The sequence below is a fragment of the Lepidochelys olivacea genome (assembly GCF_965140295.1).
Source record: "Lepidochelys olivacea isolate rLepOli2 genome assembly, chromosome: 7".
Classification (NCBI taxonomy): domain Eukaryota; kingdom Metazoa; phylum Chordata; order Testudines; family Cheloniidae; genus Lepidochelys; species Lepidochelys olivacea.
Genome location: NC_140417.1, coordinates 116,573,086 through 116,717,264, shown reverse-complemented (window position 1 = coordinate 116,717,264; position 144,179 = coordinate 116,573,086).

Genomic DNA, 144,179 nt, shown 5'->3' with positions numbered 1-144,179 from the left:
GTTCCCTTAATACTGGCATTAATTCCTGGCTCCCAGGGATCATGGGAGCAGCAGTTTTCACACACGCAAGGAAAATGCAAAAGGAGTAAACTCTCCTCTTCCATTTCAGTGCCTAGCCATCTGTTCTCCTAGGTGCATCTCACCTGGGAGCGCATTAACATTAATGGGAGTTAAATTGACTCCTTAATTTGGAACCCACAGCGTTTTGCCTATTTGAGAGCTGAAACTGAAACTCTCATTAGTGGCAGCGAAGGCTGGTTTCAGTGGGCCAGAGTTGTCCAAAAAAGATGAACAATAGAATACGGAGGAAGTGGCTGTGTTCCTACGAGCAGATTTGAACAGGTCAAATAGCCTATGTGCTCACCGGGAGCTATTTGGACTCCAACTGGGATATTCACATCAAGTGATGTGGAGAGATGACACAGGAAGGCTTCTTTGCAATTTGTCTGGCTTTGTCAATGCTCGTATTTTCTTGATCATCTCGTTTGCCCAACATCCTGCCGCTGTGAGCCTAACATCAAGACCGAGACAAAATCCACATTTTCTTTAAACGCTTGTCATGCAAATGCTACCCCATATAAAAGGCAGAGTGACAACGTTTAAAGTTCTCGGAGGAGCTGGCAACCAATAATTGTAGATTTCCATTTCCATTTCCAACATGCTGGAACAAAGTCCATTGGACACAAGAAAGAATGCAGGAGGTCTCTGGTTTTTCTGCCTTAAGCTTCATGCACTGAGCAAAGATCATGCTGGAGGACTCTAAACATGAGTTGGCTAGTTGGGATAGGCCTGAAGTGATAATCCAAGACAATGGAAGTGAGAGATTTCTGGGTACACTGCAAACTCCCCAGGCGCCTGCTCCAAACCCCACTGAAGTTACTGGGAGTCTGGTCATGGACTTGAATGTGCTTTGAGTTAGGCCATTGGATCAAAGACGCTTGATAGTCTTACTAATACGAAAACCCACAGTCCAGAAACACGTAGGTGGGAGTAGACCATGAACATCAAGTGGAGGGTTTGAGCGGACATATATTCCCTAGTTTAGTTTTAAAAAAGAACTGGACCCTGGAGTAAAAGGCATGTTGCTGTGTTGTACTCCTTTTCAGCAGCAGAATGGACTTGCACATCTGACTGAGAAGAATTGAAAGTCCAAATCCTTTGTGCCTCTTCCAGTTAATGTGCGAACGTCTCAAACCGCTGAAGTGGGGGGTATGCATGCACCTGATATTGCCAATCCCAAACCTTCAAAAGTTATGAGTCAAGCCCTAAAAGTCATAGAATCATAGAAATGTAGGACTGGAAGGGACCTCAACAGGTCATCTAGTCCAGTCACCTGCGCTGAGGCAGGGGACTATGTATTATCTAGCTTATTCCTGACAGGTGTTTGTCTAACCTGTTCTTAACAACCTCCATTGACAGAGATTACACAACCTCCCTAGGTAATTTGTACCAGTGCTTAACTACCCTGACAGTTAGGAAGCTTTTCCTTTCATCTAACCTAAACCTCCTTTCCTGCAATTTAAGCCCATTACTTCTTGTCCTGTCCTCAGTGGTTAAGAAGAACAGTTTATCACCCTTCTCTTTATAAGAACCTTTTACATACTTGAAGATTGTGATAACATCTCCCCTCAGTCTTCTCTTTTCCAGACTAAACAAACCCAAGTCTTTAAGTCTTTCCTCAAAGGTCATGTTTTCTAGAACTTCAATCATTTTTGCTGTTCATCTGTAGACTTCCTCCAATATGTCCACTTCATTCCCGAAGTGTGGCCCTAGAACTGGACAGAAGTACTCCAGCTGAGGCCTTATCAGTGCTGAGTAGAGTGGAAGAATTACTGCCCGTGTCTTGCATGTAAGACTTCTGTGAATACATCCCAGAATGATCATGAGATTTCAAAAACATTTGAGTGCTTTTACTTGGCCTCTGGGTTTTGTGCCTTTAGTGGTCATATTTTCCAGCTTTTTCTGCAGCGAGGTGGGCTACACACTTACTTTTTGTTTTAGATGAAAGCCAAGATTCTCATGTACTCACATGACTCCAGGAGGTGGGGCTTTAATAAAATGAGCCAATGTCACACCAACATTTTGAGAATTGACAATGCGACCTAGGTAAAACACAAAAATTTGGGTCACAGTACTCAGTAATTCCAGAGATTAAAACCCTTCGACATTTTGTGCTTTCAGAATGAAAGGGTGAATATCAAGTGGATGAAGTCTTTTAAAAGATGCATGGTGCTGCTCTAGTATTTAATTATGCACCGTAGATGTGGTGTCTCTTCTTGGTGCATATTTAACCTCTGATTATATTTTAAAGCTTTTACTTGATGCAAGTATGATTTGGTTTTTTTTTTAAATACACAGTATTCCATCCACGATAGCAGGTTGTACCTACTAGTCAATATTTGCCCATCCTGGCATCTGTCACAGCTCATTATTGTACTTCTATAATAATCTGGAAATAGCCCAGCCCCATGTCAGGCATTCTCAGCAAGCTAGTTTCTATCATGACCTCGCTGATATAGGTCTGCTTTCTTAGAGAGGTTTTTAAAGAGACACTGTTAAGAATTTTGGCTCCAAATTTAAAACAAAAGGAAACTGAAGGTCACTAAATTCGACTGCCCTGACCCACATTTGAAATCAGCTGGATTACTTGTGAGAGTGCGGCCCGAAGACTTTTAATAATCATTGACGTTTTAATAATCAAAGGCATTATTTGAATCAAGAGTAGAGAAGTTGTGAGGTAAATAATAATGTTTTCCATCGCAGCAGTATATTTCTGTGTTGTAATCCCAGGGGGTGATTGTAGTTGACGTAGACATAGCTTTAATTTAGCTCGCTTGGGTTCCAGACCAGTGATGCTGCAGAAGCGTGGTCTGCCATGGCATCACCGCTTTGGTACTCTAGCTAGCTAGATCAAAGCTAGCTAGGGTGTGTCTACCCTGGGACTGTAGTAGCGACAGACCTCAAGGATGTGCAGAGGGCCAGGACAAGGCCTGTGCACCTCAAAATAGGGCTTAGAAGAGACTTACAAAGTGTTCTTGCCTTTTGCACAGGGGGAATTTCAGCCAGATGGCTAGGTTGTGAACCCCATACTCACATGGGTGAGCAACTCCCATTGGTGGGATCACTTGGGCAAGTCGCCATGAGCCCAGTGTTTGCAATCTGTCCCTAGATGGATCTGAGTAATTCACGGAATAACAGATGTCCAGGATGGAATAGACTGATAATGTCTATTACACCCCCTGCAATTGCAGGATTGTTCCTCCTTGTATGCTCACTAGATTTTATGCCGGTCTAGTTTGAATGAGGCTAATTTTCTTAGATCCAGAGCAAGATAGCTACCTATTTTTTCTATACTCATCAATGCTCTAATAGCTGAGCATCTCACAATTATTAAGTGAGGTTACCTTGTGAGGTAGGGGCTCCATGTTACAGATGGAGGACAGAGGCACAGGGGAGAGAAAGTGAGTTGCTCAAGGTACCAGAAGAAACCAGTGGCAGAGCTGAGAATGGAGCCCAAATTGCCCCAGTCCAGTTTCCATTAGACCAGCCTTCCTACCCTCGCCTGTTGTAGCTTTTTTGGTCACTCGCTAGCAATGCTTTATTGATGTATGGTATAGAAAGGGTTAACAAACAATTAAGCGATGGTTTAAGCATGTGACAGACATGAGTCATTTGGGGTATAGATGGCTAATAGAAGGTGCTCTAGATATCATTGTTATAAGAAACCTATTGGACTCTAAAAATCTTCAGCTGTGGATTAACCATTTAGCAAAACATCTGTTAACACTGATTAGCCCTTTATAAGGTATTTTTATCAATGGACCCCTAATATGAAGTGTGACCAGTATTTCTAAGGCATGTACATCTTTGAGACCAAAATGGTGAATAGACCCTCTGTGGGTGGGCCGAAGGTGTGCTGCAGAAGATAGTAGCTTTTACTTACAGCACATCTCTGGCTTTGAAAGGGTGAAAAAGCATCTCACATGAGCCATAAATTCAAGCTACCGCGCTCCCTGTTAACAGCTGGCTGTGCCATCTCTGCTGAAGCTGGGAAAAAAAAAAAGTATCCCACTGAGTTCAGAGTCCTATTTCCTTAATTGCAATCTGTACTTCTCCCTTGGTTTTGTGAGCCAAAGTGCCATATTTAATGAAGACACTTGCAAAGTTTTTCTTTCTCTTCCCCATTCTGGATTCTGTTAATTACACCGGCATGATGCCCTCTAGGCTGAATCTCTTCTAAGAACCAGGTGAAATTAAGGTGCTATGAGGGAACAACAAGCTGTGCGGTTTTCTTCCTCTGCACGATTTGGCCGTGATTAATGTACACTGAAAGTAATCAGCCGTGCCCAGTCTAACTCTGCAATATTATTAAAGAGGAGATGTTACAGGTGAAGTTGATGTTACATTTTTGCTGCCTTTATTAAATCTTTTTGTAAGGCACTCAGACGCGGCAGTGATGAACATGAATAGATCGGATCATACACCTCATCGTTAACAAGGCCTAGGGCAAAATTAGTAATATTTTTAAAGGCGCAGCATCGCCATAAAAATCAAATGTTTCAAACTTTTTCTTACTTTTGTTTGGGCCTGAACTTTCATTCCTTGTGCATCCCAAACGCCTATTGACTCCAGTTAGTGTGACCAAACATCAAGTGTGAAAAATTGGGATGGGGGTGGGGGGTAATAGGACCCTAGATACGAAAAAGACCCAAAAAAGGGGACTGTCCCTATAAAATCGGGACATCTGGTCACCCTAACTCCAGTAAGCATTGGTGCAGGGATGTGCTGGAAGGGGTTCTTGTAGGGTGCTGAAAGATTGGGATGACGTCCCTATCTATAATAGAATCACCCACCACTCTGCATACTGAGAAGTTATTCTGGCCAGAGAGATTTAACCTGCAGCTCATAAAACTGCATGCGAAGAGCAGTTTTTTTTCTGATCAGATTGCATGTGATTCTCTGTCCGTCAGCCACCACGATGCTTTGCGCCCTCATGCTGTCTTTATAGGATGTTAACTGAACACTGTTCTATACTTTCCACGTTCTGAGCATAGTTTCCAAGAAGAGAGTATAAACATTTCCAGCAAAGCATAGCTTAACAGCAGCCAGGTGATAAGTACCTTTGAAATAGTTCACAGGGAAGAGAAGTTTGTTTGTCCAGTGATGTTGCCTCCTTGGTTACGATTTAAGTCAATGGTTCTGTTCAAGTCAAGGTAGCCCATATTAACTGGATTTAAAACTGGTTTACTGATAGATTGCAAAAAAAGCCATTGTAAATAGGGAATAAATATCCTATGGGGTTGTTTTTACTGTGGTCCTGCAGGGATGTATTCTTGGCCCAGTGCTGTTCTATATGTAACAAATGATATGGAAGAAGGTACACAATTATTGCTGGTAATTTGCAGCTGACAAGAAAGTTGCTGGAATGGTAAATAATGATTGGGACAGGTCAGAGCGCAGATAGACCTATTTGCTTCGTAAGGTGGGCTCATTTGAATTATATGCATTTTAATACCACCAAGTGCCAGGTCAGATATCTATGCACAAAGAAATTACACATACAGATACAGATGTATCTATATCTGTATCTGGAATGCAGCGACACTGAAACGGATTGAGGGTAATTGTAAATAGCCAGCTGAACATGATCTCCCAGTATGATACTGTAGCTAAGGGGGTGAATGTGATTCTTGGATGGATAAGCAGGGGAATATCAAGTTGTGGTAAGGAGGTGCTTTTACCTCTGTGTACAGCATCAGTGAGACCAGTACTAGAAACCGGTGCCTAGTTCTGGTGTCCGCACTTGAAGAAGGATGTTGAAAAACTGGGAAGGGTTTGGAAAAGAGTTTCAGGTCTGGAAAACATAACTTACAGTGAGAGACTGGATATCTTTCCAAACAGACATGCTACAGCTCAGACAGAAATTATGGGCTTGATGCAGAATTATTGGGCAAGGTTCTTTGGCCTGTGTTATGCAGGAGGTCAGGCTAGATGATCAAAATGGTCCCTTCTGGTCTTAAAGTCTATGAAATAAGGGTTTCCTAGTCCTTCACCCTCCTGTATGCACAAACAGCCCAGGTACCCATGGTTAATCATGGGCCCAGGGACAAAATGTTTATGGGAGCCCTTTGTTATAGGGCTAACTTCTGAGTGTGGTACTGGTCGCTTTGCGCTGCTTTAGCAGCAACTGGTGTAAATCTTGGAGCGATCTCTCTGCGTGCCAGTGGGCATGTGCATTCTACACCAGACTCTTTCCAAATGGTCTTAATCTGTAGCCTGAATATCTCAAGCAGCTTCAGCAGCCATCTCCTCCCACCCCTGTCTGTAGTGGGGAAGGACTCGAAGATACATCTGGTGGCAGATCTGCCCCATCCCTCCCACGCCAAACCTCCTCCCGGGGAGCTGCACAGCCTTCTCCGATCCTGCTTGGCCTGGCACAGTGGAACGGTACTGCTGGAGGGCCCCTTGCACCTATAACAATAGGACCAGGATATCCCCTAGACTGTGGGCATTTGCTGGCGGTGTTAACCTTCGTGCCTTTGGAGGACGCTAATAAGACACCAGTCAGAGAGAAAAAAAAAAAAAGATTTGCTTTTGCATTTTAAGCCACCTAGAGTGTATGTGAGTGAGGCTAATGCCACTGCTTCTGTGAAAGAAAGGGGACAACCTTGGACTTTAAATCCGGAAGGGACCATCATGATCCTCTAGTCTGACCTCCTGCACGTCTCAGGCCACAGAACTTCACCCACCCACTCCTGTAATAGGTCTATAACCTCTGGCTGAGTTACTGATGGTCTCATACCTAGGTTTAAAGACAGAGTGGATTAAAAGAATGTTCCCAGGACTGTGTCCTCAAATGACTATTAAGTTTGATTAAGCAGGATTGTGCCATCCCAGAACTTTGCTTCTGAACATTTAGCTGGAATGCTTCCCAGCAATCAGTCCAATTCCTGTATTAAGCAGTAGTCTAGTGTGTGCCAGGTGGCTGGCCACCTGTTGCCATGAGAAGATAGCCTGCTAAGAGCTGCTCTGGGAATGGATTATTTTGTATATCTACCATTTTTATTAATGATAATAGGAAATGCTAAATATATATATATATATATATATATATATATATATATATATATAAATCCCCTCCTCCAGGTAAACAGAGAATGAATGTGTATGTGAAGGTTGCTGGGAGATGGCAGAATGAGGTGACCCCTGTAGATGCAAGGGCTACTGAAGGAGATAGTTCTCAAGGAGCTCTAGTTAACAGTGGGTGGAATTGGTGGCCTCAGCTCACGGTGGACAAGTGTCCATACCACAGTCCCCTTGTGGACAATCTCAGCAGTGAGGGCAAGGCTCTCTAGGGGTGGTCCTTGCCTGTCAGGCATGAGACATACTGCAACATCGGTGGAAATATGGCCACCATCTAGGTGGCTGCCAGTTCAGGGCTTGATCATGGAAAGTGCTCAACACTCAGGTCTAGATTACTTCAATGGACATTCAGGGTGCTCACTGTCTCACAGAGAGACCTTGTACATAGCTCATCTGGGCTTCCAACCTTCTACCAGAAGGCTGGGATTTTCAAAAGCATCTAAGTGATTTAGGAGCATGAATCCCATTGGCTTTCAATGCTCCTAAGTCACTTGAGGAGCATTTTTTAAAAAAAAAACCCACCCTAAATGCCCCTGCAGCATTAACAAGCATTTTAGAGAAGTCAGCTGAAGAAGTTGTCATTTTTAAAGAGACTCCTTGCTGTGCATTTCACTCCATCAGAAAGTTGTATGCCATCTTGCTTAGCAGCAGGTAGACCTGATGGAAATATTTTGTTACTATTTCTATTCTGTAACGCATTTGTGGGAGGCAAAAGGGAAAAAGGTTTAAACCAGACCTCCCCCGTACGCATTTATGGTCTACTGCTAAAATATCAATATGTTTTATAAGGCCACAGGAAAGTACAACTAATTTCCCCACAGAGTACACTAGGTTACTAAAGTTAGAACCAATTAGGGCTAATATCAGCCTTTCCCCAGCTACCCACAATGATTTGTAAAAACAACAATTAATTGAAAAAAAGAAAAGAAAGAGGAAGAGAACCATGTCCCTCCCTCAAGGTGTGTAGGGATGAGGATCATACCTATATCTTATGGCACTGCTGAGCACCACCACTGGACTGCCAGCTGGGCCCCACAGAAGAGCTTTGAAAGTTACCTGGGAGGTAACTTTGAGAACAAAAGGTTAACATCATTTATCACAGGCCAGATTCTGCCAACCTCACTCACAATGAGTAGTACCTTGCTCTGCAAGTCATCCTGTTGGCAAAAGAATACTATGGGAGACCGTGTCAAAAGCTTTGCTAAAGTCAAGAAACAATACATCCACTGCTTTCCCTTCATCCACAGAACCAGTAATCTCATCATAAAAGGCGATTAGATTAGTCAGGCATGACCTTCCCTTGGTGAATCCATGCTGGCTGTTCCTGATCACTTTCCTCTCATGCAAGTGCTTCAGGATTGATTCTTTGAGGACCTGCTCCATGATTTTTCCAGGACTGAGGTGAGGCTGACTGGCCTGTAGTTCCCAATTAGTAAATCATCATGTATTTCCTCCCCCATCCTCTGCCAAAAGACCTGCCAATAGACCAGGTCTTTGTACGTTATAGGAAAGTGACTAAGGGGCTGACTCATCCGATAGTTGGGACCTACAGGGGACAGGAGCTTTACTGTCCATGGGGGAAAGGAGGCTAGCGTTCAATGCTGGAGTGTGTACGTGATGGCTGCCATGTTGGCCGACACACTGGGGATCGAACTGGGGCCTTCGGAGCTAAAAAGCACGAGTTGCTACCTCTTGAGGCTACAGCAGCACACGGCCGCTACACCACGGCACACGGGGGGGCCTGTAGCACACGCTCACCAGTGAGCTATAGGTACATGAGGGGGGTCGCTCCTAATTAGGGCTGTCAATCGCAGTTAACTCACCCCAGTAACTCAAAACAGATGAACTTGATTAAAAAAATTAATCATAGTTTTAATCGCACTGTTAAACAGTAATAGAATACCAATTTACATTTATTATAAATATTTTTGGATGTTTTTCTACATTATCTAATAAACTGATTTCAATTACAACCCAGACTACAGAGTGTATAGTGCTCACTGTATATTATTTTTGATTACAACTACTTGCACTGTAAAAAAGAAACTGCGATGAAAACGGAGATTGTTTTTTTAAATCTCGCCATGAATCGCAATTAGGGTTTTTTCATAGTTTGACAGCCCTACTATTAATGGAAGGAGTTGGTTTCTCAGGGCTCATTGGGACATGCCGTTGTTTGTTGGCGTCAAGGTTCCTTCCCCACTCTGAACTCTAGGGTACAGATGTGGGGACCTGCATGAAAACCTCCTAAGCTTACTTTTACCAGCTTAGGTTAAAACTTCCCCAAGGTACAAATTATTTTACCCTTTGCCCTTGGATTTCCACTACCACCACCAAACTTTATCTGGGTTCCTGAAAAAATGGAGCTTGGACACGTCTTTCCTCTGAAAATCCTCCCACCCCTTGCATCCCACTTCCTGGGGAAGGTTTGGTAAAAATCCTCACCAATTTGCATAGGTGACCACAGGCACAAACCCTTGGATCTTAGAACAATGAAAAAGCATTCAGGTTCCTTACAAGAAGACTTTTAATAGAAGTAAAAAAAAGAATCACCTCTGTAAAATCAGGATGGTGAATACCTTACAGGGTAATTGGATTCAAAACAGAGAATCCCTCTGAGATTTAACTGGGAATTGGTCCTGCTTCGAGCAGGGGGTTGGACTAGATGACCTTCTGGGGTCCCTTCCAACCCTGATATTCTATGATTCTATGATTCTAGGCAAAACCTTAAGTTACAAAAAAGACACACAGACAGGAATATTCATTCTATTCAGCACAGCTATTTTCTCAGCCATTTAAAGAAATCATAATCTAACACATACCTAGCTAGATTACTTACTAAATTCTAAAACTCCATTCCTGTTCTGTCTCCGGCAAAAACATCACACAGACAGACACAGACCCTTTGTTTTTCTCCCTCCTCCCAGCTTTTGAAAGTATCTTGTCTCCTCATTGGTCATTTTGGTCAGGTGCCAGTGAGGTTACCTTTAGCTTCTTAACCCTTTACAGGTAAGAGGATTTTTCCTCTGGCCAGGAGGGATTTTAAAGGGGTTTACCCTTCCCTTTATATTTATGACAGTTGGCTAGTGGCAACTGTGATAATCAACGGATATTTTATTTCAAATGGACAGAGGACGAAGAGTATTTTAGATAATATGACAGAGAACCTGATGAAAGGCCTCCTTGACCTGACGCCCAAAACTGCCTTCTTTAATAAGGGAATGAGATACTGTTCTAAACAGATGGAAGGCCGAGGTCCTAATGTAACAAATCTTACAGGGCAATACTCTGGTTAACCATAGGCCCAGGTCAAGCTGGAGATGCACAGGTACCCACCCCAGAAAGCTTGCAGGCAGCAATGGGAAGACCTTTGGGAAAGGTGGGCCCCGTGATTCTATCTTCTGCAGAGAGTCAGGGAGATTAATTCACAGGCCCTCGGTGACAGACATTGTGGCGTGTGGCCAAATTAGGGCCTGATCTGCACACATCAGTATGTGCACATTCAGCCAAGCTGACCAAACAGTGGCCCCCAGACAAGTCCTCCTTGCAGATTATTTATGTTCTTAGCAGCGATGGAACATAAATGGGGGATTGTCTCCTGGAATAGAAAACCATATGCTGCAAAAGCAGCTTTAAAATGCATGTGCTCATGGGGGGCAAGGGAGGATTATGTCACTTTGCAGTTTGACTTGTAGGTAGATGATAATAATTATATGGTGTTGAATCCCAGTTTATGTAGTAAACTCCTTACCTGGTTTTTACTCATTTCTTACTCTGGCAGATTCCCATTGTCTTCAACCAGAGTCAGGACTTCAGGATTTGACTGAGTTTTAACAGCAAGAGTAATCAACTGTTGAAACAGGCAAGTGGTGCATTGTCCATCCCTTGGAGTCTTTAAGTAGGGTTGGATGTCTTTCAAGAAGGCAACTTGTGGTCGATCTGAAGCATATTGGGCTTAGTGCAGAAATCACAGGACTTCTACAGCAAGAAATCAGATTAGAGGATCGTAACGGACCTTTAGCTTTAAAATCAAGAGGATTTTAACAATCTAACTCACCTTTTCCATTCGTGCTGTGTCTTTACTTTTTCATTTCACTCAGTTTAGGTAGTGATCCTTTCACTTTCCCCAGCCACTTTCTGGGTCTTATGCAGTGGCACATAATGCTGTTTAGATTTCCAGCACACCAGGAAGATCTTTGAATAACCCACTAGAAATAGAAATGTTACATATTTTTGTAACACTCTGCCTCTCTTCTCTCCTTTTTCAAAATATTGTAAGACAAATTTGGGGCGTATATTTTAACGCGTCCTCAGGATCTCCTAAAGCATCGAACAAAAAGAAAGTGACGGATCTGATAATTATGGAAACTGTTTTGCAACAGGAAAGAATGCTCAGATGCCTCTTAGCTGTGGTTTTTATAACTTTTATACTTCAATTTTTATCTTACTTTCCATTTTTCTGTAACCCCCAGTTAGCAACATGAAATTAATATAGCTTTACCCTGCTGACTTTATTGATTTCTCCCCCTCCAACACTAGTTTTGTTTTGCCATGAAGATTTTAATGGCACCTGCAACTGATCAGAGCTCTTGTTGTTAATAAGGGATAGAGTCTGCATTCTTTGTGTCCTCAACTCTCCCATTGAAGGCAATGGCAGGAGCCAGAGCTAGTTGGAAAAATCCTAGTTTCTCCAACCTTGGGGGATAGCTTGGATATTTTACTGCTTTTGGAGCCTAGTTTCATATCAGACATAGGCCAGACTGGGGCCCAGTTTGTGATGGTGCCAGGGGGCGTGTCTCATAGGTAGCAGCATGAGGAGAACCACTTCTGCAAGGCTGCTACTTTCTCTCCCCCATTGGACAAGTGAGCGGGAATGAGCATTGGCTCTGCCCACTGATATACCAACTACGTGAAGGTCTAGTGCAGGATACTTCCCCTGCACAGCATGGAGAAACAGGGAGGTAGATTACGACTGAATCGTAGGCTGCTCTTGGGACAGTGCCACGGCACACCTCCCCTTGCTTGGGCGACTCCTGGTAAAGCCACAATCAAGCCCTACACGACTATGGAAAGCCAGGGGAAGAGCTGTTTTGCCTTTAATATGTTGGCCATAATTGCAGCATGCAGGTGGGACCATAAGCACTTGAAAGCGTTTGGTGGACACTGTCAGGTGGCTGTGGGCATGGAGATATGAGCTCCGGTTCTGTTTCTACAGAAGCAGCTATGACAGGCGGTAAAATAAACTTGCTTTGGGACTTGGATGCTACAAATAAACCTGAAGGAGCTGACTGTAGCCAGATGGGCAGCCGATATTGGATCGAGTTGAAGAAAACAGTGGAAAAGTGTGTCCAATATTGTGGGGGGGAGGGAAGAGACTCCACTGGTGTTTATATAGAGGCCCCAATCTTGTAGTCTGTCCCTGGGCAAAATTCCCATTGGCAGTGACACAACATAGTTTCAGTTACTGCACGTGGGTAAGTAGAAAAAATAGCTGCTCCAACTCCCCATCTCATAACGGGAATTAGCAGAGGACCTTCCGTTTCTTTTCCAGAGGCCCCGATCCTGATCCACGGAGGGAATGGAATCCAGGTATCCTACATCTAAAGTCAATGCCTGAGCCCCTGGACCATGCAGCCTCTTGTGTGCCTTGTCCCGCCTTGAGAAGCAGACCAGGCTATGGGATGTGAAGGGGCAGAGGAAGCCATCGCTAGGGGAATGGAAGGAGCAGGGAGGGGAGGAGGCAGAGTGAAATAGATAACCTGGATTTTTTCTATCACCTGTGTAACCAAGTCTGAGATACCTGAATTATCCAGTGTAGAGTCCCATGTGGATTTAAAATCCCGGCAGCCATTTGCCATATTGACAGGATGGGAGAAGAGACAGTAAATAGAAATTAGGATGATTTCTATTTGCCATGAAACTGATCATTATTGTGGATCTCTTATCTCAGCCTGTGATGCCTGCCAATCAGCGAGAATCATTCAGAAAGGTGCAAAGCACCTCTCCACCATTATCAGCTATGTAGCAGATTTCAGAGCAGGTGATCATTATTCCAGGGGCAGCCTAGACAAGGTCCAATTTTATTCACTCTTATGAGCTCACTTGTATGACAGGCATATGATGGAGATACATGAATTAAAATTAGGCTTTAGGATTTAATAGCTAACACTCTGAAGCTTTAGAATTTATTGACTAATATTGGCTCTCAATGCTGAGCCTTAATCTGATTTGTGTCAACTTTTAGGATACCCTGATCTTCTTTTAAATGCAATTCTTCAGTACTGAGAAGTCAGGTTAGCTTGGAGACTTTGGAAATAGGTTATATATATTTTTCCATGCTAGGGACACTGACTCAGATTTGATCCCAGTTAATAGTCATTTGCCCCATATGGATAGTGTATGATCATCTGACAGCTGTTTGGAGGCCTATATGCAGTGGATTGTTGGTTTGCCTTGTTTTTAGGGCATAGGTGTCCAAAAATTACACAGAACATCCCTTAAAGTCATCTTCAGGTCATTAGCCAGGATGGGCAGGGATGGTGTCCCTAGCCTCTGTTTGCCAGAAGCTGGGAATGGGCAACAGGGGATGGATCACTTGAAGATTACCTGTTCTGTTCATTCCCTCTGGGCACCTGGCATTGGCCACGGTCAGAAGACAGGATACTGGGCTAGATGGACCTTTGTTCTGACCCAATATGGCCATTCTTATGTTCAGCTGAGAGGTGAAGAAAAGGAACAGGCCATGAAGGTTGTTGCACATGAGTTTTTTGGTACCAGGGATGCTGCTGTCCATGGTATACCCGGTCTGTGGATAAGTGAATATCAGCTATTGTTTCCAACACTATTAGTGTGCCATTTTCAATAGACACCAAGGGACAGATTTTTAAAGGTACGTAGGCACCTAAAGTTGCAGATAGGTACCTACTGGGATTTTTGAAAGAATCCCAAACCACTGAATTCAATAGGAGTTAGGTGCCTAGCTGCTTTTGAAAATACCTTTAACAATATGACGCTTGTTCACTTTAAGAAAAGGAATTCAGTTTTTGCTGTTAAAACCTAGTGTTGTGGAAAGAAATTATTCACACCCATCTTCCCTTTTATTGTGAGTGCAGTTAACTCTTCACAAGGTCATTTATGCTAGGTACTGTCTCAAGAAACACATTGAACAAATAAAAGCCCACTTTCCCTTTTTGAAGAGAGTCAATACAGCTTGCCATTGGGCCAGAAAAAAATCCTTATCCCAAAGCATGTTCCATTGCAAGGCAGTTCTTGAGACACTCTTCCTAGCTTAGAAAGTTTACTGTTAGGCGGTGTCTTTTTGTTCAGCTTATCCCCTCCTAACTAACACCCCCAGCCCCCCCCCACAATTTAAAGAATAAAGAAAATTCATTAAACTAACATGGCATCTGAAGGCCATCCCATTGGTCACTCTGCTTGGATGTTATACCCTTTCCCCTACCTTTCATCAGTCTTGTCTGTCTAGAATGTAAGCTCTTCGGGGCAGGGCCTGTTTATAATGCTGTACCATGATGGGGCCCCGCTGTAATAAATAATAATAGTCTAATAAATCAAAATGCTTTATTTTTAGCTAGTAGAAATACGTCTGTGATAGAACCTAATTCCAGAGCCCTATTTACAAACACCAGGACATAACACTTCGAGGGTGGTGGTGGGGTAGGGCACGAAGGGAGGCGAACCTATTTTTGGAATGGAAAGTCTGTTTCAAACAAGCCAGCACCCAGCAAACTCTTCAGCCGGGTCCTCAGCCTGTTGGGTTGGTTATTCAAAAGATAAAGTCCACAGCTAAAACCAAATACATACTTTTAGGACCTTCCCAGCCAGATGGTGGACTTCTTGAAGTATGATCCTGGACAAGTCACTTACTCTGTGCCTCTGTTCACCATCTAGAAAATGAAAATAACTGCACCTGCCTACCTCAGAAGGGTATTGCGAGGATAAATACATTAAAGACCGTGAGGCACTTAGTTATTGAAATAAACGGGAGACTGTTAACACCTAAGATATCTAGGTAGATAGTACTGTTTCAGTGTTGCTTTTGGGATTTACTATTTTGCGGTTTGATTGCCTCTGCATCAACGACATCTGACAACTGCCCATGCTAAACCTTGAAAGAGCAGAACAAAGAAGATAGAAATGTACAATCTTATCATCCATCTCTCCTTTTAATTTGAAACCCATTTTCTGCTTGTTTCCTATTTACGCTTGAATGTCTCCTTGATCTCACAATTTGTCTTTAAGAGCTTGTTCCGTATGCTATTACATTTCAGCCTGTTGCTGCTGTGCGGAATAGAACAATTTACCTACATTTCCCGGCCCCTGTGTGGAGAAGATACGTCTGATGTCCGTTGAAGAGTGGTCTCTGATCATTTTCTTCCTATTGCAGTACTATGGACTGTGATGTTTCTGGTTGACTTATTAATCATTTGAAGCAGTGAATAAATCTGTTCCTCCATTGGTATAATTAACGTATAGAAATGGATAGCAATTACTTGTGTGAGCCTGTGAGAGAGACAAGCATAAGAGGCGTTTGTCAGCATAGAGTCTACAGTCAGGATAAAACATGAAAGCACACACATTATAATTCCCTTGGTGTTTCACTTGGGTACATTATTCACTTGCTCTCATGAGCTGTTATGGAGCGTTGCTGTGAGCTGTTTAAAGGCTGTCACGTTAAACCTCAGAGCAAGCTGCATTTCACTGTTAGGTGAATAACCCCTTGAGACAGTGTGGTCCAGTGGATAGGGCATTAGAGCAGGATTCAAGAAACCTGTGTTCAATTTCTAGCTCTGGTACTGACCTGCTGTGTGACCTTGGGCAAGTCACTTTTCCACTCTGTGCCTCTGTTTCCCCTCCTACCCTCTATCTGTCTTTTCTAGTAAGCTTGTAAGGTCTTCAGGGTAGGGACTGTCTCTTCCTATGTGTTTGCACGTTGCCTGACATGCCGGGGTCCTGATCACAGCAGGGGCCTCTGGGCATCCCTGAAACACAAATAAATAATAATTACACAGCCTAAAAATCTTCAGATTTGTTTGCACAGCCAGGTAGGATATTTGGAGATAAAGCTGTGTTTGATCAATCTGTGAGTCAGCGAGTCAAATGCCAGTGTAGTGCTATTGATCTGGACACTGTGGCGAAATGAGGACAGGCACAGGGATGGATTTTAAGCAGCACGTCACAACTTTTATTAAACTTAAACATGGGGGAAGAGCACTACCCTCCCATCCCCCACATTCTCCTGTAGCAGGCATTTAAGTTGTTCCAGTGCAGGGGTTACAGGGCTCCTACCATATAACCCACTGCTGGAACGGAGCTGAAGGAGGCTCCACAGGGCCCCTGCGCCAGGTTAAATCCCTGGAGCTGGGGGATGCTGGCCAATCAGCATGCCTCCCCACAACTGGCCAATGGGTGCCAGAGACTCCAAAGGTCAGGGACAGGAGCTACCGGGTGTCCCCCAGCCAGTGTCTCCCTCCTCTGCTGCTGGGGCTGGCCCCTTACACTGCTGGCCCCATCTAGTTCCCCCACCGGCTGAGGCAGGCGAATGGCATTTGTATCAATGGAGGCATTCATGGAGAACTAAATAGAATAAGCACATGCTGTGCTTGGGTGCCCAGGATTCAGGCTTAATCAACCAATGTCTTTACCTGCTCTGGATTTGTACTGAGCGAAGCCTGAGTGATCTAGTAGATCTGGACTTTCGAATCTATGCCATGTCCGTGACATTAAGATGAAAGATGTCTGTCAGTAACTCTCAAAAAGAAAAGGAGTCCTTGTGGCACCTTAGAGATGAACAAATTTATTTGAGTATAAGCTTTCGTGAGCTACAGCTCACTTCATTGGATGCACGAAAGCTTATGCTCAAATAAATTTGTTAGTCGCTAAAGTGCCACAAGTCCTCCTTTTCTTTTTGCTAATACGGACTAACACAGCTGCTACTCAGTCACTCTCAGTTATCCTTGCAGTAATTTGCAATTCAAACAAACAAAGTCTTAACATTGTGATTGATATTTTGTTGATCCTGCAAAGACCTAGATGAAATATTAAATGTCCTCTACAGCGTGATTATATCTGTCTGGCTGCAATCAATTCCACAGAGTTCTCTGCTGCTTGTCTCTTCCTCTGCTTTGCTGTAAAAGACTCAAGGGCTAATTCTCATCTCACCAGAAGGACTGCATTGGTTGTAACGGGCTTATCCCTGATCTGAAATAGCTTTCCGAAGGTGGTCAGGACCATTATTCCCATTTATGCAGATGATGGAACTGCAGCACAGGGAGAGGACAGGATTTTCTCAGAATCAGTCAGCTGGCCAGTGGGATTAGAAACTTAGTTTTACATTGTGCTAGTACTAAACATTGTGTACATCACAGAGTGTCCTCCAGGCTCCTGTATTTTTCAGAGTGCTCTGCATTTAAAAATAATCTTTGCAGGTGCATAGATTGGGAAGCCCTCCAAAAACACAGTAAGCATTATAGAGGATATGCCCCACATGTAGAGACCATTTACAATCATTGGTCACTCTGTCACACCGTTTACAATCAATTTGGCCTTTTCACTCTCTTTTTTAATAGTCAACCAAAATCCGAGAAAAAAAATCTATTGTGAAACCTGCAATCTAGCATAGAATCATAGAATCATAGAATATCAGGGTTGGAAGGGACCCCAGAAGGTCATCTAGTCCAACCCCCTGCTCGAAGCAGGACCAATTCCCAGTTAAGGCATCCCAGCCAGGGCTTTGTCAAGCCTGACCTTAAAAACCTCTAAGGAAGGAGATTCTACCACCTCCCTAGGTAACGCATTCCAGTGTTTCACCACCCTCTTAGTGAAAAAGTTTTTCCTAATATCCAATCTAAACCTCCCCCACTGCAACTTGAGACCATTACTCCTCATTCTGTCATCTGCTACCATTGAGAACAGTCTAGAGCCATCCTCTTTGGAACCCCCTTTCAGGTAGTTGAAAGCAGCTATCAAATCCCCCCTCATTCTTCTCTTCTGCAGGCTAAACAATCCCAGCTCCCTCAGCCTCTCCTCATAACTCATGTGTTCCAGTCCCCTAATCATTTTTGTTGCCCTTCGCTGGACTCTCTCCAATTTATCCACATCCTTCTTGAAGTGTGGGGCCCAAAACTGGACACAGTACTCCAGATGAGGCCTCACCAATCTCGAATAGAGGGGAACGATCATGTCCCTCGATCTGCTCGCTATGCCCCTACTTATACATCCCAAAATGCCATTGGCCTTCTTGGCAACAAGGGCACACTGCTGACTCATATCCAGCTTCTTGTCCACTGTCACCCCTAGGTCCTTTTCCGCAGAACTGCTGCCTAGCCATTCGGTCCCTAGTCTGTAGCTGTGCATTGGGTTCTTCCGTCCTAAGTGCAGGACCCTGCACTTATCCTTATTGAACCTCATCAGATTTCTTTTGGCCCAATCCTCCAATTTGTCTAGGTCCTTCTGTATCCTATCCCTCCCCTCCAGCGTATCTACCACTCCTCCCAGTTTAGTATCATCTGTAAATTTGCTGAGAGTGCAATCCACACCATCCTCCAGATCATTTATGAAGATATTGAACAAAACCGGCCCCAGGACCGACCCTTGGGGTACTCCACTTGATACCGGCTGCCAACTAGACATGGAGCCATTGATCACTACCCGTTGAGCCCGACAATCTAGCCAGCTTTCTACCCACCTTATAGTGCATTCATCCAGCCCATACTTCCTTAACTTGCTGACAAGAATACTGTGGGAGACCGTGTCAAAAGCTTTGCTAAACTCAAGAAACAATACATCCACTGCTTTCCCTTCATCCACAGAACCAGTAATCTCATCATAAAAGGCGATTAGATTAGTCAGGCATGACCTTCCCTTGGTGAATCCATGCTGGCTGTTCCTGATCACTTTCCTCTCATGCAAGTGCTTCAGGATTGATTCTTTGAGGACCTGCTCCATGATTTTTCCAGGGACTGAGGTGAGGCTGACTGGCCTGTAGTTCCCAGGATCCTCCTTCTTCCCTTTTTTAAAGATTGGCACTACTTTAGCCTTTTTCCAGTCATCCAGGACTTCCCCGGTTCGCCACGAGTTTTCAAAGATAATGGCCAATGGCTCTGCAATCACAGCCGCCAATTCCTTCAGCACTCTCAGATGCAACTCGTCCGGTCCCATGGACTTGTGCACGTCCAGCTTTTCTAAATAGTCCCTAACCACCTCTATCTCCACAGAGGGCTGGAAATAAGCCTCAGTTTTAGTAGATCAAGGCATCTCCCAGAAACATGGGATTATATTCTAGATTCTGCCACTCTTACTCATTGAGTCCCATTGGGTGATTGACCCTTTAAGTATTGCCAAATCTGGCCTTGTGGATCTGTTTCGGCTGCTTACCGGGGAAGGACAAATATCTGAGCAATGATTAAAGAGATGCCCCCATAGGAGAGAATGTTTCTAGGGTTTTATTACACCATTTTAGGCCCTGCTCTAGCAAAGCCCATAAGCCCTATGTCACTTTAAGCATGTAACTGGTCCCATGGACTTCACTGTGTCTATTCATCTGCTGATAGTTAGGAACCTGCTTAAATATTTTGCTAGAGCAAGGCCTGACTTCCTTAGAAGTTTGGCACAACCAATGAGCATGGCATCTTAATTATCTATTTTGTTTTTAAAAAATGTTTCCTTTATTTATTGGCAGGCAGCGTTTCCCAGTGGATAGGGTGCTATGGAGCCAGGAGATCAAGATTCTAATTGTGGCTTTGCCACTGACCTGCTGTGGAACCTTGGAGAAGTCACTTCATCTCTGTTTCCCCTCCCACTGGATTTCTGCCCTTTCTGTGTGACCTGTAAACTCTGTTGGTCACGGACTGTCACTATGTATACATACAGCACCTAGCACAATGAGGCCCCAAGCTCGGCTGGGTCTTCTAGGTGTAGGATATAAATTAATATTACCCAAGACTATGACACATTGTTTAGAAAATTGATTGAATCGCTCACTACCCTTTGGTCCCCTCCTCTTAGTTTGAGCCCTCCAGCTTGTTTTGCTTAAAAACAAAGTGAAAGCATTTAATGTGCTTTTATTTATAGTGCAGATGAAAACAAGACAGACGTGCTATTTTTGCTCAGATAACTACTATTCTCTCTCTGTTTTACACATTTCCAAATAATTTAGAAGATTGGCGCTAACCCCCATTTTTTTGTGCTGAAGAAATTGCTTTTTCTGTAATGCCAACATAAAATAAATACCCCAGGTACTGTGCCGTCAGCAACGCATTCAGCATATTGAAGGGTGGACTTTCCTGGAGGTAGACAAGCTTGCAAGTGAGAGGTTGCCAATAAACTATTTTTATTTGTTGTTGTCAATTGGGACAAATATTTTTTGCTCTTCATCAGGAATTCGAGAGCTGTTGCCTGTTGATTTTGTAGCGAATGAAATTAACATATTATAGGAATTTTCCATTTGCAAATAGCAATGTCAAGATGTTTTATGGCTGGCTTTTCAAAAGCATTCATCACTGGTGGAATTCTGCTTCCAAGGAAGTCATCTTTGACTTTCAGTCCAGCTAACACAGTCACACCATTAACCTTATTGCACACTGGATTTAATTTATCTCTGCTGTAACGCCAGAGGACTTTATGCCCGAGGGCTGAATACCACCCACTGGCTTGACTGCAAAACTTAAGGCCTGGCTCTGTGAACTACGTGTAGTTTAAAATGCCAGGCAACCAGGAAATCTTGTAGTATTGGCCACACTGATGAGGATGTGATGAGGCCTCTCTGCCCCACACTGGCAATGAGAGGGTTAAGGGGATTGAGAGGTGCTCTGCTGGCAGCAAGAGAGGTAAGGAGAGCCTGTGGACTGAGTTGACCCCATCCCACCCCACCTGAAGCCAACGTCAGACATGGAGAAGGGAGCTAAACGGGGAGACCTCGCCCAGTTCAGAGCTGACTAGGAAGCAACGCAACACAATGCTACTTCCTTGACTAGGGAAGCCTGGTTCCAGCCAAGAGCCTGAATAACTTGCTACATGGGTACACCATTTGGTGGCTAGGATGACTAAGGCCAGGAAAACTGATAGAATGGACTAGCAGACTGGAGACAAACTCACAGAAGACCGGCAAGGGTCCTCTTGACAAATCCATGAATGACCTTGCTTATGAAGTTTGCTATTTCCCTTTCTGTTTTGGACAACCTGGAAACGGATAAGACATGCCACAGCCAGAGGCCTAAGGTGCCACAATACCTAATCTGTGAGGGGCAATGCCTGGAGACCTGCAAGGGGGTGAGTTGTGCCCTGGCAGGCCACAAAGGGGTCACTGCCTAGACAAACCAGTTACAGACACATTCAGGTTTTTAACTAGATTTACAAAAGTGCAAGGGAAACTTACAAACCAGATGTAAAGTGTCAATGCTTGAATGGACTCAGAAGCAGTATGGTTTGATGTAAAGGCAGGTGTCACGGAGTCCCCGGGCGATGCTCTGGAACTGCTCCCTACGAAGCCAGGCAGGACTCTGGTGAGGTCTCCTCTCTGGGAGCAGACTGTCTCCAGGACACACAGCTCACACAACTTCCACCTTCCTGGGTCTGACCTCGGAGCATTCAGCATCCTCTGCCCCTCCGTGCACTTCCCACAGCGAAGTCCACTCAGGCGGGGCTCCTGGGGAAGCCAGAGGGTCCTGCACCCCAACTTCGCAGTCAGATGGGACTCTCAGCCAGCCAGTAAAACAGAGGTTTATTAGATGACAGGAACACGGTCTAACACAGAGCTCGTAGGTACAGAGAACAGGACCCCTCAGCCGGGTCCATTTTGGGGGGCAGTGAGCCAGACAACCCCGTCTGCACTTCACTCCATGTCCCCAGCCAGTCCCAAACCGAAATTCTCTCCCGCCCCTCCTCCTCTGGGTTTTGTCCCTTTCCCGGGTCAGGAGGTCACCTGATCGCTTTGTCTTCAACCTTTTAGCTATCACCTTGCAGGGGGGAAGGGCCAGGCCATCAGTTCCAGGAAACAGGGTGTTGGCCATTCTCTGTGTCCAGACCCCTGCACACTAGGGCTCTGCAACGATCATACACCCTTATCCCACCACCGAGATACTTAAGAACCGCATAGGGGAAACTGAGGCACCCCCACAAGATTCAGAGAAAACATTAAGAACAGTCCCACTTCGTCATAGCAGGATGGCACCATTTTTTTTGCATATTTGGAAAGGGGATGCTGATTTTGTGAAGCTGTGACTAGCATGGGCAATGATTTTGGCTCAGCTGGACAACACTGAAAAAAAGTTCTCCCTCTTTCAAGATTCCTCCACCTATGGATAATCATCCCAAACTAGCCCTACAGTGTCATACTATTAGATATAAACACACACATATCTGATATTTCACTCCCTGCTTCTGGAGATTATCTTTCACTTCTCATTCTCTGTCTCGAGTCTAAGACTTTTCTGGAAACATCTTCCAGTCTAAGTTAGAGACGGACCCCAAATAAATCCCTCAATTTAATCTTCCCCCAGCCCAAACTCAGCAGAAGTTTCAAAATCCAAACACAGATCTGTGTTTTAATTTCCCAGATAGTTGCCAATACATGAACATCCCTGAATTTGGTCGGGTTCAGGATTCCAATCTGAATTTTGGGGCTTGCCCATATTTCTAAACCAAAACCTCAGCACTGGACATCCCCAAACTCTGGATCCAAACTGTGTTGCTGGAACCAATCACTCATTTAAATCACAAATGTTATCCTTGTGTTTTGATTGAGTCATCCCATCATGGATCTCTACCTTCAACAGCTTTACTCTTTCCTTACCTCACCATAAAGTATCTTGGGATTTCCTATCACAGATGTGTACGTACATTTGAAATATAGTTAGGCTGTGTGTATGGATGTTTAGTTATAAGCCAATCTGCTAAATCTTTCTTAGGAATTTTCCCCCCATGGAAGATGAAGACTCTGGGGTTCAAAAGCAATTAATACTAAAAATGCATTACACAGCAACATGCTATACAGTAATTCCTCTTATCCTGTGCAAGGAGCAGCTACAAATTGATTTCTTGTCCACAGTGAGGCAACTCTGTCAAATTGAATATTGCTTTTAGAATGTCTGGATGATGAGTTAAAGTAGGTGCTGGAAAACTCATAAAAGCTGCAAAGAAACAGAGGTTTGCTTGTATATAAGGCAACAAGTGGCTTGGAGGAAAGTTAATAGGTTATAGTCTTTCACCTCTACGGGGCTCATTTGAATTTTGAAAATGCTTGCAGTGAATTAATCATCTGATATGATAGCTTCTTTGAAGGTTTAGAGCAAATAATTTTGTAATCTCACTCCATTTCCTAATAAGCTGGTGTCCGCATACGATTAAAATCGTCATCGCCACTTGGCCTGCTTTGCTGGCATGGGGAGGCTAAGAAATGAATGGACACAGAGACCCACCTGACTTCTTAACACTACTGGTCAACCCTCTGACAAAGCCCTGAGACACACTGGCATGCTACAGTACCAGAGAAGTGTGAACTGATCATTCCTGTGTTGTACCAGTTCTGAGGACAGGGGACAGCGGTCTCTAGGGCTGTCAATTTCATTAGTATGAAATTCATTAACTGCCCCTCCTTCCCCAAAACAAAATATCACAAGATATTTAAGTTATCTTGTAAGGCACCTGCAATCAAATGTCCTGCTGCTATATCTGCAGTGTATGCCTTTTCAACAGACCCATTATGGCCTTTTTAAAAAAGAACCTCTTTTGCACTTTCTAAGCACTGGAATGTCTCTGGAACACAGACGGAACCAACAGGAAACTGATCTATCTGTCCCTTGGCAGTACTAAAATATTTAAACATCATTTGAACAACGTGGAAGTATGCGGATAGAGTAGTACAAATGTTAGTTCCAAAGGCATTGAATGCAATCATCTCTGCAGGCTATGACAAGCTGTTAGACAATCAAACAGGGCTGCGCCATATGGTTCACTGTTTAGTACCAAAAAAAAAAAAAAAAAAAAAATCATTTAGAAACCATAAGCACATGGGCAGAAAATGACAAATGTCCGGGGTACTCTAAAAGAGAGGAAAGTCACTGCTAGCACTGTGATTAATGTCCCAATGAACAGAAGGCTAATGGCATAAAGGAAGCTGTAATTTACAGAGTCTGAAAATGGGATTTCAGAATTTCTAGTACTGGCTTTCTGGGCAGTCACAACCCAATGCAATTGCTAAGATAACATTGCAGTGTAGCTGTAGACTGATAATAACGGTGCCAGGTGCTGGTTTTTCCTCTAGCAGCCTATTTCTCATATTATTGCTTAGCGCAGCCTTTCTACTAGTGCATGTGATTATTAATGAACATTCTGAAGATGACTATAACTCATTTTCAAAGCACTTTGCTAACTTCCCCATGCTACAGACAGGCAAAGTGATACGGCGAGGTGGCTCAGTCCTGCTGGGGGCTGATCACACCCACAGAGAGGCTGTGTATCAGGGCCTCAGGGCCTTAACCAAGACTAGGGAGGAAATCATTATCATTAGTGGTATCATGGTAGACCCTAAAGGCCACCAGTTAAGGATCTGTGCCCCACTGGGCTATGCACTGTAACTACTTATTGTTAAGAGCTGATGAAAACTGTTGCTAGATTAAACCATTTCGGGTGGCCAGATTGCAAGTGTGAAAAAATCAGCACTTTTTTTTGAAAGGGGGGGAGGGGAATCGGGGGTATAGTTGCGTATATTAGAAAAAGCCCCTAATATCAGGATAGTCTTGATAATGTCGGGACACCTGGTCACCCTAAAACCATTTGTAGTGCACACCAACGACAAGTTTCACTGGTCCAACAAAACCCAGGAACTATGTTCCATATCCCTGAGTGCTACGTACTGGCACCATATCTAATAATTACCTATATACAGTTTATACAGAACTCCTGTAACATGTGTGACAAAAAGATGGTCTCTGGCTCAAAAAGCAGACCATCTAAGTGTCAGACAAGAGACAGCAGCAGGTGGATACAACAAACAGAGTGTGGCAAGCACAAGGTAGTAGTAAGACAGTTATGGCTGGCCTAATAAGCAGTGATCAAAGCGCACCAGCTGCCTAACCAAAAATCCACTTCAGAGCCAGAATTAGAACTCAGGAGCCATAGCACCTGGGCTCACCTCTCGCCCAATTGGTGAATAACAATTACCAAGCTTCATTTAGCCCTGTGGCTCCCCAAGGGGTTTGCCACCTGAAATGTCCGCAGGTAACTGAGCAGATGAAATCACTTGCAAGCAGCACAGCTAGTTAGTTCACCTGTTATTTTGCTTTCCTCCCATTAAAGGCTTTCTGCCGAGAGGCACAGCACTTGATCGCCTCTAAGAGAAGCTCACACAGAAAAAATAAACACGCCTAAACCTCATGTTGCTTTGATGACAGTGAATAAGATCCAATTTTTGCACAGATACATGGGAACTATCACCCCCACCATAGCTGTGTGTGGGCTAATTCTTATCCCGCTGGGCCCATTTTGCTTTGTCACCTGAACCATTTCCTCGGAGGGTTTCGTTTGAGATTGTCTATTAACTTGCAGAACAGTGCTGCCGGAGCAGAGTGGGGCTTGTTACTCCTGCAGATGGAGAAGGTACCGAATGTTCCCTTCTCAGCATCATTTTGAGCAATGCTGTGGAGGGCACGGAACACAAAGTGCTTGACGGTGAGCAAGGAGGCAGCTGGTTGGAAAGCTGGATGATGCACGAGGATATAATAGGTGGGAAGTGCAAATGGTGGTTAAACAAACGAGTTATTTTTATGCATTCAATAAAATAGGCCCGATCGTGTCTGCTGGGTTTGCGCACTGTTTGATTGTTTGATTTACCTTAACTCTGTATCTCTATAACCTTGTTTTCTTTTAAGCACTTCTATTTCCAAGTGGGTATTAATAACCTATTAAATCCATCGCCGGGCTAGTTCTGTGCTGATTTTACAGCAGTGGAAAATGAAAGCCCTTCTCCATGGGTCAGATCCTCAGCTGCTGTTGGGAATTGGTCTCGCGCCATTAACTTCAATAGCGTTACACTGATTTGCACCAGATGAGGTGCTGGCTCTATAATCACACTATTAGGGCTGCCTTGCGATATGCCTCCACCAGCTCTGTTTTGAAGGGGCCAAGTCAAGAGGAGAGAGCAAGTTAGTCTCTATGCCTGTCTCAATGGGAACAGGATGAACGTTTTTATTAGACGTTGCATATGGGAGGAGCTCTTCTACTGTTTATGAAATGAGAATTAATTTATTTTAACCAGGGGAAACCACTTCTCCTTAACTTAAGCCTTGGTGATAGGGCGGGGAGGTAAATGAAGAGCAGCTAGTGACATAGATGTACAGGGCAAGGGCTTCTCCAGCATAAACACAGGACCTGGTCCAATGCCCATTGGAATATGCAGGAGTCATTCAGTTCCATAGAAAGGGCTTTGGATCAGGCCCTTATCCTACCTCTCAGATATCCCTTCTTAGCAGAGAGCTTCCTTATTTTGGACCCAAAATCGCTTGCATCTTGGTCATATGTTGTAATCAACTTCTTTTTCGGGAGGAGAAGAATGGATCATTTTCATCCCAGACACAGTGGGTGGGATTCACAAGAGGATTCTAATTCCTGGTTCCTTTTGTACTTATAAAGTGCCTAATTCCCATTGATTCCAAGGGGAGTTAGGTGCCTCAATACCTCTGTGAATCCCATTCAGTGTGGGCTGGTGGGTTGAAGACAAAGATAGGAACCAGCCTCTCCTAATTCCTGTTCTCTGTGACACAGACTCAATGTGTGTGACTTTGGACAAGTCACGAAGGCCCTGATACTCAAAAGTATTTAGGTGCCTAGGCTTTGATATCTATGCGTCAGCTTCCCCGCCTGTAAAGTGGGCATAATGACACTGCTTGTACAAGGGTGTTGTGAGGATTGCTTAGTTAACACTTTGGACAGTGCTTTATTAAAGAATGTCAAGTGCTAATTAGCGTTAACTGGGATAGAGTCCTATGCAGGCTTTTCCCAATGGGGCACTGTGTGTAACATTTCAGATATACTTACCCTCCAACCCCCATTCATTAATATTCCTGCTGTTCTTCCTTTGGGCACATGGTATATCAGCATGCTCCACGTTTTCCCCTGGAGAGAGATGATGGCTGACTTTCTCCCTCCCGTGTTACATGACACCTTGTTAAGAACTGTTTGTGCTGTGTTTTAATTAATACATGTTGGACTGAGTTTTGGATTCATTAACACCAGTGTAAATCTGGAGCCATGCCACTGAGAGCAGAACATGGCCGCTCTGTTAATTGTCTTCCCTTGAAACTGTGTTCCTGAAACAGCTCAATATCACGAGTAATGCAAAGTAAACCTTGCTCCAAACACTAGCCATTCTGCTGGAGTGTTGATGGGCCCATCGACGGATATTGTTTTAGTCTATTATAGACTACTCTGGGGGCAATGGCACAGACTATGTTTGATCCTAAGACCAGAAAATTCAGACCCGAGGACATCACCATAGGTCTGTACCTGCCAAAATAGGGTGGACATCTCTGATCAGATAGATTCTGTTTCTTTTAAACTATTTCCTTGACGTAGAATGAAGAAGAAGCACAGTCTTATATGTCTTGTGGAAGAGGCTTGGCTCATTGGGGTTCATGGATTGTAGAAAGGCCTAACAGAGCAGAGACGGGTACCAGAGCTGAGAATTGAAGAACTAAAGACTTGATCAGTGTTGTTGAGAGAAGAAGCTATAATGCTAGGAGCGAGAAGAGCAGAAGTATTCAGAGTATAGCAGCTCTTCTTTGCCAAACAGCTCGATATCCTGAGTTGTGCAAAGCAAACCTGGCTCCAAACACTAGCAAATCTACTGCAGTGATGATATTGTTTTAGTCTATTATAGACTACTCCATGGACAATGGCAAAGACTATGTTTGGTCATGAAAGGTTGAAACTCAGCTGCATTCCAAATATTTCATAAAAAATATATACACTGCATAACTATACCTAGGATTTGTGTAAGGGGAATTTTTCCATTGCCTGAGAGATTGCCACGTTGTCCAGACTCTTTCTTGTCTTGAGTGCAGTGTCAAGGAAAACACAGCACTCAAGGCAAGAAAAACTCTCAGCGGTGTGAAAATAAGCTGATGAACAAACGCACTGCCCTGCAGCACCCATAAGAGACAATCATATAGATAGGCCTTCCAAAAGGGGCAGAAGGGGCAGGAAAAGGCCATCTGATCTAGCGTGCCTGTATTGTCCTTGATTAATCTTCATCGCGCTTCATCCCAGAAAGCAGAAAAGGTCATAGTCAAACTTGCCAGGGATGAGCATGAGTTGGCGGATGAGATTGCAGAGCCATTGGCCATTATCTTTGAAAACTCATGGCGATCGGGGAAGTCCTGGACGACTGGAAAAAGGCTAATGTAGTGCCCATCTTTAAAAAAGGGAAGAAGGAGGATCCTGGGAACTACAGGCCAGTCAGCCTCACCTCAGTCCCTGGAAAAATCATGGAGCAGGTCCTCAAGGAATCAATTCTGAAGCACTTAGAAGAGAGGAAAGTGATCAGGAACAGTCAGCATGGATTCACCAAGGGCAAGTCATGCCTGACTAATCTAATTGCCTTCTATGACAAGACAACTGGCTCTGTGGATGACGGGAAAGCTGTGGACATGTTGTTCCTTGACTTTAGCAAAGCTTTTGACATGGTCTCCCACAGTATTCTTGCCAGCAAGTTAAAGAAGTATGGGCTGGATGAATGGACTATAAGGTGGGTAGAAAGTTGGCTAGATTGTCGGGCTCAATGGATAGTGATCAATGGCTCCATGTCTAGTTGGCAGCCGGTATCAAGTGGAGTGCCCCAAGGGTCGGTCCTGGGGCCGGTTTTGTTCAATATCTTCACAAATGATCTGGAGGATGGTGTGGATTGCACCCTCAGCAAGTGTGCAGATGGCACTAAACTGGGAGGAGTGGTAGATACGCTGGAGGTCAGGGATAGGATACAGAGGGACCTAGACAAATTAGAGGATTGGGCCAAAAGAAATCTGATGAGGTTCAACAAGGACAAGTGCAGAGTCCTGCACTTAGGATGGAAGAACCCCATGCACCGCTACAGACTAGGGACCGAATGGCTCGGCAGCAGTTCTGCAGAAAAGGACCTAGGGGTTACAGTGGACGAGAAGCTGTATATGAGTCAACAGTGTGCCCTTGTTGCCAAGAAGGCCAGTGGCATTTTGGGATGTATAAGTAGGGGCATTGCCAGCAGATTGAGGGACGTGATTGTTCCCCTCTATTCGACATTGGTGAGGCCTCATCTGGAGTACTGTGTCCAGTTTTGGGCCCCACACTACAGGAAGGATGTGGAAAAATTGGAAAACATCCAGTGGAGGGCAACAAAAATGATTATGGAGCAGGAGCACATGAGTTATGAGGAGAGGCTGAGGGAACTGGGATTGTTTAGTCTGCGGAAGAGAAGAATGAAGGGGGATTTGATAGCTGCTTTCAACTACCTGAAAGGGGGTTCCAAAGAGGATGGATCTAGACTGTTCTCAGTGTTAGCTGATGACAGAACAAGGAGTAATGGTCTCAAGTTGCAGTGGGGGAGGTTTAGGTTGGATATTAGGAAAAACTTTTTCACTAGGAAGGTGGTGAAACACTGGAATGCGTTACCTAGGAAGGTGGTGGTCTCCTTCCTTAGATATTTTTAAGGTCAGGCTTGACAAAGCCCTGTCTGGGATGATTTAGTTGGGGATTGGTCCTGCTTTGAACAGGGGGTTGGACTAGATGACCTCCTGAGGTCCCTTCCAACCTTGATATTCTATGATTCTATGATTCTCAGCGCAGTGTGGGCACAAAACTGTAATGGAAGGAAGGAAGAAAGAAGCACTTCAAAAGGGATGAGATCCCAAGCAGAATATTGCCAAAACAAGAGAAAGGGCACTCATTGTTAAAGGAGTAGGTGGGAAAACCAAGATCACTCTTCATTCCTTTTAGTCAAACGATTTGATTATGTTTGTATTACAAAAATGCCTGGAGAGCTCAGTTGGGACTGGAGCACCATTGTGCCAGATAATGCTCAAATACATGGCACATACTCCCTGCCCCCTAGAGCTTAACCCAAATGGACAAGCATGGCTTAGGAAACAAAGAGGTGAAGTGACTAGCCCAAGATCAACCAGCAGGTCAGTGGCAGAGCCCAACTCTCCTGTGTCCCAGTTCAGTGTTGGACGCACATGGCCATGTCACCTCTCCCAGATTGGTATGTGTTTTACTTTTCCCCTAGTGCCTACCATTTCCCTCAGGTTTCCACAGTAACTGTCAGCCATGTAGAACTTTCCTTAGCTAATTCTCATAATACAAATTAAGTGGGCTCATTGATGTTTTTGGTATATGTGGAAAGTTGCACATTTTACCTTTCCTGTTCTATGTCAGCATTTTAACAGGGCCTTCCTTACTAATGAAGGGCTAGATTGTGGTATTTATGCCAAGGTTTGGCATAGGGGATGTTCTCGTCAAGTGCTGTCCCTTGTGCATGGAGCATGTGCAATCAGCTCCATCCGTTTTCCTGGCAAGAGTAACATATAAGCCCCTCCCATACCTACAGTGCCCTACTGCTCAGCCTCTCAAATCTCACTGCTCCCTAAAAGCCAGGTAAAAAAAAGGACCTTGTACTGCAGGGGTCAACAAACTCTGGCTATTTCACACCAAAAAGTGGGGAGAGGGAGCAGAATTTCAAAGGCAACGGAGAGAATGTTTAAAACAAACAAAAGGAAGTATTTTTTCACACAATGCACAGTCAGTCTGTGGAAATCTTTGCCAGACAATGTTGTGAAGGCCAAGACTATAACAGAACTAGATAAATTCATGGAGGATAGGGTCCATCAATGGCTATTAGCCAGGATGGGCAGGGATGGTGTCACACCCTAATGATCCCCCTCCCTCAGGGAGTCTCCGGGGAAGGCACATCAGCATGTGTGTGGCTAACACTTTTGCAAGCATTGCAAAGCATTTTGGGGAGGGTCAAAAGTGTGTGAGTGGAGAGTGGAAATTTCCTTTGCAGAATACGAGAGGCCAGGGGGGAGAGAAAGAAAAAGAGCAGAAAATGAGTTAACTCAACACTTCAGCTAGCTCCATGTGAAGATAAGACGCTGGCCCTGGCCCAAGGTCATGGGCTCCACAAGAAATCAGCAGCTGCCCAGCCGTGAAAAGAGAAGAACTAAGTTGAGCAGAGCTGCAGAGATAGAAGCGAAAACAGTGAGAGCAAATGAGACGGCAACAGCAAAGGCCAATAGAAGGAAAAACAAAGTCTCCAGCCCTGGGATGTTTTGGGAAACCAAGGAGGCCACAGCAAGCCAGTTTGGACTGGCACAAAGAGCACCAGAAGCAGAGGTCCCTGAATGGAATACCCCCCAAGGAGCCCAGGACTTAAAACCCTCCTGAGAGCTGGAGCAATTTGGAGATCAACAGTGGATCATTGGATGACCTGGACCCCGGACACCACTCCTGTCTACCCTTCCCCCCACGCCTTTTTCTGATGTTACACCCAGGCCTGGCCAGTCTTGGGTAGTGCATGTGTGAGTATGAAAGTGGGTTAGGGCTTGGGGTGTTAATGCTTTTTTTGTTCCCCTGAGTGACGTGGGAACGTTCCCAGCACTCTCTGCTGTTATTTTATTATTTTATCAATAAAGCTTTAAAACTTAGACACTTGGTGTGTTACGTCATATCCCCCCCAAAGATCCTGCGGCATCAGCCTGATCAGCTGATGCTCCAGGCAGATTGGTAACAGAAATCTGTCACAATGGTGTCCCTAGCCTCTATCTGCCAGAAGCTGGGAATGGGCGACAGGGGATGGATCACTTGATGATTACCTGTCTATTCGTTCCCTCTCGGGCACCTGGCATTGGCTACCATTGGAAGACAGGATACTAAGTTAGATGGACCTTTGGGCTGACCCAGAATGGCTGTTCTTATGTTCTTCTTATGTTCTTAATGTCATGAAGATCCAGCTCAAGAGCCTCCACTGACCACAACTGGAGAGAGGAAGTGATCTCTCATATAGGCAGATCCCAAGCCACTTAGGCCCAGGTATTTAGGTGCCTAACACCCATTGATTTCAATGGGGGAGAATTCTGCTCTCTCTCCCCACTTTTTGGCGGAAAGTTGTTTGGTTTGTTGACTGTTTGGGTATAGTACTGTAGCCTTTATATTATTGATGGGTTGATATTACAAATAGTATCTTAAACCATTGTAACCTGGGTCAAAGGTTTGGACTCCTTATAGGCAATTGTATTAGAATTAGCAGAGTGAGAACTACCATTAGAAATGTCATTTGGTCTGGAGACTCTAGGTGCACACAAGGACTGATACTAGGGACCACAACAGCTTATCAAGCTTCCCTTTATTATAAACCTGAGTACACTGATAATCAGTGCTACAGTTATAGATACATGAAAGGTGATGGACCAATACCATAAGATGTCCAGGATCAGTGCTCTCATACTCACATCCCCAAGGCTACCATCAAGATGGGTGGCTCTCTCAATAGGTGGCCATCTGTGGAGGGTCTCCTGATGGAGTCTTCCTTCCTCTTCATGAGGAGGATGCTGAGTTACATTCACACCCATAACCCTTATGCATATGCATGAAGGTTCCAACCCCTTTTTCCTTAGTGGGACTCTCACACCCCATAACATTGGGGATTCCCCACTTTTCATAGCCTATCCTCTTATTTTCATTAGCCATTTACATCAACAAGTCCCCAGGGCAACCTGCGGCCCCTGCGGGATTTTCCCTGCAGTTACCAATCAGGTGGCTTGCGGTCTAGGCAGGTACATTGTGGCATATTTTCTTGGACAGCACCCATTGGCACATTCTTCATGGTAATCTTGTAACTTTGCAGGTACGGGGTTATTCTTGGGTCACCTACTTATGTCAACCCTTCTCTAGGACTAAGGCCTACTGTGGCTAAGCTAAAATTGTATAGGCATTAGCCAGTAGGCCTTGCATTACAACCTTACTTTGCTTATATACCTAATATACACTCATCATTCATAAGTGTTTGTCAGCCTTATACCCCTATAATACTGTCCTACTTATTCCTATACTTACAACCTAAACCTATTCATCACACATAGATCACATATGAATTAGCCATAACAATAGTTAATACAATTAAAAGATTACACAAAATAATTGGCTACAGCACATTGATTTCAGTGGGAGTTAGGTGCCTCAGAACCTTTGAGGATCTGGACTTTAAGGCTTTATAGGTCAAAACAAACACCAGGGCCCAGCAGGCTGCCAGCACCCCAGAGAAAGCACAGGTTTAATGTGCTGATAATACGACATGGTGCTTAAGAAGTGGAATGCTCTAATCTGTACAAACAAGGTAAACCCAACTCTCACATAAGCATCAATACGTTTAATGGTATCAGCCCTTTAAAAAAAACCCCATACCAAACCAACTGAGAAGCTAAATCCCAAATATAAGAAATTAAAATCAATAAACTTGCCCTGCCATCCATGCGACAATAAAGACTCATAAACAGAAGCATCCATTAAATCTCCATGGCTCTGCTCCTTTACTATTGCACACAGTAGGAAAGGAGGGAAAAGATTTATACGGAATATTTGGTTGGGTGTGGAAATCAGTTATCTTAACGTAATATCAAAAAGGAAATATGATCTCATTTAGAGATCTACTGGATACATTCACTGTCATGTCTCCGATAGGAGAGTAGCTATTCTTACAGCTGTCTAGCAATTGAGAATTATGTTCTCACTACATTTAATAACCTTGCTATACCTTCCAGGATCATTCATCACAATGAGACTTTTGGGCTCAAAGTCAGTAGCTCCCCATGTAGTACTGAGGACTGCTTGGAAATAGTGACCATAAAATAATAACATTTAACATTCCTGTGGTGGGGAAAACATCTCAACAACCCAACACTCTGGCATTTAATTTCAGAAAGGGGAACTATGCAAAAATGAGGAGGTTAGTTAAACGGAAATTAAAAGGTACAGTGACTAGAGTGAAATCCCTGCAAGCTGCATGGACACTTTTCAAAGACACCATAATAGAGGCTCAACTTAAATGTATACCCCAAATTAAAAAAAACACAGTAAAAGAACTAAAAAAGAGCCACGATGGCTTAACTACCATGTAAAAGAAGCAGTGAGAGATAAAAAGGCATATTTTAAAAAGTGGAAGTCAAATCCTAGTGAGGTAAACAGAAAGGAGCATAAACACTGCCAAATTAAATGTAAAAATGTACTAAGAAAAGCCGAAAAAGAGCTTGAAGAACAGCTAGCCAAAAACTCAAAAGATAATAACAAAATGTTTTTTAAGTACATCAGAAGCAGGAAGCCTGCTAAGCAACCAGTGGGGCCCCTGGCTGATCGAGATACAAAAGGAGCACTTAAAGACGATAAAGTCATTGCGGAGAAACTAAATGAATTCTTTGCTTCAGCCTTCATGGCTAAGGATGTTAGGGAGATTCCCAAACTTGAGCCGTCTTTTGTAGGTGACAAATCTGAGGAATTGTCACAGATTGAAGTGACACTAGAGGAGGTTTTGGAATTAATTGAGAAACTTAACAGTAACTAGTCACCGGGACCAGATGGCATTCACACAAGAGTTCTGAAAGAACTCAAATGTGAAATTGCGGAACTATTAACTATGGTTTATAACCTGTCCTTTAAATCAGATACTGTACCCAATGACTGGAAGATAGCTAATGTAATGCCAATATTTAAGAAGGGCTCTAGAGGTGATCCTGGCAATTACAGACCGGTAAGTCTAATGTCAGTACTGGGCAAATTAGTTGAAACAATAGTAAAGAATAAAATAGTCAGACACATAGAAGAACATAAATTGTTGTGCAAAGTCTTACTAATGTCTTACTAATCTATTAGAGTTCTTTGAGGGGGTCAACAAACATGTGGACAAGGGGGATCCAGTGGACATAGTGTACTTCGATTTCCAGAAAGCTTTTGACAAAGTCCCTCACCAAAGGCTCCTACATAAATTAAGTTGTCATGGGATAAGAGGGAAGATCCTTTCACAGATTGAGAACTGGTTAAAAGACAGGGAACAAAGGGTAGGAATAAATGGTAAATTTTCAGAATGGAGAGGGGTAACTAGTGGTGTTCCCAAAGGTCAGTCCTAGGACCAATCCTATTCAACCTATTCATAAATGATCTGGAGAAAGGGGTAAACAGCGAGGTGGCAAAGTTTGCAGATGATACTAAACCTCTCAAGATAGTTAAGACCAAAGCAGACTGTGAAGAACTTCAAAAAGATCTCACAAAACTAAGTGATTGGGCAACAAAATGGCAAATGAAGTTTAATGTGGATAAATGTAAAGTAATGCACATTGGAAAAAATAACCCCAACTATACATACAATATGATGGGGGCTAATTTAGCTGCAACTAATCAGGAGCAAGATCTTGGAGTCATTGCGGATAGTTCTCTGAAGAAGTCCAAGCAGTGTGCAGCGGCAGTCAAAAAAGCAAACAGGATGTTAGGAATCATTTAAAAAGGGAAGAGAATAAGACGGAGAATATCTTATTGCCCTTATATAAATCCATGGTATGCCCACATGCATACAGATGTGGTCTCCTTATCTCAAAAATATATACTGGCATTAGAAAAGGTTCAGAAAACTAAAATTATTACGGGTTTGGAACAGGTCCCATATGAGGAGAGATTAAAGAGGCTAGGACTTTTCAGCTTGGAAAAGAGGAGACTAATCGGGGATATGATAGAGTTCTATAAAATCATGAATGGTGTGGAGAAAGTGAATAAGGAAAAGTTATTTATTTGTTCCCATAATATAAAAACTAGGGGCCACCAAATGAAAAGTTGCAAAGTTCCCTCTGGCAGTCAGTCAGCCAAATTCAGTCGAAGCACGTCTCGAGGGAGTCTAAGCTGGTTTCACTTGTACATCTGTCTGGTCATCTCAATGCAGATGAGATTCCCTCTAGACTGAGACTTAATTGTCCAAATTCAGAGATGTATGTTACATCAGTTAGACTCCTTCTAGAAGTACTTACACTTGACTCCCAAGACCAAAGTCATAGGTATAGGGTGAGATCCCCTTACACTAAAGCCTGATCTACCATAGGAAATTAGGTCAGTATAACTACATTGCTCAGGGATGTGAAAAATCCACACCCCTGAGCGATGTGATTAAACCGACCTAATCCCTGTTGTAGACAGTGCTAGGTCCATGGGAAAGTTCTCCCATCGACCTAGCTACCACCTCTCGGGGAGGTGGATTACCTATGCCAATAGGAGACCCTAAATTAGATTCTCTTTGAGCAACTGACTTTCAGTCTACAAATGTCCAAGGAAGTTGGAATTGTTGTAACTTAATTGCTAAGCAGCAGGGAGAAGGTTTAAGTAAAGAGATGTCCACACCCTACATTAACTTACACTTCCTCGTATCTTTTATTGGATCAACTTCTGGAGATGAGAGACAAGTTTCAAGCTTACAAAGAGCTCTTCTTTCTAATATCCTGGGATCGACACAGGTCCTACAATACTTCATACTTCCTTGCACTGTCTTCTAGCTCCTCTTCCTAAGCAAAACCGTAGATCCCCTTGGATATCAGCAATGAGGGTGCAAGTAACTCAAAGAGAGACTAAGAAAATGCAAGGGAAGAGGATGCGGGATTCCAAACATGGGCCACTGAGTTTGGGCTGGTGTATGGATCAGTTGTAGAGGCAGTAATAGAGCCAATAATTGTTGTCATTGGCCTCAGAAGAAGTCAATATATATTTATTAGTAATTTAATGATAAAAGAGAGAATTAATGATAAATCATTCTAACAGCTAACCAAAAACTAGGATGAGATCGTCAAGAAGATTTGGGGGACGGGGAAGAGACAGCCAACCAGAGGAAAGATTGTAGACAAGAGGAAGGCCATGGAAAACTTCTAAATTGATCTAATTTAATAATTAAGCAGAGCTCATAGCTCCTTGGCACTGGAAGAAATAAATGGCCTGCGTAATTTTAATACTTATTTCCAGATCACTAAGCTATCACCACTGCAGCGAAAGCAAATGCCCACACCACTAATGAGTGGTGGTGCACCCCCTTGATCAGTCCAGTAACGGAGAAGAAATCTGAATGAGAAGCCGCAAGAAAGTCAGCCTGTCTTATCTGGTTTGCATCTTTGAGAATTTCCTTCATTACTTCCTGGCACCTGTCTAGAACGGGTTCGCTGAATCAGGGAGGTTGCGACTGTAATGAACTAGCCTCACGCTGGACAGATAAAACAGGGGCACGAACAGCACTTTAGCAATCTGGGCAAAGAGGGAAGGGAGGGAATGAAAAGGATACTGTTTATTTGGCAGACTTTGTCTGAAACGCTACAGAGGCTAATGGGGAAACAATTTCCTGGTTAACGTACACGAACTGCCCCCAAAGTATGTGATGAAACAATTTCTGGGAAATGAAAAGCCTTCTGCATGCACGATAAGGAAAATACAGTGCCACACTGTAGCACCTTCCATGTGAGGAGTTCAGGCAGGAAAGGCTCAATGCTCACACACATCCCTGCGAGGAAAGGAACTATGACTGTCCCTCACTTTTCAGCTGTTGGTATCTGAAGTGCTGAGAGATCATAGCTCCGATTTGCAAAGGATATTGATGACTAGGGGGGCCTGCATTTTTGAGTTCTTAGCTTGAGACGTGAAGCCCCCAAATTGGAGACACCTAAAATTACTCTCCACCTTTGCTGTAAGTGACTGATTCACGCAGAGTCACACAGCAAGTCTGTAAAGAGCTAGGGATACAACCCAGATCTCCTGACTCCCAGCCCTGTGCTTTAGGCTAGGTCTACGCCATGGCTTATGTCAGCATAATTTATGTCATTCAGGGGTGTGAATAAACCGCCCCCCTGAGTGATATAAGTTACGCCTCCTGCCGACATAGCTACCGCCTTTCGTGGAGGTGGTTTTTTTATGCTGATGGGAGAGCTTGCTCCCGTTGGCGTAGAGCATCTTCACCAGACGCACTGCAGTGGTGCAGCTGCAGCGCTGTATGTGTGGACAAGCCCGTAGTCACAGGACTGTCCTCGTCTCAAGAAGTTTGATTAGCTCAAGGGATGCCAAGGCAGTAACTTTCAAAGGAGAGAGGGAGGAATAGGCCTGGAGAACAGGAGGAGTGCTGGAGCATCGTATGCAGTGCGGGCTGGCAAACATCAGCAGAGCGTCTGGAAGGAACCAGCATTTAGATCTGAAATGGAAAAGGTTCCTCACAGTAACAGGAGGGACCACGGCCCAGTTTAGACAGTACTGTGGAGCGTGGCCATGGATTGCACCATTGTGCCTTTGCAGAGTCGCTGCCAAAGTCCACAGGGCAGCTTAGTGGAGAAAGCGCGGCCGTTGGTGTCGCGGGTATAGACAGGGAGGGTTGAGATTTTCAAAGGAAATGTGTTTTCATGTTCTAGGCCGGATTCACTTCCTACGCGGTAAATCACTGTGGAGCAGGAGTCACCCAGAGCTGCTGGGTACCCAGAGCTATACAGTGCAGCTGAAAAACATGGGCAAGGTGAACCCAAGAAGGGGTGTGGCCATTCTGGACAAGAGAGACGCTGATTGTCTCCAAGACAGCCTTCTCCAGTGGGGCTCCCATGGAGCCCTGACTGGATTTCCAAGCTGCCTGCCCACAGGGAACCAAGGAAGCCAGGGCAGTGGTGGGTAACGTCACCACCCCTTTCTGGGGCTGACCACCCCTTCCGAAGCTGTTACCCCTGAATCATAGGGTGTGTGCAAGTGGGGAGCGCTGTGTTCACCCCTGGAGAGTGGTCTGGAGACCCACGCAAAATGAGGTCTACACTGAAAACACAGTTTACATCTTGGACCCTTTCCAATCCTGTGCCCAAGCCCTAGGCAAAATTTCTGATGAAGGAGGTATCATGTAAGCCATAACGAGATACCAGAGAGTAATGCAAAAGATCAGAATGGGCCCTTAAGGAGTCACTATAGCAGCAGACCCCATTTTTTAATTTTATAGGGTGCCAGCAGGCCTTTAGAGTCAGGCTCAGTTTATGTGATGTAATTATTCTCGCAGTGCTCATGTAGGGTCTGGCTCCTTAATATCATAGGTGCAGGTATTTGTTATTCAGCTCAATAAAGCATAATACAGAGATTTTCCCCGTAGTGGCTTAGTGCTGGCTACCATCACACACTGCTATGGACTTCTTTGTATGAATAATTTAGCCAGGGTAATTTTGCCTATTTCTCCTGTCCAACCCAAAGCTGCAGGATTTTTTAAGACCCGTATTTAAAAGTTGCGGGAGGCTGCAGTGATTTCTCACCATGTTGTGCTGCTGGAAACCCCTGTTTTTCAGGAGCGTATAACAGCAGTTTTTGTTTTTTTAAAGTGACTCTGTGAGAGCTGGGTGTTGGCCTGTGACTTCCTGCCACGCAGTGCAGTGGGCCACTACATAGACTGAAAAAAATCCCAGACCTGCTCACATAAAAGGAAATCAACACGTAGAAAAGTGATACTGTCAGTAACGTTCCACAAAGCAGGATTTGAAAAGTTTCGGTCTCATCTCTATGCTAATGCCAATAATCTGGAGGAGTTTCCATCCAAGAATCTTGTAAATTAGTGAATGCTGATTGCAGTTAAGATTATGGAGGCAGGGGGACAGGGAGTGGCTTCATATATATTTCCATAATTTAGTCTCAGTTAGTCAGGACATGCTTTTCCTCCCCTTACAAATGATTTAGACAATATATTTTGTCAAAAAACTGAAACTGGACAAAATATTTTTAGTTCCTGAAAATCAGAAAAGATGGTTTTTCAACAAAAATCTGATTTTTTTAAGACAAAAAAATGTCATTTTCTCAAAAAGCTATTTCAATTGGAAACACATTTTGATGGAAAAATTTTGACCAGAGCTATGCCCATCTCTCCTGTCTGGGAGGCATCTGTTATTATTTCTGTTTTACAAAAAGGGAAACTGAATCACAAAGAGGTTAAGTGACTTGCTCCTGGCAATACTGTGAATCAGTGGCAGAGCTATAGGGTCATGACTCCTTATGCTCTGCTCTAACCACTTGATGGCACTCAGCATTTCACTTGTACCAATATTTAATGTTTTCCATGCACAATGGTCTCTGCTATTACCTTTTCCCCTTTGCAGGGAGGAATCCCTGGATGTCATAAAGTCAGATGGTCCTGGGTCCCCAGGTGGTAGAGCAGCTTGTTGGAGTACCTTACTCTTTGGAGATACTAGGTTAGTTGAATGGCCTCTAGGTGGCTGCCATAGCTGGCATGGATTAGAGCAGCCCTGAGGCTGCTCTAACTTATGCTGGGTGCTAAACCAGTCTTTTGTTGCCACCAGAATAGGGTGGCATCAGGCCACCTTCTCCATCTCACACTGAATCCTGAGCTGACTGGAGTGCACCTGGACTCCAGGAGCTTACCCAATATCACCAGATAATATTTGACACTTCTATACCACTGTACCATCTTAATTGAATGGAGGCCCATGGCATCCCTGTGAGGAAGCATTCTCACCCCCATTTTAGGAAGGGAAAACTCCCAGAAAGTTTGTCATTTGCTTACTGTCACACACACAGCCTGAATAAGAGCTGAGAACTGGACTGACTCCTGACTCCCATGCCTATGTTGTAACCCCAGATCATCCTTCCTGGCATGACAAGTGAAACGAATCTTTAAATCTCACCTCCTTTAAACCATGTTTAAGAGAAAGCCCCAAAATTATAAAAATGGATTTCAAACTGGGTACATTTTCCCATTTTTTAAAGAAGAGTTGGTTTTGTGCAATGACTGCCAAATGGTGCTCTGTGTCCCAGTCTAGCCAATTACTCTGCTTCCCACCTGATCGTTACCTGTCAAATGAGCTGCGCAGCAGTGCTCGACAGCTGGAATCTTTTAGTAGCTGGCAGGTCCTATTAAAAAGCGATATAAAATCACACACTTTCAAAACCAACACTGTCTTTAACATCAGGTTTTTATTCTCCCGCCCCCAGACATCCAGGTGACACACTGAGTTGCTCCCCGTTTTCTCTTTCTGGCTTCTCATGCATTGTAATTACAGAAAGTTACTTCTCAAATCTTATATATTATTGAGCCATTGTCTCCCGCCTCTGCTATGTCAGCGATGCCAGCCTCGGTCACTCGTCAGCCCCATTTGCCCTCAAGCCCCTTTGCACTTTCACTTCTGCTGCCCCATATTGCTTGGGAAGTGCTCCCCATAACAATCCCCCAAGCCATTCTATTGTCCTCTTTCAAATCCCTCCTCAAAACTCCTCTTTCCTCTCATGTCTGCAGAACTTTGGACAGGGGGTGGGCAGTGGGTGTGCTGTGTTCTGTTTATTAAACTAAATGGGATTGTTTCCCTGTTTCCCTCTTTCTCCCTCCTTTTACTTGTTTGATCCACGTGCTGTTATCCCATCATGTGTACAGGTTGCAAGCCTTTCTGGGCAACAATTGTCTTTTTATTATACACATGTGCACAATACTGAGTGTGCTGGGCCTTGCTCCCTAACCGGGACCTCTAATCACTGTTGGGATTTCCTCCAAGACCTTTTTTTACGTGGCTTCCCAAGAACTTAGTTTGACTCCAGATGTTGTCACTTAGGCATTTTTATTTGGCATTTAGGAAGGCTAGACTGATTTGCTCAGACTCAAGCATAAGGGGTGAGTATAGGACACACCACATATCCAAAATTACACAGAAACCCTCTCCCTTTATATACATTTACACATCACATTACATTGACTCTGCGTTGCATCACACATTTTGGGATTGGCTTGGTTATGTTGCAGAGGAACCAATCCTTGTACAGCGTGTTCTGTCCACATGCTGTCCATGTACAACCTACTCTTTACCCCCTCCTTATGTTACCGGATTATCTTGTCCATTGTTATCTTGTCCTTTGTCGATGGTTCCCTCGGGGTTCTCCCTCTTATCTTAGCTAGTTCAAACAGTCTGTCTCTTAGTTTACTGACCTATCTTAGCTCAAACATTCTGTTTTCAGCCTGCTGATCTATTTACCTCTCTAAGCCTGTCTTCCAAGAATTGAGGGCTCCCCCATGTCCAACTACTCATGTCAAGCCAAGCCTACAATCATCACCATAATAATAACAACTGTAAATAGCAACATGGCAACTACTCTGTTGTCATTTTGCAGCCGCAAGATCAGCAGGGGAATTTCCTCTTCAGCAATGGGAGCAATTTAATCAGAGTCCAGGAGATTCGAGCAAAAATGGCAAAAAGAGGATTAGGTACCAAATCTATCTCTGCTTTCTGAGCATATCTGAGTGATAGGAGGTGTTCTTGCTGGGAGGCAGGGAATAGACAATGAGATAAATCGCCAGCTCCCTTCATTCAAACATGTGGGGTTTTGAAAGAAAAACGTGATGTGGATTTCACCACTGGGCTGGTCACCCAGGAGAGCACAGTCCTCACTTTATCCACACAAAAAGAACAGCGGTGGTGGTATGAGACCACCATACTTAAGGAAGTATGGGCTGGATGAATGCACTATAAGGTGGGTAGAAAGCTGGCTAGATTGTCGGGCTCAACGAGTAGTGATCAATGGCTCCATGTCTAGTTGGCAGCCGGTATCAAGTGGAGTGCCCCAAGGGTCGGTCCTGGGGCCGGTTTTGTTCAATATCTTCATAAATGATCTGGAGGATGGTGTGGATTGCACTCTCAGCAAATTTGCGGATGATACTAAACTGGGAGGAGTGGTAGATACGCTGGAGGGGAGGGATAGGATACAGAAGGACCTAGACAAATTGGAGGATTGGGCCAAAAGAAATCTGATGAGGTTCAATAAGGATAAGTGCAGGGTCCTGCACTTAGGACGGAAGAACCCAATGCACAGCTACAGACTAGGGACCAAATGGCTAGGCAGCAGTTCTGCGGAAAAGGACCTAGGGGTGACAGTGGACGAGAAGCTGGATATGAGTCAACAGTGTGCCCTTGTTGCCAAGAAGGCCAATGGCATTTTGGGATGTATAAGTAGGGGCGTAGCGAGCAGATCGAGGGACGTGATCGTTCCCCTCTATTCGACATTGGTGAGGCCTCATCTGGAGTACTGTGTCCAGTTTTGGGCCCCACACTTCAAGAAGGATGTGGATAAATTGGAGAGAGTCCAGCGAAGGGCAACAAAAATGATTAGGGGACTGGAACACATGAGTTATGAGGAGAGGCTGAGGGAGCTGGGATTGTTCAGCCTGCAGAAGAGGAGAATGAGGGGGGATTTGATAGCTGCTTTCAACTACCTGAAAGGGGGTTCCAAAGAGGATGGCTCTAGACTGTTCTCAATGGTAGCAGATGACAGAACGAGGAGTAATGGTCTCAAGTTGCAGTGGGGGAGGTTTAGATTGGATATTAGGAAAAACTTTTTCACTAAGAGGGTGGTGAAACACTGGAATGCGTTACCTAGGGAGGTGGTAGAATCTCCTTCCTTAGAGGTTTTTAAGGTCAGGCTTGACAAAGCCCTGGCTGGGATGATTTAACTGGGAATTGGTCCTGCTTTGAGCAGGGGGTTGGACTAGATGACCTTCTGGGGTCCCTTCCAACCCTGATATTCTATGATTCTATGATTCTATGAGACAGTTGCTTCATTCAGGGCTGCAGAATTGGCCTCAGTTGCTTGACTCCCACCTGGTCCTGGGCAGTTCAGTCTTTGCGATCATTCAATCCAGAGATGGGCAGGCGATGAAAAAAAGAAATGGAAAATGTTGGATTTGAAAAAAGTCTCATGAGGTTGATATCGAGCCCCCATCACCCTCTACCTCCCCCCACCCCGGCCCCCATTCTTTGTCTGTTTCTCTGAAGTAATATTTGCTGAATGCTTCTTTGAAAACCATTGTGAAATTAGTTGCATGATTTATTCACTGACTATTTGTTGACCCGCTCCCATTCAGTCATTGGCTTCAGCTGGGACTGCCACCAAGGAGACAACCATTAAGTGCCAAAGGAACTGATGTCTTAATCCGTGACTGCCTGAGAGGGGGCCAGGGTAAAGGCTTGCTGGATAAGATGCAAATGACGGGGGAAGCAGTTGGAAGACATGGCAAGGATTTTACCTGCCTTTTTAAGGGCCAGATCCAAAGCTCACTGAAGTCAGTGGGAGGTCTTTTCATTGTCTTCAGTGGGCTGTCGACCAGGCCTTTAACAGAGGGTGTGTGACGTTATTACGTGAGTTCACAGTGGGGTGGTGCTGCAGGATACTCCACGGCTGCTAGATGATCACCTAGCAGCAATCAGGATGACTTTTTTCATCTATGTCTGACTAGATGATGGTCACCATTCAGATGAGGACCTTGCTACTGTGGTGGAAATCCACGCCTAGGCCACCTCAAGACTGGGCTAGCACCCAGAGGCGCTTCATAGGCCTCCACTTTAAAATCAGCTTGGAACCAGAAACTAGTGAGGAATGGGGTGGCTTGCTCATTAAGTGAGCACAAGACATCAGCGCTCCAAGTTTGCATCAATCCAATGGTGTTTTTAATATATAGAACAGGTGCCCATTCTGTGGGGAGGGATAGCTCAGTGGTTTGAGCATTGGCGGGCTAAACCCAAGGTTGTGAGTTCAATCCTTGAGGGGGCCATTTAGGGATCTGGGGCAAAAATTGGGGATTGGTCCTGCTTTGAGCAGGGGGTTGGACTAGATGATCTCTTGAGGTCCCTTCCAACCCTGATATTCTATGATTGTATGTAAATCAGTGAATGAGATGCTGGGTTTTGTGAGGTGGACATATTATTACTATTTATGTGGCAGCAGGGCTTAGGAGACCCAGTCATGGAGCAGAAGCCCATTGTGCTAGGAGCTGTACAAACAGAACAAAAAGAACAGAAGCTCCTTTCCCCCAAAGAGTTTACAATCTAAGTATAAGATAACAGGTGGATACAGTCAGACCACCAGGGGGATTACCAGGAACCAATTAGACAACAGTTTTCCACTAGCCATTATACTGAGACTATAAGCTCATTTCACACTAGATTGGACTATAATAACTTTGGGGTCCCAATTTAAAATCAATGGGAAAGTTTCTACTGATTTCAATGGGAGTTGGACCAGACTCTTGGTCTCTGCTAACCTCGGTTCTTTAAATACCAGTGACTTTGAAGTGAAAGTTTTCACCTATCACAGTCCTCCCCCAAGTAATTTTTCCTTGCTTCTGGTCAGGGGGAAGTTTGCTCTTGAAATTGAACTGACATGACAGCTCCCTGAGAAATGGCACTACCAAGTATTTGATACAAATAATGTTTTCCGTTTAAAAAAAAAGAGAGCTCATGCAAAGAGTAAAACCACGTCTGTGCTTTGCTTCCTCCAAAACACTTGATCCTATATGTTAATCATTGAACTGGAAATCTCATTATATGATTATTAATCAGATGTGTTTTCTCCAACTGAAAACAAGAAGAAAAAAAACCAGCCAGGAAAGTCCATTGGGAGATATTGGCATTCGAAGCAATTAAAAGAGAATGTGGAAGTCTTATTTCGTTCACTTGCCCTGGAAAATGATTGACTAGGCACAAATCTCCCAGGGACTGGAGTGCAGGGCATTTATTTATTTATTTATTTATTTACTTATGAAGCTCGACACCTTCTGTTTTCTGCATGAAAAGTAATTAATTTCCTATCTCGTGACCTTCACAGTATTACGATATGGGTAACCGATCAGAATCGAAAATGTTTGACCAGGTTAAGCAGTGCCTATCCTTTAGCATTCCCACTCACGGAGAGAAGCACTTATTCCTTCCAGTTACATAACATTCTGCAGACAGACAGTCTGACAGCTGAAGTGTAGCCAGTAAATTTCTTTTCCATTAGTTACAAATTGTACAATAGCATACTAAGGTAATTACACCATAAATCTTCTTGCCAGGAAGTTTGAAGCTGCTGTTTATACCCATAAAACAGCTTTGGTAGGAAATAAAAGCTATGCATTATATATATAATCTTTCCATAACTTTTTCGGGGTGGGCCAATGTGTTTAACTACAGTGCACCAGGGACAGTGCTAGGGATTTTGACATTACTGCCTTTTTAAAGAGGGATAGGCAATGTTAATTAAACGGAGCTGGGTTTTAGTTGGCCTTGTGCCAGCTAGTACGTTACTACTGCCAAAAACCTTCTCACAAGAAAACCGGGCTATACCTTGTCCCCTGTACCAGCTGGAGAGGGGAGCACATGGCCATTTGTTCAAAGCCTCCACTTTGTTGTACACACTTCCAGAGCACCTGGAGGAATTCTCCTGGAGAACCTTCCTGTTGCATGGCCCTTCATGTTTTTAAAATGCTTTGAAGACGTAGGATGGAAGCACAATGTGGTTAAGGAAACAAGAATGCCTGTGCTAAAAGAATATATGGGAATGAGGCCCTAAGTTGTGTATTTTCCCCATGGTGTATTTAGGTTTATATAAAAAGGTAAAGTTGAGAATTCTGATGCTTTACCTTACATACTATCCCAGCTCCACACAGAGCCCGGCAAACTGCTGTGGATGTAGCTGCCACGATAAATTCCTGGCTCCCGGGGGCATTGTTAATTTCCTGAGCGTACAGCAGAACAGGAAGGCCTCACAGGTTGTTCAGCAGCCTGCACCCACATTGCTTTGCTTTTTGATTTAAAAATAAAAAGGTATGTTCCCTTCTGTAGAGGGCTGAGTAGCACGTCCCTTTCCCGACACGTTCCAAGAGTTATTGCCAGAGATGGGAGCAGGCTCCGTTACAGCCATGCCTCCTCCTGGTAGTGATCAGGCCTGGGCCTTAGCGGAAGCCAGCGCTCTGAACACCCCGACACGTTGCGGAAATTCAGATAGGGAAACAGAGCTTAGATGCACGGCTTCGGCCCCTTTGTAATAACGAGCTCCACCTGGTTTGGACTCAAGGTGCCAATGTCTGAGTGTTTGTTTCATTTGTCACAATACAGACATCACAACATGTAGAATGTGTGGGTTTCACTTCCTTTCCAGAGGTACTCTTCAACCCTGGGCTCTCACTCTGAAGATGTCTGGGGTAGCAGTTAAAGGGGGTGGATTATTTCAGGATCATTAGGCTCTTGGCCTAGTGGTTTGAGGCAGTTGGGCAGAGCCGAGAATTAATGATAGTGGTAGTAGGTTTGCTGGAGGGGAAGATCAAAGTATCAGGCAGGAAAAAAAAGTCTGCACTAGGGTGAGGATTCCCTGTTGCTTCTCCTATTTAGCCTTTTTTTGGCTGTGCTTTTTTGTAAGCCATCAGCCTACGGCAAAGGTGCTACAGCCAAGATGACAAAATAAATAAATAAACTCACAAAATCAGTGCAGGAGCTGGTAAAATGAATAGGCCGTGCTGATACCTGTTTTGTTGTCCACACAACTTGGCTAAAGCATGAGGAAGAGTAATTCATGTGCCTGGTTGTAGTGTTGGGAAATGAAAGGTTCCTGAGCAGTGATGTCTTCTAGTAGGCAACTAACTTTCTGCTGAGGGATGCTGAGCTCATAAAACAGGAGATCATGCATGCGCTGAGAGAACAGTGTGCTCTGGGGAATGAGTTCTGGAGGGGCCGCAAACTGCTGCTTAAATGTGAACAGAGCTGCTCCGATGGCTATGTTATGCTAAGTTGCTCCCATAACTTTGGCCTCTGAGCATGGGTGTAGGGAATGAGAAGTATGCAGGAGAGGACCTGATGCTGGAAAGTGGAGCAGGTTGCTTAGCCATCCCTGGAAAAGGAGCTGCCACCAGGCAAGAGGGCATATATCTATCTCATAGCAATGGTTTGTCATGGGACATAGGGTAAGAGACTTCCTCACTCTTTTCCTTTGACCATATTCCTCTTTTTTATTCTGTTTTACAATGTCAAATGTTTTGTTTTCTTCCTCCACATCCCCACAGACATGCAAATTACCGGATGGTCTTAAAGCCCTTGTTATTAACCCTTTCACTGCTGGTTCTTTGTCTGCACTTGTAGGGCTGTTGCCCACTGAATATCCTGTGGAACTTGATGGAACCTTAGGCTGTGTCTGGAGAGATTGGCTGCATGGCAGGGGCACTCAGTCTGGATGTATATGGAACTGGCACGTTGTATGCAGAATGTTCTTGAACACAGATAATTCATTCTTTAAAACAAACAAAAGGAAGTATTTTTTCACACAACGCACGGTTAACCTGTGGAATTCCTTGCCAGAGGATGTTGTGAAGGCCAAGACTATAACAGGGTTCAAAAAAGAACTATATATGTTCTTGGAGGATAGGTCCATCAATGGATATTAGCCAGGATGGCCTGTTTGCCAGAAGCTGGGAATGGGTGACAGGGGATGGATCAGTTGATTATTATCTGTTCTGTTCTCTCCCTCTGAAGCACCTGGCATTGGCCACTGTTGGAAGACAGGATACTGGGCTAGATGGACCTTTGGTCTGACCCAGTATGGCTGTTCTTAAGTTCTTATTCTAAAAGGACAACTTGGTACTTCTCATGCATTCTGTCTTATTACATTCAGCTGTGTGACAGGTGTATTTTGCTTCAACTATAATCCTAATGCTATCGTCTCGACTGTTCAGTAGTATTCAGATACTTAAACCCCATTGTTCATCTCCAGCACTGTGGTCTCTAATATCCTATTAAGCATGGGCTAGCAACCTTGATGGTGTCCCTCCTTCACTTAGGAAGCTGGCTTAGAAAATTTTGATACGTAAATATCGCTCCCTGGAAGCTGTTGCTGGTAATTGTGGCTGCACTTCTGTTTGCTTCTCTAAATCTCCTCATTCTCAAGGTTCTTTAGAGTACTTGTCACCTAAATTATAATTATTATGTCCCTCTAGTAGTCAAGAGACCTCTTAAGTAGTAAGAGTGGCCCATTACAGACAGTTGACAAGAAGGTGTGAGTAACAGTAGGGAGAAATTACTATTGGGGAAGTTGTTACTCACACCTTCTTGTCAACTATCTGTAATTGGCCCTCTCTTACCCCTTCAAAAGTTATTTTTCCTCCTTTGGTATCCCGCTGTTAATTGATTTATCTCATTAGACTGACACTTGGTAAAGCAACTCCCCATCCTTTCATGTATTTATACTTGCTCTTGTATACCATGCATCCGATGAAGTGGGTTCTAGCCCACAAAAGCTTATGCCCAAATAAATTTGTTAGTCTCTAAGATGCCACAGGGACTCCTCATTGTTGTTGCTGATACAGATTAACACGCTACCACTCTGAAACCTGATTTCATGTTAAAAAATCCTAGTGTTTTCAGTCTCTCCAAATATGTAAATCCCACCAGACCTCTAACAAACATCTTTGTTGTCCTACTATGGAATTTTTCAGTCTCCTGCCTCTTTGAAGCATTAGTAGATGGAACTTTTAGCATGTGGCTCTAGGGTCCACCCACTAACTTTTATTGAGTAACAGGCCAGTGTGCTGTAGATTTAAAACCCTGCCACACATTAAGTCCCATATGAGGAGAGGTTAAAGAGGCTAGGACTTTTCAGCTTGGAAAAGAGGAGACTAAGGGGGGAGATGATAGAGGAATATAAAATCATGAGTGGTGTGGAGAAAGTGAATAAGGAAAAGTTATTTATTTGTTCCCATAATATAAGAACTAGGGGCCACCAAATGAATTTAATGGGCAGCAGGTTTAAAACAAATAAAAGGAAGTTCTTCTTCACACAGCACACTGTGGAACTCCTTGCCTGAGGAGGTTGTGAAGGCTAGGACTATAACAGGGTTTAAAAGAGAACTGGATAAATTCATGGAGTTTAAGTCAATTAATGGCTATTAGCCAGGATGGGTAAGGAATGGTGTCCCTAGCCTCTGTTTGTCAGAGAGTGGAGATGGATGGCAGGAGAGAGATCAATTGATCATTACCTGTTAGGTTCTCTCCCTCTGGGGCACCTGGCATTGGCCACTGTCGGCAGACAGGATACTGGGCTCGCTGGACCTTTGGTCTGACCTAGTATAGCCATTCTTATGTTCTTAAGTCTCCATATAGGCAACCCTTCAGTGACTGCAGTTAAAGAAATGCAAAAGGATGATTTGTTTCTCTCTATAAAAATGGAAATAAGGACAACCCGGGGAATTATAGACCAGTCACCTTAACTTCAGTACCTGGAAAGATAATGGAGAAAATAATCAAGCAATCAAGTTGCAACCATTTAGTAGATAATAAGGTGATAAGTAACAGTCAGCGTGGATTTGTCAAGCACAAATCATGTCAAACCAACCAGGCTTGTGGATGGGGGGAAGCGGTAGATGTGGTATGTCTTGACTTTAGAAAGGCTTTTGATACTGTCTTGCATGACCCCATAAACAAACTAGGGAAATGTAACCTAGATAGAGCTACTATAAGGTGGGTGCATAACTGCTTGGAAAATCGTTCCCTGAGAGTAGTTATCAGTAGTTCACAGTAAAGCTGGAAGGGCATAACGATTTGGGTCCTGCAGGGATCAGGTCTGGGTCCAATTCTGTTTAATATCTTCATCAATGATTTAGATAATGGCATACAGAGTACACTTTATAAAGTTTGCAGATGATACCAAGATGGGAGAGGTTGCAAGTGCTTTGGAGGATAGGATTAAAATTAAAAATGATCTGAACAAACTGGAGAAATGGTCTGAAGTAAATAGGATGAAATTCAATAAGAACAAATGGAAAGAAAGGAACAATCAGTTGCACACATGCAAAATGGGAAATGACTGCCCAGGAAGGAGTACTGTAGAAAGTGATCTGGGGTCATAGTGGATCACAAGGTAAATATGAGTCAACAGTGTAACTCTGTTGCAAAAAAAGCAAACATCATTCTGGGATGTATTAGAATCATAGAAGATTAGGGTTGGAAGAGACCTCAGGAGGTCATCTAGTCCAACCCCCTGCTCAAATCAGGACCAACCAGGGCTTTGTCAAGCTGGGCCTTAAAAACCTCTAAGGATGGAGATTCCACCACTTCCCTAGGTAACCCATTCCAGTGCTTCACCACCTTCCTAGTGAAATAGCTTTTCCTAATATCCAACCTAAACCTCCCCCACTGCAACTTGAGACCATTGCTCCTTGTTCTCTCATCTGCAACCACTGAGAACAGTCTAGCTCCATCCTCTTTGGAACCGCCCTTCAGGTGGTTGAAGGCTGCTATCAAATCCCCCGTCACTCTTCTCTTCTGCAGACTAAATAAGCCCAGTTCCCCCAGCCTCTCCTCATAAGTCATGTGCCCCAGCCCCCTAATAATTTTCGTTGTCCTCCACTGGACTCTCCAATTTGTCCACATCCTTTCTGTAGTGGGGGCCCCAAAACTGGATGCAATACTCGAGATGTGGCCTCACCAGTGCTGAATAGAGGGGAATAATCACTTCTCTCGATCTGCTGGCAATGCTCTTACTAATACAGCCCAATAGGTCGTTAGCCTTCTTGGCAACGAAGGCACACTGCTGACTCATATCCAGCTTCTCGTCCACTGTAATCCCCAGGTCCTTCTCTGCAGAACTGCCGCTTAGCCAGTCAGTCCCCAGCCTGTAGCAGTGCATGGGATTCTTCCATCCTAAGTGCAGGACTCTGCACTTGTCCTTGTTGAACCTCATCCGATTTCTTTTGGCCCAATCCTCCAATTTGTCTAGGTCACTCTGGATCCTATCCCTACCCTCCAGCATATCTACCTCTCCCCCGAACTTGGTGTCATCCACAAACTTGCTGAGGGTGCAATCCATCCCATCATCCAGATCATTAATGATTAGCAGGAGTGTTGTTAGCAAGACAATGAGAAATAATTCTTCCATTCTACTCCACACTGATTATGCCTCAGCTGGGGTATTGTGTCCAGTTCTGGGAGCCACATTTCAGGAAGGATGTGGACAAATTGGAGAAAGTCCAGAGAAGAGCAATAAAAATTATTAAAGGTCTAGAGAATATGACCTAAGAGGGAAGACTGAAAAAATTGGGTTTGTTTAGTCTGGAGAAGAGAAGACTGAGAGGGGACCTGATAATCATTTTCAAGTAAATAAAAGACTGTTACAAGAAGGAAGGTGAAAAATTATTCTCCTTAACCTTTGAAGATAGGACAAGAAGCAATGGTCTTAAATGGCAGCCAGGAAGGTTTAGGTTGGACATTAGGAAAAACTTCCTAACTGTCAGAGTGGTTAAGCATTGGAATAAATTGCCCAGGGAGGTTGTGGAATCTCCATCATTGGAGATTTTTAAGAACAGGTTAGCCAAACACCTTTCAGGGATGGTCTCGATAATACTTAGTCCTGCCATGAGTGCAGGGGACTGGATTAGATGACCTTTGGAGGTTCCATCCAGTCCTCCGATTGTATGATTCTCACCAGCAGTATCCATCATTATAAAAAAATCAAAAATAAAAGGAACCAAAAAATCCCTGTAAGGAGTGTTGAATCCCAGTTAAGGCCCTCATCCTGCAATCAGATCCAGGCAGGCCAACACGTGCACCTACATCTATACAATTGGGGTTGAAATATGGATGATTCCACCAAAGCTCCTATTTCCTCTACTGTTTTCACAGCCTGATGATCCAGGCCCTCTCTGCACAAGCAGACAGGCTCAGATAAAAGTTTCCATTCATTACCAGGAAACCATGCTTAGCTTGTGAAGGGTTTTGGAGGCTTTACTTTAGGAAATTGTGTTTTTTTCTCTCTCTGTGTCTTGCTAACTCACTGGGAATTGCACAGACTTTATATCTGAGGCTCACTCTGTTTTCTGATTCCATAGGGAAAAAAAACCAAGGAGTACTTGTGGCACCTTAGAGGCTAACAAATTTATTTGGGCATAAGCTTTTGTGGGCTAAAACCCACTTCATCAGATGCATGCAGTGGAAAATACAGTACCTAGGGAGGTGGTGGAATCTCCTTCCTTAGAAGTTTTTACAGTCAGGCTTGACAAAGGCCTGGCTAGGATGGTTTAGTTGGGGATTGGTACTGCTTTGAGCAGGGAGTTGGACTAGATGACCTCCTGAGGTCCCTTCCAACCCTGATATTCTATTCTATGATATATATACACAGAGAACATGAAAAAATGGGTGTTGCCATACCAACTGTAACGAGACCAATTAATTAAAGTGGGCTATTATCAGCAGGAGAAAAAAATACCTTTTGTAGTGGTAATCAGGATGGCCCATTTCAAGCAGTTGACAAGAAGGTGTGAGTAACTGTAGGGGAAAAAATTAGCATGGGGAAATAGTTTTTTGCGCAATGACCCATCCATTTCCAGTCTTTATTCAAGCCTAATTTAATGGTGTCCAGTTTGCAAATTAATTCCAATTCTGCAGTTTCTCGTTGGAGTCTGTTTTTGAAGTTTTTTTGTTGGAGAATTGTGACTTTTAGGTCTGTAATTGAGTGACCAGGGAGGTTGAAGTGTTCTTCGACTGGTTTTTGAATGTTATAATTCTTGATGTCTGATTTGTGTCCATTTATTCTTTTGTGCAGAGATTGTCTGGTTTGGCCAATGTACGTGGCAGAGGGGCATTGTTGGCACATGCTGGCATATATACTCAGCTGAATTGGATTAGTACTAAACAATCTTAGATTGGCCAGTTCCTTTTTTAGGAAGTGTCACCTGAAGTAATATCAGTGCAGAGTTAAGGTCACTGAGATACCTTGATTAACATAAAAGCTGTGTGAGCCAGCTGGGAAAGGTCTGAGCATATCTGCTGACGGAGGAACTTGTTGTTATTGAAAATAACTTGTCTGGTTCAGAACACGGGCTTCACTAATGTTTCCAAGGGCCAGATATCAGCACAATGGAAGGTTTCTTGTTGTTTTACTGGCCTGATGTTACAATGTCATGTTAGTTGGGAACCACGTCTGACATCAATGTCATGCGGCAGGGTAATTCACTGACATCACAGATGACAGATACTGCGACAATAACGCACAGCGAGTTAGTGGGTTGGATTCTGCTTCAGCCAGTTGACACTAATAACCTGCAATGAAAGGCTCTGTAGTTCACAAGTCGACACAAAAACTTTCTGCCTATTTTGCCTGGGTGAAAGAAAATGTCTCTTGGCCTGGAGTGCATGCTTATGACTCCCAATCTAATTTAGGGCTTTTGGCAGAAAAGAGCTTGCAGATGGATGCGGGCAAGGTCAGTCTGCAGTAGGTTCCAAGAACCATTCAGGAATTCTAGAGGGAGATGCGGTGGTTCTGAATCAATGTTTGTGCTAGTTTTGATTAGTACTTGTCAGTGACAGATCGTAACTATGAAATGAAGCCAATCCGATGAAGATCATGTTCCAATTTAAAAGATCTGAAGGGGTCGGAGTTTTACAGATCAGCACAACAGGTGCATCTGCAAAATTAGGTGCCTACCCATTGCACCCAAGCAGCCCCACCGTTGCAGGGATAAATTACGCAATTACATACACAAGTGGATCTTTCTTTGTGTTGTTACTCTCTTTGTGTTGTTACTGTGCTTGGCATTGCACTGGCCTCCACAGATCCACACTCAAACCAATGTTCATAGTCAGATACAATATGCTGCAGCTACATTCCGTTTCTCAGAGCACCTCAGTTTAAAGAAAATTTCTTTCTTTCTTTTTTTTTTTTTTAACATCTGAAGCTCCAAACCCAGTGCATACTCTGCGGCTTGTGAATTTCTACTGAAGATGGGCCCAAGCTCTAAAATCTGGATCTGGAATTCTAACGCCCCAAGGGTGTTTGCATCCAAGGCTGTGGTTTGGCCCATTATAAACACAGAAGCCTTTTGCAAAATTCTGTACCCAGATCTGGGTTTGAATTTCAAACATCCTCAAAGGTCAGGACTGTTTGGATCCAGAGTTTTGGTTTGGGTTTATTGTTCAGGTTTGTTATGCTTATTGCATTCCCATTTAAATGACTATGGTGCAGGGGGACAATTGGCACCTGTTCAAAGGGTTGCATAGATTTGGATCACATTGACAGATCTGACACACTTTCCTGGATCTATCCTCAGTCCCAGAGAGGCACCAAAGTGACTGATGGAAGTTTTACATCTTAAGTGCTTTGGAAAATATACTGGCTTCTTGGTTGCACAGACCATACAGTACATCACTATAGAAAGTGCTTTTTATCCAGTATTAAAGAGGTAAGGTGGGTGAGGTAATATCTTTTATTAGAGCAAGTTCTGTTGGTGAGAGAGAAGTTTTCGAGCTACACAGAGCTCTTCTCCAGGCTTGAAGAAGAGCTCTGTCTATCTCGAATCTTGTCTCTTGTGAATCCTGGGACCAACATTGCTACAACAACACTGCATACATTTAATCCAGTATGACATTCATTTATGCTGGATTTTCTGTTGTCTCTATCTGTGAGATGTGTTGTATTCACCATGCATCTTTCACCACTTCACCTGCACTCTGCCCCGCCTCCCCCCAAAATCCATCTCTGCTGGAGCTTAGTCTAACATTCCAAACCTCGGAGCATCCCCAGACAGCCATCATATATATTAAAAACCCAACCAACCAGACTAACCAAGGTTTCCCTCTGGAACATATAGCTAGCATGAAGTCTCCTGCTGTGATAAAAGACATAGTAACGCAATCCAAGTAGTTATATGAACAACTTGGAACCTCTAAAAAGAGGTAATTTCAAAATCTATTCTAAATTATTTATTATTATTCTTGCAGTAATGGCTGAGCGCCTCACTCACAGAATAGGATCCCATTGTGCTAGCTGCTGTACAAACACAGGACAAAGACAGTCCTTGTCCCAAAGAGCTTACAATTAGGAGAAGGTTTGGAGCATGGTATAGGTCTGTTTTATGTTATGCAAACCCTTGGCATAAAACCAGTTTTATTTATTCTTTGCCAAGCCACTGTATGCTGCTGATGGCCCCAAGATACAGCAGGAGGCAAAAATCCAGCCTTCAGACAGTGTTTTATTGTCATGCAGCACTATGACAAGTATATCTTCATTTGGGTCTGTCACTGGTACCACTGACTATATAATTATCTGGCAGTAGGCTCCTGATGTATGTTCAGTTAAACCACATTAAGATTTCCTTGATTGCTGTCAACTGTATGTCTGGGCATCTTTTCTTCCAGGGGTATATTTTGTATCATCAGCCTTTATACCACAAAGTATCCCAGTGTGGGCTGTTTCCAGCCATTGTCCTACCAAATGGCTGCCAGGTTTCAATTGATAGAATTATGGTCTTTTTTGAAGTAAGATGTATAATATTCATGGAATCCCATTGTTTAACTCTGATTAAAATGATTTCATCTGCACACTTTGGCTGAAGGCTGATAACTTGACACTTCTGAAAGGGTTGGATAGTAGGGCTCCATATATTAACAGAACTATGTGTTTCAGATTAATTACACAGTGCAATGTTGAGAGGTTACAATCATCATCCAACCATTCTCTGGTGTGAAGATGGATACTCATGAGTGGCCCATATATATTGCAAATCTGCTATGTTTTTTAAGGCCAGAAGAAACCATTGTGATCATCTTGTCTGACCACCAGCATAACACAGGAGTGTTGATTGCCTGGTACCCAGTCCCGGTGACAGACATTGTGATGTAACTGACTGCACTTCTCCCTGCTCCAATGGGGATCCTTGTTCTGCAGATGGGAATTCATATGGAGGGAGAGCAGGTGGTAGTTCTCCTGACATCCTGCCTTAGGGCTGCTGTTGTGGGGGATGCTTCCCAAGGGATTGGGCACCCAATTACTGGGAACTGGGTGTCCAAACCTCTTGGGCAGCTTTGAAAATCTCAGCCTTAATCTCTATGGAATCCCCAAGGGCAAAACCGACTTGAAGAGGGATGCTTAATCAATGCATTCCATGGCCACATCTCCTTCCTAACCAGCACCACTAATCTGATGGGCTGCGGCCAGGCTGGCCCTCACTTTGTGTAATTATAATTCCCTTCACCTCCATAGGAGTTTCTGTGTCAAAGGCTTTCTGCCAGGGTCTAACCAGCACAAGCATACATAGACCCAGGAGAGGATCTAGGCCAGCCTGTGTGTATGTGGATGAGTGTGAAGGGTTAAAGTGAGCCTATTATTCCCCCAGGCAGGATTTTGCTCATAAGTGGAGGCTGAGCACACTGGGCATTCCTGATGTTCTGGGCTATTTCCCTCAATGATCAGTCTGCGATACTGCAGCGCTAGGCAGCCTGCCTCGTACTAAGCAACACCCAGGGCAATGGAATCAGAAAGGCATTTCTCCCCCCCCCTCTGTTTTGTTTTATTAGATCAGAACATGTCCTTTTGTGGTAGCGAGCTATTTGAATCCCCAGGCTTTGAATCCCTCCCTGACACAAATCATAACTGTCTCCCCAGAAATGGGACACGCGACTCCTGCCTTCCTGCTGTAACCTTGGACTCCAAATGCAATCAGCATTAAGCACTTGGCACTGAGGAGAAAAACAAAACTACTGACTTACTGTGTGTCTGATGTCTTGGTCAGAACCTGTTTCCCACACAAGCCAAAAGAAAGTGTTCTCAGCATTTAAGGACACAGGGCATTAGGCTTAAATCACGACTTTAAGAACATGGCATGTCTGCTGTCTGTGAAGGCATATGTGTGTGGAACTGGCTCAAGCCACGGGGGCAGAGGCAGTCCCTCAGAGATCACGCCACCTTCTTTAAAATTGCCTCGGATGTACTCGCCCCAGCTCAAGCGGCCAGACATTCGCAAACACATGACCGCCAATTCCTCTTCCCCTTTGGAATGCTGGAGCAGACTCCAGGTCTGTTGAAGACTCCTTCTATTGGCTGCAGTGGCAATTGGATTAGGCGCACAGATAGCTGCAGGCTGCACAAGGCAGGCCGCATGGTAATTGGAGAGCATTAGTGGCTGCTTGTTGCCTGCCCCCATCTGCTCTCCTATGTAGGCACAGTTGTGCCATCCTGTGTATTCATGCGGTGCACACACTGGGCCAAAATCTAGATCTAAGCTTATTTCTGGCTGCGGTACTTATACGGCACCCGCCACTATAGCGTCTGAGCATTTCTCAATGCTTTTATACATTTATCCTTTCAATACAATTATGTCCATTTTATCAGGATAAGAGACTTGCCCAAGGTCATGCAGGAAGTCTGTGGTAGAGCAGGGAATTGAACCCAGGTATCCCAAGTCCTGGCTTAGCACTCTAACCACAAGGCCATCTAAAGGCAAACCAGCATCACTGTCCACTCATATTCTGGCTGACAGCAGCCCCATGCAGCACATATCTTCTAGGAACTCAGCTTCTTCTTCAGTATGTGTCACAAGTCAAGATCTAGATTGTTCAGCCACTGACAGTTGCATGCTCCAGTCTCCTAACTGTGCACTCCTCCACCACGTATTTGACCATCTATATATCTGCCCCGCAGGCACACTGTGAAGATTGGACTAAACCAAATTTCTGCAGGCCATCAGGGAATTCAGGTAATAGTCTGCAACAATTTGGCCATCAGCCCCACATACCAGATAGTTGACAGATCCACCAGAATGGCGCCAACCTTTTCGCTCTTCTTGAAGGTGTCTTCAGTGTTCTGTGTGAGGAGAATAATTTGATCCTGGGTACATTGTCCTCATTTGAAGCTTGTCCGAACAAAGAGTAGTCATGGTTCGATAACGTCATTGGTGGGCATCAGAATCAGTCTCTCCATAAGCTTATAAGAGACACAAAGGAGAGAGATGGGCCAGTAGCAATTAGGATCTTCCAGAAGTTTTTCTGGTTTTGAAATGGCTAGGATTTTTGCCCTGTGCCAGATTTGTGGGATGTAGTTGTCCTGGGAACATCAATTGAGAAACTGAAGCAGTCTGCTTTTAGGTTTATATATCCATGTGAATATAATCCAGGCATGGAGCCTTTCCTATTTTCATAAACTTTTAAGGCCTGGTCCAGCTCTTTGTCTGAATGCAGGAGCCATCCAGTTTGAATCCACATTAGGAGCCTGCCAGCTCTCTGAAACCTCAGTTTTGACCACATGGCTAAAAGACGTATCCAAGTTCTATGTACAGCCATTAGCCAATAGCTGCGATGTGTTAGAATTTACAGTGACTGGGAACTCTTTTTTGCTGAGGCTGTAACCTACATAAACTCTTTTAATAGTCTGCCAGGCTGTCCTGCTAAAATGGGTGAAGTCCATCTTTTCAACTGTCTCTCTTTATCAATTGTGCCTGGTTTGATTTAGCAGTTGAATGAGTTACTTGCTCATATTAATGGCCTTCTTTTTGTTACCAGCAGATCTGAATTCCTGGTAGAACTCAATTGCCTCTGATGATCACCCAGGTATGTACTGTTGGTGGTAGCCTCTAGGGATCTATGTCTTAGCAGTTGCCTGAACTAATCTGCAGAAAGTTTAGTTGGAGTCATTTATATTGGCTGGACATGTCAAGTCCAACTCAGCCAATTCACTGACAGACATCTGTAGTTCTGCTTGATAGATCTCCCACAAAGCTTTCCTAAAATTCCATTGGGCCTTCCATAAGATGTTTGTTGTTAGTGTCCACAGGCCTGTGGGGATAAAGACAGATGAGGCTGAGACTTTGGGAAAGTTTCAAGCACTGTCTGCTCAATGACTACTGGTGGCAGTTGCCTGGAAGGTGATGTTGGATGAAGAGCCTGTTGCCCATTTGCTACTGTGAAAAGTGGGTGTTTGCTTTGGGTCACAGAGGAGTTGTAGATCAGCGGCTGATGCCCACTCCATTAGATTTTCTCCATCTGGGTTGTTGCCAGTATCCCCAGTTAGCATGGTGGGAATTGAAAACATCACAGTAGATGGTAGGACCTGGAAAGTTGGGCAGAGCGGGGGTTGGCCAGCTAACTGATAGAGGCTAGTAGACATCAATCAACAGAAGCTCATTCACCTTTATTGTACCATGTCATTTGGATCAAATATCAAAATAGTGACAGTGAACAGCCCTTCTCCAACGTAAGATGCCATCCCATACCACTTACGATGGTGGTGAGCCACAAGAGCATAGCCTGGAACTGAAAGTTGCATATCAGTGGTGAAGTCCACCTCCTGAAGCAAGCTGACATGTGCTTCAAGGTTTGTAAATAGGTGGAGGTGGATATACCTTTTTTGCTGCCGATATTTTGCTTGGAATCGAAATGCAGCATCTTGAGAGCTCCCCCAGTGCTAGAATTTGCAGTGCTGGCTCTGAAAGGGGCCTCAGTGGAAGACGGCTCTTTTTGGGTGATTGTCCTTAGAATGTGAGCTCGTGTTCCACACTTTGTCTTCTTTCGTTTCGCTTTCCGCTACTCACAGGGGATGCCATGAGAAGGCAGTAGACAGGTCCTCTGGAACAGAACAAATCTGCACGTAGGGATATGTGGAGATGCCATTGCTGGGTCAGGGGTACATACATTTCATGGTGTGCAAATTTGTGTATCAGAAATAGGAAGCCTTTCTGAGAATCAGTGGGTACATGAGACTACCAAGAATTAAAGGGAATACTAAGGAGGATGAGGATGTGGTAGAGATGCTAAATGATTTCCTTCTATCAGACTTCACCTTGGGGGATGTTGCTGAGAGATCTACCCCAGACCTGCCAAAATCTATCCATCTTCACAAATAATAAGTGGACAAAAGACCATACACAAGAAAGATTTTTACAGTTTAATGTACAAAGCCAAAATAGAAATGTGCAATTTGTGTAGACAGTGTCAGGATTTGAGGACAATAACTGTAAAATATTGCTGGAAGTACCAAAAGGTTCCTGACACTAAGATTATAGTGCCCTGCCTATCTTGTCTTCTGGGAGCAGGGCATCATGACTGGAGCTCGTTCAGAGAGTTATTGGTCACAGGCTGCTGTTTCAGTCAGTAACAAAAAAGAAATGTACATTATATAAGACCAGATTTTTCTCTCTCTTACAGTGGTGTAAATCAGGACTAACTCTACTGATGTCGGTGAAGTGACTCCAATATCCTGATCTAAGTGAGAGGAGAATCAGGCCCTTATTGTTCAATGCAGAGACAGAAAGCTAAAAGAACAAGCAGTGACTGTGAACCTGGGCTTTCACTGAAATTTGCTAGCATGAACCTTCGGGATATGGGGAGTTATACTGACTTCAGTGCAACTTTGCACTGTAGGGGAATCAGTGTTATCAGTTCTGAGTGCAGGATCAGGGACAAAGACTAGAATAATACTTTAGACTTCCAGGATTTGGGGATGCCCACGGTACTGGTGAATGATTATGCTACAAGCCATTTAGCAGGTCATCCCAAGCAAGTGAAAAAAAATAATTGAATCCATTCCTCATTTTTAGGCATTATATTTTATACCATGTAAGGGCAGGAAGCATCAAGGTTTGAGGAAGGAAAAAAATAATATACAGCCAGAACACTAGGAAACTTGAGAAGGGATGAAGCTTGAGTTTGATTTAAAGGGACGTGCTGTCAAAAACTTTTAGGCCGTACATTCTGATTTTGTAAATATTAAAGGGAAGGGGTGAGAAGGGGTAATTTGCAAACCCTAATATGACTCTTCATGAATGTGTCTGCAGTTCCAGTGTAAACATACTTGGCTATTTAAACATACTCCCACATTGCAGCACTGGGCTAGGAACAAGAGGAGATGGTCCATCTGTTTGCACTGCACGAACTAAGTGAAAAATGCAGAATGTAAGCCAAGAGCATAAATGGAGGGAGAGGAGACTAGGTCTATCTAGGTGTTTTCTATATAAGTAATCAGTTTGTTCTCTATACTAACATGTGTATCAATAACACATTGTAAGGTTTATATGTACTATTAATATATAAAAATATACAGATTACATCGTTGCCTCTTCTTCTGACACCTGTGTCTCATTCTGACAAAAAGATTGACTCTCTGTCAAGTGCTCTGTCTGGAGACTTGCAAGGTTCACAGGGGAGGAGAAATCAGAGAGGTGGACTCTGGGCATATTCAAAACTTGTCTTATTTGCAAATATACACCAGTCCCAGGACAGGGGAGGTCACAAATAGCATGCAGGGTGATCCCTTCGTTCAGGCAACATCAACGCCTGATTCCCAAGGAGTACCTCAAAAATTGACTCTATGTTGTGAAATACAATAATGTATCTTATTTTGGTCACAACTTACTGTACTCTGTCCACCTGTAAATGCTTTAGTTTGAATGCAACTTTACTGTATAACATCACATGAAAACAACCATCGGTTATTGAAATTAGTATCTTGGGGCCTGGCTTTCTTCTAGAACATGGCATCCCTTGGTAGCTGGCTTACTGATAACCTTGGGAGAAAGAATTGCCCTGTGCTCCTTGGAACTTCCTAGTTGTGTCTAGTGCCTGAGTACTTGCATTTATTGCTAAAGGACAGTAATAAAAATGTGTATAGCAAATGAAAATGATTGTTTTTCTTCTTTGGTGTCTAGAAACAAACAAAACCAAATGGAACTAACTTTATAATTAACAACAATTAGGCTCAGGTAATAATGAACGGTGTGCATCCATATTCCATACTATATTAATGCAGATCAGATCCTAGATACAGTGATGGAAATCCGGAGTATCTTCACTCAGTTTTCTGCAGTTATAACAGATTTACACACTATAATTGATATCAGATGCTGGCACACAAACTTACAAATAATTCAGGAAAGCGCATAAACATGTGCTGAAAGTCCACAGGTTTCAATAGGGTTGAAGCACATGCTTAAAGTTAAGCACATAGCCAGATTTTCAGCAGTCAGCAGCTCCCTTCATTCTCAACAAGAGCTGCTGGGTGCTGAGAACTTTGGAAAACCTGGCCAATGGTTGTCGTCCTAAATAGAGATATTTTCCTGAATCAGGATGTAAAACTTCTAAAGTAGAAACCATTGCCAAGAAATCCATCTGAGGCTTTACCCCAGAATCCGTGCATACTGGGATCCTTTGGGAATGATCCATCAGTTCTGTGTAGACCTCCATTGTTACTACATATTTCATTAAAGCTATGTGTTCTGTATGTTAGTACATTCATTAATATTTTTTGGTAACTTGGGACCACATTTTCTATGACAAGGTTTAGCTTAGCATAATTCTTGTCTAAGAAAATTTTAAATTGAAGACTGGCTTGTGCAGTCAAGTTCAGAACTGGAGTGGGATTTCCAACTTTCCCAAAGCTAATGGGTGTGTAGTCTGTAACTCTGGGGAGGATCAAGGAGCAATTTCACTCTGAGAGTTAAAAATCTTTAAGATTTTCTGCTATTCAGAGATACTGCATCTTCACTGATTTCAACACAAAGTTTATCCATCTATTACATAGCACTGAAACAATGAGATTTACAAGTCACAGTGTGCTTCCTGATCCATAACATTACTACTCAAAAGAAATAAAAATAAATATTAAGTATGGGAACTCAGAAAATTGTGCTTAAAGTAACAGAGCTCAGATGTTATGGGGATGGGCACCAACATAAGGACCTAGATAGGAACAAAGATAACTTAAACACAAATGGTTGTTTTTACACTGAAAAATGCAATACAATCTTTGTTGTACTGCACATGAAAAGAATGATCACGTGTTTTAACAGCAACATCTGGGTACTCAGTAGGAATTCCAGGACTTGCATTTGCTTAAATTTTCTGTAAATTACGATCTCGAGAAAAAAATGAGCAATTTAATTCCAATACCAAACAACATTCCAGAAATAAACCTCGTATGATTTATAATTACTTTCTAAAATGATGACATCTTTGTTATTTCTTGGGAAAACAAATAAAGTGCAGTGGGTAATCAACACTGATCATGCTGTAATTTAGATTTGAGGTCCAAGGTTAACCATTAGTTTTTTCTTGTAAATACAGGAACATAGTAATTAAGTTAATTTTTCTAAATATAGGTACCGCGTTCCTAAGAGGAATTCATGGAAGGACACTAGCCTATTAGGAGTCAAAAATCAGATCCAACTGTGCAAAATATAAAGAGTGCAGCAAAATCCAGTATTTGCTTAGTGGATATGAAACAGCTGGTTGTAAGTACCCATAGTTAACCAGAGGAATATGTTCATCTTTTGGAAGAACTTTACTTCGCCTTAGAATTTTGGTGAAATATCTAGGCCTATCTGTGAAGACCATCCAGAGTGGAAATCCACTTGCCCAAGATTAACTTATTTTCTTTCTGTTTCCCTGCACAACTTTTTATTCTAAAGTCAGGGTTCTTAACCTTTTTCTTTCTGGGAGCCCCCCCCCCATGCTATAAAAACTCCACAGCGCACCTGTGTCACAATAGCTGGTTTTCTGCATATCAAATCCAGGGCTGGTGTTAGGGGGTAGCAAGCAGGGCAATTGCCTGGGGTCCCACACCACAAGGGCCTCCGCGAAGCTACATTGCTCAGGCTTCGGCATCAGCCCTGGGTGGCGGGGCTCGGGGCCCTGGGCTTCAGCCCCATGCAGTAGGGCTTCAGCTTTCTGCCCTGGGCCCCAGTGACTGTAACGCTGGCCCTGCTTGGTGGACCCCCTGAAACCTGTCCACTGCCCCCCAAGGGGCCCCGGACTCCTGCTTGAGAACCATTGTTCTAAAGCACAGTTAAGGCTAAGTCCCATCTTTACAATGCAGGAGTCAATTTGGATAGTAGGTGGAGTGAAATGGTGCAAGATAGTCTTTGTTAACCAGAGCCATCTTACTGATGCAGGCAAGTCAGATGGCTCAGAGATGGTTTGGGTAGGGGATGGATACATGGTGGGCACTCCGCAGCATGCAGAGGGTGGCAAATAGCAGTCCTGCTCTTTGCAGCTGGAGCACATCCTCTTTGGACTTTGAGAGACAGAAGTATCTCTTGTGGGCTCAATGGTTATCCTGTCATGCTGCCATGCAGTGGTGCTGGGAGTTGTGGCAAGGAGAGGTTCTCTATGCTCTCTTCCTTCCTGGGCCATACCCAGAAAACAGTGCAGAACCTGGCCCTGTGAGCTTCTGCAAGTTGGGTTCTAACAGCACTGTTTTGGGCTAGGCATGGTGTAAAGGTAGGGGCTGTCAGAGAGCCTTCAATAGCTCTGCAAACCCAGGCCAGGGTTCTCCTGAGCACTGACTACCAAACTGTATGCTGTTTTTGTTATGAGGGCAGAAAAGTGCTTCTGAACTGATTCTTACTTGTGGTTTCAAAACCCTGTCTGATAGGATGAAAGCCCAGTGTATTAACAACTGCACCTCCACCTTCTCCTCTCCTCCTTTCTTCTCCGTCTCTGTTTCCCCCTTTACTTCACTGTATTGTCCCTGAAGAACTCCCGTCCTCACCAGAAGAGTTTAAAGTCAACTTGGAACACTTTGTTCTGTTGGGACTCCTGCCTTTGTAAGAACTTGAAAGCTGCTGTTTAATTTATATTCGAGCTTCCAAATATTGAACAGAAGAGTTAAATAGATAGAGGCAACTTCTTCTGGGTATCTGTGTATAAACTGCAAAGTTACAACCTACCTCACTTTGGCACTTTTATGTTTCCAGATTTACAGATAAATGAGTCTGAAGCTGTGAATTTACTGAAAAATTTCCTCAGACGAGTGACTAAGAACTTCTGATGATTTTCTTCTTTTCTCTTACTCCCCTCTTCTCCTTCCTTTTGTTTTCCTTCCTTCTTCTGTCCTCTTCTGCTCTCTTCCCCCTTCAGAGAGGCTATAAGTTCAGTTTTGCGTTCGCTGGGTGTCTTGCTGCTCCTGCACGGAATCAGAACTTCAGCAACTTCTCAATAAGTGGCAAGAAAAGCAAAAGAGAAGACGGAGCAGGGGAGCCCCTCCAATGTAATTAAATTAATAGCATAGTTCAGATCCCAGAGAGCCCTCACTAAAGGTCTGGCTTCTGAACTGGAAATATAGGGTCTGATATTGGTCTCAATAACACTCATATCTCCATGGACCTCAATGGCATGACGTCTGATTTGTATGCGTGTGAGAGGAAAGTCAGGCCGAGAGGCTGCTTCTGTTCTGATAGGTTTAGACTGATGGGTCATTTTGTCTTTGTTCAGATTGTGCAAGCCCTGCTAAATGGGAGATTTTCAGGTGGTTTCCCCACTTCTGGAGGATTAGTAAGATTTCCTCATGCAGCTCTGCCTTTTGTGCAAAAATAGCATAAAAATTTGATAGCATCCTTCTGAAGGGACTTCTACGTAACCCACCCCATTCGAGAGTGACACTTAAGTGTTCAAGTCTATAATGGAGCCCCAAACTCCCTTTTGCTTTGCCTGTCTTCCATCTGCTCCTTAGCTCTAAAACACACCTACACCCAACATGATCTCGGCCAATCCTCTGCTCAACTCCTGACCACTGTGGTTTCCTGCCTTGAGACCACCTTCATTTCAACCCTGTGAACTTTAATCCTAACTGTCCACAGTGCAGCCATTTGTCTCCTCACCTGTGCCTGGAAACAGGAACGTGCAGCTACATCTCTGGAGAATGTCCCTAACCCGTTACCCATTTTGGAATTTCCCTCTTAGATGATGAAAGACCCTCACCGGGGGCAAAGGGGCACTCAGGCAGCCTTCCCCTTTCACGCACAGCTGGGCAGGGACAGCTCATTCCTTCTCCTTCCTAGGGAGCGAGATGCTAAAAAGGGGCATGAGCACATAACCCTGGCTCCCCACCCTCCTGCAATCACTCATGGAATGGTGCTATCAGGGCAAGGAGCCATGGATGGAGCAGAGGGAGCAGTGCAGTGTACAAAATTCTACTCTGTTCCACATAGGTTAGGATGCTGCTTATCACCCGTAGCCTCTGAGCACCTTCCAGTAGCACATTAAATACTGAGAACAGCCCATGCATGTAGAGAAGCTCAGTGAGAGAACGTGCCTACCTGAGGCATTATCTACCATGAGGCGGCCTGGCTCTTTGCGACTTCCTGCTCAGGGATGTCTTCACCCTCTGCCAATCCCATTGCCACAGAACCAGTCATTTCCTCTTCAACTGAGACTCCTAATCTTTTCTCTCTCTAAATCCGTCTCAAGACCCATTTCTTTCTCTGTAGGTATGAGAAATCTGTCAGCAGATTAAGGTTAGAATAAGGAGAGTGTGAAACCCCCAGCAACAACCATTCTCGTCTATTCAGATATAAACAACGGTGCATAAAAATGGTCCATAGTTTGGCATTTCTCCCTCTCCTACCCTTTGTATGGGTCTTCTTTTGTTACATTATAAGCTCCTAAGGGCAGGGACAGTGTCTACATCCCTGTTTTAAACCCAGGAAACAGTGATACACTGTACAGCTAAATATCTGGAAACTGGTGGTAAGAAGAAAGGCAGCTGTACTAAAATAGATTATGAAGTAGCCACATTTACCCTCTCGTGTGCCCGTGTTGAGCTCAGCCATGGGAATGGAGAAGTAGTGATGGTAGTGCCAGGGATTAGGGATATTAAACCTTGGAGACTCTTCAGTGTCATGGTTTCTTAGAGACTGGACCCTGGGTGGTCAGGCCTTGTGGTCAGTGCAGGAGCCAGGAAGCAGATCCAATCCAAGGACCAGGGCTGGAGTCAATAACCAAAAGCCACACCAGGAATCACAGCCAGAACCGGCTACTAATAGCCAAGCCAAGTGTCAGGATTGGAAAGTAGTTGCCACACGAAGGGGGAGAGCAAGAGTCAGGAACCAGGGTTGGAGCAAAAAACCCAGAACCAGGAGCAAGCTGAGGTAGCAAAGATGGAGCAGGAGCAAGGCTGAGGAACAGGACGAGGAGCAGGACTGGAATAAGGCTGGAGAGCAGGCACAGGAAGGATCCCAGCTGCAGGCTGGAATGCACTGAGCAGCCAGAGAGCTGCTGCTGCTGGGCTAAAAGCCAATGAGCTGCCCTTCTTGACCCATCAGGAGTTGAAGTCAATCAGGTAGACTGCTGAAGGCCAGCTGCGCTTGTTGGGTTGTCAGGAGACTGGCTCTGCTGAAGACCCTGATCCCTGACATGATCTTAGCTTTGAAGACATCTGCATTACCCACCTACAGGCAGTGTTCTAGCTGATCAATGAATGTTTGCAAAGCACTTTGAAATGAAAAGTGCTATATAAATGCTGAGCATTATTGGGGCCATAAAAGGATGATACAAACCCCAGCTTATTATGTTCTAGAGGGCATCCCCCCCTAAGCCTTCATAACAGGTAGAGACATGCTTCTTTACAAGACAATATTAATGATGGCCATGAGGAATGTTTTGCTTGTTACGCTTCGTTAATAGAATTAATTGTAGAATAGAATCGGTCAAAAATGGAGAAAGATTTTTCACAAACTTTTTAAAATTTGTTTTTGTGAAAAGTTTTCATTGAAATTTGTATTTGTCCTAAGGTGCCACAAGTACTCCTTTTCTTTCTGCGAATACAGACTAACACGGCTGCTACTCTGAAACCTGTATTTGTCCCAAACATTCCAACTGCTCGGTACTCTGTATGTGTGTATTAACCTGTCTTCTAAATATAGATTTAACCGGGTACCTTCCTGCACACTCATTTTAAAAAACAAATAAACAGCAGAATACAAATTATGGCTGTGTTTATTTAGCATTGTAAAAGTGTGCAGCACTTTGGACAATTATTAATTAGTTGTACAATGGTAATGCCAAGAGACTCCACCTGGGGCTCCATTGTGCTAGGAAAACACAGCAAGAGACAGATCCCAGTCCAAAGAGCTTAAGACAAAGGGCGGGAGACAGGAAGTATTATCCCCATTTTACAGATGAAAAACTGAGGCTTAACAGAGAGGATAAGTGACTTGCTCAAAGTCAGACAATGGCTGTGTGCCAGAACTGGGAACTGAACTTAGATCTCCTGCAGGCCACTCCAATGCCTTAATCATAAAATCACCTTTACAGAACAGAGCTGAAACGTGTTCCCTGTTCTGAAGACCTTACATTCCAATTAAGACAAGACAAACAAGCATGAGACAAAACATAAAACAATTGTTCACGGGGATGGGTGGTTATTTTTGATGAGCAGGCTGCATTCCCTGAAGAGGTGCACTTTAAGAAAGGATTAAAGGACAGGAGGAAGAAGCGGTAATTTCCAGTGACATCTGTGGTCTAAATTAGGCACACACACAGTAATCTTTTATTGCCACAGAGAAACTCTGCTCAGAAGCCATACAGTAAAGGCAATGCAATAGCTTTCTTTTATGTATAGCCTGAGTGCAGTATTTCTGCTTTGCAGTAGGATATAAGTTAATATAAAAAAAAATGACAACACTGCCAGTTTGACAATCCTCTGCAAAAAGTCATTTCTGCCAGCTGGCACAGCTGCTGCCCCTCCCACCCCCCCACCCCTTTTAATTGGGTAAACTCAATTATAGTTATAATCTGCTGCAGTGAAATGGAATTGTCTCTTCCAGTCAGAGCTCAAGGATTTTGAACAGTGATTCAGTGAGAACAGGCGAGAGAATGGATCAGAGGTTGAGCTTGTTGCTTGTTATGGCCAAGCAACTCTCTGGGCAGTAGCCAGTCAGAACAGAGTTTTATTTATAGTTAATCAGAGTGCAGAGGTGATAGATGGAGCCTGTTACTTGATGGTGTTAATCTCGGCATCCTGGGCAAATAAATTATAAGGCCAAGGACTACTGCCTTCAAGAAATACGTCCACCTCCAGAGATGGCCTGTGTCTGCCAATAGTGGGGTGGAGCAGAGTGCAGGCAGCCGGCTTCAGCAGTGTTACTGAGCATGCTCAGACTCTGTGAGCATGCTCAGTACAAGCCAAGCAGCAAATCTGGCTGGGCATGTGACCTTGCATGCCCTGTCACCTCTGGCCACCTCCATTTCCTAACCCCTGCATGAGTGCTATCTGCTCTGTAATCTCCCTCTTTTCTTTGTTCGGGTGGAAGGCTTAGCCCTCCTATCTCCTTCATGCCTGCTTTCAGTCACATTGTATTTAATATCTGTGGGTAGGTGGGAGGTAAGGGAGGGGTAAGAAACAACATGCTTGTGGTTATTGTGAAGGGCAGTTCTGAGAGTGGTTGCCAATTAGGGTGAGGAATTTACATAACCATGGTATGGTTATTGAGAAATAAGTGTGTGGTGATTATGCAAATCTCTCTTCTCTGATTGGGTAATAGCTCCCAATGAGTCAGAGTGTCAGTATTCTGCATACCAGGTGCCTACTGCTAAATAAGCAAATCAGCCCCTCCATCAGCCCCAGTGCAGGAGTTTACATAACAGTAATGGGATGGCAGCCCATACATAGCTTCTCTGTGCTGTGATTGGCGGCAACTATTCAGGTCCAGTTAACCATCCAATAGGGATCTTTGGGTCTCATGCATGCAAACCCTTGTGCTCTAATTGGTTAGGTTGGAGATTGGGGAGGTAGCAGCAGGTGGAAAGAGGTATGTTTATGGGGGGAGGGGATTGCAGGGAGGGAGCAGCAGGATCTGGGCCAGGTTGGAAATGAGAAGGGGTGCAGAATCAGGTAGAGGTGGAGGTGGAGAGCGGGGAATGCCGTGAGGGATTTTCCTTGGGAGAAGGGAAAGGAATGGGACTGGGGTATGGTTCAGGATTGGGGCGATTAGCAAGGGGAAGTCACAGGATACTGAACCGTGTGTGGGGAGGGAGACCAAGGGGAAGTGTGCTGGGTATTACAGTCCCATGCAGTGTATTTGGGAACCATTGTGTTACATTTATACCTTGGGGAGTGTAAACAATTCTGGGGAAGTACCAGCTCCTGGGATGTTTGAGTCTCTGGGAAACCCAGTTTGAACCAGTATATGTAAACAGAGAAAGGGCTTTTGGAATAAAAACCAGCACATAAGCTGACACAGGTTATTGTTTTGATTAAGTAAACAGTAAGGCCCCTTTTTCCAAGGGGAAGCCCCAACCCTTGCAGAAGTATTGGAAGGTTTGGAAGCTTTGGAAAGCTTTGACTCCCTCCAGGAACTGATGGGCAGGATCCCCTGGGAGAATAACATGAGGGGGAAAGGAGTCCAGGAGAGCTGGCTGTATTTTAAAGAATCCATATTGTGGTTACAGGGACAAACCATCCCAATAGAAAGAATAGTAAATATGGCAGGCGACCAGCTTGGCTTAACAGTGAAATCCTTGCTGATCTTAAACACAAAAAAGAGGCTTACAAGAAGTGGAAGATTGGACAAATGACCGGGATGAGTATAAAAATGTTGCTGGGGCATGTAGGAATGAAATCAGGAAGGCTAAATCACACCTGGAGTTGCAGCTAGCGATAGATGTTAAGAGTAACAAGAACGGTTTCTTCAGGTATGTTGGCAACAAGAAGAAAGCCAAGGAAAGTGTGGGCCCCTTACTGAATGAGGGAGGCAACTTAGTGACAGAGGATGTGGAAAAAGCTAATGTATTCAACGCTTTTTTTGCCTCTGTCTTCACGAACAAGGTCAGCTCCCAGACTACTGCACTGGGCAGCACAGCATGGGGAGGAAGGGACCAGCCCTCTGTGGAGAAAGAAGTGGTTCGGGACTATTTAGAAAAGCTGGACGTGCACAAGTCCATGGGGCCGGATGCGTTGCATCCGAGAGTGCTAAAGGAATTGGCGGATGTGATTGCAGAGCCATTGGCCATTATCTTTGAAAACTCATGGCTATCGGGGGAAGTCCCGGGAGACTGGAAAAAGGCTATTGTAGTGCCCATCTTTAAAAAAGGGAAGAAGGAGGATCCTGGGAACTACAGGCCAGTCAGCCTCACCTCAGTCCCTGGAAAAATCATGGAGCAGGTCCTCAAGGAATCAATTCTGAAGCACTTAGAGGAGAGGAAAGTGATCAGGAACAGTCAGCATGGATTCACCAAGGGCAAGTCATGCCTGACTAATCTAATTGCCTTCTATGATGAGATAACTGGTTCTGTGGATGAAGGGAAAGCAGTCGACGTGTTATTCCTTGACTTTAGCAAAGCTTTTGACACGGTCTCCCACAGTATTCTTGTCAGCAAGTTAAAGAAGTATGGGCTGGATGGATGCACTACAAGGTGGGTAGAAAGTTGGCTAGATTGTCGGGCTCAATGGATAGTGATCAATGGCTCCATGTCTAGTTGGCAGCTGGTATCTAGTGGAGTGCCCCAAGGGTTGGTCCTGGGGCCGGTTTTGTTCAATATCTTCATTAATGATCCGGAGGATGGTGTGGATTGCACCCTCAGCAAGTTTGCGGATGACACTAAACTGGGAGGAGTGGTAGATACGCTGGAGGATAGGGATAGCATACAGAGGGACCTAGACAAATTGGAGGATTGGGCCCAAAAGAAATCTGATGAGGGTCAACAAGGACAAGTGCAGAGTCCTGCACTTAGGACGGAAGAATCCCATGCACCGCTACAGACTAGGGACCGAATGGCTCGGCAGCAGTTCTGCAGAGAAGGACCTGGGGTGACAGTGGACGAGAAGCTGGATATGAGTCAACAGTGTGCCCTTGTTGCCAAGAAGGCCAATGGCATTTTGGGGTATATAAGTAGGGGCATTGCCAGCAGATTGAGGGACGTGATCATTCCCCTCTATTCGACATTGGTGAGGCCTCATCTGGAGTACTGTGTCCAGTTTTGGGCCCCACACTACAAGAAGGATGTGGAAAAATTGGAGAGAGTCCAGCGAAGGGCAAAAAAATGATTAGGGGACTGGAACACATGACTTATGAGGAGAGGCTGAGGAAACTGGGATTGTTTAGTCTATGGAAGAGAAGAATGAGGGGGGATTTGATAGCTGCTTTCAACTATCTGAAAGGTGGATCCAAAGAGGATGGATCTAGACTATTCTCAGTGATAGCAGATGACAGGACAAGGAGTAATGGTCTCAAGTTGCAGTGGGGGAGATTTAGGTTGAGGTCACTTGTGTGTAGAGCAGAACAGCCCAGGAAGAACCTGTTCTGACCAGTATCAGATTTTCATCATCAAAGCTGCAAAATCTTGCTCACCGCTCTTGACTGCGTGTGCTCAGTGACATGACCCACATCCAGCCACCCGTTCAAAGTGCTGAAATCCCCACACTTTGAGGTACTGAAAGCTTTGGAGAGCAGCCAGTTACTCTAACGGCAGTAGCACTTCAGGCCTCACTGCCGTGCTCTGCCTAATACATAAATCCGATGGTCAAACTTCCAAAAAGGCTTAGGATCCAGCGGACTTCCTTTGTGCCTTCCTGCCCTGGGGGCTAATCTGGAATCGGTACTCCCCCACCCCTCCACATACACTGAGACATTCCAAGGGGCATATGGCTCTGTGTGCTCATTTGAGCAGGTCCCAAAAAAGCTATCAGTGAGAAAAAGATTTCTGTAGAAACCAACCAACCAAGCAACAAGCCAAACACTCTGAAAACAAACAATCCCGCTCCAAACTCTGAACTAACTTAAATATTTGAGGGTAGATTAGTGATGTGAGAGATTGCAACCCAGGGATTCGTATGAGGCGTTCCTGTTAGCAAAAGGATATTGCTTCTCAGCACAGCTGATGGGGTGTCTATGATATCTTCACAGGTATCAGGAGAAATCGATCAAAGCAGAAGTTCAGCTGACTCATTACCATGAGGTTTCAGTGGCAGTACAAATTCCCCATTGTGGCTGAGGCCTGGTCCAATATGAGTAATTAACATATAGAGGGAGGTCTCATTTTTTGGAAGATAGAATTAGGGATGGAAATGAATCATTAGGCGGAAAACAGAATGTTTGTGCTAAATAAGATACGTGTAACTAGGTCAGTGGGCTAAGAAGTTCGAATATCTGAGCCAATTAAGGTAAGAGGGAGAACACTCAGGGAATGCATCCGATGAAGTGAGCTGTAGCTCACGAAAGCTTATGCTCAAATAAATTTGTTAGTCTCCAAGATGCCACAAGTACTCCTTTTCTTTTCACTCAGGGAACTATTTACTATGAACTAGATAACAAGGGATAAGGAATGTAGAGATGAGGTAAAGAGAAAGTTGACACATGGACAGTGCATGCTGCACAGGGATTGGTTCCTGCAAAGTAACCAATCTGATCCAAAGCTGTGTGATGCAATGTATAGTAAATGCAATGAGAAGTGTGATATAGATAAAGAGAGAAGGTTTCTGTGTAACTTTGGAGTTGTGATATACCCTGGATCCATCCCCCCAGGCCCCTCTCCCCCCGGCATTACTGCTGTACACCAAATAAAGATACTTGGGTGATGAAGGCTGGGGTGGAACTGAGTTTTTGGGAAGGCAAGTAGAAGGAGGTCTTGGAGGGAACCCAACACCTGCAGGACTTGAAAGCTTTCCAGCTGCCAGGTGAGATCAATCTCACTCGAGCAAATCCTACAGAGATGGGCAGGTCAAAATCTTCCCCATGGTGTCCTCCTCTCCAGAAGCAAAACCAGCTTGAATGCTACCTTCATTTCTGGTTGACTCATTTCATATGGGGGGAGGAGGGAGAAGCAGAGATGGGGTAAACTCAGTGGTGGTTTAACTTTTGGAAAACCTAGCCAGGAGGGCTACAGATCTGATCTCGTGTAATCCAACCCTCCTAACTGAGTGGGTATCCGGATAAAGAGATCTAGTTTGGGCCCACCTCTCGACGGACCACTCATCTAACCCAGGATAGCAGTTCCTATATTTTTATATTCCCATAGCCCTGAAGATGGTTAGAAAATAGGCAAAATGTACTGGCACTGGTAGAAGCACAGCACTTGTGTTAACAAAACCATGATCCAAAGGGACACACTGATTGTGAAAGCTTTAACATTTAGTCTGTGTACTTGGTGACTCAGCTGAAATGGCTTGGTTGTCTAATTCCTGTCTCCAGTGGAAAAGGGTTCAAATCATATAAACCTACAGCATAATGCCTAATGCTAATGGACAGCATGATTGGCAGCCCGAGCAACAAGGCAAAGGTCCACAGGAACTAATTTATCCCCACAGGTATCCCTAGATCAGTGGTTTTCAAGCTGTGCTCTGCGGACCCCTGGGGACCTGTAGACCAGGGGTGCTGGAACAGCTTGTAAGGTGGGGTATGTCTATCAGGTCTGCGAAAGGTTGTCATTCCCATAGAACAGTGGTTTTCAACCTGTGGTCCACAGGCCCCTCTGGGGTCCATAGACTATATGATTTCCAAAGGGGTCTGCACCTTCATGCAAAAATGTGCAGGGGTCTGTAAATGAAAAAAGGTTGAAAACCACTGCCCTAGATAATGGTTGAGTCACACAGGTAGCAGAGCAGAGAAGAAAGCTTCCACGGTCTTTGCTTATTCTGTACCTCTTCTGTGGCAAAAAAAAGATTGCAGTCTCTGGCAAATTTCATGATGGTTAGGTTATGACAGAGCTTGTAGTGTGAAGGAACGGTCCAGTGTCACAGCACTTCAAAAGCTGCATTCACTTAGTGGATTCACTTTGCCTGTGCCTCCTTATATCTAAGAATTCATGATCTGAAAAATGATGATGCTCAATCATCCAGCCTTTCATAATGTGGGGATCTTTAAGAACAAGTAAACACACTTCTGGAGATAGGAAGGTACTTGTCCTCCTGCAATTCAATCCATCTAGCAAAATACAGATTAACCCCATAGACACAGCACACTCCCATTCATGTCCCAAGAATATGACCTTTCTCTCCTGAGTGCTCTCAGGAAGTATGTCACACATAGAATCATAGAATCATAGAATATCAGGGTTGGAAGGGACCCCAGAAGGTCATCTAGTCCAACCCCCTGCTCAAAGCAGGACCAATTCCCAGTTAAATCATCCCAGCCAGGGCTTTGTCAAGCCTGACCTTAAAAACCTCTAAGGAAGGAGATTCTACCACCTCCCTAGGTAACGCATTCCAGTGTTTCACCACCCTCTTAGTGAAAAAGTTTTTCCTAATATCCAATCTAAACCTCCCCCACTGCAACTTGAGACCATTACTCCTCGTTCTATCATCTGCTACCATTGAGAACAGTCTAGAGCCATCCTCTTTGGAACCCCCTTTCAGGTAGTTGAAAGCAGCTATCAAATCCCCCCTCATTCTTCTCTTCTGCAGGCTAAACAATCCCAGCTCCCTCAGCCTCTCCTCATAAGTCATGTGTTCCAGTCCCCTAATCATTTTTGTTGCCCTTCGCTGGACTCTCTCCAATTTATCCACATCCTTCTTGAAGTGTGGGGCCCAAAACTGGACACAGTACTCCAGATGAGGCCTCACCAATGTCGAATAGAGGGGAACGATCACGTCCCTCGATCTGCTCGCTATGCCCCTACTTATACATCCCAAAATGCCATTGGCCTTCTTGGCAACAAGGGCACACTGCTGACTCATATCCAGCTTCTCGTCCACTGTCACCCCTAGGTCCTTTTCTGCAGAAGTGCTGCCTAGCCATTCGGTCCCTAGTCTGTAGCTGTGCATTGGGTTCTTCCGTCCTAAGTGCAGGACCCTGCACTTATCCTTATTGAACCTCATCAGATTCCTTGACCTGACATGTCTGACAGCAACACAAAGCTGAAAGCTCCAATGTTACACAGGTTTCCTTTCCTCTTTGAGCAGAGAAAGAACTGGAAATTGTGGCTCTTGAGGACAAGGAGTGGACATGGCTTTGTCTGGAAGAAACAACTAAAGGAAATCTACCAGAGTGAGTGAAAGTGTTGTTCAGTGTGTCTGAGTGTATGCAGCTACGGAGCCCTCTTGTGTTGTCTTTTGAGCCACATACTGTAGCAGATGTGAAAAGGCACAGCCGAGTGTTTCCAACAGGCATCTATCTTAGTGAAAGGAAAAGGCCGAAATATTAGCATTCCCCCTTTTTCCTGTGTCTTCAGCGTGTTGGTATTTTGGGGGAGTTGCCGATCACAGTTTAAACAGTTACTCCAGGAAATTTGCTGCAATTGTCCAGTAGCGGTGAAAGCTGAAACAAAGGCTTTAGATTACAGCTGGTTGAAAATTTATTTTTTTTAATTTTCCCATGGGAAAGTTTGGGTTTCTGTCAAAAAATTGAAAACTGAAACTTTTAGTCAAAATGTTTATGGTTTTTCAATGAAAACTTGAAAGTTTGTGTGGAAGGCAGACACTTTGTGTGAAGAATTTGGCTTAGACAAAAACCCAGTTTTCTGTTGAAAAACAGTTTTGATGAATACATTTTCAGCCAGCCGCATTTTTGGTCCCAATGCCTTATTTTCCTCACCCCTTTCGTTCATGGCTGTATGATTGTTGCCCCCCAGACAGTCACTAAACGGAAAGGGGGTCAGAATAATGGGGAAAAGGAATGAGGAAAAAGCTCACATTTTATTAGCTTTTTATTTAACAATTTTTTAATGAATGTGGAAAAAAAGAGAAGGATCTTATTGAATGAAGGTGAGACAGTGCTAGGAGACAGCTTGCATGTCTATGAAAGAGAGACTGTGAAGGAGAGATGTGTAATTTTCGTAATGCTTTGTTGCTCTGAGAGCAGCTTTTACTCTTAGGCTCAGATGAAGAGAGATAAGAGATAAGCCTGTCTCAAATTCAGAACCAGAACCCAGACGGTGCATTTCAGCCATTTCTTTATTCTGCTTGGGTCTTTGATCTCTAGTCTCCAGGAACAGGTAATCAGTAGACAAAGACCCTGTCCTTTGGGCATAGCTTCAAAAGGTAGGGCTTTGCATAACTGGAGGTGGGGCATTTGCATTAACTGCCCACTTGATGTTCTCCAGGAAATCCACTTCCCACTTATTGTCCCTAAAGTCCATTCTTGTCTGGCAAATTTTCAGTCCAGTCCTTTAAGCTTCCAGACCTCACATCCCTTGAGAGGTTACATAGAGCACCTGCCCACAGTACTACATAAACTTCACATGTAATACAATGGACCCCAAAGATACTTAAACTTAGCTCAATAAGGTTATTGCAGGAAATTGCTATCTCTAAATCCATCCCAATCTAAGGAAAGCATGAAGTAACTTACCCCTGGGTCATCCTTAAAAGGGATACCATGGTAAAGAATCCAAATTTCAGATGCCTGATTTTCAAATGAAAAGTGGTTGTGTAGTATATAAGGGACTTCAGTGTTTATTATGTCTCAGCAACTTTAATGTAAACTTATCTCAGTTTATTTTTCTGACCATAACCAACGATCTCTCTGTGAGTTTTTACTAGTTACTTAGAAAAAGTATTATTTTAAACGGATCTGTTTCTGTAAGCTCTTCCATGTCACCTGGCCCTGACTCCTCAGTTGTAGCAGACACGTTCAAGACCTAGTTATTTAAACAATTGGTAAGTTCATTTGAACTATATGACATATCAGAAGGCACGATAAGTGTGGTCAGTTTGGTTCACACCGGTACCTATCATGCAGTCAGCACAGTGACAAACAGACTGCATTAGACTTACCAAGCTAATGTTTGCACTGTGCTTGGGTAGGAGGCAGTGTGGTCTCAACTAGGGGTCAGGCCACCTGACTTCTATTACTGGCTTGACCACTGACCTGTTGGCTGACGTTGGGCAAATAACATCACCTTTGCCTGCCTTGTCTACTTAGATTGTAAGCATTTTGGTGTAGGGGCTCTCTCATTGGTATGTACGCAATGAGGCCCAGATCTTGTTAGGTTCTAGTGTAATACAAATCATTTTTAATAAGAAAGAACAGAGGCAGAGATGGAAAGAGGAAAGCATCGCTGAGAAGTGGCAGACTTGGCTGCCAGTAATTTGGCTCGCCCTGCTAGGCTAAGAAGCCTGTTGTCAAGGGAAGAGTGAGAGCTTGCTTAGGGAGCAGATTATTGAAAGCTTGAAGAACCCTAATTACAAATGGCCCCATGTACGTTTTATGTTATTCAGCATAAAGAGACTTAATAGCTAAGCAAACAAACCCCCAATGTTTCACCTTGATATTTTTATTCATATCTAAAGATTAAGAAAATGTGCCATCTAAATAACAAGGCATTTTTAGGTTTCAGAGTGACAGCCGTGTTAGTCTGTATTCGCAAAAAGAAAAGGAGTACTTGTGGCACCTTAGAGACTAACCAATTTATTTGAGCATAAGCTTTCGTGAGCTACAGCTCACTTCATCGGATGCATACTGTGGAAACTGCAGAAGACATTATATACACAGAGACCATGAAACAATACCTCCTCCCACCCCACTCTCCTGCTGGTAACAACTTATCTAAAGTGATCACTCTCCTTACAATGTGTATGATAATCAAGTTGGGCCATTTCCAGCACAAATCCAGGTTTTTCACCCTCTGCTTCCCCCCCCCCCCACAAACTCACTCTCCTGCTGGTAATAGCCCATCCAAAGTGACCACTCTCTTTACAATGTGTATGATAATCAAGGTGGGCCAATAAGCACAAATCCAGGTTTTCTCACACCCCCCCCCACAAAAACCACACACACAAACTCACTCTCCTGCTGGTAATAGCTTGTCCAAAGTGACCACTCTCCCTACAATGTGCATGATAATCAAGGTGGGCCACTTCCAGCACAAATCCAAGTTTTCTCATACACCTCCCCCCCCCCCAACACACACACAAACTCACTCTCCTGCTGGTAATAGCTCATCCAAACTGACCACTCTCCTTACAATGTGTATGATAATCAAGGTGGGCCATTTCCAGCATAAATCCAAGTTTAACCAGAACATCTGGGGTGGGGGGTAGGAAAAAACAAGGGGAAATACGCTACCTTGCATAATGACTTAGCCACTCCCAGTCTCTATTTAAGCCTAAATTAATAGTATCCAATTTGCAAATGAATTCCAATTCAGCAGTTTCTCACTGGAGTCTGGATTTGAAGTTTTTTTGTTGTAAGATAGCGACCTTCATGTCTGTAATTGCGTGACCAGAGAGATTGAAGTGTTCTCCGACTATGCTGACAGCTTGTGCCACACGCTCTCAAAGAAACTGCGGAATCACCTGATCAACATCCTCTACAGCAAACAGGGAAAGATTAAGAATGAGCTCTCAAAAATGGATACTCTCATAAAAAACCAACCTTCCATACAAACTTCCTCGTGGCTGGAATTTACTAAAACTAGACAAGCCATTTACAATGCACACTTTGCTTCTCTACAAAAGAAAAAGGACACTAAACTTTCTAAACTACTACATGCTACAAGGGGCCACAGGAATGATTCCCTCAACCCACCCAGCAATATTGTTAACCTATCCAACTATACTCTCAGCCCAGCAGAAGCAGCTGTCCTATCTCGGGGCCTCTCCTTCTGCCCCTCCACCCCCACGAACATGATACAGTTCTGTGGTGACCTAGAATCCTATTTTCAACGTCTCCGACTCAAGGAATATTTCCAAAATACCTCTGAACAACATACTAATCCACAGAGGTCTCCCTACCAACATTACAAAAAGAAGGATTCTAGGTGGACTCCTCCTGAAGGTCGAAACAGCAGACTGGACTTCTACATAGAGTGCTTCCGCCGACGTGCACGGGCTGAAATTGTGGAAAAGCAGCATCACTTGCCCCATAACCTCAGCCGTGCAGAACACAATGCCATCCACAGCCTCAGAAACAACTCTGACATCATAATCAAAAAGGCTGACAAAGGAGGTGCTGTTGTCATCATGAATAGGTCGGAATATGAACAAGAGGCTGCTCGGCAGCTCTCCAACACCACTTTCTACAAGCCATTACCCTCTGATCCCCCTGAGAGTTACCAAAAGCAACTACAGCATTTGCTCAAGAAACTTCCTGAAAAAGCACAAGATCAAATCCACACAGACACACCCCTGGAACCCCGACCTGGGATATTCTATCTACTACCCAAGATCCATAAACCTGGAAATCCTGGGCGCCCCATCATCTCAGGCATTGGCACCCTGACAGCAGGATTGTCTGGCTATGTAGACTCCCTCCTCAGGCCCTACGCTACCAGCACTCCCAGCTACCTTTGAGACACCACTGACTTCCTGAGGAAACTACAATCCATCAGTGATCTTCCTGATAACACCATCCTGGCCACTATGGATGTAGAAGCCCTCTACCCCAACATTCCACACAAAGATGGACTACAAGCCGTCAAGAACACTATCCCCGATAATGTCACGGCTAACCTGGTTGCTGAACTTTGTGACTTTGTCCTTACCCATAACTATTTTACATTTGCGGACAATGTATACCTTCAAATCAGCGGCACTGCTATGGGTACCCCATGGCCCCACAGTATGCCAACATTTTTATGGCTGATTTAGAACAACGCTTCCTCAGCTCTCGTCCCCTAACGCCCCTACTCTACTTGCGCTATATTGATGACATCTTCATCATCTGGACCCGTGGAAAAGAAGCCCTTGAGGAATTCCACCATGATTTCAACAATTTCCATCCCACCATCAACCTTAGCCTGGTCCAGTCCACACAAGAGATCCACTTCCTGGACACTACAGTGCTAATAAACTATGGTCACATAAACACCACCCTATACCGGAAACCTACTGACCACTATTCCTACCTACATGCCTCCAGCTTTCACCCTGACAACATCACACAATCCATCGTCTACAGCCAAGCTCTGCGATACAACTGCATTTGCTCCAACCCCTCAGACAGAGACAAACACCTACAAGATCTCTATCAAGCATTCTTACAACTACAATACCCACCTGCTGAAGTGAAGAAACAGATTGAAAGAGCCAGAAGAGTACCCAGAAGTCACCTACTACAGGACAGGCCTAACAAAGGAAATAACAGAACGCCACTAACCGTCACCTTCAGCTCCCAACTAAAACCCCTCCAACGCATTATTAAGGATCTACAACCTATCCTGAAGGATGACCAAACACTCTCACAAATCTTGGGAGACAGGCCAGTCCTTGCCTACAGACAGCCCCCCAACCTGAAGCAAATACTCACCAACAACCACATACCACACAACAGAACCACTAACCCAGGAACCTATCCTTGCAACAAAGCCCGTTGCCAATTGTGCCCACATATCTATTCAGGGGACACCATCACAGGGCCTAATAACATCAGCCACACTATCAGAGGCTCGTTCACCTGCACATCCACCAATGTGATATATGCCATCATGTGCCAGCAATGCCCCTCTGCCATGTACATTGGTCAAACTGGACAGTCTCTACGTAAAAGAATAAATGGACACAAATCAGATGTCAAGAATTATAACATTCATAAACCAGTCGGAGAACACTTCAATCTCTCTGGTCACGCAATCACAGACATGAAGGTCGCTATCTTAAAACAAAAAAACTTCAAATCCAGACTCCAGCGAGAAACTGCTGAATTGGAATTCATTTGCAAATTGGATACTATTAATTTAGGCTTAAATAGAGACTGGGAGTGGCTAAGTCATTATGCAAGGTAGCCTATTTCCACTTGTTTTTTCCTAACTGCCCTCCTCCCCCCCAGACGTTCTGATTAAACTTGGATTTATGCTGGAAATGGCCCACCTTGGTTATCATACACATTGTAAGGAGAGTGGTCAGTTTGGATGAGTTATTACCAGCAGGAGAATGAGTTTGTGTGTGTGTTGGGGGGTGTGTGTGTGTGTGAGAAAACCTGGATTTGTGCTTATTGGCCCACCTTGATTATCATGCACATTGTAGGGAGAGTGGTCACTTTGGATAAGCTATTACCAGCAGGAGAGTGAATTTGTGTGTGTGGTTTTTGTGGGGGGTGGGGTGTGAGAAAACCTGGATTTGTGCTGGAAATGGCCCACCTTGATTATCATACACATTGTAAAGAGAGTGGTCACTTTGGATGGGCTATTACCAGCAGGAGAGTGAGTTTGTGTGTGTGTGTGTGGGGGGGGGGGGGGCAGAGGGTGAGAAAACTTGGATTTGTGCTGGAAATGGCCCAACTTGATTATCATACACATTGTAAGGAGAGTGATCACTTTAGATAAGCTATTACCAGCAGGAGAGTGGGGTGGGAGGAGGTATTGTTTCATGGTCTCTGTGTATATAATGTCTTCTGCAGTTTCCACAGTATGCATCCAATGAAGTGAGCTGTAGCTCACGAAAGCTTATGCTCAAATAAATTGGTTAGTCTCTAAGGTGCCACAAGTAAGGCATTTTTATTCTTCACACTCTGGACAGATGCCAACAAAAATTCAATTAACCTGAGATTTCTTAAATATACAGGAAAATGAGGGGTTTTTTTTATTGGCATCTGGTATCTGTAGTGTGTTAACTTATTATTAATGACAAGCCTGAGCCTGGAGCAATCAACAGATCTCAGGCACATGCTCTCAGCACTGACTTGCCCCTTTGCTGTGAAGAGTTTAACTTTGTATTGTGAAATGTGCATTCCGGAGTTGACTATGGAAATGGAAAACAAGCCCGCCCCTGGCCTGTGTTACTCCTGATGGGAAATTCTTTTCTCTGGGTCTCTCTGGAATAGCTTAGTGGTGTAGGGCTTTATCACAGATAGGGATAGACTCATACTAGGTCTTAAATCTAAAAAATGTCAGTTTGAAATGGAAATTTTTGTTGCATTCCATTTTCAAATTGAAAAGTTTAGTTGCAAATGAGATTTTTACACACGAAAAACTTGTTTTAAACAAAATCCGATTTTCCAGTAGGAAATGGTTTTGGTCAAAAAATGTTGACCAGTTCTACTCCATACGTGTCTCCTGAGCCATCTGATCCCCAGCACTATTTTGATTTTATGCAATATTTATTGTTGTGTAATGAAAATAATTATGAAAGCACTCATGGTGCTTGAAAAAATAACTGAAGTGCAGACATGTTATCAGTTCTTACAGTTAGGACAACCAGGTGAGTGGTACACATTGAATCTCAAAAGATTTGTGAAATGATCTTGTTTTACATCCCTTGATAAGGAAACCTATATTAATTAATAATAAAATAAATAATAATAATGAATAATAAATAAAGTTCTCACTTTTTTATACATTCAAATCCCAGAATGAGAACAATACATCAAAGGGCAAAAAATAATAATAAATAAATTCCAAAGCGAAACCATTGTTTGCCTGTAGAAATGAACATGCAGGTGGAATTCATTCACTGCCAGACTAAAGGGGAGGGGATAGGGATTTCAAAGGGAAAGATGAACAAAGGAACCTGTTGTCTAAATCCATTGTTTTCCCCCAAACAGGTGGGGTTGCTTGCTTTCAGTTGATTCTTTTCATCTTAATTTATTTCTCTTTTCCTGGAGAATCTGGGGACAACACCCTCTCCCTGCCCCTTGCCCTGGAGAATCTGGGGACAACACCCTCCCCCTGCCCTTTGCTGTTAAAATGCATCAGTGCAACCTCCATTTTCTTTTTAACCCAGCACTGACTAGGGCGCCTTCACACCAGTGCAAATGCAGAGTGACTCCATCACTGGTGTAAATGTGGGATGAATCAGACCTATTGGGCAGATTCATCCTGGCACTAGGTCAGGGGCAGAGGAGCGACACAAGCTGTCTCCCCCCTTCAGGGGCTGAAGGAGCAGGTTCAGCATCTCTTTCAGTGGCTCTCATGGACCATTGTAGCAATGCAGAATCACCAGGGTGCCAGTCCGCTAAAGTCACACCTTTCCCCCACTCTGGCTCCACCCCATTCTCTCCTCCAGCCCACGTCCGCTCTACCCCTGGAATGGCCCCTGCCGCTGCTGTGGAGACACTGTCGGGGATAGGAGTTGCTGGGGGAATGACATCTGCCCGGTGGCTGCTTTGCACCAGTTCAGCAGAGCAAAGGCATTCTAGGCCGCTGCTGAACGGGTTCATAGGCAGCAATAGAGTGCACTAGGGTAAATGAGAGCAAAATCCCGATCTTTTAGGGAGTCTGATTCCGACTACTCAGTGGGCCAGATCCACAGCTGATGTCAATTGGTGTGGATCCATTAACTTCAGTGGAAGTGATTGCCACCAGCACTCCTATTGTGGCAGCCCGGCTAACAGCTTCATCTAGAGCAGAGACACATGGCTGGAATGGAGGAAGGCTATATTGGTGAATGTATTTATCCAGTGATGAGCTGCCAAAATCTTAACAACGGGTTCCCTCCTCACTCCACGAGGGGGTCGTTGCCCACCCCCGGCCCCCGGGATTCCTGCCCCATCCAACCCCCCTGCGTTCCTTGATGCCCCCCGCCCAGGACCCCTGCCCCATCCACCCCCCTCCCCTGACTGCCCCCAGAACCAGGCAGGAGGGTCTCGTGGGCCACCGTAGTGGGTGCCCACCCCACCCCTAAGAGCCAGAGGCACCTGCCGGGGGGCGAGGTGGGGAGTCCCGGCGGTGCTTACCTAGGGCAGCTCCCAGGAAGCATCAGGCAGGTCCCTCTGGCTCCTAGGGGCGGGGGAGCGTAGCTGGAGGGGAGCAGGGGGAGTGACCGCTCCCCCACTGATCACATCAAAAGTGGTGCCTTAGGTGCTGACTCCCCAGGTGCTCCGGGGCTGGAGCCCCCACGGGGAAAATTGGTGGGTGCAGAGCACCCACTGGCAGCTCCCCGCCCCGCGCCCGGCCCCAGCTCACCTCACCTCTGCTCTGCCTCCTCCGCTGAATGCGCTGCCCCGCTCTGCTTCTCCGCCCCCCACCCCCCGCCAGCTTCCCGCGAATCACCTGTTCGGCAGGAAGCCTGGGGGGGCAGAGAAGCAGGCGGCGGCTTCACTCTCAGGCCGAGGGTGGCGGAGGTGAGCTGGGCCGGGGAGCGGTTCCCCTGCATGCACCCCCTTCCCTGGGTTACCTGCTGCGGCGTGGGCGGCCCTCCTCGCGCCCCACCCCCACCCCCACCCCAGCTCGCCTCCGCCTCCCTGGGCTTGAGCAGGAAGCCGCCACCTGCTTCTCAGCCTGCCCCGGCTTCCCGCGCAAACAGCTGATTCGCAGAAAGCCTGGGGGGGCGGAAAAGCAGAGCGGGGCGGCGCGTTCAGGGGAGGAGGTGGAGGGGAGGTGAGCTGGGGCCAGGGGTGGGGCGGGGAACTGCCAGTGGGTGCTCTGCACCCACCAAATTCTCCCCTTGGGTGCTCCAGGGCTGGAGCACCCATAGAGTCGGCGCCTGAGGTGCCACTTTTGGCCTGTTAAATTTAGAAACCCTTTTAGAACCGGTTCTCCCTCGCGGAACAACCGGTTCTAAAAGGGCTTCTAAATTTAACAACCGGTTCAAGCGAACCGGTGCGAACTGGCTCCAGCTCACCACTGTATTTACCCTGTAAAGAGGTTCAGTCAGCATAGATGTCGGGCTGGTAGAAAGCTCCTGGTGCAGTGGTTCAGCCCTGAAGAATGCAGGGCCTCACAAGTGGCTGAAGTTGACTTCTTTCATCTGAATACAATGATTCATGATCGTGTCCATTTTACAGGAGGGCAAACAGAGATGTAGAGAGGTGTAGTCACGTGCCCTGACCTGAGCCTACAGAACCTAGCTGGTCTGCCTCCCAAGTCTTTGCATTAACAACCATCCAAGACCATCTCTCCTCCCCCTTACTCATGGCAACTGTGAGACACCTGAGATTCACCGAAGACCCCACTGCACAGGGCACTGCAAAGAGGTCAGGAGACCTGGGTTCTATTCCTGGCTCTGCCATTGACCTGGTGTATGAACTGGGGCAAGTTCCTTTCCCTCTGTTTCCCTTCCTCTCCTGTCTGCTTAGACTCTATGCTCTTCAGGCAGAGGTGTCTCTTGCTCTGTTTGCACAGTGCCTAGCACAGTGGGGCCCTGTCTCAGCTGGTGCTTATAAACACCGTGGTCATATAAATAATAGATCACATTTTTATGTAATGTTTGTCTGTATTTTATTTCCAGTCTGGGGCTTTGCACAGTCGCTCATGACAGAACCATTAGGTAAGGCTGCAATATCCATGTTCCTCATCTCATCCTCCCCGCAAAGTGATCTTTATGAATGAGTGTAATATTGTGCCAGTGTATGCCGGTATTCCTGACCATGGTTCTAAGACTTTGGGCAAGACACTTAGCCACTCCTGATCAAGATCTGCTGCTAGCGAAAGAATGCTAAGCAGGGTGCAAATCAGTATATCCCTGTGACTGGGAGCATCCCAGTAACACTGCACATTGGCAAAACAATGAGCACACTACTGTCTTTCTCTGACACCCATTATCTTTTTTCTTCTTTCTGTGAATAACTGAATACAAAGCCTTGTTTTTTCAATTGCTGGAATGATCCCTTTGGCTTCCATTTTAATGTTCCTAAGGTAGGAGTTTATAATTGCTGCTTCTTTGCTTCTTCATCTGTGTCATTGGCTAAATTGCTTAATACGTGCTGTTCACGACTCTGCAGTGTGCTGGGTCCCACCTCTCATCTGCACAGGCAACCCCTGAATGCTGAAACCTCCAGTGAGTGAGAGGACACCTTGTCAAATGCATTAAAACACAGGATGGACGAGGACAGGAACAACTGGATGCCAGAAAGGAAGTGGATGGACGGTATCTCCTGCACAGTTCTATTGTCTGAGAGGGAAAGGACGGGAAGTGTTACACTGGAAATGCCAGTGGAATAATGATGAGTTGAGTTTGTTGGAGAGGCTGCTGTAGATTTATAGTGACCATTATGATCATCTAGCCTGACTTGTTGCATAATGAAGGTATGACATTCTGGGGTGCAATCCAGACCAGTGAGGGGCTGTGTCACCACTTGCCCTGCAACCTGGGGTGCCTCCCAATGCTTTGTTGCTGTAACTCCCAACTTGGGCACCTCAAAAACAGCCAAACAGTGTGCAGGTCCCACCCTAAGTAACTGTGTACAGCCATAGCCCTGGTCCAACAACTCTCACCCCAGCAGCCTGTCAGCAAACACCAGGCAGACTCTGGCTTTCAGCAGCCTTGGTTACCACTTGCAGGGTGACCCCAATATGCTGCAAGTCTTCTTCCAAGAGACATGTGTTCTGAACTGTCCATCCCTCTCCAAGGCAGTACAGATATATTAGGTCTGTTGCCCCTCTATGGGGATCAACACACAACAGTCTGCTGCCTTAAATAGAGTTACCCAAACAATTCACAACACTCAATTCGTTTTAATTAAAGAAATAGGTTATTTACTTACAAAGAGATAATTTTAGGTGAGTACAGGTAATGAGGCATTAAAGTCAGAAATGGTTACAAGAAAAATAAAGATAAAATGCTTTCTGAACTTAATAAACTAGACTTGGTTCTAGATGAAGTCCCTTGCCACATGTTTCCAGTAACACTGCTGACCAAACTCTCAGGACAGGGTCTGCTCCCAAAGTCCAACAGCTGTTTCTTTTGTCTTAGGTGAAAAGAGAGAAATGGGTAGAGAGAGATAACTTGGGGTGGTTTTGCCCCTCACTTTTATAGTCCAGTGCCCCTTAGAGATGCATTTATCGGAAGGTTACCCCTCAAAGCAAAAGTTTATTCAAATAGTAAAGAAGGCAACATGGTGTCTAATAGTAAAAGAGATTCCATGATGTTTCTTTTCACCTGTTTGCTGAAATGCAGATTTTTCTTTTCTCCTGTGTTGCTCCTCTCGCTGTCTGAGGACCCTGTTTACAACTTATATGTAAATTGAGGTAAACACACATTCCTTTGTTTCAGACCTGCTTGACCAGTTATGCCTAAGCGAGGCTTCGTGGATTTGAACATGTGCCACCAACGTCGTTCAAGGGGAATTCATAACGTTGCATATAATGTTGCAACATACATTTCACCATGATATTGTTGACCAGCAAGTTATTAGTTTTCCAATTATGCCTTACAAGGCATATTTTGCACAATAGTGTGCAAGGTTTGAATACCAGAGTGCATTCCATCACATCAGGACAGAGTTTCATCTAGTGATTCCTGCACTGGAGGGAATGATATTAAGCCCAGTAACTTGTGGTTGAGTTAGATAGATTGGATTTCCTACTACCACCAAGCTAGATTAGTCTTGCATTTGCAATAGTCTATGCCTGCAGTAATAACACAATAGAGATGTGTTTTGAAAAACACAGTATAGTAGAGTTTAGTAACAGCTGGGAGAACATTGCACCTAATGGTCGTAGACAATTTCATGCAATCAAACCTCCATATTCACTTTGGTGGGATTTGCAATTTTTTATATTAGTTTGCCATGGAGATTCATGCAGGTGATTTATTTGTTCATAAGAATGTTCTAGTTTGGTTTGTCCTCTTCCATCATCTGATAGAGGAGTCCCCTTGATTAAAATATGGGTTTTGTGCTTCAGCTCTGTGAAAATATGAACTAAGTTGGTGTGCAAATATTAAACTACTGGCTTCTCATTGTATCAATCCCCTGTGAAGCAGCTACATCTGTACTTACCACTGGCAGAATTTGTGTCCCGTCTTCTGCAGTGACTGGTCCCCCTAAGAGGATAAGTGCTTTCTACCAGTAGCAGCTAATAGAGTTACTCCTTTTGCTAAGTGGTAGATGCCTATGTTGCAGTTCTTTATTGGGTTCAAATGCACTGATGGCCTAAGGAGGCAGTTGTTACATAGATTGGGAAACAGCCACCGAGACGTTAAATAACTTGTGTAGGACCACAAAGGGGGTTAGGGATAGTACTCAGGTCTTCCTTGTGTAGTGCGGTGCTGAACCTTCTCGATTGTGCAGCCTGTCTGAACCCAGAGGGAATAAAATGGCATACTTGCCTTAAAGTTAATTTCCTCTTTTTAAGGCTTTGTGTGTTTTTCAGCTCAAATCAGGTAGTGAAAGAAGACAACCACTGAAACACAATAGGCCTTTCCATGACTGCAGTGGGTTCTAGCTCACACCCTCCCCAGGCAACCTGGTAATAAGGACCTTAATATAGATTGCTCCAGGCCCCCTCATTTGTTCAAGGGCCCAGAGGGGCAAATATGGAGAAGCTGTAGCTGACACACCTTTATATCTTCCCTTGATACACCACACGTCTATAGCGCCCTTCCATCAGAGACTCTTAACTCACTAGGCAGGTGTCAAGGGACATGCCCTGCAAAATAGTTTGAATAAATGCTGTTAAAAATGTAGACTGGGACATGACACAAAGGGCTCACAATGCTAATGCAGGAATTAACTGAACTCTGCAGGGAAATCATGGAAAGATGGTTTTTTACGACATAGTCTTCACAGCTGCTTTGAAAAATCTGTCGACTTGGCACTCCACTGCCTTGTGCCTCATGGAAAGGGCAAAGTGGCTGCTGCCCCCTGGCTGCTGTAAGGGGGCAGCTGGAGATTCAGCTAATATTTGGGTTGTGTACAGCTGGAATAACTACTCAACACTTCCTGCTTTCCCTGCCTGGCATAGAATGCATTCCTGGGTGGGGAAGAGGTGAGGTTGAATCAAGAAAGGTTGGAGCCAGAGTGCGATGGGCTCCAGTGATCACTGGGTGGTGGAGTGGTCCTTAGGGGACTCTTCTTACCAGTAAACTGCAGAGCATCGCTTAGGATCAGCCATTTCCTCACCTCACTACAGGTGCTGTGCCAGTGAATATAAAACTCCAGAAGGTTGGACTTTATATTCACATTGCAGAATCAGCCCCAGAACTTTACTGAACAACCTACAATCCCGAGAACACTAAACTGTCTCCTGTTTGCTCCCTCCCCTGTATGTTCTTTTCTCTGACCATGTTCCTAGCCTCTGTTTGCCAGAAGCTGGGAATGGGCGACAGGGGATGGATCACTTGATGATTCCCTGTTCTGTTCATTCCCTCTGGGGCACCTGGCAATGGCCACGGTTGGAAGACAGGATGCTGAGCTAGATGGACCTTTGGTCTGACCCAAGATGGTCATTCTTATGTTCTTATGACAGATGCCTGATGTTTGTTACTAGGGGAGTTGATACCTGGAGTTCAAAAAAATCAATGAAAGACATAAAAAAATGGATTGGAGACCCAACATTCCACATCTTAGACTGGCCTAAGGAAGATATTCTGAGCAATTAGCAAGTGCCAAGGGTTTGATTTTTCGGCACTAACACCCCTTTGATTTGAACAGAATTTAAATTAAAGAAGCTTAAAGGAACCGCATCAGAAATACATCACACTGATGGATGTCAGCTGTCGATTGGTAAAAATCTGTGGTTCCCTATTGTTTTTGTCCATTTTGATCCTTGATTCTGGTTCTGTTTCAGCAGCCCTGAATATTACCACTCATTCAGAGCTGGTGAAATGATGTGTTAGTAAGAATATTCCTTGCGAATTTTAGCCCTTTTTTCTGACTGCAAATTTTTCATGCTGCAATCGCAGTAAGAAGATACTGGGCTTGCTATAAGCACCCCACAGGAAGGACCTGAACACACATTGTTGGTTTTGTTAAAATAAAAGGGAGTACTATGGATAGGGAGGGAATTCAGAATACAAAGGAGCCTGGGAAGGGCATTCATTTTAATTATGTTTATTTTTCCCCAAAGTGAGAGAGTTAGTGCCTGACGTATTTAAATAGTTTGCTAACTGCCACTGTCTAATTTCTTCGGCTGTGCCCATCACCAGGATACCTGAGTGCTTTATGAAATTGTATCCTTTACTTCCCAGTGAGCAGTCTAACAGAAAAACAAAGCAAAACCCAAAACCAAAAGTCTGTTTTTCTTCTTTCATAGATTTTAAGGCCAAAACAAAAGGGACTAGTAGATTGTCTAGTCTGACTCCTCTATAACACAGGCCACAGAATTTCACCTGGTTACCTCTGTATTGAGCCCAGTAACTTGTGTTTGATCAAAGCATATCTTCCAGAAAGGCATTCAGTCTTGATTATACGACATCAAGAGGTGGAGAATCCAGCACTTCTCTTGTAATTTGTTCTGGCACTGTTTTTTTTCTGAGCCAGATTAATTCTGTATTTTCACAGTCTTTACCTTCATAAGACCAGAAGAATGGCCATACTGGGTCAGACCAAAGGTCCGTCTAGCCCAGTATCTTGTCTTCCGACAGTGGCGAATGCCAGGTGCCCCAGACGGAATGAACAGAACAGGTACTCATCAAGAGATCCATCCCCTGTCGCCCATTCCCAGTTTATGGCAAAGAGAGGCTAGGGACACCATCCCTTCCCATCCTGGCTAATAGCCATTGGTGGACCTATCCTCCATGAACCTATCTAGTTCTTTTTTGAATGCTGTTAAAGTCTTGGCCTTCAACACGTCCTCTGGCAAGGAGTTCCATGGATTGAATGTGCATTGTGTGAAAAAATACTTCCTTTTGTTTGTTTTAAACTTGCTGCCTATTAATTTCATTTGGTGACCCCCAGTTTTTGTGTTATGAGGAGTAAATAATGTTTTCTTATTTACTTTCTCTATACCAGTCATAATTTTATAGACCTCTATCATATCCCCCGTTAGTCGTCTCTTTTCCAAGCTGAAAAGTCCCAGTCTTATTAATCTCTCTTCATACGGAAGCCATTCCATACCCCTAATAATTTTTGTTGCCCTTTTCTGAACCTTTTCCAATTCCAATATATCGTTTTTTGAGATGGGGCGACCACATCTGCATGCTGTATTCAAGATGTGGGTGTATCATGGATTTATATAGAGCCAATATGATATTTTCTGTTCTATTATCTATCCCTTTCTTAAAATGATTACCAACATTCTGTTCGCTTTTTGAACTGCTGCTGCACATTGATGAATGTTTTCAGAAAACTATCCACAATGACTCCAAGATCTCTTTCTTGAGTTGTAACAGCTAGTTTAGACCCCATCATTTTATATGCATACTTGAGATTATGTTTTCCAGTGTGCATTACTTTTCATTTATCAACATTGAATTTCATCTGCCATTGTGTTGCCCAGTCACCCAGTTTTGAGAGACCCTTTTGTAACTCTTCGCAGTCTGCCTGGGATTTAACTATCTTGAGTAGTTTTGTATCATCTGCAAATTTTGCCACCTCATTGTTTACCCCTGTTACCAGATCATTTATGAATATGTTGAATAGGACTGGTCTCACTACAGACCCCTGGGGGATAACACTATTTACCTCTCACCATTCTGAGAACTGACCATTTATACCTACCCTTTGTTTTCTATCTTTTAACAAGTTACCAATCCATGAGAGGACCTTCCCTCTTATCCCATGACAGCTTACTTTGCTAAAGAGCCTTTGGTGATGGACCTTGTCAAAGACTTTCTGAAAATCTAAGTACACTATATCCATTGGATCCCCCTTCTCCACATGGTTGTTCACCCCCTCATTTATAACCCACAAAGGGGGTATTTCCTGCTGAAATTTTGCTTACCTTGCTTCCGTAGGAATCAATTAGAGTTTTGCATGTGTTAAGGAGAGGTAAGATTTGGCTCTTGCTGTGTGCATTAGCCTATGAAATAATGATATTTTCATTCAAGATTCTTCTTGATTATCAATAAACACAGATGAGTAGCTCCCCAACTCATTGTCTAGCTGTTTTCTTTTCCACATGTGACTGCTGTGTTGTTTTTTTCACCTTGTTAATGACACACTGTTTGATTTAGAGCAGTCAGATCTTGTAGTTTGTGTATTTAGAACCCACACACATTCTATTCTTAGAACTCTAGGGATGGAAAAGGCTGTAAGGTTCCCCCAGCCAGAGTAGAATAGTTTATCACATTTCTTAGTGCTTTGTCTGTTACAGGAGTGGGTAGGTGAGGTTCTGCAACCAGCAACGTGCAGGAGGTTAGACTAGATGATCATGATGGTCCCTTCTGACCTTAAAGTCTGTGAGTCTAAACAAGATTTAGATGTCCCAGGGAGTGAATTTCCCACAATTTTCCAACACTAACAGGATCAGGAAGAATAATCTCGGTGCAAAAGGGATCTTCTGGTGGTGAAGGGCCAGTGCAGAGGCTCCCACATTGCCATCTGAGCTCTTGATGGGACTTGGCCAAAGTTAAGGTCAGCATTGGTAGGATGCCCCCATGAGGCATCACACCTGACTACAGTTTCAGCTCCTTGGCCTGGGCTGCTCTATATAACATCAGCACACAGTAGCCTTAGGTTCAGGACAGCAGAAAGGTGAGATTTACGCCACCTTTGCACACACATCCCCAGCCTGGTCTGTATATAGTTTGGCTGGACCCCAGGATATGCTCATAGATTATAGGTAGGGCTCCTGATTTTAGGTTTTAACAATAAACACCAATAGAATATCCCTGATTTAAAAAAAAAATCTGCGTTTCTTCAATAAACACCAGAAAAACACAGGAAGTGGTTGTTTGTATCTAAGAGCTTGTCACCATGGAGCAGTATGTGAACCACCCAGGTGTGATTTCTACAGCGCACTGATGCACTGTGTATTAATTGGGCCATGTAATCCCTGCTTCTCTAGGTTCTCTAGTGCGCTTTAACGGAACATTATAAAGAGATTACTCATTGCATTATATACAAAGAGCCCCCAAACCTCCTATTTTTGGACAGATACATAAAAAACTCAAAAATTGCTCAAACTAAACCCTGAAAAACAGAAGCCCTAATTATAGGTCGTAACTATGGGTAATGGGTTGAAATTGGGTAGAAGACAATGGAGCTTGACTCTTGGGACATATTTCAGGGTTAGTCTCCCAGAGGACTTTACGGAAGTCCCATTGCCAGGGTATTTCTTGTTAGTCTGGAGAAAGCACTGTAACATGCAAAGGAAAAGGCAACCCTGTCTCAGCCTGTGGATTGGTTAGATGAACTAACAGGTCTTTTGCTGTCCCTAATCACTGTGAAATTTCACTTACCTCTCTGAAACTTCACTTAGCAGGTTGTATCACCACCCATTACTGGTGCTTTTTATAAAGGTTAATGTTCGTAAGTCGGTATGGTATGTCACACCTCTTCTTAGAAACCTGACAATAAAGCCTCTTTCCCAGCTAATGTTCTCCGATGTCTTTGGCAGACATTGACACTTTCCTGGATTTCAAGTGGAGCTGTAATTAACAGGGCTTCTACTGCTGCAGGCATGACTGATTCCTTGTTTACGCACTAATACAAGGATTTGCGATGTAGCTGGACCTCTGTGACTAGCTGGCTGTGAGGCATCAGAATAACACAGTAAACAAAGAAAGTATCACATGTGCTGACCTGGAATGAACCCAAGCTCTGGATCTCAATGCTTCTGAACTACAGAGGTGTTTTAAATCCAAACCAGTTCTGGATCCAAATTTTGTAAGTGGCCTCTACCTGTACAATAAGCTGAACCAAATCTCAGATCCAAACCTGTCCAGATCTTGCGGTGTTCAAAATCTGGGGGTGAATTCCCACAAGAACATAAGAATGGCCTTAATGGGTCAGACCAATGGGCCCATCTAGCCCAGTGTCTTGTCTTCCGATAGTGGCCAGTGCCAGGTGCCCTAGAGGGAATGAACAGAAAAGGCAAGTGATCCATCCCCTGTCACCCATTCCCAGCTTCTGGCAAACAGAGGCTGGGGACACCCAGAGAATGGGGTGGTATCCCTGACCATCTTGGATAATAGCCATTGATGAATCTATCTGCCAGGAACTTATCCAGTTCTTTTATGAACACTGTTATAGTCTTCACCTTCACAACATCCCCTGGCAAAGAGTTCCACTAGTTGGCTGTGCATTGTGTGAAGAAGTACTTCCTTTTGTTTGTTTTAAGCCTGCTGCCTATTAATTTCATTGCGTGACCCCTGGTTCTTGTGGTATGTGAAGGAGTAAATAGCACTTTCTTATTCACCTTCTCCACACCAGTCACAATTTTATAGACCTCTACCATATCCCCTCTTAGTCATCTATTTTCCAAGCTGAAAACTCCCAGTCTTTTTAATCTCTCCTGATAGAGAAGCTGTTCCAGACCCCTAATCATTTTTGTTGCCCTTCTCTGTACCTTTTTCAATTCTAATATATCTTTTTTGAGACGGGGTGACCAGAATTGCCCTCAGTATTCAAGGTGTGGGTGTACAATGGTGGAAAATGGTATTTTCTGTCTTATTATCTTTCCCTTTCCTAATGGTTCCTAACATTGTTAGCTTTTTTGACTGCTGCTGCACATTGAACAAATGTGTTCACAAAACTATCCACAATGACTCCAAGATCTCTTTTCTTGAATAGTAGCAGCTAATTTAGACCCCATCATTTTGTACTTATAGTTGGGATTATGTTTTCCAATGTGCATTACTTTCATTTATCAACATTGAATTTCAACTGCCATTGTGTTGCCCAGACACCCAGTTTTGTTACATCCCTTTGTAACTCTTTGCTATCTGCTTTGGACTTAACTATCTTGAGTAATTTTGTATTGTCTGCAAATTTTGCCAGCTCACTGTTTACCCCTTTTTCCAGATCATTTATGAATATGTTGAATAGCACCACTCCCAGTATAGACCCCTGGGGGACACCATAATTTACCTTTCTCCATTCAGAAAACTATTACCCTTTGTTTCCTGTTTTTTAGCCAATTACTGTTCCGTGAGAGGACCTTTGAATGGAGACTGCTCCTGGCAAGACAGCAGGTCTTTAAGAAAGGGTGGTTTATTAAGATTTATTACAAAGGGAGCCATTCACTTCAAATGCAAAGACATATTCTGATGGATGAATCACTATGGATTAAAACATACCTTGTGCCCAGCTTGTGCAGAGAAGAGAAACATGTATAAAGAGCTCCACAGTTCCGATCCTACCTCTGAAAAGAGTCTCATCCCCTTGGCCAATCTAACTGCTGGATCCTTATAGAACGTAACTGCCTTTGAGATAATTGAAGGCGCACCCCCTAATATCAATTTTTCTCCTCTCTGCACAAACTTTGCCTCATCTTCCTGAAAGGTGTGCAACTATTGACCAGTAGGTTTAAAATCTCACCTGCCCTGCAGCGGGAATTCCATTGAAGAATGTTAATGTTCTATTTAAAATAAAAATGTCTGTTGTGCAGGACAGGAGGGATTCTTAGGACAGTACTTGAGCTCCTAATGAGTAGGTTTTGCTATGTTCCTTGGCCCTGAATATCCTCTCAATGTGGTATTAGGCTTTTTCTGGGTCAACCTGTTCTCGACTGAAAAACTTGATCAGGCTTCATTAAATATTGCAAGAAAAATCACTCCATGCCCTCTCTTTATTGATCCTGCTTAATAATTGACACATGACAGACCAGCTTTCAAAGCAGGATCTGAAACACTGTACAGCTACCAGAGGCTGGTATTTTATTTGAGTTTATTTTAGCCTCCAATTGCTGTGTACTATTAGGTGTTCATATTTTATTATCCTGGCTAAGCTGTTCCAGTAAATATCCTGGAGAGAATAAGGGTCTGATCCTTCTGCCGCTGAAATCAATGTCAAAACTCCCATTCACCTCAGTGGAAACAGGATTAGGCCCTTAATCTTTAATCTAATCGCATTATTGGCATGCATGCATATTAACTCGTAACACATGAACTTCACTTGTGTGGTTGCAGTTTTTTGCTTTATGTTGTTTAATGTTTGTGCAAATGTTTTGTTTGTCCTAGCTTTTGTAGGAAGGCATCTCGGGGGGAGGAGTTGTGTGGGCAGGGGGAAGGTTGAACAATGGGCCAGATTCTGATTACCTTTACACTAGTGTCAAACTCAGCTCCCCTGACTTCTGTGGAGTATTTCCAGATTTACACCAGTGTAACTGAGATGAGAATTTGGATCACTTACATTAGGCAGATATTTTCACATCAGGTTGCAGTGCGCACAGCATAAAAATTAAGCCTCAAGGAAACAGTATAACAGTGAGCAGCATCCCACTGACCAAAATGATCTATCTGAGACACAAGCGAATGAAAAGAGAAGAATGACAAGACCCAGGAGAGGGAAACAGGACAGGGAAGCTCAGACAGCAAACTCATAAAGAATCCCAAGTAGCCAGCAAAATGAAATTCACTGTCAACGCAGAGTGAGGGGAAGAATGTACTTAGGAAAGGAGAACTCTCCTTTTTCCAGCATCTGCTGGAGACCTGCTACTCAGAATAGCAAACATTCAAGCCCTTGAGAAAGTGTGACTGGAGATGTAACCCTCCTAGATAATGAACTGGCTTTTAATGATGCAAAGGGTAATGAATTCATTACTAATGCAAATAATAATAAACAAAAGGGCAGGCAGACGAATCACATGCCTCGTTTTCTTGGAAAGACACTCAGCCAACTAGAAAGAAAAGTTTCTTAGTAAAGAAAAATAAAGGCTAAGTAGCACTAATGGGGAACACAGGGCCAGATTCTCAGCTGGCATAAATCAGTGTAGTTCCATTGACTTCCATGAAACGATACCAATATACACCAGCTGAGGATCTGGCCATAATTATAATTGCTTAACTCAAAAAGAGCCCTGAGATTTGAATATGTTGTCTTATGTTGTGTTACTGTCATAGAAATTGGCAAGATTCAGAAATCCATTAAAAACCTGAATTCGTACCTAACTCATCTCATCTACCGCCAATTTAGCATAAAATACTAAATGGTGTCTGAGCACCGAAGTTGAGAGTTAAAGAGATGCATGTACTTAAATTCTGTTGAAACTACATCTAGCTGACATGATCCTGCTGGTTAAAAAAAATATCTGGGTTAGACTCTGAAGTCAGTTACTCCAGCATAAATCTGGAGTAACTCCGTTGACGTCAATGGAATTATTTTACATTTACATCAGAGTACCTGAGATTAGAGTCTCGTCCCCAGTTTTTAAATTGTCTTCAAAACAAAGAGTTATGTTTTTCTAGAGCAATGTAGCTTTGAAAAGCCAGGAATTTGAAACTAACCAGACTTAACTACAGGAGTTGATCTTTCCCTTAAAAAACAAAAAACAAACCCCAACAACCCAGAGTAACACACTGGATTAGATTTAATGCTGACTTTACTTACCAAACAATATTTCTTTATCAGGCACATTTTTCTTCCGACTTCTTAGTGTAACTGATTTAAGCACCAATTGACAGTTGCCAGCAGTTCAAGAGTCACACTTGCCTGCTGATACACTGTCAGGGTTTTTACTGTTTGCTGTCAGTCATGCCTGTGTTTTCAGTGATCCCATGCTCAATACAGCATATGAGGTGCATCTTATAAAGATTGGAGCCAAGGTTTTCAAATGTGGGTGCCTGAAGCTAGGCGTCTAAGTCCATATTTAAGTACCCAGGGAAAAGGGTTCTGCTTTTCAGGGACAGTAAGTACCAGCAACTCCCAATGAAGTAACTTAGGGCCAGATTCTGGGACTCTGAACTACACGAAGTTGCACCTGACATTGCAAGGAGTCCCATCGGTTCGATGACCCATGGATCAAGATGCTGTTCAATGAGAGGAAAGGGTATCAGAATCCGGCCCTTATTTACAATAATCAGATATAGTCAGATATTTAGGTACCTCACTGTATGGCCCTGTGATTGAAAATGTTGGCCTCAGCCTCTCTTGGTATGTGTCAGCAGGCATGAGGACCAGTAGCTGCACCTGCTCAGACTCCTGACATCCTAATGGGTCAGCTAGGCTGCTTGATGGAGTGCCCTGACATAGGAAGCTAGCAGGTTGATCCTGAGGCCCAGTAGCAGCAGCAGCTTGCTGGCTGCTCAGGCCACACCCTGTGCTCGCCTGACTCCAAGCCCTGCTTCTGCCCTGCTCCTGCCTAGCTTGCACCCAGCCTAGTCCTAGTCCTATCCCAGCTTCCCTCTGAACCAGCCCTGCTCCTGCCTTCTCTGACTCCAGTTCTGACTCTCGGCTCCGAATCCTGTTTGGACTCTGCCTTGACCCTTGACTCAGGCATTCGGATTCTGATTGCAGTTCTTACCTTCAGCTCTGATTCTTGGCCCTGACTTCTGCTCTGACCACTATGCCAGACCACCTGCGACCCGGTCTCCTGGCAGTACATCAACACAGCTGAAAAAACCCCATGGCAGCGAGTCTCAGAGCTTGGGTCTACAGATTCAGGCTCGTGCTATGGTGCTAAAAATAGTAAGAACATAAGAACGGCCATACTGGGTCAGACCAAAGGTCCATCTGGTCCAGTATCCTGTCTTCCAACAGTGGCCAGTGCCAGGTGCCCCAGAGGGAATTAACAGAACAGGTAATCATCAAGTGTTCCATCCCCTGTCACCCATTCCCAGCTTCTGGCAAACAGAGGCTAGGGACACAATCCCTGCCCATCCTGGCTAATAGCCATTCATGGACCTATCCTCCATGAACTTATCTAGTTCTTTTTTGAAGCCTGTTATAGTCTTGGCCTTTACAACATCCTCTGGCAAGGAGTTCCACAGGTTGACTGTACGTTGTGTGAAAAACACACAAGTGGATATTCCACTTGGGCTGGAGCTTGAGCCCTGAACTCCGGGGAAGGGGGTGGGTTCCAGAGACCAAACTCCAGCCTGAGCTGGAATGTCTGAATGGCTATTTTTAGTGTCAAAGCATGAGCCCGAGTTGGTAGACTCAGGCTCTGAGACTCACAGCTGCTGGGTTTGGTTTTGTTTGCTGTGCGTACATACCGTTTGTGCTCAGTTTCTCTCTATGTGAAATGGGAATTATATGATATGTACTCTTACACAAAGGGTGATATAAGTTCTAAGCATTGTTATCATTCATTAGCTAGTAAGGGCTAGATTCTACCACCCTTACCCTGGCTGAATATAGGGAGTTACAGAAGTCAGATCAGTGAAACTCCTTCCCAGCTTCATAAAACTTTCATCCACCAGATTGAAATCTGAGCCCTTTCTTTAAAACTCTCCACTACTAGAAACCAGTAACAGGACTGGAGAATGCTCACTTCAAATTCCATTTAGGCTAGTCCTTTGTGTCGTATAAAGTCAAGACTGACACACAAACACACATGTGTACGTCCCACTGAATATGTTAACAGTCTCTTACCTTGGCCTCTATATCCTAGCAAGGGACTGTCTGATTTCGCCAAAATCTACAACTTAGGAGCAGCAATTACAATAGCACACTTTCCTGGCATAAAAAAGTCATTCCCTGGTTTCTCCCTTCTCTCCCAGCATATTTTATAAAAAAGGTTAATATCTTTGTCCTGTGACTTTTTAAAATTACTTGGGTCTATGGCACTAATTGAATATATAGGTTTGTTTAAACTGAAAATCCTAAATGTGTTTCTCTGACAATTTCCCTCACAATTCCGAATAAGCAACATTTATCGCTACAGGGGCCCCTAATCCTCACTTCATTTTAAGCAGGAAGCAATCTAACTTACTGTAACCGAGACACTGCTGCACAGTACGTGTGGTCACCAAAACGCACTTGCAACACTGGTATTACAACAACACCTAAACTGAGATCAGGGCCCTGTTGTGCTAGGTGCTGTATAAACACATAGCAAGAGACTCTTCTAGACGAAAGCATCTTAAAATCTAACTAAACAAGAGAGATTTATTATTCCCAGACCGGACACAGAAATGATGTGATGGACCCAAGGTCATAGAGGAAGTCTGTGGCAGAGCCAGGAATTGAACTTGAGTCTCAGACCAGCAGAGGAGCAGCCTCTTGTACAGCACAGCTGGCTAAATGGTCAGGACCGTGCACAGCCATCACCAGTTTACATTTTACAATTTAGGCCTGCAAAGCTGTAGGAGAATAACAACTAGCATGCTGGTGAAAAGTGAAGTCCTCTCTTTATCCACTGCATGAACTAACTGCGGCTGTGTCACATTCTGTACCAGGCCTCAACTGTTACCTGCTGAGACAGTCTCTAGGGATTCGGTCTCCATGGCCCATTCAGACTTGGACCTCCCTGCTCAGCCAGCCAGCTAGGGTGTTAGTTCGTACCAATTTTGGCAGTAGCTTTGTGGTACAGACACCTGACTTAGCCCACCCATTCATTCTAGGTAGGGTACCAAACTGCTATCACAGGATCCCTGTCAGCGTGAGCTGGATTTGATGAGCACCTTGGAGATGAAAAGCTCCATATCCTGTATCCCAGTCAAGCCCTTGAGCCATCTTTGTACCGGATCTGCAGTACCTAAACCATGTTTATTGCATGCAAACGCTGACCTTCCAGTTGGGTTTTTTAAACCTCTATAGTTTATGCCCCCAAAGGTGCTGCATGTTCCTTCAAGAAGAAAAGGAGGACTTGTGGCCCCTTAGAGACTAACCAATTTATTTGAGCATGAGCTTTTGTGAGCTACAGATCACTTCATCGTGAGCTGTAGCTCACGAAAGCTCATGCTCAGATAAATTGGTTAGTCTCTAAGGTGCCACAAGTCCTCCTTTTCTTTTTGCGAATACAGACTAACACGGCTGTTACTCTGGTTCCTTCAAGAGTTTGCAGTGGTAAAGATTTAGGAGGAAAGCACTGGAATAATGATACCCAGAATAAACGCTGCTCAGGGTATGTTACTTATTCCTTTCCGTGCCCCACTCACAGAGGATATGAATTTATTACAGCTCCCAGCTCTTTAATTCAAGCTGTAGAGGCTCTGCTTTTAGGTAGGAAAGCTTAGATGGTGGTGGTCACCCGGCCTCTCATACAGCAATTTTTATCCATGGAACTGACAGCATTTACCAAGGAGATGTGTCATTACCCACATTGTACAGATGGAGAAAATGAGCCACAGAGCGGTGGAGTGAGCTGTGCAAGGTCTCACAAAGAAGGTGAGTGGCAGAGGCAAGAATAAAACCCTGGCTGTCAGAGGCCCAGTCCGGTGCTCTGGCCACCAGCTCATATTGTTTATATCACACCAAAGATCTGTATTCACTGCTTTCGTTGGCAAATTGAAGGCTTGGTGCCTGATTCTGCTCATACACCCATGTAAGGGGGAATGTCATTAAAGTCAATGGAGTTAAATGCGTGAGTAGAAAATCAGACCCCACGGTGTTTAAGAAAAGGAAAGCACAGATTGTTTTTATTTGAGCGGTTATGAAAAATGTATTGTAGCTCAGGAAACCTCCTTCTCCCTCGCTTCCACATAAATAAATAAAACCCAGATGGCACAGTGTTTGCACCTGTCCAGGAACAGGAAAAGCAAGCTGGATGCTGCTTTTCAAAAACATGTTTTCTCTCTCTCTTCCCACCTCCACCCTCAGTTTGAAGAGTTCTGTGTTGTGGCAATCTCTTGGTAATTGAAGCACTCCCTTTTAAAATTAAGGAATCAGGGTTCCTTGATTGTGTTGAGGTGTTCTTTTTGTTTCACCCAAGCTGTCACAATAAGTAATTCAAAGCCATTGTTATCTGAGGCTCTGTGGGTATTTCATTATTTACCAGGAAGGGACTGATCTGTGGGGTTTAAGTTTTGTTTTTACTTTTTATTTTGTAAAGTACTATAAAAATGAAGTGTGAACTGGCTTCCTAGGGGGCTAATAAACCAATACCCAGATGCCTTCCACAAGCAAATCCCTCGGCACAACTTTTGTTCGGCAGGAGACCTGCTCCGACCACACACCCCAACCAGCACGGCTTTCTTAGCAGTGAATACCCCTTTCTCACATCATTTTCTGAAGCAAAACACAAAACATCCATCAGAAAGTGCTGGCTGATTTAATAATAATCTTGGTTTCAGAGTAGCAGCCGTGTTAGTCTGTATTCGCAAAAAGAAAAGGAGTACTTGTGGCACCGTAGAGACTAACCAATTTATTTGAGCATAAGCTTTCGTGAGCTACAGCTTATGCTCAAATAAATTGGTTAGTCGCTAAGGTGCCACAAGTACTCCTTTTATTTTTGCGAATAATAATCTTGCTTCCTTTAAAATATCCATCTATGCAGTGAATAGACATTATAAAGCCAGGGAATTTGCATCCATGGAACTATATTATACATGGGAGCCCCAGGTGAGGAAGAGATGGTGCAGGGTGCTAGTCCCTGGCTTCAGAGCAATCCCAGATAGGAGGTAGCCATAATTCTGCAGCCAGTGCTGGTTGAGTGCTGTGGGACCACTAGCCCAGACAGCTGAGAACAGGGGTGGGTGTCTGGGTGAACTAGGGTCACTCCCCCACCCATCTCAATGGCTCCACCCACCCCTGCAACTGTTGTTGAGCAAGAGCCCTTGCTACACCTGTTCTAAAAAGTAGCTGGTAAACACACTCACTCCAAGGTGCTTACAGACACAGGGTGCAATCCAGCTCCCCCTGAAGTCCATGAGAGTCTAGCTGTTGACGTCAGTGGGAACAGAATTCCATCTGCAAGGCATGATGCACTCATAAGCCCTCCATCTGCCTGAAACCATCAGTTTGCCCAAGCTCCACCGCCTCTAGGAGCCAAGAGTTGCCCCTGGGGGTGAGGACGCTCTGCTCTGCTGTTGAACATTGTAAATGGCAGGCTGTTTCTCGCTCGTTTTCTCTCCAGGTAGGTGGAAAGCTTGGCGCACCCTAGCAGGCAAGGCAAGAGCAGTCACTGCTTCTGGTGTGCATCTCCAGCTGCAGCGCTGAAAGCATAGCACTAAATCCAGCAGCAAAGCAAAGCACTGGGCCACAGCTGGTGGGCTCCTTTCCCAGCGATCGGGGAGAGCATTTCCACTCACTTTTCTGCCATTCCCAATGTTTTTAGTGCCACTGCGACCCTCCCTGGGGGAATGAACATCATGCTCAACTAGGAGAGCCACCTGCTTTCTCCTCGCCAAGCTGCCTGTCTTCTGTAATGTTTCCTCTTTATACAACAATTTTCTCTCGTAAGCATTTGCTTCCCTTGCTAGTTTTCCTCATTAGGATAATGATCACCGATTTCTATGGTGTCTTTCCTCCAGATGGATCCCAAAGCAAACTTTACTTAACTGAGCATACCCGGCTTTGGAGAGCAATCTCTCCTCCAGCCACTGACATGCAGCCACTTCTGGGGCGAAAGGAAGCAGCTGTTTTAATACCAGCATAGCACACACAGGACAAGGAATGAAGACTATTGTCTCCACCTAGAACTATAAGAACAATCCATTTTAAACACCCTTCTGTCAATATCCTTTTCACCTGTCTTTTTATAGCATGACAAGACTGTGGTGGTTGAATCAAGGGAAAGAAGGAAAGGGTTGGGTTACTGGAATTTTTTAAAGCCAAATAAAGTTTGGAGCTAATATCTTGCTCAGTTCTTACTTTCTATGAAACGTTCGGATTTCAGACTAGATTTTTGTCAGTAAGTGGGTTTATCTCCCAGATTTGTATCTGTTTGCATTCCATATTTTGTTTTTAATATACCCTGACAAGCTGAGGCTACATAGATAACTTCAGTGTGGAAGTTTCCATTATAAACTTTTGCCTCCTTCAAAAAACTTTTAAAAATAGACAGCTGCCCAAAGGCTAACCTATTTGCATAATTACTGCTTCCCATCAAACAGAAAAATTAAAGCCCGTCTAGTTTAGATTTAACAGTAGCAACGTTCTTGAAAACCGCCCTGCGGGTGTAGAAATATGCATAAGTGTTACTCTGGTGCCAGAAGTGATTGTACCTTTAGGAAATGCTTTTTAAACCAGTTTCTGTCTCTCACTCAAACAGCTTAAATGCCTTCTTGCGGTTCCCATGCTGGGTTTTGTTACAGATTCCATCATAAATACTGAATCTTAGCTTCCTGAACACCCCTAGCATCACAGCATCTCTGAAAAGGTACGTGGAATTCATGCAGAGAAAAAAAGAGGCTAAATTTCACTAGCCTTTGCAACAAACAACGGAACCCATGCATAATGGCTTTTTAAATTCCACTTGCTAAGTCACACTATCATGATGCAGATCTTCCTAGGTTGCATATTTAACGTCCTCGAGCTGTCTTCCCTGCTGAGAAATACACATAAGTTTCAGAACCGATGCACAATTTTTTCTAAACAATTACTTATTTTACTCATGTTCATGTGAACACATGACAGCTAAAACGGCATTTGACTGCTCATAAGAGAGAAAGCAATTACCACTGAAGTGCCGCTGTTCATCTCCTTGGGAAAGTACAAGATACATTTAGGCCCATCTCCTGTGTGTTTGTGCTACTGTGGAATGTTTTCAGACGGTCTCATAAGCTGCAGCTTTTAGAGCTGTGCGTTATAAAGAGGGTCAGAAGCACCCTGATCTCTGGAAATCAGGGCTGTAACATACCTAAGACTAGTTTTTCAAACGTTCCAGGGACAGAAATTGTTCTCGGTGCCCATCTCTGCAGGACTATGACTTTCAAACTCTGGGGAAAAAATTATAGTTCTGTCACCAGAGGGGGGAAAAATCAGATTCCTGAATCTTTACGTTTAAGCAATAATGGCAGATCGACTTCGGAACAGCTCAAGATTTCTCAGTCAAGCCCAGTAGGCCTTTTCTCAGAGGATTTGTCCCCTGTGAAATTCGGTTTCAGGTACTTCCATGCACATTTAAGGTTTGATAGAGCAGAGAGGTAAATAGGGGAAATGCAGTGACTCTGTAGGCAAATGTAGCCACTGCAATGTACTCAAAAATGGCTCACGTGAAACCGGGAACACCGAAATTTGTTTTTATATGGGGAGTGAGGTTTTCCCTCCCAGGACTCCCACGCTTCTTCCCTGCTCCTAAACACTCTCTTAGGTATGTGCCTGGACTATTTAACTCCCCCCAGAATGGGACGAAGGGATTCTGATTTAAAGTTGGCTATGAAATGTCAGCATCCCATCTAGTGCGCACAGTGATGTCAGCGATGCTGATTAGACCAAGTCCCCGCCTCAGAGTCACCCAGAGCTGATGCTGGCTCTCTCTTTGGTAGAGTGCAGCTGTACAATGGCACACATTTACTAGTTCAAACATTCTGATATGTCTGAGACTCAGGGGATGTCTACACTGGCAGAGTTTTTTCGCCGAGTGCTTCGTCGCTGATAAAAATGTGCTTAAAGAACACTGCAGTTGTGTGTTCCCATTGTCTTCCATTGGCAGCATAGCATATTCACACTTATGGCACTTGCATGGCCAATGAGAGCCGTGCACTGTGGGTAGCTACCCCACAGTACAGCTCTTCCCCTTCTGCCACTAGGTCTTGTGGGAAGGCAGAGGGGATTGCAGTGCATCATGGGTCCGGGCTCAATGCCCTGTGATGCACTGCTTTCTGTCATAGCATTCCATGTGCTTCCATCTTCAGTTCATGACATTTTCCAACCTCCCTTGTTTTCTGCTTTCCCTGCCATGTCTATCTGAAGGAATGGATCCTGCACTGCTCTCCAATGCTCTGCTAGCTATCACTAGCACATCACGAGTGGCAGTGGCGTTATTCTTGAAGTTACAAAGGCAATGGCAGTCACAGTTGCCTGACGTGGTGTCCAACATGGAAAGCAGTAACATTAGATTACTTTTGGCATTCATGGAGGAGCTGAACACAGTGGAATGTTGCTTTTGGCTGATTAAAGGCGTGCTGGCGATGCCTATATGGCAGGTTAGACCTGAATGAGGAAAATATTCCCATGGTTATAGCTGTGAATTGTACGCTGCGCAATATTTGTGATGGGAAGGGCGAACGGTTTACTCAGGGGTGGACTGACGAGGCATAGCACCTGACTGCTGATTCTGAGCAGCCAGATACCAGGGCTGTTAGAGGGGTGCAACGTGGGTCAATAAGAATCAGGGATGTCTTGAGGCAACACTTTGAAGATGAAAACCAGTTTACTATACTTGGAACTGCAATGATTAATTGCGTGTGGTAGGCTAGGAAGCAGTTGTGATTGTTAAAGCCTAAGATTCAATGTAAGGAACTAATGAAAGTGCCTGTTGATTTGCAGGTGCCACGAGGTATCATACCTTGCGTGGAAACAAATAGCATGCTTATAATAAAAAAACTTTGGTTTTATTGCCAAATAAACTACAATACCACATGGACACACACACACTGTTGGTGGAGAAGAAGGTACGGGGGAGCTGATTTGCATAGCTGAGTATAGGTCCAGCTTTCATTTGAAAAGCTGTTTGTGGGGGTGGAGTGTAGAGGAATGCATGAAGAGCCAGAAGGCAGAAAGGAATGTGCAGGGGGAGTTTGGGGAGTGCATGGGAAAAAGTTCTAAATGTACTGAAGGGGAGGGCAAGCACGCGTCTGCTCAGTCTGCAGTGTTACGAGAGTCTGGAGCAAGTCAGTGTGATGCTCCAGAACTTTAATCAGCCTCTCTGTGGCATCCCTGTTGTAAGAATCCTTCCCTTCTCTTTCCTACTTTTTGCTTTGCCTTCACTTCTTGCATTTGGTGTTTTCTACCTCTGACTGCTGCAGCACCACCCGGAACATATTTTCCTTGGTCCAACTCAGCCATTTTCTTATCTTGCACAGACGCTCCGCTGCTGTTGGGAGGTTGGCTCTCAAAGTGAAGTCTGGAGAGGCATAGTTCACAATAAACAGAAGTGCTATTGTCAACCACACACAGAGCATTGAAACAGTAACAATACACTGCTGGTAATATAACTATCACTTTCTCGGTGACCCTAGGCAAGCACACATAAGGCAGAAGACTCTAAGAATGGTGAGTGAGCCCAGGGCAGGGGCATTGTATTGCACAAAAGCAACCTGGAAAGGTTGCAGGGCACTTATGGGGGGCAACACTCAACTTCCCCACTGTTTTCCACAGGCGGTGGTCACTATGGAAGATAGCTAACTCCTGAGGGTAAGCAGGGAAGCAAGGGTGCATCTGTTACACGCTTGCGGCTTCCACCCTGATCCCTACGTTGCTCGCCTGTGTGAAGCTTTGGTCCCTGCCCAAGTAATTGCAGAATGGTGTGAGAAAGTGTTTCTCAATGAGGGAAGGAACAAAGCAACTCTGCCAAGGAACCTCTGGCAGAGGATTGCGCAGTACCTCCAGGAAAGTTTCCTAGAGATCTCTCTGAAGGATTCCCATGAAATCTCAAAGTGCATCAACTCCCTGTTTTGCCAAATTGCCTAGCCGGGTGGGAAAATGCCCAGCACACACCAACAAAGCCAGCCTTCTACATTTCATAGAATCATAGAATATCAGGGTTGGAAGGGACCTCAGGAGGTTATCTGGTCCAACCCCCTGCTCAAAGCAGGACCAATCCCCAATTTTTGTCCCAAACCCCTAAATGGCCCCCTCAAGGATTGAACTCACAACCCTGGATTTAGCAGGCCAATGCTCAAACCACTGAGCTATCCCTCCCCCAATTTCTCTTCCCTCAACCCGCTTCAGAACTTTACAAAGCAAAATCACTTATCAAGAGTCTCCTCTCCTGCTTCTGGCTCACCAGAGAGCAAGTGCAAATACTGGCTAAACTCCTCTGGAGTGGAGAACAGCTCCTGACTGGACGCATCATGGGGTTCCACATCTTCTTCAGCCTCCACCTCTTCATCAATGACTTCCTCCTCCGAGTTAGGTCCACTTTCCACTGGCTCCAGACCCGCCAAAGTATCCACGGAGCTCTTTGCCATAGAGGTGGAGTTGCCACATAGGATAGCGTCCAACTCCTTATAAAAACAGCAGGTCTGGGGTGCAGCACTGGAGCAATGATTTACCTCCCTTGCCTTGTGGTATGCATTCCTCAGCTCCTTCACCTTTGCTTTGCACTGCAGTGTGTCCCAGTCATATCCCTTTTCACGAAAGCTGCACGCAATCTGGCCGTAGGTATTGAAATTCCCATGGCTGGAGCGCAGCTGGGACTGGACAGCCTCCTCTTCCCAAACACTTATCAGATCAGTAGCTCCTCAGTGGTCCAAGCAAGAGATCGTTTGCTGTGTGGAGCTGCCATGGTCATCTGGGAACATGCAATGTGAGCTCTGCATGCTGAGCCAACAGGAAGGGGAATTTCAAAATTCCCAAGGCTTTAAAGGGGGAGGGGTGAAAGGTCGTTTACTTAGGGTCAGGGCAGCAGAGTTGAAGCTGCTGACCAGAGTGGTCAGGATGGGCATTGTGGGTCACCATCCGGAGGTCAATAACAGTGCTAAAATCAAGCACAGTGTCTACACTGGCACTATGGTGCTGAAGCCTTGGCACAAAAAGCCTTATGACTCTCATCTGGGTGCTTTTATTACAGCGCTGCCACTGAGGCATTTCAGTGCAAAAAGTGGCTTTGCAGTGTGTGCACCTCTGCTGTTTCATCACCAAAAGCTGCCTCTTGGCAAATAAAACTTGCCAGTGTGGACCAGGCCTCACTGATCATGAATTTCATTGGGAAGTGGAGAACAGTTAGAAAAAATGAAAGCACTTGTCTGTCTGTCTGTCTAGGTATTTTACTATGTCCCTCACTGTGCTATTTGAGTGCAAACTGTCTACCTTGTAATCAGAGCTGTATGGCACTTCTGTACTAAACCTCTGGCCAAGCTGCTAAAAGGGTTGCCAAGGTTTGTGAATGTTTTGCTGAACCTTGGCTAAGTTTTGAGCAATCCGGAGCTGATGGATGGCTTCATGCTAAAGTCAGTGGGCCAGATTCACAGCTGGTGTGAATCAGAGTAGCTCCAATGAAGATGCACCAGATTACATCAGCTGAGAATATGGTCCAGTGTTTTTTGTATGGTTTCAGTCAAATAGGCACTAGGAAAAATTGGTGGTTTGGTCTGAATGTTACTTTAAGATTTTGGGTTCTTGCAAATGCAAAACTTGAGTATGAACAGAAGGAGGTGGGGAAAAAAGGGTTTGAATGAGCTTCTGTGAAACAAAAGCATCAAGTATTGTACATTTCTACCTGTAATTGGAGTAGACAGAATGTTCCCGTGTCACAGTGAAATGCAGTTGGTATTAAAGTCTCAGCATAGAGTGGTAATTTTTATTTTTTTGCATCATGAACCACTCTGAAAATTCAAACATGAAGAAAACTTTGAACAGCCAAAAAGGGACTTTCTGATCTTTCTGTAAAATGTCTACAGAACTGGTAAAGGACCTGTATTTCAAGCAATTAGGTGCTGAAAAGGATGGTTTACCATTCCACAAATAAAGTAGGTGTGTGTTTGTTGCATCTTTGTGGGCACCTCCACTATCTTAGGCCTGTCTACACTATGGGCTTAAGTCGACCTAAGTTACGCAACTCCAGCTAAGAGAATAACGTAGCTGGAGTCGACGTAGTTTAGGTCGACTTACTGCGGTGTCTACACCGTGCTGTATGGACAGGAGATGCGCTCCCATTGACTTACCTTCTGCTTCTTGTTCCAGTGGAGTACCGGAGTCAACGAGAGAGCAATGTGAGGTCGAGTTAGCGGGTCTTCACTAGAGCCGCTAAATCGACCCCCGGTGCATCAATCGCCTCAGCGTCGATCCCCGGTAAGGGTAGATATGCCCTTAGAAACGAGGCACAATTTTTTTTTTAATGGCAAGTGTGATAAACCGGAGGTGTGTGGCTACAGGTGAGGAAACCCATGATTTCATTTTAAAATTAATTTCCTCATGAGCTGGAAACTTAGCCCTTATATTTTTATTTTGCCTATAATTCAAGTTCTCTTTTCAGAACATTCTTTAGTTCCCTCCCAACTTCACAGTTGGAAGCAAATCTGCCTGGTGGGCAAATGGCATTCAAAGGACAGCAATTGGCACAACTGCCGTTTTATTGTGAAGTAGACTAGTGGGGAAACTCACCACATTTTATTGTGAAGTAGACTAATGGGGAAACTCACCACATTTTACAGGGTTACCAAGGAAAGTTGAGATGGGAGGAAAGGTAGGCTGGATCTCAGGGTTGGTAACAGGCTAGGAAGTCTTTTGTCTTTGGATCACAGGTTCAGATGTAGCCTAGATTAACATAATATCTCTATTAAGTATGACCTAATCCTGAAAGGTGCTCGCACCTTCTCCAACATACTGACTCTATCAGCTCAACTCTTGTTGAGCTCAGTAGGAACTGGGCTCACTTAATTTCCCGTAGGATTGAGTCCTTAAAGTCATTACCATCCAATGTCTATTCAGCGTCTGGGTTGAAATGAATTAGTGGCCTCTGTGTATATCACTAAAACCACTCCTAAATTGCCCTCAGTCTTTGCAGTGAAGCCATGAGTTGAAAGGAACATGGGAACCACATCATTCTGGGATGGCACTGCGGCACATTGGTGGGGGTAGTGTGTGGGCAAAATGCTGAGGTGGAAGAATGCAGGGAGATAAACTGGATGAGGTAAATATCTTTTCCATTTCTAATTTATGCAAATCTATGAAACTTGCACTGTTGCTAACCCTGTCCTCAGGATAAATAGCGACCTGAAATTTCCACTGCTGCTAATCAGGTACATTCCAGGAGTTTTAAACTGACTTGGCAAGAAAAGCTAATATAATAAAGGCTGAGGGGGAACATTAAAATAGTGCAGAAGCGTTATTACAAAGCAAATGTGAAGGATTTTAAATGGCTGGTTTTGCAAATCAAAGCCTTTTCCTCCTCGGTAGCCACCAGCAGTCTAACAAGGAGACAGTGGCTAAGAAAGAGAATGGGAGGGAACTTGTGCAGTTGAGCTGGGGAAATAACAAGGTCTTTGGATAGGGAGGAGCAATCCCCATTTAAGCCAGTGGGAGATAGGGGCAAACACAGAATGTAAGAGCAGAATCTGGGCCCAGGGAACCTGAAAAAAAATGGCGTGGTAAAGCCTTGACAGAAGAAAGAATCATTTGATTAAAACAATTCTGATCAGAAATATCGGGAATCCTATTGTACTTGGGGGTCATGGAACTGGTCGCCATTATTATTATTTGCCATATTTATATATAATTAACTTCTAGATTGCCCAGATGGGATGGGGACCTGATTGTGCTGGACACTTTGTAAACACGTTGTAATCATCTTTAAATGGACAGAAGCTGATAATCATGCATCCCAAGTTCTCTAGAGTTTCTAACAGAAGTTTTCCCTATTATTGCTACTAGAAGTTGTCACGCCAGATTAGCTACTTTATTCCAGACCATTTCTCTCTATTCCTCTCAGACAAGCTCAATATGCTATGTGCTAGATCAAGCACCAGGAATAATTAAATAGTAAATGTCATCTAGAAGTCATGATACTAAATTAAAATTAACATTCTGACTTTAAAGCAGCAAAAACAAAGAAATGGCCTGTTGGTCAGGTTTTTACAAAGTGAACTATGAAGCATTATCTATTATATAGTGACAGCACTATACATATGATAATATTTCATCACTTATTCACCAAGATGTGCTCAAGTATATTGATGCTGTAGTGGATGAATCTTACCATACTGTATGTTCAGGAAACACTATACACAAAAGTGTGCTTTATAGATGGATTTTCTTGCTTTAGAGGGTATGTCTTATACATTTCCTCAAATCTAGGGCACTAACTTGCCATCCTTATTCAGGTAAACTCTCACTGGCCCAGTGTTTTCTCATTAAATTCCCACCCCCTTCCTAGAATCATAGAATCATAGAATATCAGAGTTGGAAGGGACCTCAGGAGGTCATCTAGTCCAACCCCCTGCTCAAAGCAGGACCAGCAGGACCAGTTCTTCCCTCCTTCTATCCAATTGTTGACAGGATAAGGTGTTTTTCACATAAAAGTTGCTGGTTTGAAGCAGGCCTGGGTCAGAAGGTTTTAAAATCATCATCATCTGCAAAATTTTCTGAAGCATACGTGAAATTAGTTAGCTTGTCTCTGTCCAATTCCCAGCAGGATGGGCAAACCCCAGATTTGAACACCCCCAAACCTTTTTGAAAATTAAGACTAGTATTTGGTACCCGACTTGAACCATGTGTCTCAGATTTGGCAGTGGTTCCCCATGGTCAGGCCTTCTCCATCCCCAAAATCTCTTTTGACGATTGGTTCTAACTGGCACTCTGGTCAGTCTTAGCAAAGGGTCGCAAGACTGAATGGGCATGGAGGCCAAACCTCTTTCACTTGGTCTATAGCAGAACCTCTAGATGACAGTTGAGGCTAACAGGTAGGGTAGGGGAAAACTTGCCATCCTGCCTCTGTGCTGTGGCTAGAGTATTTTAATCCACAGAGCTGCCCCTGGGGCACCTTTCACCACCAGTACACACATTTAAAAAATAGAAAGGCAAAGGTCAAAATCGGTGAAATATCAATTAAAAAATCCCTGAGCCTGCAATAGGCATAAACTGAAACAGACACCTGAGAGCAGGAGCAACTCACTGTGAATATGACACACTAAATAAGGTCACTAAAATGAGCCACTCCAGTGTATTGTTTCGATACGTTCACCACCACCGAGGTCCAGGGTGGCACGCATTGATATCACATACGCTCTGCTGCCAGGTGCCGTGGGGCTGATCAGAACTGAAAACAATGGAACATTTGCAGAGCAGATCCTGCCATTGAATAATAGATATTAAAGTTGAAAAGACCAATAATTTCATCTAGTTTACTTCCCTGTGGGTTTTGATGTCATTCCCAAAGGGCTGGGTTCCAATCTCCCATTTTGGGGTCACTGTTTATAAGCATTGAGCTCTTTTGGGGGTGAAAGGCTCTATGAGACATCAATTATTAAGGTGGAAGGAGGATATATGCATCCCCCATTGAGTTAATATTGTGTCCACATCCAGCCAGAAGGGATGTGAGCAACAATCTGATAGTAAAGATGTATAGTGTATTTACGCTATACTCCCAGTCACCAGGGACACAACTGTGAAAATCAACAGTAAGCAGGAGAAACACTCTGAGAGCCATTCCTAGATCATATATGTAAAAAAAGTTAGATTTTCCTTTCCCTGAATGTCATTGAGTAATAATTCCACTAGAGGCTGCCTATTTACTAGCCTGTTATTTTCCATTTTAGAATGAAATACTGTGGGGTGGGAGTCTTATCTATAGAGTTTACTGCACCCAGAGGAAGAGACAGGAACAAATTCATTGAGGAACTGGAGGAAAAAGGATAAGATTTGTGGAAGGAGAAAGATCTATTTGGGTCTGCAGGTCAAAGTACAGAGAAGGATGTGGCACGGAGAAGAGAGATTAGTCCCATATCTGAATCAAAGCTCTACAGTTTTTAGCAGCTCACATGTGATTTCAAAAGAGAAGAAAACCATAAAATGCACTCACAGCAGAGGGTATACTATATGAAGCGACCGTAAAGTAGGGACAGCACCCCAGTGAAATACAAAAGGCAGAACAAAATGTTCATCCCTGGCTGCAGTTATCGGACAGCTTTAACTAAATATATATCTATTAGGAATATCTAGTTTAGAAATCAAGCTATTTTTACAGAGTTAATGGGACAATTTCTTCCTTAAAGTGAATTTTCAGTCTAAGTCTTAACCTCCTTTGGGGATTAGAAAATTCTTTGTAGTAGAATTTAGGTAGAGCACTTATTCCCAAATGATGGACCATTTTAATCAGCAGAGTAAGTTTTAGCTAAGCTGCAGTGTTGATCTATCTATATCATTTATTCAGGGCTGCTCAAAGAGGACTTAAACTTCTTATGACTATTAATGACTAAGTTTGCTCTTTTGCCACCTGAGAAATATTTTCTGTAATGACAGATGGAGAAACAACGACCTTATAATCGTCCTTCTCTTTACATGCAAATTGAGAAGTCACCTTTATCCTCTCACCTCTCTGACTGGCAGAGCTCAGGCAGTGGAAAAGATGGAAATGGTGAATGTCATGTCATGTCATTTGCTACATGAGTGATCTCTTGCTGATTAATTCATAGAAGGGAACTAGTGGCTGAGTCTGTCAGTAAAAACAGAGGGTGGAAAGAAGGAAAGAATGCTCAAAAGAAAAGATCGGGAGTCCTCAGAACACCGTTTGCACAAGACTCGGTTGTATCTAATAAGGCCACAGTAAGTGTAATGATATGGAAAAATCCACCAATCAAAGCAGAGACAAACCCCCAGAAGAATCCATCCCAGGTTTTACACAGGATCCAGTATTTCCTGGGAAAGAACTTTGAGAACTTTGGTTAATATTGTGTCCACATCCAGCCAGAAAGGATGTGAGCAACAATCTGATAGTAAAGATGTATAGAGTATTCGCTCTTTACTCCCAGTCACCAGGGACATAACTGTGAAAATCAAACCTGATCTCCTTCTTTGAGAAAGTAACAGACTTTTTAGACAAAGGAAACGCAGTGGATCTAATTTACCTAGATTTCAGTAAGGCGTTTGATACATTGGTGGATGTGCAGGTGTTACAACAAAGCCCATTGCCAATTGTGCCCACATATCTATTCAGGGGACACCATCACAGGGCCTAATAACATCAGCCACACTATCAGAGGCTCGTTCACCTGCACATCCACCAGTGTGATATATGCCATCATGTGCCAGCAATGCCCCTCTGCCATGTACATTGGTCAAACTGGACAGTCTCTACGTAAAAGAATAAATGGACACAAATCAGATGTCAAGAATTATAACATTCATAAACCAGTCGGAGAACACTTCAATCTCTCTGGTCACGCAATCACAGACATGAAGGTCGCTATCTTAAAACAAAAAAACTTCAAATCCAGACTCCAGCGAGAAACTGCTGAATTGGAATTCATTTCCAAATTGGATACTATTAATTTAGGCTTAAATAGAGACGGAGTGGCTAAGTCATTATGCAAGGTAGCCTATTTCCCCTTGTTTTTTCCTACCCCTCCTCCCCCAGACGTTCTGGTTAAACTTGGATTTAAACTTGGAGAGTGGTCAGTTTGGATGAGCTATTGCCAGCAGGAGAGTGAGTTTGTGTCTGTGTCTGTGTCCCCGGGAAAAGGTGGGGGGGGGGGTGTGAGAAAGCCTGGATTTGTGCTGGACATGGCCCACCTTGATTACCATGCACATTGTAGGGAGAGTGGTCACTTTGGATGAGCTATTACCAGCAGGAGAGTGAGTTTGTGTGTGTGGTTTTTGGAGGGGGGTGAGAAAACCTGGAATTGTGCTGGAAATGGCCCACCTTGATTATCATGCACATTGTAGGGAGAGTGGTCACTTTGGATAAGCTATTACCAGCAGGAGAGTAAGTTTGTGTGTGTGGTTTTTGGAGGGGGGTGAGGGGGTGAGAGAACCTGGATTTGTGCAGGAAATGGCCCACCTTGATTATCATACACATTGTGAAGAGAGTTGTCACTTTGGATGGGCTATTACCAGCAGGAGAGTGAGTTTGTGTGTGGGGGGGTGGAGGGTGAGAAAACCTGGATTTGTGCTGGAAATGGCCCAACTTGATGATCACTTTAGATAAGCTATTCCCAGCAGGACAGTGGGGTGGGAGGAGGTATTGTTTCATGATCTCTGTGTGTATATAATGTCTGCTGCAGTTTCCACGGTATGCATCCGATGAAGTGAGCTGTAGCTCACGAAAGCTCATGCTCAAATAAATTGGTTAGTCTCTAAGGTGCCACAAGTACTCCTTTTCTTTTTAGTAATAGGATGAAATTTAATAGTGAGAAGTGTAAGGTCATGCATTTGGGGATTAATAATAAGAATTTTAGTTATAAGCTGGGGACGCATCAATTAGAAGTAACGAAGGAGGAGAAGGATCTTGGAGTGTTGGTTGATCACAGGATGACTATGAGCCGCCAATGTGATATGCCTGTGAAAAAAGCTAATGCGGTCTTGGGATGCACCAGGTGAGGTATTTCCGTAGAGATAAGGAGGTGTTAGTACCATTATACAAGGCACTGGTGAGATCTCATCTGGAATACAGTTCTGGTCTCCCATGTTTAAGAAGGATGGATTCAAACTGGAACAGGTACAGAGAAGGGCTACTAGGATGATCCAAGGAATGGAAAACCTGTCTTATGAAAGGAAACTCAAGGAGCTTGGCTTGTTTAGCCTAACCAAAAGAAGGCTGAGGGGAGATATGATTGCTCTCTATAAATATATCAGAGGGATAAATACCGGAGAGGGAGAGGAATTTTTTAAGCTCAGTACCAATGTGACACAAGAACAAATGGATATAAACTGGCCATCAGGAAGTTTAGACTTGAAATTAGAGGAAGGTTTCTAACCATCAGAGGAGTGAAGTTCTGGAACAGCCTTCCAAGGGAAGCAGTGGGGGCAAAAGACCTATCTGGCTTCAAGATTAAACTCGATAAGTTTATGGGGGAGAAGGTATGATGGGATAACATGATTTAGGCAATTAATTGATCTTTAACTATTCATGGTAAATAGGCCCAATGGCCTGTGATGGAATGTTAGCTGGGGTGGGACCTGAGTTACTATAGAGAATTCTTTCCTGGGTATCTGGCTGGTGAGTCTTGCCCACATGCTCAGGGTTCAGCAGATCGCCATATTTGGGGTTGGGAAGGATTTTTCCTCCAGGGCAGATTGGAAGAGGCCCTGGGGGGTTTTCACCTTCCTCTGCAGCATGGGGCACGGGTCACTTGCCGGAGGGTTCTGTGCACCTTGAAGTCTTTAAACCATGATTTGAGGACTTCATTAGCTCACACATAGGTGAGAGGTTTATTGCCGGAGTGGGTGGGTGAGATTCTGTGGCCTGCGTTGTGCAGGAGGTCAGACTAGATGAACATAATGGTCCCTTCTGAACTTAATATCTATGATTCTATGAACACTGAGCAGGGGAAACACTCAGAGCCATTCCTAGATCATATATGTAAAAAATAGTTAGATTTTCCTTTCCCTGAATGTCATTGAGTAATAATTCCACTAGAGGCTGCCTATTTACTAGCCTGTTATTTTCCATTTTAGTATGAAATACTGTAACCATTAGCAGGAGGAATACAGCTCTAGAGGGATCCTGGAATCAGAAGTTATATGCAAATAATATTATATGTTTGTATATATTTTGTAAATTAGTTATCTGTCAAACAATGTTGTGTTTAGTTGTCAGATTATGAGAAGTTAGTTGTCAGATTGTGAGAAGTATAAAGAACTAATTAAAGCCCATGTTATTCTGCTACTACACAATGAATGTTCCAAGGCAGTGGTAACAGAGAGAGCTGCCGAGGTGTAAATGAATGAGAACTTTGAGTGATAACCGTATAACTGCTGCCTTGGCAGGACGGTATCTGCCATTAGCTACATAGCCTCCACCCTCTACGGCAAGCCATTCTTACCACTGACTTTCCATCTTAAATACCTTCTTCCCTCCTTCCCTTCGCCTTCAGAGATAAGAAAGGACCCTACATATCTGTTTAGTACAAGTCTAGGTAACTTCACCTTCAGTTTTAGTGATATTTTTCACATCCTGCCCTTAGTTTTTGTGTCGTGATCTTAAACAGCTGTTAGAAGTAGCTTTATTTGCATGGTGGTAAGTGGAAGGATTCTATGTATAGGGTAATATTCTATTTTAAGACTGCATGTACTTGTCTCCCATTGGAGGTCAGTGAGAGCTATTGTTCACATGTGTATCCAAAAGAAGAATTGGATCCAAATTTTCAATATTGTACATTTCCGAAGTGCATTGGGGTCATTTGGAATGACAGGTACTCAGGGGTGGCGAAACCATGGCTTATGAACTGCATGCAGCTCTTTTACAGTTAAAGTGCGGCTCTCTGAGTCCCCCCCTCCCCATTCTCCACCTACCAGACTGTTTGGGGGCACTTGGGACTTCTGGGTTGTGGCAGAGTGTTGGGGCTAGGGGCTTCTGCCCAGTGAGGGGGAGGTCCTTAGGGCTTCAGACCCTCTGGAGGCACCTGCCAGGGCTCAGGGTGGGAGTGGGGCTGAAGCCTCAAGCTCCAGCAGGTGCACCCTGTGAGACTGAAGCCCCAAGGCCCCCAACCCTGCAGGGCAGAAGCACCTAGCCTCATCACCCTGCCACAAGGCTGAGGCCCTGAGCCCCGGCAGACGTGCCCCAACCCTCGAACTATATGGCGTGGAGGGTCAATAAGTTTGGAAATCCCTGTTAGACACATTAAGTTACACTGCAATATAATCTATACTGTAGATGGACTCAGCATGAAAGATCAAAACTCAATGGTTGGCTTTGTGGTCAACAAGGCTAATCTCAGTTGCCAACTTTCATGTGGTAAATAAGCACCCTGACTTTCACAATAAGCCAAAAATCAAGCTAATCCCATTTCAAAACAAGGCCAAAACAAGCCAATCCCTAAGAACCCCAACACTCTGTGTGACTAAATCCCCCCTGCGTGCAGTCTGGGACTGTGGTGTGCCCACTGTGCACCCCGACTCTCTCACCACCTTGCCCCTACTAGCCCCTTGCCCCTGCTTGCCCACCCTTGTCCCTGCTTGATGGGAGCTGATCAAAAAAAAGAAGCAACAAGCTACAAGCAACAAGCTAGAAGCCAAAAACGAGCCAACAAGCAACTCACAAGCCAATTAAGCCAAAAACAAGACCAATTTCTGCATTTTTTCTGTAGGTTTGGCATGTCTGGGGCTAATGCGAGCCTTGGATGTATGAATGGGAACCTCAAGTAGGAGGAGGAAAGTTATTTATCAGTTGTTGCTGGAATACTGTGTCCAGTTCTGGTGCCCACAATTCAAGAAGGATGCTGATAAGTTGGAGACGGGTCAGAGAAGAGCCTCAAGAAATGACTGAAGGATTAGAGCATGTGCCTTATAATGAAAGACTTAAGGAGCTCCATCTATTTAGCGTAACAAGAGATGGTGTTGCCTGATTTAGGAGGCTAAAAATATTCATTTGGATAGTATGGATAGGCTCGCCAGTCTGTCTGATCAGAAGATAAAAAGGTTCTTGTTCCGAATCAGGCTCCACAGAATTTACAAAGGACCCTTGGAGGTACGACAGGAAGCTCACACTGAGACAGATCTAGCCTTAAAGACTTTTTATGAAGATAAATGAAGTAGTAATTAAATGGTAAAATAATCAGAGTTACAATGTTACAATTGTATTCAAAAGATACATATGGCATTTTATATGCTACAAAGCTTCGGTTAATATACTCACACCCTTTCTTGATAACCTGGTGGTGAGAGACACAGGACCAGCCTTGCCTCTGGAAGTTCAGGTTCCTTAATTTCTGAGTGAAGAAGCTAGAGCTAAGAGCTATCGAAGCTCACTTAGAGTTTACTTAACTAACCTTAAACTTAACATTAAAACCTAATAAACAAAACTAAGAATAAAAGCTTAGGGAAACCAAGCCTAGCCTAGTTTCCTTGGAATTTAGAATGTTTAAGAAAAACAAGTACAGGCTTCCCCTAGCAAGGTGGGTCACTTCTTTTTTAGGGCACAGCTGTTTGAACCCTCCTTCTATGCCCAAACTTCATTTCTCACCCACAAAAATGTTAGGGTACACTTACTCCATAGGCTAGTATGTTTGTACGTATCAATGACGTGTACATACATATTAATGACATTAGATCATACACACATATGTTAATTTTGTTCTCCCAGTTATTTTGGTTCTTTTCTTGTGGTGTACCTGTTAAGTTTGAAGGTACAGACTTGGAAACCCCCTATGCCATTCTACCATTATCTATCTATCTACCTATCTATCTAGGTGAAAGTTCTTAGACATATGTGTTGACTTTGCTATCTGGGTAAAAGGTCCCAGACACAGATATGCCAACTGTGCCTTAGCTCAACATACAGGATATGGCCTGTAGGTCCCTTGCATTACAGCTGAACTTACTTTAATATAAATTTATAAACCTATTACAACAAACCAAATACTTAAACTATAAGAAAAGATATATACATATATGCAAGCAAGCAGGTTAATCCTATAGGCTACAGCAGAGTGTTCATTATATCGTTTATGGCATAGGCTAGTCAATAATGAAGTTTTAGAATTAAAATGAGTTCTGTGTTACGTGTTAAGATGAGTGGAACAAGAGCAAGACTAGAGTCTGTTGAAGTTACCTGCAGTCCAGCTTTAGAAAACTTTGCTAGAAAATATATTCAGGAACATGGAGGAGGTTTAGTACAACTGAGAAATAGCGAGATAATCTCTGAGCATTGTAACCCATGGGATTTTGTGAGTGAAATTTGATGCAGAAACAGAGCAGAAAAAAAGAAAGGCTAATCTGGTGAAGGAAATACCTGTCGAATGTCTGCTCATGGCTTGTAGTTTGCTGGAAAAAAATTGAATAAAAAATTAGAGTTAAAATCTACAAAAACATTTAAATCAGGTCCACTTGCAGGTAGCAGCTAAATTAAAAAAAATCCAAACAAAAGGCAAAGGCTTACTTTAACAAAAACCAGAAAGAAAATACTTGGGAGGTTAAAAACCAAGTAATGCTGTTATCGTATAAAGCACCAGAGCATGGGCTGAGAAAATGATGGATCGGACCCTTCCGAGTCATCAATAAACTCAGTTCAGCAGTGTATAAGATTAGAATGACAGGAGGCAAGCGTAATAAAGACAGAATCTACCATGCTAATCAGTTAAAGCTGTATCGATCATTCAGGTTGCAGGAGCAACTTCCTCCTCAGAAATTAAGTGAACAGCATCCAACAGAATCGCAACAGCTGAAGTCCAGCAAATTGCAACCCTAAAATGGACATTAATATTTCTGATTTACTACACCCTTATTGTTGCTCTAAGTGTAAGACTAAGCCAAAATCACGAATGTGGGACTGAACTGTTACAACCCCATGAAACCAGATGACACGGTCATGCTCAATTGCCTAAGCATGTAAAACTGAACATACCAACACAAAAGGGATGACTATTATACTCAACCCAAAACTTATCCACAATCCTATACACCAGGTTAAGGAAATTAAAGAAAAAAATGTCACCTTTGAATATCAATTGGTTGAAGTAATCTCGTTGCCATCCAGTGGCTGGAAAAAGATTTGGCCCTTAGATGATATCTCAAAGGGGGGAGGATGTAAAACATATACCTCCTCACCAACGAATTCAGCTTCCCTGAATACCTTATGAAACTTGAAGAAACAAAACCATTTGTAATAATCTGATGGGGGGGGGAGGGGTGTGTGGAATTTAACCTTATATAAACTTGAATATAAGGATGAAGAACAATATAAAGTCCTCATTATAGCTAATTTTCAGATAAATCAGGAAGCAGAAGATATGTATGGAATGTGACATTTGAACTTAAGGTTCAGGATCCAATTAACTATCCAATTATTATCCAATACCAAATAATGTAACTTGTCCAATAATAAACCCAGAACCTGCTCGTGGTCTCACCACAATGGCCAGAATAGGGGAAGTGATTAATCAGGTTCGGTTTATGCATATTTCTGTAGTGTTAAATTTGTCTAATTGGTATCTAGGAAAATTTAGCTATTGTCAGCATACCTTTTTCTCAGTACAACTTGTGGATAAGATTGCAGCCTATCAACAAGTGCGAGATATTGTTCTGTTGGGGATAGATAATGATATCCATAAACCACATACCTCTAGGAAAAAGTGAACTTAAATCTTCTTGAAAGTTTAGGATCCCTAACAGGACTATTTGGTTCAGAAGTGTCTATTTGGAACCGAGTGGATATTTAAAAAATTCACAAACATAGATTATGTGTTACAAGAGGAAGCCAACCAAGTGGTCAATCCAATGTTACAGGAAATAAAGGAATTGTCACAGGAAAAGTGATTTACTGTTTATAATATACATGACATAACCTAACTATTTAATAAAACCCAACGTAAAATTAATCAGCTATTCGCTTTAAACAATGATCAGCACAGGAATCAACATTTAGAAAATAAAATTATATGCTCTGCATATGGGAAATACGTTATAAATGCAATCACTAATACGTTACGACCTTTAAGATTGGGAAAGGTTCCTGACTTAATTAAAGATGAGCAACTGTTAAGCTGGTACTGTTCCAAATATTTTCAAAGGTTGGAAAAGGAACGATCCACATGTTTGGATTCATGCCAGCATTTATCCATGGGTACTATGAGAGAGATGGGATCTGTAACACCTCACCCCAACTGAGACAGTTGTTCTCTTTCTAAAGATTGTATAATGGCACTATCCTTGTATGTCTCATTCACAGTCTCGTTACCAGTATTTGACCCAAACAAGGATGTGTACAGGCAATTGGCAGCAATACATTCTATAGGTCACCTCGAAGGCGACATCTATCGGGAACGCATTAATGCACCTCCCTTGGTGGTCTATCACACTCCAGCTCAGACCTGGAAAGTACCACAGATGGCCTGTTGCTCTGAAAAAGGTCCTCAGTATATCTGTAGGTGTAACGTGTTTGAGACAAACACTGTTCTGTGTGGACTGCAGGGAAAAAAATTACAGAATTCATCGTCGTCATGCCTGGTGAGGCTGACCAAGTGAAAAACTCCAGTGGAGAGGGTGACCTGTGCTGAAAATAGCCAATTTTGTGTGGTTACCAATCAAAAGAGGTACCAGTATGGTCCCTTGGAGTCTCCTGTCACAAAGCCAAATTTTTGTTTTACTCCAAAGCAACCCACTTTGATAGAAAACCAAGCTATTTCCCCTATTCCCACTTTTAAAAACATCACCATTATCCAGTACAACTCAGCCGATCAGAATTTAACTATCCAAAGTACACCCACCTTTCTTGTTTACATTCCCCCGCTAGGGTTACAGTTAAAGTCGTTATTGGCTTGTAAGGAGACCCACCTTATACAAATTACTAAGAATATGGACAAAGCCAAACAAGCTGTTATCTAGTTAATAAATAAGAGTAATGAGCCTGCAACAACTCCCGGGAAGAATTTTGGATTAAAAGGATGGGTTATTATCCAAGGAATTGCAATTGGGATTAATATCCTTGTTTTAGGATGCCTGCAGTATAAATCCAGCAGGCCCAAGCAAAGACCTAGATGGGCACCAAATATTAAGAATAATAAATATATATACATTGTGCTCACCCCAAAAATGTGCCAGGGTCCGGAATACCATCTTTCTGATAACCTTCCTCCACCCCAACTGAGGGAAAATGGCATTGAAGCTGTCCCCACAGATACTTAACCACCTACATCTGTACCTATGTGATGGGGTTTATGGTTGCAAACCACCCGGTCAAAGGGGGCGTGTAGTCTATAGGATTAACCTGTTTGCTTGCATATATCTTTTCTTATAGTTTAAGTATTTGGTTTGGATTAAGGTCATTCTTGCTATATGAATTTCCTCTGAAGAGGAGCCATTTCCCCATTCTGAATCAATTCTCCATTTATTAAAGTTTGGCTTTGAAGTTTTAAGCTTATTTAACAGGTAAGGTTTCTAAAATGACTGGTTTTCACATGGCTGCACAGTTTCTTCTGCTTTCATATGGCTCATTTAATTTCCTAAGTATTTTAGCATGAAATTGCACCCTGATGCTTAGGGAAATCCTTTTTTGCATATAATTTAAATATATATATAGCATTCAATGTTTCCTTCTAAAAATATCTTTAATGAAACCCACTGTAAATAATTGGATTATGGTCTTAATTAGGATTATGCAGTAATCCCTCTGGGAGATCCAGCAGGTTTTCTCAAGACAGGCTGGAGGTGAGATCATAGACTCTTAGGCCTTGTCTACACTAGAAATTAGATCGAATTTGTAGAAGTCGATTTTGTAGAAAGCATTTTTATTCAGTCAATTGTGTGCGTCCCCACACAAATGCTCTAAGTGCATGTAGTCAGTGGAGTCTGTCCACAGTACCGAGGCAACCATCGACTTCCGGAGCGTTGCACTGTGGGTGGCTATCCCACAGTTCCCACAGTCTCTGCTGCCCATTTGAATTCTGGGTAGAAATCCCAGTGCCTGATGGGGCTAAAACATTGTCGCGGGTGGTTCTGGGTACATATCGTCAGGTCCCCCTTCCCCCCCTCCCTCCATGAAAGCAAGGGCAGACAATCGTTTTGCACCTTTTTTCTTAAGTTACCTGTGCAGACGCCATACCACGGCAAGCATGGAGCCCGCTCAGCTAACGGTCACCATATGTCTCCTGGGTGCTGACAGACGCGGTACTGCATTGCTACACAGCAGCAGTTTATTGCCTTTTGGCAGCAGACAGTGCAGTATGACTGGTAGCCGTCGTTGACGTAGTCCAGGGTGCTCTTTTAAGCGACCTCGATGAGGTCGGGGCACCTGGGCAAACATGGGAGTGATTCAGCCAGGTCATTTCCCTTTTAAGTTTTGTTTCATGGTGATTCAGTCCTACCGGCAGTGCACTGTCTTTTAATCTGCAGCCAGCAGAAGACGATGGCCAGCAGTCAGACTGCACCATCTTCCGCCAAGCACCCAGGAGATGATGATGGCTAGCGGTCGTACTGCACAGTCTGCTGCCAGCAAGATGTATAAAGATACATGAAGTGGATCAAAACAAGAAATAGACCAGATTTGTTTTGCATTCATTTTCTCCTCCCTCCCTCCATGAAATCAACGGCCTGCTAAACCCAGTTTTGAGTTCTATCCTTGAGGGGACCATTCTGTTTCTTGCAAAGCCACCCCCTTTGTTGATTTTAATTCCCTGTAAGCCAACCCTGTAAGCCATGTCATCAGTTGCCCCTCCCTCCGTCAGAGCAATGACAGACAATCGTTCCGCTCCTTTTTTCTGTGCAGATGCCGTACTACGGCAAGCATGGAGCCCGCTCAGATCACTTTGGCAATTAGGAGCACATTAAACACCACACTCATTATCCAGCAGTATATGCAGCACCAGAACCTGGCAAAGCGAAACTGGGCGAGTAGGCGATGTCAGCACGGTGATGAGAGTGATGAGGACATGGACACAGACTTCTCTCAAAGCACGGGCCCTGGCAATGTGGGCATCATGGTGCTAATGGGGCAGGTTCATGCTGTGGAATGCCGATTCTGGGCTCGGGAAACAAGCACAGACTGGTGGGACCGCATAGTGTTGCAGGTCTGGGATGATTCCCAGTGGCTGCAAAACTTTCGCATGCGTAAGGGAACTTTCATGGAACTTTGTAATTTGCTTTCCCCTGCCCTGAGGTGCAAGAATACCAAGATGAGAGCAGCCCTCACAGTTGAGAAGCGAGTGGCAATAGCCCTGTGGAAGTTTGCAATGCCAGACAGCTACCGGTCAGTCGGGAATCAATTTGGAGTGGGCAAATCTACTGTGGGGGCTGCTGTGATGCAAGTAGCCAACACAATCAAAGATCTGCTGATATCAAGGGTAGTGACCCTGGGAAATGTGCAGGTCATAGTGGATGGCTTTGCTGCAATGGGATTCCCTAACTGTGGTGGGGCTATAGACGGAACCCATATCCCTATCTTGGCACCAGAGCACCAAGCCGCCGAGTACATAAACCGCAAGGGGTACTTTTCGATAGTGCTGCAAGCTCTGGTGGATCACAAGGGATGTTTCACCAACATCAACGTGGGATGGCTGGGAAAGGTACATGACGCTCATTTCTTCAGGAACTCTGGTCTGTTTCAAAAGCTGCAGGAAGGAAATTTATTCCCAGACCAGAAAATAACCGTTGGGGATGTTGAAATGCCTATAGTTATCCTTGGGGATCCAGCCTACCCCTTAATGCCATGAAGCCATACACAGGCAGCCTGGACAGTAGTCAGGAGCTGTTCAACTACAGGCTGAGCAAGTGCAGAATGGTGGTAGAATGTGCATTTGGACGTTTAAAGGCGCGCTGGCGCAGTTTACTGACTCGCTTAGACCTCAGCGAAACCAATATTCCCACTGTTATTACTGCTTGCTGTGTGCTCCACAATATCTGTGAGAGTAAGGGAGAGACGTTTATGGCGGGGTGGGAGGTTGAGGCAAATCGCCTGGCCTCTGGTTACGCACAGCCAGACACCAGGGTGGTTAGAAGAGCACAGGAGGGCGCAGTTCGCATCAGAGAAGCTTTGAAAACCAGTTTCATGACTGGCCAGGCTATGGTGTGAAAGTTCTGTTTGTTTCTCCTTGATGAAACCCCCCCGCCCCTTGGTTCACTCTATTTCCCTGTAAGCTAACCACCCTCCCCTCCTCCCTTCGATCACCGCTTGCAGAGGCAATAAAGTCATTGTTGCTTCACATTCATGCATTCTTTATTAATTCATCACACAAATAGGAGAATAACTACCAAGGTAGCCCAGGAGGGGTGGTAGAGGAGAGAAGCACAAGGAGGGGTGGTGGAGGAGGGAAGGACAAGGCCACACAGCATTTTAAAACTTTAAAACTTATTGAATGCCAGCCTTCTGCTGCTTGGGCAATCCTCTGAGGTGGAGTAGCTGGGTGGCCGGAGGCCCCCCCCACCGTGTTCTTGGGCGTCTGGGTGAGGAGGCTATGGAACTTGGGGAGGTGGGCGGTTGGTTACACAGGGGCTGTAGCGGCGGTCTGTGCTCCAGCTGCCTTTCCTGCAGCTCAACCATATGCTGGAGCATATTAGTTTGATCCTCCAGCAGCCTCAGCATTGAATCCTGCCTCCTCTCATCACGCTGCCGCCACCTTTCTGCTTCAGCCCTCTCTTCAGCCCGCCACCTCTCTTCCCGGTCATTTTGTGCTTTCCTGCACTCTGACACTGTCTGCCTCCACGCATTCGTCTGTGCTCTGTCAGTGTGGGAGGACAGCATGAGCTCAGAGAACATTTCATTGCGAGTGCGTTTTTTTTGCCTTCTAATCTTCACTGGCCTCTGGGAAGGAGAAGATCCTGTGATCCTTGAAACACATGCAGCTGGTGGAGAAAAAAAAGGGACAGTGGTATTTAGAAAGACACATTTTATAGAACAATGGGTACACTCTTTCACGGTAAACCTTGCTGTTAACATTACATACATAGCACATGTGCTTTTGTTCCAAGGTTGCATTTTGCCTCCCCCCACCGCGTGGCTAGCCCCGTGGCTAACAGCGGGGAACATTTCTGTTCAGCTACAGGCAAACAGCCCAGCAGGAATGGGCACCTCTGAATGTTCCCTTAAGAAAAGCACCCTATTTCAGCCAAGTGACCATGAATGCTATCACTCTCCTGAGGATAACACAGAGAGAGAAAGAACGGATGTTTGAACGCCAGCAAACATACACTGCAATGCTTTGTTCTACAATGATTCCCGAGTGCGTGCTACTGGCCTGGAGTGGTAAAGTGTCCTACCATGGTGGACGGAATAAGGCTGCCCTCCCCAGAAACCTTTTGCAAAGGCTTTGGGAGTACATCCAGGAGAGCCGCAAATGCCAGGGCAAATTAGTCATTAAACATGTTTGCTTTTAAACCATGTATAGTATTTTAAAAGGTACACTCACCAGAGGTCACTTCTCCACCTGGCGGGTCCGGGAGGCAGCCTTGGGTGGCTTCGAGGGGTACTGGCTCCAGGTCCAGGGTGAGGAAACAGTTTGTGGCTGTCGAGAAAACCGGGTACTCCGCTTGCTTGCTGTGAGCTATCTACAACCTCATCATCATCATTTTCCTCGTCCCCAAAACCTGCTTCCGTGTTGCCTCCAACTCCATTGAAGGAGTCAAACAACACGGCTGGGATAGTGGTGGCTGAACCCCCTAAAATGGCATGCAGCTCATCATAGAAGAGGCATGCTTTGTGCTCTGACCCGGAGCGGCCGCTCGCCTCTCTGGTTTTCTGGTAGGCTTGCCTCAGCTCCTTAAGTTTCAAGCGGCACTGCTTCGGGTCCCTGTTATGGCCTCTGTCCTTCATGCCCTGGGAGATTTTGACTGGAACGTAGTTCTGATAGCATGGATTCCTCTCCCCATACAGCGATCAGATTCCGTACCTCCCGTTCGGTCCATGCTGGAGCTCTTTTGCGATTCTGGGACTCCATCATGGTCACCTCTGCTGATGAGCTCTGCATGGTCACCTGCAGCTTGCCACGCTGGCCAAACAGGAAATTGAAATTCAAAAGTTTGCGGGCCCCTTCCTGTCTACCTGGCCAGTGCATATGAGTTGAGAGTGCTGTCCAGAACAGTCACAATGGAACACTCTGGGATAGCTCCCGGAGGCCAATACCATCTAATTGTGTCCACAGTACCCCAAATTCGACCCAGCAAGGCTGATTTCAGTGCTAATCCCCTTGTCGGGGGTGGAGTAAGGAAATTGATTTTAAGAGCCCTTTAAGTCGAGAAAAAGGGCTTCGTCATGTGGATGGGTGCAGGGTTAAATTGATTTAACACTGCTAAATTCGACCTCAACTCCTAGTGTAGACCAAGGCTCAGACTTTAAGGCCAGAAGGGATCATCCTGACCATCTAGTTTGACCTCCTGTACATTACAGGCCACAGGACCTCACTCACCCGCTCCTGCAATAGGCCTATAACTTCTGGCTGAGTTACTAAAATTCTCAAATCTTGACTGAAAGACTTCAAATTACAAAGAATCCACCATTTATTCCAATTCTAACCAGCAAGTGACCTCTGCCCCATGCTGCAGAGGAAGGCAGAAAATCTCCAGGGTCTCTGCTAACCTGACCTGGAGGGAAATTCCTTCCTGACCCCAGATATGATGATCAGCTAAATCCTGAGCAAGTGGACGAAAGCCACTAGCCAGTAGCCTGGGAAAGAATTTGCTGTAAGAAAAGGAGGACTTGTGGCACCTTAGAGACTAACCAATTTATTAGAGCATAAGCTTTCGTGAGCTACAGCTCACTTCCGCTTATGCTCTAATAAATTGGTTAGTCTCTAAGGTGCCACAAGTCCTCCTTTTCTTTTTGCGAATACAGACTAACACGGCTGCTACTCTGAAATTTGCTGTAGTAACTCAGAGACCTCACCCTCTAGTGTTCCATTTCTGGCTGTTGGAGATATTTGCTAATAGCGGTTGCAGATGGACCATACACCCTTGTAGTGTAACCATATCGGACCATACGCCCTTGTAGGGTAACCATATCGTACCATCCCCTCCATAAACATACCAAGCTCAATCTTGAAACTAATTAGGGACTTTTTGCCCCCACTCTTCCCTTTGAAAGGCTGTTCCAGAACTTCACTCCTCTGATGGTTAGAAACCTTCATCTAATTTCAAGCTTAAACTTGTTGATTGACTGTTTATATCCACTTGTTCTTGTGCCAACATTGGCCCTTAAATAATCCCTCTCCCTCCCTGCTGTTTATCCCTCACAGGTATTTATGGGCAGTGATCATATCTCCCCCTCAGCCTTCATTTTGTTAGGCTAAAGAAGTAAAGCTCCTGAAGTCTTCTCTTGTAAGGCAAATTCTCCATTCGTCTAATCATCCTAATCTTCTCTGCACCTGTTCCAGTTTGAATTCATCGCTCTTAAACACGAAAAGGACATGTTATATTGCCATGTGGAAGTCTGTAATCCACCCTTTTTATCCTTTACTTTGGTTGATTCAGACGACAGTATACAAAAGGTCAGGCAACATGCTCTATGGTTTTAAACAGAACCAAAAGAATACAAGAAATAAGGACCTGGAATCTTCTCTAAGATAGCTGAGTGGATAGGACACAGGACTTGTAGTAGGGCGACTCGAGGTCTTTCCTTACCTCTGCCACTTGGTCTACTGTTTGACCCTGGACAGTTCACAGGGCCTCTCTGTGCCTCAGTTTCCCTACCTGGAAATGGGGATAGTAAGGTTTACCCACCTTTGTAAAGTGCTTTGATATGTAGAGCTGGTAAGTGCTGTATAGATATTATCACATCGAAGAAAGTTGGGATGCACTCAGGAACAAGGAGGGAGTTAAATACTTTTCCTGCTCTAAATTATGAGAACTGTACTTTTAGACTGCAAGCTCCTTACGGCAGAGACAGCTTTTCTGATCTGTATTTGTACAGTGCCTAGCACAATGTAGCCTAGGGCCTACCTCAGGACACACAAATAATACTACTAAAAATATAAAAAAAATCCCAACCTATTTAGAAAAGTAAAACAATGCAATTCAGACTTTACCATAGGTTGGATAAAGCACCTTTTGGAAGTCCTGAAGCATTGTTTATATAACAGATAAAATTATGATAAAAGCTAGGGGGGGAAAGAGCTTTGTTTTAAACTATCTAAAAAGAGAACTGCTTTGAAAACCTTTTCAAAAATAGTGTGAGATGCAAAATAAATTGCAAGTAAGTATAGCAGTCCTACCCTGATAATAAACCAATCTGAGATCCTAATCCAAATCCCACTGAAATCAAAGGGAGTCTTTCCACTGACTTAAATGAGAGTTAGATCAAGCCCTAATTAGTTTCTTTGCCAACTCAGTTTGTATAGTACCGCATGCTGGCGAAGAATGATTAAACTCTGTGTTTCATTATCCTATTATGAATAAAAGCGAACAGAAATATGACTTCCCCTTGCATCTCTCACACACAGTCTCTACCCACCCCTACGTGATCAATGTGAACAAACTCTCAGGGGGATCCATATCTTCCGAGGTTTGAGTTATTAGTTGAGCTATCTTTAATGCTGCCAAGAGAAGACATGGCTAAAATGAATGTTAGGGCCAGTGGGTTCCTTTGGATCATACTGCTACATGCCATGACCAAGGACAATGCCAGATGAGCCAAGGAAAGTGTGGGCCCCTTACTGAATGAGGGAGGCAACCTAGTGACAGAGGATGTGGAAAAAGCTAATGTACTCAATGCTTTTTTTGCCTCTGTTTTCACTAACAAGGTCAGCTCCCAGACTGCTGCGCTGGGCATCACAAAATGGGGAAGAGATGGCCAGCCCTCTGTGGAGATAGAGGTGGTTAGGGACTATTTAGAAAAGCTGGACGTGTACAAGTCCATGGGGCCGGACGAGTTGCATCCGAGAGTGCTGAAGGAATTGGCGGCTGTGATTGCAGAGCCATTGGCCATTATCTCTGAAAACTCGTGGCGAACCGGGGATGTCCCGGATGACTGGAAAAAGGCTAATGTAGTGCCAATCTTTAAAAAAGGGAAGAAGGAGGATCCTGGGAACTACAGGCCAGTCAGCCTCACCTCAGTCCTTGGAAAAATCATGGAGCAGGTCCTCAAAGAATCAATCCTGAAGCACTTGCATGAGAGGAAAGTGATCAGGAACAGCCAGCATGGATTCACCAAGGGAAGGTCATGCCTGACTAATCTAATCGCCTTTTATGATGAGATTACTGGTTCTGTGGATGAAGGGAAAGCAGTGGATGTATTGTTTCTTGACTTTAGTAAAGCTTTTGACACGGTCTCCCACAGTATTCTTGTCAGCAAGTTAAGGAAGTATGGGCTGGATGAATGCACTATAAGGTGGGTAGAAAGCTGGCTAGATTGTCGGGCTCAACGGGTAGTGATCAATGGCTCCATGTCTAGTTGGCAGCCGGTATCAAGTGGAGTGCCCCAAGGGTCGGTCCTGGGGCCGGTTTTGTTCAATATCTTCATAAATGATCTGGAGGATGGTGTGGATTGCACTCTCAGCAAATTTGCGGATGATACTAAACTGGGAGGAGTGGTAGATACGCTGGAGGGGAGGGATAGGATACAGAAGGATCTAGACAAATTGGAGGATTGGACCAAAAGAAATCTGATGAGGTTCAATAAGGATAAGTGCAGGGTCCTGCACTTAGGACGGAAGAACCCAATGCACAGCTACAGATTAGGGACCGAATGGCTAGGCAGCAGTTCTGCGGAAAAGGACCTAGGGGTGACAGTGGACGAGAAGCTGGATATGAGTCAGCAGTGTGCCCTTGTTGCCAAGAAGGCCAATGGCATTTTGGGATGTATAAGTAGGGGCATAGCGAGCAGATCGAGGGACGTGATCGTTCCCCTCTATTCGACATTGGTGAGGCCTCATCTGGAGTACTGTGTCCAGTTTTGGGCCTCACACTACAAGAAGGATGTGGATAAATTGGAGAGAGTCCAGCGAAGGGCAACAAAAATGATTAGGGGTCTGGAACACATGAGTTATGAGGAGAGGCTGAGGGAGCTGGGATTGTTTAGCCTGCAGAAGAGAAGAATGAGGGGGGATTTGATAGCTGCTTTCAACTACCTGAAAGGGGGTTCCAAAGAGGATGGCTCTAGACTGTTCTCAATGGTAGCAGATGACAGAACGAGGAGTAATGGTCTCAAGTTGCAGTGGGGGAGGTTTAGATTGGATATTAGGAAAAACTTTTTCACTAAGAGGGTGGTGAAACACTGGAATGTGTTACCTAGGGAGGTGGTGGAATCTCCTTCCTTAGAGGTTTTTAAGGTCAGGCTTGACAAAGCCCTGGCTGGGATGATTTAACTGGGAATTGGTCCTGCTTCGAGCAGGGGGTTGGACTAGATGACCTTCTGGGGTCCCTTCCAACCCTGATATTCTATGATTCTATGATTCTATGAGAATGAGAGAGGAAGACATTATAGTGAATTCCAGCAACAACTGAAGAGATGGACCCTGCAGTGGTGGGGTATCATAACTTTTCTTTGCTCTGCAAATGCTCACATCTCATCATCTGCCGTGGTTATTAGACCCATTAAGGCCGGCTGCTGCTGCTGTCGAAGTCCCTACAGGATTGTGTGCTATCCCAACACACGATCAATTGCCTGACATATGACTCCTTCATCTGGAAGAGCTGATCTTTAATGTAACTGCTTTGAATGGTGAAGAGAATTGGGATGAAGATGAAATTATTTTACTTTGATTCTATTTTCCTCTATTTTCCCCAAGTGCCCCAATGATAGATCTACTATGCATCCAACTCAAAACCTGGATCAGAACACATCCTAGTCTTAAGGAAGTCAGGACTGTTGCTCAGAGTCCAGTGCTCTAAGTTGCCCAAGATAACAAAGATCCAGCTCAGCCTGTTACATACAATTATTTATAACAGTCAACAGAAGTTAAAGACAGAAACAGTGAATTAATCCTAAGAAAAAGGTCTACTAATTCCACCCAAGGACTCTGCTAGTATTACTACCATTAAACAAAAGGAAAATGGAATTGGAACTTAGTGGACCAAAATTGGAGTGTCAGAAATTAGACCTAACTGGCGGACAAAATAATGAAGGGTTGGGCTATTCTGTCCATAGCCCGCTTCTGGGGTCCTTAAAAAAGTTTTAGGTGAGGGGAATCAAAACGTAGCCTGGATGGATAGATTAAAAGGAGTGAGCTGTACCTTCATGGTTGCCTCCCCTACCATCTCCTAGGTCCTGGGGATCCTCTATGATACTGATGAGCCTTTATTGTCCTGATCCTGAGAAATGTTCTGACCAGACCTGGCTAGAGAGAGGAACCCAGATGACATCACCACTTCCACTGGCTCCAGCTAAATCCTGAACAACACTTGAATATGAAACTTAGATTCTTGCTCTCACCCACTCCCTCGCATGTCTTTATTCTTCCTCCATCTTATTTCTTCTTTTCCCTGTCTTTCTCATTTTGCCTTCTGTTTTATAAATGTCTGGCTTAGCCAACCACGGCTGCATATTTTGTTGGATCCAAAGAGGCAGTTAAAAGCAATGCACTAAACAGCCCAACTCTGGAGCAAATTTGCTAGGTCCTGGAGTGGCTGATATGTGCCGTGCCTCTGCTTCTCCAGCACCGAGGTTGCAAGTTAAAGTCAACGTCCGAGAGAGACGTGGCATTTTCTATTTTTGGTGTTCTTCTCTCCCTTTTGGTGTGTGTTTGCCTTCCTTTGGGTTCAAAGAAACCAGATCAGACTTTAACAACCCCAGCAGCTCCACTCTTTCACTTTCCCCCCAAAGGACAGCTATTACTGTCTTTAATACCATCTCAGAGACGGTCATTCAGGGGGTTTTCCTTATAAAACCTCTCTACAACTAAAGCAAAAGAGAATAAGGGACATTGTTAAAATAAAAGCCTTACTGAATACTTCAAATTGTTTCACTGATTTTCCTTCTTTTTCTGCATCTGCAGGCCCGTCGACAGCCTGTGCATCTGTAATAAAAGGTTAAAAAGATTTGTAATGGGAAGTTGTTGCCAGGGGATGAAGAAGACTGAAGTCTCTGTACTCAAAATCCTGTACCATGTTTAGTGGTGTACAGTGACAGAGTCATGTTAACACCTTTGACTCTCTCGGACCATTTATTCCATGGAAATTAACACAACAGAACCTGGCTCCAGATTCAAACTTTGCAGCCCAAGTCCAGCTGTGGATTTTATCTAGCTTTGAATGAGATGTTTCAGGTAGAATAAGAACTGAACTTAAAGTTATTGTTTTTTTTTTTTTTTAAGGTTCAGACTAGTTCAGGTACTAATTATTATTATTTTTAAATTTCAGATTTCTTGATTTGGGCCAAGACAATATGCAGAAATTCTAGTGTAGCAGAACAAAGGCTGTTTTTGTGGTATTTCTCACCTAACCAAAATCAGGACATACAGGAAATCTCACTCGAAAAATCTCTTTTCCCGAAATTTCCATCCTTAGAGGAATGTGGACAAATTGAGAGTAGCTTTAAGTGAGCACTCAAGCATTCAGATGTAGATTAGAACAGACCCTCTTACTCTTAGACTCAAAGACTCAGCCTTTACTAGCTGCTGCGCGTGGTGAAGAATTATTCTAGTGGTTTTGCAAATGTGAGAGGAAGATAAGTGGCTTCAGGTGCAGAGATGGATCAAGCAAAATGCATTATTATTATAATCAGATTATTATTACACCATAGTGATATGTACTCTGATGTCATTTCAGTGGCTATCTTTTAGAATACAATCAATAAAGTAGCCATATGGCACCTGAAGCAATGTCTCCTGAGGTGTGACCTCTTGAACCTGCCTCTTTCAAAGTCCATCTCTTGCTAAGAGCTTTATCCTGCTTTCCTTTAAACCAACCACAATGCATTGACTTCTAGGGCAGTGGGATAGGAAACTGGATCAATGAGTTACATCCTTCTGCTGGACTACTTGAGAGCTTGGTGAAAACTGAGTCTATGGTTATATCTACACTGTAATTGGAGATGTGATTGCAGCTTGTGTAGCCATACCTGCGCAAGCTTTAGTCCACCTCGCTTGCTAAAAATAGCAGTGAAACCCAGCAGCATGGGCTAACAGCGTAAATGCGTACCTAAGGTTCCTAGTAGATTTGTACAGCCTGCACTGCCATGTCTTCACTGCTATTTTTAGCGACACTAGCTACATTGACACCAGTGCAGCTAGGCCTCCACCTCCGACTGCAGTGTAGACGTGCCGTGGGTTGGAATTAGGAAAGGAAGACAAAAACTTCATAGATTTTTGTATTGCACCTTCCATTATATGCCTCATCAGTGAATCATAGCATTTTTTAGGCTAGAGAGCTGCAAAATTGCAGTTTATTAAAATATCTTTTAAGGCTGCAGAATGAAGAGCATTTGTAACTCCTTTCTAATCTTCATTTTGCACTCTTGTTACTTGAAAAATGTATGGATTTGTTTAAATTTAATTAAAAACAAAAAAAATCCCCCTCCCCCCTTTCCTATGCCCCAACCAACCCCATCACTGCACAGAGAGGACATGTAAATACGTGGATTCAGCTCAAATTAATTTTTAAAATTCAGTTCATAATGCTTTCTAATATGTTTCTTATGTGGGAATGTTGTCAGATTCATTAACAGGTGCTCTAGCAATAGATTCTTAGAGTTTCACTAGATGCAGCTACCATGTTTACCTTGAAGTATTTTCTAATTTACAATTCTCACACTAAAGATTTTTTCCCTATATATGTATATATATATATATAAAGACAATTGAAGGCTCAAACTATTTTTTTTTAATCTCAAACCATCCTGAAAACAGTAGGAAGTCCCTTTTAAAAGAGCCCTACTGTAATGAACATTGCAGCAGAGTTGAGCTATTGCTCTCCAAAGAGAAACCAGAGAAAAACAAATGCAAATTTAGCAAACGCTCTTTGAATTTCCCCTGGCAGATGTGCATAACACAGAGTGTTCTGTCCAAGATGATTTTCATGGGTCCTACAGATGAGCCTTAAAGTGCAAAGTTCAGATGTGGGTTTGGATTTGAATTTTCCTAAAGTTTGGGGTGCAGGAAGTTGGCTGTAAGTTTTTGGTTTGACCTTATCTCTAGTAGTACTAAAAGTTACCCTGAATACCTACCAGTATTTAACCAAGTGTGAGGGGGTGTGGTCCCCACACCAGCCCTGAGAATAGGCTAGGTGGGCCCAATCAATCAATTAAGCTGCAAAAGGGGATGATTCAGGCTGTGTGGAGGGAGCTGATTGGAAGGAAGCTCTCCTGTGAAGGAACAGGTAGGGCTTCTATAAAGCCAGGAGGCTGGCACCAGTGAAGCCTATCACCTTTCTTTCCCTGAGGAAAAGGGAAAGGGGATAGGAACAGGAACCCATGATGAAGGGTTTACCTGGTAGGCCTAAGAGAGAGGGTCTGGAAAAGAAAGTTTAAAGAAGCATGGTAGGAAGTAATCCAGAGAAAAAGAGCAGCAAGATTGGTGACAATCCAGATCTTAACGGCTTGTTATAAGGCCCTGGACTGGAACTCAGAGTGGAGGACAAACCTGGGTTCCCCTGCTATCCATTCTGGAGTAGTATGACTTGGGGCTGCGAACAGGAAGACTGCCTGAGTCACTGCAGAAGTTACATAGTCAGGGTAGTGGGTGTGAGGACTACCTGATGATGCTTGTGGAGCAAGAGTTGGAAAGAGTTCCCTGGAAAGGACAGGGTGACTTGGCCATAGGATAAGTCATGAAGCAGCTGTACTGTGACTCTGTGAGCAAGAGGAGAGCTGCAATGGTGGAAGAGAAGAAAGGGGGCACTGAACCAGGTAGAGCTAATCCCCAGAATTGCCAGAAGGCAGTGCTACCTAGCAGTGAGTAGAGAGCACCTTGTGACACCAAGCAGGACACACATCCTCTACTGGCTGAGGGCTGCCCTTCCATAGGTGTAGATCCTATTCACTGTATACTGGGAAAGTGAAACAGCGATTGAAAATACCACAATGGTGCTCACTCTTCTGCATAGGTGTCAAGTATCAGACTCTGTGTGGGCGGGTGTTAGCTGGAAGTGGGTGTGGCTAATGATGATTGCTATTAGCTGATTGCGGTTATTAGAGGTTGGTACACAGGAGAGTAGTGTCTTCCTTTACAGTTCAGATGTTTTTATTCTAGCAGTTGCTATAGTTAAGCTCCAAACAGTTGCAATTACAACCCTCTTGCTTCTATATGCTAAGAACTTACCCACGCTCTCACATACTCCAATGAGACACAAATCTCGTTTGGTGTGTGCCTGATGGTGAATATATTTAGCAAATAGCCCCTATTCATCTGGTTTTGAATTATGGGAGAGTAAAAAATACATGAAACTTGGCAAGGCTCAGGATTCAGTCCTGCTTCCATTGGACTCATAAGAATGGCCACACTGGGTCAGACCAAAGGCCCATCTAACCCAGTATCCTCTCTTCCAACAGTGGCTAGTGCCAGGTGCCCCAGAGGGAATGAACAGAACAGGTAATCGTCAACTGATCCATCCACTGCCACCCATTCCCAGCTTCTGGCAAACAGAGGCTAGGGACATCATCTCTGCCCATCATGGCGAATAGGCATTGATGGACCGATCCTCCATGAATTTATCTATCTCTACTTTGAACCCTGTTATAGTCTTGGCCTTCACAACATCCTCTGGCAAGGAGTTCAACAGGTTGGCTGTGTGTTGTGTGAAGAAGTACTTCCTTTTGTTTGTCTTTATACCTGCTACCTATTAATGTCATCTGGTGACAAGCACTCAGTGGCAGCACTCCCATTGCCTCCCCCTTGGGTCCAGAATCGGGAGCCCTGAGCCTTGTCCTGCATTCCTTTTGTACCCATTATTCCCAGTGCAGTGCTGCTCTTAAAGCCAGACCCGAAGCCTAATTAAATCACTGGGAGCTTCCCCCAGACTTCAATGGGCTCCGGATAAGGTCACTTAGGTTACCACAGGGCCAACTGGCATGAGGTTGATTAGATCTATTCTCACTGAAACACACAATAATGCTCTTCCAAACAATATACTTGAAAATTAGGGATGGGAGAAAGCTGGACATGCAACAACCGATGCATTGATTCTGTGATTTTTTTTTTTAAGGTTTTCTTTGTAATTTTGCCATTTTCTGCAATTTATATGCTTTCATTAAAAATGATGTATTTTTTGTTGCAAAAATACCACTCTCACAAAGCAAACCTAAGTCCTGGAACTGGTGTAGTGATAATCCTAAGGGAGGTAATAGGCGAGAAAGACAGGAAATTGTTTAAGAATAATTGAATTGGGTAAGAGTGAGGGTGATATTAATAAAACAGCTAAGGGATATATAGGGACTGGAAAATGCAGAGGGAAAACCAGGGCAGAGAATTGCGGTCTTCACCCGCCACGCTGACCAAGAGTTAAGAACACAAACACACAGCATCCTAGTGTTTACGGAATGTTTTACAAAACTTGTGATTAGGAGGATAGTTGTGGCCATAAAGAAAGATGATGATAATCTGAATCAGGCATGCTGTGGTGGTGGTTTTTGTCCTCTAGAACCTGGTATGTGTGGGTTTTATTGTTTTTACACGTCACTGAACACCCTTCCGAAAGCAATTTACTCTTGGTTGCTGCTAAGCTGGGCTGTATTCAACCCAGTGATCTGGGTCAAATGGCTTTATAGCCCATTGCCAATCCATAACCAATACACTGCAGCTAGAGCAAATCTAGTTATTATTGCACCCCAATGCAGATCTTAGTGCTGCTTTATTAGACGAGCCTCATCCCCCATATGGTGTGTTTAAATTATTCCTCTTGAAGATTCTTCTTCCTCAAGTCGGATATCTGTCATGAGCACTACCCCTTCCCAAAAGTTAGTATGATTTATTTTTATAAATATAGTTAAGGGTAGATTTAGTACTCACGATATCAGGAAACAAGCAGTACTATTTGGGTGAGGCATAGGCTTGTTTATACAGGAAAGTCATTCCAAATTAAGGCAGGGTGTGAATTTCAAGTGGAATATCTATTCCAGAATAACTCCATGTGTAGACACTCTTATTCTGGAATAAGAGTGCCTTTGCTGGTTTCGCTAGATATTTCTGGATTGCTCCATGCTAAACAAGCCCATTGCATAGGCAGGACTGTGCAAACTCCTTCCCCTCCCCCTTTTGCCAATGCACCATAATCATGACCTGCAAACTCCTCTGCTCTTCTGGTTCTGTGCATTTTCTTTCCCCCACCAAACAGGGGAAACCATCCAGACTGTGCACTGGGTTTTGAGATTCACAGAACAGAGTGAAATCACCATGAGGGGCAGCCTTTACTGAGAGCCTCTAGATGTCATTTGTTGACACTAGAAACTTAGCACTAAAGCTCAGGAGAAGACATCTGTGGTTGGGATTTTGAGTTCCCAACTCTTATGACTTTTGAAAATCCCTCCCTATGTATTTGAAAAACATTGCACCCCAATTAACTGGCAACTTAACATTACCCAAGCTACTCAAGAGTGTCCAGAAACATTGTTTTATCATAAAAACAAGAACAATGTTAGACTCTTGTTTTAAGAGCTATTGCTCTCTATATTCTCTATTGATACCAAATTCTGTAGTCACTGGTTAACACTGACAATTATTAGAGCATTATCATTCCCACAGGGAAAACTGTTTGAAATATAGATAAGGGAGTAAGGATAGTGACCAAAGACTTGTTGAACTACACACTTGTTCTGACTTCGATTTACAAACAACTCTCAGCAGTAGGTTTGAGGGACTGATGTTAATCAGCAGAACACCTATTAAGCAATTAGCCTTTAACTACCATCTCTACATTAAGCTTTAGGCCTTGTCTACACTACAGAGTTTTGTCGACAAATGGCAGCTTTTGTCGACAACACAGTGAATGCGTACACACTGCGATGCGACCTTTGTCGGTGAAAATGCCCTGTTTCGGAGACAAAATAAAACCACCCCGATGAGAAACTTAAGGCTTTTTGCACAAAATTTTTGTTGACAAAGTGCCAGTATAGACACCATGCTTGATTTTATCACTTTAATTGGCCTCCAGGGGGTGTCCCACAATGCCCATCCTGACCGCTCTGCTCAGCAGTTTGAACTCCATTGCCCCGCAGCCAGGTAAACAACCATCCGCCCCTCCCGCTCAGAAGCCCTGGGAATTTTTGAAATTCCATTTCCGGTTGGCTGGGCATGGAGAGGTCTTATTGCATCTTCCCAGGTGACCATGGCGTCTTATCGCAGCAAAGACTCTCCTGCTTGGACCACTGTGGAGCTGCTAAGTATATGGGGAGAGGAGGCTGTGCAGTGGCCGCTCTGCTTGAGCCGTAGGAATTTTGATACCTATGGGCAGATTTCCTGAGGCTTGTGTGAAAAGGGCTATGATCGGGACAGGCTGAAGTGCAGAGTGAAGATAAAGGAGTGGAGGCAGGCGTACCATAAGGGGAGGGAGGCAAACCGTCACTCTGGTGCTGCACCTAATACCTGCTGGTTCCATAAGGAGCTGGATGCTATCCTTGGTGATGACCCCACCTCCACTGTCAAGAGCCCCGTGGATACTTCGGCGGACCTGGAGGCAGTGGAAAGGGGATCTAACCCTGAGTACAAAGTCATTGATGAAGAGGTGGAGTTAGATGACCATGTGGTGCTCCCGGCGGGGTCGCCCAGTGGAGCAGGCAGCCAGGAAGTGTTCACCACTCCAGAGGTGTCTAGCCAGTCTCAACAGTTGCTCTCCAGTGAGCAAGAAGTTGGAGAGGAGACACCTGATAAGTGGCTGTGGTTTGTGTAGTGTGGAGGTGGGTGCAGGGTATAGAAATGTACAAGGGTGGCTGTGTTTCTGTGAGCTGGACATTTCCCTGCGCAGCTAATCAGTACAGCAGAACTCGGTGTTGATGCATACGGAGATCTCACAGGAATCCTCCAGAGAGCTCTCCAGGAAAGTTTCCTGGAGGTATTTGGCAATCCTCTGCTGAAGATTCCTTGGCAGAGCTGCTTTGTTCCTTCCCCCATCCATTCAACAATCACTTGTGCAGGAGCCAAAGCGGCACACAGGTGACCAGCACAGGGACTAGGGCAGAAGCCACAAGCATGCAGTAGATGTACCCTCGCTTCTCTGCTTACCCTCAGCAGTGAGATGTCTGCTACAATGACCCCCGCCTGTGGAAAAGTGTGGGAGAATTTTAGAATTTTGTCCCTAGTTGGCTGCACTGCAACCTTTGCAGAGTGCTCTTTTCCCCAAGTAGAGTGCCCACCACCACCCCACAGCCAACATTCACCATGCTTTGTGTGTTTGTCAAGATGTGTGCTTGCCAAGGGTGATTTTTTTATGTTACCAGAGGTGTATTTCACTGAAATATTTCAATGCTGCGCATGAACTTAACAATCATGCTTCTGTGCATTGTTCCTTGTGCTTCAGCAGATGTGGCCTTGAGGAACACCCTCCACACACCGGCTGAGCATCAGATAAAAAAGCACTCAAGATGGAGCAAAGAAGACCTGTTCCATGAGGTACTGCACTTCTCCAATGCAGAGAAAAAGGAATGCAAGGAGTGGAGGGAAGCTAAAAAGCAGGACAGAAAAGAAAATTAGGAGTTTAAGGATGCTACTGAGTAAATGCAGATGCTGAAGTCCTTAACAATTCTGCAGACTGAGCAGATACATGCCCACCCTCCCCTGCAGCACATTGAGAACTCTTTTCTGTGCCCCCACAACTCCGCCCGCACAGTCCTTTCCGCTTTCCAGGACTTCTGTTTCCCCTTTACTCCACCCCCTCGGACAACCTTAAAAATGATAGCTGGATTTACACACAGCTCTGAAAGTCTGCCCTTCACTGGTACCTCCTTTCCCACCAAGCATCTTTTTCTGTGTGTGTGTGTGTGTGTGTGTGTGTGTGTTATTTCTTGTGCAATAAAAGCAAAGTTTTTGAACAGTAACTCATCTTTATTTGTTTCCTACAAATTAAGATAGCAGGCACTACCAATACATACACACGCAGTTTAATCGTTTGCTTACTGGAATATAAGGCCCCAGATGTCACCATTGCTTCCTAGGAAAACTACATGTAATGTAATATTGCAGGACCAATCACAGAGATCTACATTACTGGTTCTCATTTTCAAAGTGTTGCCTCAGAGCCTCCCTGATTCAAATTGCCCTCCTCTGGGCCCCTCTAGTAGCCCTGGTATCTGGCTGCTCAATTTCATCAGCCAAGCTGTCTGCCTCAACACACCACCCCTGAGCAAACCTTTCACCCTCAGCTTCACAAAGATTATGCAACGTACAACACGCAGCTATGACCATGAGAATATTATCCTCACTGAGGTCTAACCTGCCATAAAGGCATTGCCAGCACACCTTTAATCTACCAAAGGCACATTCCACTGTCATCTGGCACCTACTCAGCCTGTTGTTGAACCACTCCTTACTGCTGTCCAGGTTTCCTGTGTAAGGTTTCCTGAGCCATAGCTGTAAGGGGTATGCCAGGTCTCACAGGATCACTATGGACATTTTAACATCCCTCACTGTAATCTTCTGGTCTGAAAAGAAAGTCTCTGCTTGTAGTTTTTATACAGGCCTGCGTTCCTGAGGATGTGTGCGTCATGCACCTTTCCGGACCACCCCAGGTTGATGTCAGTGAAATGCCACGAGCTCCTGCAGCACCATGGAGAAGTACCCCTTCCTATTGATGTATTCCGTTGCAAGGTGGTCTGGTGCCAAAATAGAAATATGTGTACCATCTATCACCCCTCCACAGTTAGGGAAACCGATTTCTGCAAAGTTGTACAAAACTTCACACACATTTTCCAGAGTCATGGTCTTTTATAGCAGGATGCGATTAATTGCCCTGCACACTTGAATTAACACCAGGGCTGTCCCTACCCATACGCAAAGTACGCAGCTGTGTAGGACACCAGGGAATTTGGGGCACCACATTTCCTGGTGACCTGCACAGCTGCGTGCTGCTCCTGCTCCACCTCTTTCCCATGCTCCCACCCCTGCTCCACTCCAGCCATCCTCTTCCTGCCCCCACTCCACCCCTTCGCCAAAGCCACCACCCTGCCCCATCCTGCCCCTGCCCTGCCTCCACTCCCCTGAGGACTGCAGCAGGGGTCGGTCCTGCACTCCCCGGTGGCAGCAACTGCAGCAACCTGGCCCCCAGTGTGCCACTGATGAGCGTTGGGGGGCGTTTCCCCGCTTCCCTCTAAGCCAGCCCTCCCCCCCCCCCCGTGGAAGCCGGTCCCCGCCAACCCCCCGAGGGGGGGCTGCGTAGG